General features: G+C 44.5%; 5 protein-coding genes, 1 non-coding gene and 1 pseudogene across 17 annotated transcripts; 4 read left to right on the top strand and 3 right to left on the bottom strand.

The window, feature by feature from the left end:
• The first annotated feature begins 9,402 nt into the window (after positions 1–9,402).
• Positions 9,403–13,740, top strand: WNT1 (Wnt family member 1). Its single transcript, XM_074220757.1, has 4 exons — positions 9,403–9,877; positions 10,969–11,222; positions 11,882–12,147; positions 12,759–13,740. The coding sequence occupies exons 1-4, from the start codon at positions 9,777–9,779 to the stop codon at positions 13,245–13,247; spliced, it is 1,110 nt and encodes a 369-aa protein (XP_074076858.1). The 5' UTR covers positions 9,403–9,776; the 3' UTR covers positions 13,248–13,740.
• Positions 13,741–30,352: 16,612 nt separating this feature from the next.
• On the top strand, positions 30,353–30,457 carry LOC141515659 (U6 spliceosomal RNA). The gene has a single exon (XR_012476420.1). It is a non-coding gene; the product is annotated as a U6 spliceosomal RNA (small nuclear RNA).
• A 32,111-nt stretch (positions 30,458–62,568) lies between these two features.
• On the bottom strand, positions 62,569–65,363 carry DDN (dendrin). Its single transcript, XM_074220756.1, has 2 exons — positions 65,151–65,363; positions 62,569–64,706 (listed from the first exon to the last, which is right to left on the bottom strand). Exons 1-2 carry the CDS (start codon positions 65,357–65,359, stop codon positions 62,804–62,806), a joined length of 2,112 nt encoding a protein of 703 aa, XP_074076857.1. The 5' UTR covers positions 65,360–65,363; the 3' UTR covers positions 62,569–62,803.
• Positions 65,364–68,114: 2,751 nt separating this feature from the next.
• Positions 68,115–76,936, bottom strand: PRKAG1 (protein kinase AMP-activated non-catalytic subunit gamma 1). Of its 2 annotated transcripts, XM_074226022.1 has the most exons (12): positions 76,836–76,936; positions 73,211–73,259; positions 71,035–71,144; positions 70,799–70,880; positions 70,607–70,665; positions 70,326–70,371; positions 70,146–70,200; positions 69,834–69,960; positions 69,527–69,692; positions 69,356–69,393; positions 68,938–69,084; positions 68,115–68,784 (listed from the first exon to the last, which is right to left on the bottom strand). In XM_074226022.1, the coding sequence occupies exons 1-12, from the start codon at positions 76,842–76,844 to the stop codon at positions 68,680–68,682; spliced, it is 993 nt and encodes a 330-aa protein (XP_074082123.1). In that variant the 5' UTR covers positions 76,845–76,936; the 3' UTR covers positions 68,115–68,679. The 2 variants fall into 2 exon arrangements, with proteins under 2 accessions (XP_074082123.1, XP_074082124.1); XM_074226023.1 differs by lacking the exon at positions 76,836–76,936 and having other exon boundaries at positions 73,145–73,235.
• On the top strand, positions 72,577–77,364 carry CIROZ (ciliated left-right organizer protein containing ZP-N domains). 3 transcript variants are annotated; one of them, XM_074226024.1, is made up of 3 exons: positions 72,577–72,649; positions 74,035–74,186; positions 76,461–77,363. In XM_074226024.1, exon 3 carries the CDS (start codon positions 76,482–76,484, stop codon positions 77,097–77,099), a length of 618 nt encoding a protein of 205 aa, XP_074082125.1. In that variant the 5' UTR covers positions 72,577–72,649; positions 74,035–74,186; positions 76,461–76,481; the 3' UTR covers positions 77,100–77,363. The 3 variants fall into 3 exon arrangements, with proteins under 3 accessions (XP_074082125.1, XP_074082126.1, XP_074082127.1); XM_074226025.1 differs by having other exon boundaries at positions 72,595–72,678; XM_074226026.1 differs by having other exon boundaries at positions 72,613–72,815; positions 76,461–77,364.
• Positions 77,365–78,766: 1,402 nt separating this feature from the next.
• Positions 78,767–114,958, bottom strand: KMT2D (lysine methyltransferase 2D). Of its 9 annotated transcripts, XM_074226019.1 has the most exons (56): positions 113,765–114,957; positions 109,322–109,407; positions 108,855–108,981; positions 108,449–108,669; positions 108,211–108,320; positions 107,857–108,019; positions 107,578–107,743; positions 107,364–107,478; positions 107,105–107,271; positions 106,754–106,899; positions 106,401–106,538; positions 105,030–106,069; positions 104,619–104,732; positions 104,152–104,262; positions 102,829–102,933; positions 102,073–102,254; positions 101,709–101,873; positions 101,509–101,618; positions 101,369–101,416; positions 100,542–100,775; positions 100,212–100,334; positions 100,001–100,105; positions 99,675–99,799; positions 99,423–99,570; positions 99,208–99,273; positions 98,456–98,581; positions 97,557–97,697; positions 97,368–97,452; positions 96,887–97,128; positions 96,722–96,795; positions 96,358–96,408; positions 94,325–96,145; positions 94,033–94,209; positions 93,770–93,906; positions 91,495–93,380; positions 90,737–90,860; positions 90,557–90,644; positions 90,325–90,391; positions 90,003–90,235; positions 88,468–89,916; positions 86,932–88,212; positions 86,622–86,762; positions 86,317–86,484; positions 86,033–86,192; positions 85,563–85,638; positions 85,253–85,428; positions 84,820–84,950; positions 84,550–84,685; positions 84,329–84,456; positions 83,048–84,161; positions 82,466–82,602; positions 82,236–82,366; positions 80,573–80,858; positions 80,346–80,419; positions 80,129–80,237; positions 78,767–80,023 (listed from the first exon to the last, which is right to left on the bottom strand). In XM_074226019.1, the coding sequence occupies exons 2-56, from the start codon at positions 109,368–109,370 to the stop codon at positions 79,931–79,933; spliced, it is 15,120 nt and encodes a 5,039-aa protein (XP_074082120.1). In that variant the 5' UTR covers positions 109,371–109,407; positions 113,765–114,957; the 3' UTR covers positions 78,767–79,930. The 9 variants fall into 9 exon arrangements, with proteins under 9 accessions (XP_074082120.1, XP_074082112.1, XP_074082117.1 ...); XM_074226011.1 differs by having other exon boundaries at positions 86,932–89,916; XM_074226016.1 differs by having other exon boundaries at positions 86,932–89,916; positions 96,887–97,107.
• A 22,676-nt stretch (positions 114,959–137,634) lies between these two features.
• LOC141512195 (UPF0488 protein C8orf33 homolog pseudogene) lies at positions 137,635–138,611 on the top strand (annotated as a pseudogene).
• The last annotated feature ends 3,517 nt before the right edge of the window (positions 138,612–142,128 follow it).

The following is a 142,128-nucleotide window of genomic DNA, read 5'->3' as shown; positions in this document are numbered from 1 at the left end:
CAAATAGATCAATATATTCTACTCTGGCTTGTTGGGACAAAGATAAGCATTATTTTTATAAAGGCAAGTAATAATAATAATAATAATAATAATAATAATAATAATAATAATAATAATAATAATAATAAATGGCACAACAGAACTCAATCCTGAACTTTTAAAACAATTGCATTAGAACAAAAAATGCAAAATGGATACTAGAAATGTCATCAGGAAGTATTATACAATTTTTTTACAGGTGTAGCTCCTCCTCAGGCTAATTTACTCCAATCACATAAGCAGAGGAGTGACTATTACTGAGATTCTAAGAGTAATCCTATAGAAGGCTACACCTTAAAATATCCCTTGACTGGTGTGCTCTCCTTTAAAAATCAACCAATAAGGGACAGCTAGGTGGCGGTTAGGTGGCAGCTAGGTGGCGCAGTGGATAAAGCACCGGCCCTGGAGTCAGGAGTACCTGGGTTCAAATCCAGTCTCAGACACTTAATAATTACCTAGCCGTGTGGCCTTGGGCAAGCCACTTAACCCCATTTGCCTTGCAAAAAAAAAAATCAACCAATAGACTTTAATTAGCATTTTAGAAATGGTATTTACTCAAATAGCGAAACAAAAACAGTAATGACAACCATTTTTTCCTAAAAGAGTTCATTCTCCCATAAATGCACAGCCTATTTGATAAAGAGTAGGAATGAACTTAAACTACAATGATAATGAGATACATATGTAAGAAGACAACTCACAGCTCTGGAACATCAGAACTTTGATGTTTTTTTTGTCCAGAAAAATCTATCTAACATTCACTGCAGAACAGACTTCAACAAATTGTTCCATTCTTAGGTTGAATTGACTTCTTGAAGGGGACACCATTTTAGCTTCATGTGTCAACTAAGGGTCTGCTTCAGCTAAGTTGAGCTAGACAGGTGGCTCAGCTTATGGGTACAGGAAGATAGTAAGGAAATAGGAGAAAAATGGGGGGAAATCTGTTAAGATTATTATTATAAACTTTGTTTTTAACCATCAAGAATAGTGGAGCCACCATAGTTGGACATTAACATTACAGTCCTCAATATGCTTATAAGGGAGGTTAAAATGGTCCTAAAAAGAACAAAACAAGGTAAAAGAACTGGATTAGACTCAATGTATCTGAAAGAGATCTATGCTGGAGAAAATATAATTGTAAGAGTGCTGATGAATCAGTGTGCATGTTTGACATAAATAAAACCTCTCCGATTTTTAATGTCAAAAATAGACCACAGAGAAAACATTTACTTACCTCTTTCCTACTCTTTCATCTAGACAAAATATCTATACATGTATAAGGATAAGTCTCCAATGATTATCCCACTCACTTAAAAAAAATGATCTTTGTCAGGTCAATAAGGTACTGTGCCAGGTACTTTACTAAATGCTAGAGAAATAAGGAAAGATAAAAAAGTTCCTACTCTTAAGAAATTCAGTCTAATGAAGTGAGACCAATTTCAAGCAACTCTATACAAATAAGCTATTAAAAAGGATAAATTGGAGATAATCTCAGAAAGAATGCACTAAGATTAAGGAGGACTTGAAAAGTCTTCTGTAAGGAAGTAGAACTTTAGCTGAGATTCAAGGGAAGCAAGGGAAAATGTGATGAAGATGAGGAGGAAGAAAGTTTCAGGAATAAGAATGTGAAAATGCACATAATTGGAAGATGGAATTCTTGTTGGAGGCACAATAAGGATGTCAGTGTACTTGAATTAGAGAATATGCAGAGGAAAGTGAAGTGTCAGACAGGTGGAAAGGGGTAAGTTTATAATGGGTTTCTTTGTTATGTAAGAATATTTCCTGAGTAAATCAATTGGAAGTAAGTATGAACAGGGCCTGTACACCTCTATGAATCGAAGTCAATTCAAGAGAAATTTAATCACCCCTTCAAGATTTTTACAGTAGAAAAAAGCTATCTCAGAAAAAGATAGAGATTTCAGGGCTGGAAGCAGATAAGTAGCAGGGGTCATTTAGTGCTTGAACCCCAGCATAATCAGAAAAAAAAGAAAAGGAATGAGTGGTGACAGAAATGAGAGACCTCAACTTTGACTCTACTGATATTTCAAAGCAGAAAACTCAGGCTGAGGTTACTAGTCTCCTTGCCTAAAACTGAAGGTGGTTTGGAGAAAAGGTCTGATGTTTCTCAAACTTTACCTTGATCTATCTATCCATTCACAGATATAATACGTTTCTTAATTATCCAAAGATTTCCAATAACCTGAAACACAGAGTGACCAGAGGTTAACTAGAAAGAGAAACAAATGTAAATCTAGTCAGAGAGCCCAACTCTATCTAAATGTTAGAAATTTTCCTAATTAAGGGCTCAGAGAATTTGTGGTTGAATTCATACTTTTTTGGCTAAAATAAACTCCTTAAAACTGAAGAGAAGAGAATCACATGGGCCTTGAGAGCCACCATAATGTTCACAGGCTTAAAATGAGCTAATTAATATAACAGGATAACATATAAATTTAGGATAGCATCAATGAGTTTATTATTAGGGATCAAGAAGGCTTTCAAATTTTATTTTAAAATGAATCTTTACAATATCACACTTGACTAAAAGATAAAGAGACTGTAAGTTTCCATTGTGCTTATTGGTTGTTGGTTATCCATAATTACACTTGAATTGGTAGAGCAAATCATTACCTTCATAGAATCAAAAAACATTTATTGGTCTTTTATTTTCAGGGTATTGTGCTAAATGCTAGAAATATAAAAAAGAAAAAATAAAGAAAATGGCCATTTTCTCTAGAACTTTGTATAGTATAAAGGGAGGATAGAGGAGAAATCAAATATATGTGCAAGTATGAATAAAATATGTATGTAGCTTCTTGGGTCTGCATATATTGGAATCTTTGATCTAGAAGTCCTTTAACACCAGATCAACCAACAGTTCCTCAGCCTGTTTCTGGATCAAGGCTAATTAATTAATCAGCAGAATGAACTCTAAAGCAGAGCAGTCTCCCTTCAGACCAACGTCTCTGCTCCCCCTATCAGGTGAACTTGTCCTTGGTTCCTTTTCCTTAGAAGTCTGAGGCATGATGAAGGAATTAATATACACTCTGAAAGATTATGAAAGTATCAGACACACTTTTGTCACCTGTCTCAAGTGCTGAAGAGTGCAGAATCCTAGAAGAAGAGATCTGTAATCATTTAAAAGTTATCAGTTTACATTTCTGAAACAGACCATATTACATTGTGGATAATTCTTGAACTCAGGATAGAACACAGGAAGAGGGGAGTGGGCCATAATACAAAACTCTCCACACTTTCCACTGAAATTTTCAACAGAAGTTGTGCAAGTTATTTAATGTTACCTGTCTCAGTTTCCTCATGCGATAAGAATGATAATAGCACCTACTTTATCAGGATTATTGTGAGACTCCAATCAAATGATATTTGTAAAACACTACATAAAAATTATATGTTATTATTCCTCAGGAAAATACAAGGTCTGTATTTCTTAATACCAATATTGCTACATAGTAGGAAAACTTGAAATACAAGTCTCTGAAGAATTAAAAATAAATATCAGAGGACAATAAAGAGGTATAAAGTGGGATTTTAGCTGGTGTTTTCATATTCAGAACCTTGGTAACTTCCTTCTTTCCCTTTAATATCTTGTCTCCCTTAAATCTTTTTTCTGTAGGCTACATGTCCATGTGTGTGCTGACCCTTCTTCCTCAGACCTCACATAATCTTCATTTGTGTTTCTTTCATTGGATCAGAGGATTATATATTTAGAGCTGGTAGAATTTAACATATAAGTTTAGATCTTAAAGATAATATGGTCCTATTCTCTTGTTTTACATTTGAGGCCCAGAGAGGTTAAAAGATGTGGTAAAGGTCATAATGAGACTAAAGTAAGTCTTTGCAAAATGAGAATTTGAATCCAGTTCCTCTATCTCTAAGTCTCATGTTCCCTTTACTCTACTCCTCTGTCTCTCGTGTAATTAGATATTATTTTGTATTGCCATGGTACTGAGTCATAGATTAGCACTTGGGGATTTTTTTAGGATTGATTTTTTTCCACTTTTTTATTTTTTGTTATTCTGAAGTTGAGAAATACCAATAAACATGGACATTTTCATATGTAAATAAGAACAGAAAAAGAGCATTGTGTATGACTATTAACTTCTACCATATATAGTTTACTTTTTAAATATTATCCAATGTTTTATTTTCCTTATAAATAACAGAAAATTTCATCTATATAATTGAATCCCTGAAGTATATATAGATTTTTTTAATCTATTAGAAATCTCAGCTTGCCACAGTAGCCCTACAAAGCATCCCATAAACATCCTCTCAGGGAAGTTTCCAATATTTTGGGAAGATACCAAATTTAATATTTTCTTTCCTTTTACTATATAAGACCACAAAGCCCTGCATGTGGAATCTCTAAATTGTAGGACATTTTAGAGCTGGAAAAGATCTTGGAGATCCTTCAGTTCAACTCCTCATTTTACACTGAGGGAACTGAGACCCAGTGATGGATAGACTTGTATAAGTTCATGTAGCTAGGCTTTAGCTCAAAAAGATCTTTTTCTTCATTTTTTGAAAGAATAACAATAATTTCACTGAAGATATGGATGTCTGATTTGTGGGTGACACAAAACTTGGAGGGATGGCTGATAAACTAGATGGCAGAATTGGGATCCAATATTATCTTAATATCTTGACAGTCTGGAATAATGGGCCCAAATCAGGGAAATGAAATGTGACTGTAGTAAATGCAAAATTTTATTGAAGTTCTCTAGATTCCCCTTATCTGATCAGCACAGAGAGAGACCTGGGTCAAGAGCAGTTCTCAGGAAAAAAAATCTGGTTGAATGCAAGCCAAATTAACACCTACTGACATTCACTGCTACCACCACCACCACCACCACCATCACCAGTGCCACTGATACTACTACTGACATCACCAGTGCCACTGCCAGCACCACTATCATCGCCACTGCCACCACCAATAGCCCAATTTCTGTTTTTCTCTATAAGGTTTTGAAGGAGAAATAAGGATAAATAAGACTCACTCCCTACCCTCATGGGACTTGTTATCTAGGAGTGGTGAAATGATCTGAGAAATAGGGTTAAATGAAGATGATTCATATAAGACAAGGCCAGGCTATGTGGTTTGAGAACCAGGAAGTTATAGCTTACTTTTAAAAAGTATATCATAAATTCAACATGTTCATTTTGAAATCTATCCTGGTTGTCCCCCTCTGGACTTTCTTCTCTTTTCTTCAATGCATCTAAAATGTTTCAATGAATCTTTTTTCTTTCCTTTCTTGTTTTGTTTTGTTTTTGACATCACTATCACCAGCCCTCCCTTCCACACAATTTTAAAAACTACAAAAAACATGATTAAGAAATACAGATCCGGGGCGGCTAGGTGGCACAGTGGATAGAGCACTGGCCCTGGAGTCAGGAGTACCTGAGTTCAAATACAGCCTCAGACACTTAATAATTACCTAGCTGTGTGACCTGGGGCAAGCCACTTAACCCTATTGCCTTGCAAAAAAAAAAAAAAAGAAAAGAAAAAGAAATACAGATCCACCCATTGGCCATAAACAAAAATGTCTCTCTCATTCTCCCCCTCCAGTTCATCACTTCCATATCAAGAGGTGAGCAGCATAATTTATATTCATTCCTTTGGTATTGTGGTTGGTCATTGCATTAAGCAATGTCCTTAAGTCTTCAAAGTTTGTTTTTATAGTGCTGTTATTGGATAATTGTTCTCCTGTTTCTGTTCACTTCAGTCTGCTTAAGTTTATACACATCTTTCCAGACTTATCTGAAAGCATCACTTTCAACATTTCTAAGTCAAACAGTATTCCAACATGTTGCTATGCAGATTAATTTGCATTAATTAATTAAAATGTATATCATTGGTGGGCACCCCTTTTTCTTCTAATTGTTTGCTCCTACAAAATTATAGTTTCTATTTTTTAACCAGAGTTGTCTTTCACTTTTTATTTTCTGAAATGCTAAATTCCTTTAAAAAGAGTATCACATAGTTATCTAGGGGGTTATATGGGATTGTTTATTTTATTTTTGAGTTTTACTACTTATAGTAGCTTGGAGTGAGTCTAGGCTTTGGTTTAGGATTAACATAAACTCAGTGCTATTTCCTGGGTTTCCCCAAAAGGTCATGGTCTATCTTTAGTTCATTATGTCCCACCCAGGGTTTACTCTAGGAAATTTTTGACTCTAGTTTATGTATAACTGATGTCTGGGTTTCCAAGAACTTGTGCACATCAACATCTCCAGCTTCTGTATAAGTATTCAAGGTAATACATTCAGCTTGAGTACAAGATAGCTTTTATTTTACCTCACAGAAGGGACAGAAGATTTGCAAAGGACTCGTAGCTATAAACAAATGCAGAACTTACATCAGATTACTTGCTGTCATGGGGGAAGGAGAGGGTGGTGAAATCAAAAGCTTACAAAAGGACGAATACATGTAGTTGGCAAAAATAAATAGATAAACATATGCAAAACAGACCAAAGGGACAGTTGAGAATCCATAAATGCTTTTTCCCCCTTTTACCTTTTGCTTCATGGTCCCCAAATTCTTCTGAGATATATATATTATGGATTGGATCCTGAAGGGATCTGACCTTGAGAATGCTAGTGGAGAAACAACTTGATATTCTAGTTAAATTCCTTTCTCTACACAATCTTACATAGTTTCCTAGAAGGATCAGTAGGAGTTTTAGCTCAGTTAAATAGGTCAGAACAAAAGGTCCAAGAAGGTCCATCCTTCCCAGAGTTTGGGCACTGAAACTCATCCCCAAGGCCATGGAACAATTCCTCCCCACCCTCTCCAATGGCATGGCTTAACTCTCTTCTCCCAGGAGTGTGGGTCAACTAATGGTTGGGAACATGAGTCCTATTCTGTTTTCCTCACCATTGTCAATTGTTGACTTTTTTTTTCTAATATAGCATTCCCCCCACCCTACAGCTGACTTTCTGGGACTCTGAAGGTCTTTGTAAGATAATAACTTACCCCAACTCAGACATTGAAAGTAACTGGGACAGGAAAAAAATTTCCTATCACCTCTTTATTCTACCTTCATTCTCCCAAGAATCCCTGAATTCTGATCTCCATCACTTCCTAAGGTATAACAGGAACCTACCAATGGTGGGTTTTGGAACACACACCCACAGACAGATACACATACATAAGCATGAGTGTGTTTTCATTTTTTCAGTAGGAAATCGAGACTAATAGGACAAATAAACATCAGTCGGTTGTGATAAGAAAGCAAAGCTCTAGTTCATTCCTGTCAAGAAGACCAATATCTTTTCAGTTCTACCAACTTTGATGTTACCCTTGATTCCTCACTTTCCTTTATCTCATATACCTAAACAATGGACAGTTGTCCTAATCTCTGTCTCTCATCACTCTAGTCTGCAACTTCACATAGCCTAAAACCTGGCATATTAGAAAGCATTTAATGGTTTGTTAACAAAACATGATTTTCCTAAGGAGCAGACCTAACCCTATGACTTCCCCACTCAATAAATTCCAGTATCTCTATTATCTTTAGGATCAAATTTATTTAATCTTTATCTAATCTATTTAAATTTCTTTTTTGCATATTTTATGATGTATATACTAATTAGTACATATATAATAACATTCTAAATGTTTTTGCTCTTGGTAAACTTGACCAAATATATTTAGTAACCCCTTAGTGCTTCCAAGACAGTTCATCTTTGGAGAATCCCCATTTACTGAGATTTAATGAGTAAGTAAGTAATTGATAAACATTTGTTTAATTAACTTGGTTTCTTTGGAGTCACACAAGTCTCAGAGTCCCTGAACAAGCTGGTCTTTCCTTCCATGTGCTTCTCCTTCCCTGTGGCATCTCATGTATATCTTGATGCTAAGAACCAACCAAGTTACATGACCAAAATTCCAGCTCAGGAACCTCAGTCACCTTTGGGTCCCTGGACCAGCAGAAGGGTGAGAAGATGGGATGCTTGATTTATGGTAGAGCTAATAGTGTAGGGATCTGAGTCATCTCTTAGAAAACAGGCAGAGAGATTTGGAGAGATGGAGATTTGGGAGAAAATATAAACAGAAAGACTAGAAGACATAAATGACTGAGAGACGCACTTGGGCCTCCTTATTCTGTCACTTCTGCCATTTGACTCAGTTATTGTGGATCTTCCCTTCTTTCATCCTCTCACTTCCCAATCTTGATTGTTGCCCTTGCTAATCCTCCCTTTTTTCTCCTGCCAGTTTCTCAGTCAGAGTGGTACCAGGTCTCAGACCACCTCCCCAGTTCCCCACAGACATAGGGCAACACCCTCAGAGTGACACACACCCCTGGATGACACACTACACAAAATGACACTTACTCCCAGACACACTCACACCCCCTCAACTCTCTCCCACCCCACACACTCATCCACTCACTTCCACAGGCAGATCCAGACATCTTCCTTCCCTTTAATAATCACATATATGACTTCTCACCCCTAACAGGTCAGAATATATGCATTCTGAATTCATTCATAATTCATTCTCAGATATAAACATACATTCACTTAGAGACACATTGCAAAAATTCACAGAATATCTCTAGATATTAACACGAATAATTCTCATATTCACTTAAACACTCACATTGTACCTTCTACACACTCCACACACACACACACACACACACACTTTACATATGTACTTGTATATTTGCACACTTGTACAGCACAAACTTACACAAGCACAACTTTATACACAGTGAATTTGAACTCCCACCCTACCTTCCCCCCCCCCCCCCAGTTCCCCAGACAGTGATTCTCTGCTTAGTTTCTCCCACTCCCTTAGTTTCAGCAGTTCTTCTTCGGCTCCCCGCCCCCCACCCAAGTCCTTCTCCCACGCTCTCTGCAATCTTGTTCTGCGTCTTCCCTCCCCCATCTCTGGGACTCCCCTGACCACTGCCCGCAGTGTCTCCCTCCTCCCTCAGGCCGGCTGTCTGGGGTTCCTGGGTGGGGTGGTTTCTCCCCCGCGTCCCATTCTCAAACCGCAGCCTGCGGACTCGCGGAGTGGGGGGGTAGGGGCGGTGGAAAGCGAGGTGACGTCGAAAATACAGTCCAATATAGGGGGCGGGGTGGGGAAAAGCGGGACTGTGACTGGGGTAACCGGGCTGGGGGCACCAGAGGCAGGACCTCTCCAAAGTCTGCCTTTGCCGCTCCCCCTGCCGGCCACCTATCTGACTCGACTGGCCTGTCCCCGACGGGCCCGGGCAGGGGGGGCGGGGGGGCGGAGTGAGGCTGAAGAGCGTGGGAGGGAATCCCGAGGGGAGGGGTCGACAGCCGGTTCCTAGACTGGGGGGGCGGGAGCCCTGAAGCAAGGGGCGGGGGGTGAGCCCCGACGGCCAGCCAGCCATCTCCGCAAGCAGACAAGCCAGAGCCCCGTAAGGCCCAGCGGTCCATTGTCTGAGCCCCTGTCCTGTGCGCCCCTGTGTGGAGGCCCGGCCCGGCCCGGCCGGGGGACCCTCCTTGCCCTCCTCCTCCCCACCACTATAATAGGTGGTGTTGCTGACCTAGGACGCTTCAGGCTGTCAGCCCTGCCCGGGAGCTCCTTGCGCAGCTCTGCAAGCCATGCTGCAAGCCGTCACCTGGACTCGGGAGTTTTAGTTCAGATTCGGGGAACCTGGGAACCAGGGGCCAACGCCGCCCGTCCTGCCCCGCTATAGCGGGAAGCAGCCAGTCCAGTCCCGGCTCGCCACAGACTGGGGATGGGGACCGATACTCTGCTTTTGAGCTGGGGAGCCGCGACCCTGCTGGCGCTCGCCGCTATGCCTGGAGTTCTGGCCGCCAACAGCAGCGGCAGATGGTGGTGAGTGATACGAGGTCAGGGGACTCTGGAGTCGGGGCTGCTAACCCCACGTTTTCCATTCAAATCTCAAATACACAGAGACAAGACAGACTTCATGAACACTACGCATTCTTACACATAAGCTCCATTCCTTTGGGGGGAAACCCCAGAAAAGAAGGCTGGGAGGGAGAGAGAGGCTGGGAGAAGGGAAAGGGCCTCGGAGCTGTCCAGAGCTGTCCAAAGTAACTGTAGGAGCCTTAAGACTTGGGTGGTATAGTAGCCGAGACGCCAGTTTCAGCTCTTTCCTTGCGTTTTCTTAGCTCTCCGATTCCTACTAATGCCAACAACAGTAGATCTCCCAATACTTCTCCCCCTTCTTCTGTGCTCTCTCTCTCTCTCTCTCTCTCTCTCTCTCTCTCTCTCTCTCTCTCTCTCTCTCTCTCTCTCCCCCCCCCCCCGCCTCCCCGTTCCCCCATTGCTCTCTCTGCTTTCCCAGAATTGCCCTCAATGTAAGTTAAACTCAATCGTGCTGTCCCTTTACCAAGTAGCTCGGCGCTGGTGTCTCCTAAGAGAAAGCCCCTCGAGTTTTACAAGCCTTGTGGGGGATGGGTACAAGTCAATCTACCGTCAGATCCTTGATTCGATTGAACTGCAGTTCAATCAGGGATTTTCCTTCATCCTGGATCTCCTCTCTCTTTTTTTAGGGGGCATAAGGAGGCGGGTGGTTTGGCATCCCAGTTTGGGTTTCGGTCATTTTGCTACTCAATCCTTACAGAGCAATTGGGGGTGGGGAGGTGAAAGAGAATGAACTTGACTGGGGACAGAAAATGCCTGGGAAAAGAAATGCAAATATCTAGTTCTTATTGGGTATAGCGGAACCTCAGAAACCCAGGCACCTGGATTTGATGTCTATGGTGCTTTCTTCTGCCCTGCTGCAGCCCGGGTTTTCTGCATCAGGGAAAGGGATGCGGTTCTTTGGTAGATTGTTTACTATAGATTTGTTGAATGGAATAGAATGGGATTGGGTAGAGTATCGGCTTTTGGGAGAAGAGAGACAGGGCTCTAAGATCCCAAGCTAAGTCTGAGCTCCTGACATGCGTGTCCGACCCCAGGGGCATAGTGAACGTGGCGTCCTCCACCAACCTGCTGACCGACTCAAAGAGCTTGCAATTGGTTCTGGAACCAAGTCTGCAGTTGCTTAGCCGCAAGCAGCGGCGGCTAATTCGGCAAAACCCGGGGATCTTGCATAGCGTGAGCGGCGGTCTGCAGAGCGCCGTGAGGGAGTGCAAGTGGCAGTTTCGGAATCGACGCTGGAACTGCCCAACGGCTTCAGGGCCCCACGTTTTCGGCAAGATAGTCAACCGAGGTGCGCGCTGTGAAGTTGGGGGTGGGAGGGCGGTGAAAGAGGAGGCGAGAGGAGATTGTGGGACTGGAGGTAGACAAAGATAGCACTAAGGGATAGATAGGTTCCTGCTGCTTCTTCAACCTAAGTAAGGTCAGCCCTGGGCTAGGAGCGTATTGGAGAGGATGCCCCCAGAGGGCATAAGACATACAATCAATCAATCGACAGATGGTGGTTGCGAACTATGTGATTGGGGGGGGGGGGAGCAAAGTCCTATACTCACTTCACCCTACCAGGATAAGTGGCACCAAAACTTCCGCTCTTGGGAACTAGCTAGCTCTGGGTCACCTCTAGTTTAGAAGGGGCTGAGCTTCAGGGAGGGGTGGAGGGAAATGTAGGAAGTTTCCCTGCCACCCCTTCTTTTCCTGGGTGAAGACTGGAGAAAAACTGAGGCAGAAAGAAGCTATGTGCTCGCTTTCTGCATTTCCAGCTACCCATAGCAATTAAAGTACTAGCTGAATGTGAGCGTGAGTGCGTGTGTCTAGCGGTTTGTGAGGCAAGGAATTTAGGGGAATGAGTCAGAACTTCTGGGTTCTAAAAGGTGTTTCCAGTACCAATCTCCTCCCAGCTAATCCCAACACCACCGCCCACCCGAGTTACCCCAATTCCTCTTTCCCTAACAGGGTGCCGAGAAACCGCCTTCATCTTCGCCATCACCTCTGCTGGGGTGACACACTCAGTTGCTCGCTCCTGTTCTGAGGGTTCCATAGAATCTTGTACGTGCGACTACAGGAGACGTGGCCCGGGCGGTCCGGACTGGCACTGGGGTGGCTGCAGTGATAACATCGACTTTGGTCGCCTCTTCGGCCGAGAATTTGTGGACTCTGGGGAGAAGGGGAGGGACCTGCGTTTCCTTATGAATCTTCATAACAACGAGGCGGGGCGCACGGTAAGGGAGTTCTAGGAGTGTTTGTGTGTGTGTGTGTGTGTGTGTGTGTGTGTGTGTGTGTGTGTGTGTGTGTGTGTATGTGTGTGTGTGTGTGTGTGATGCATAATGAAGGGGGATAAGAAAGCCAGACTTCAAGTTAGCAAGGATGGGGGTACACGGGAGCGGGGGGCGGGGCAGTGAGTGCACCCAGGTTAGCCAGTGTATATGGAAGTGGGGTGCAGGTTAGTGGGCTTATGGTAGAGAACAGATTGTGCAACTTCGAAGCCTGGGAAAGCTGGGGTGCGGTCGGGGAGCCCGGTGCGTGACCCTGGGGAATAAATGGTCAATGAACGGGTAGGAAGAGACGAGAGAAAGCGTCTGATCCAAGTCCCTCTTTTACGTATTTTGACTTGCCTAGTAAGCGGTAGCCCCAGAAACTCAAACCAGACTCGTCGATGCCAAATCCCAGCGCTTTCCCCATTTTCCACGCGGCTTCGCGAGTGATTCAGCAGAAAGCAAGGCAACAGATAGGATTCAGAAGCTCTTTATTGAGGGGAGGCGATGCGTTCCTAAAAGGCAATTGGGGTGGTCAGGGGAGGCTGGCGCAGCTGATGATTGCCTTTTGCCCACAGACCGTGTTCTCGGAGATGCGCCAGGAATGCAAGTGCCACGGCATGTCGGGCTCCTGCACTGTGCGCACGTGCTGGATGAGGCTGCCCACGCTGCGCGCGGTGGGCGACGTGCTGCGGGACCGCTTCGACGGCGCCTCGCGCGTGCTCTACGGCAATAGGGGCAACAACCGCGCCTCACGCGCAGAGCTGCTGCGCCTGGAGCCCGAGGACCCTGCTCATAAGCCGCCCTCACCTCACGACCTCGTGTATTTCGAGAAGTCGCCCAACTTCTGCACCTACAGTGGGCGCATGGGCACAGCGGGCACCACGGGGCGCGCCTGCAACAGCTCTTCCCCGGCCCTGGACGGTTGCGAGCTCCTGTGTTGCGGGCGAGGCCACCGCACACGCACCCAGCGCGTCACCGAGCGCTGCAATTGCACCTTCCACTGGTGCTGCCATGTCAGCTGCCGCAACTGCACCCACACACGAGTGCTGCACGAATGTCTGTGAGGGAGGCGGGGCTCTCTGCCTAGGGACCTGCGAATCCACGGCCTCGGAAGACTCTCTCCCTGCTCTACGGTCCCATGCACCTGGGAACCCCCAGGAGCCCCCAAGCCAGAAACCCCTATTCTCCTTTCCCATGGTCCACAAATACCCCCTTTCCACACCTTCCCTTCTACACAGATACCCAATTCACACATCCCTCCCCCAAGCTGCCCATTCCACCCTTCCCAGCTCAGTCAAGGGAACATAAATTTACTTAGAGAGGACCCTCACCCACAATCCCTTGATGACTGGGGTTTTCGCAAAGCTATTTCCCTCAGAGTTGTAACCTAGGGGGGAATACACTGCAGCACTGCCCTCTTCTCCCCTTCTGTGAAGTCCTCTGCTCAGGCCCACTCACTCCCAGCAGAGAATAAGAGAGGATTTCAATTCTCCCAGTGCCCTGGTGCATCCATCCATCCATCCATCCATATATGTATATACATATATATGTATATACATATATATGTATACATATATATGTTAGAGAAGAAAACCTTCACTATCTCTGATAGTGATTTTCTATATTCTCTTTCCCCTTCTAATATTCTTTCTTTCTTTTTCCCCCTCTCTTTTGCTTTTTCTCCTTTGGTCCCCTTGTCAGACCCTTTTACTTTCCTGGACTGTGAGGAGACCCCAGGTACTGAGAAGGTAGGCAGGCACTGAGACCTAGGACCCAGCTTCAGGCTTCAAAGCTTGGGTAGTGCCTCCCTTTCTTACCCACAACAGGGGCAGAAGAGTTCTAGGGGAGAAGGACAGCTGTGATGATATGTCTAATGGGTTAGGGAGACTCAGATGGGGTCACCCTTCACCCAGGCCCTGCAATGGGGCCATTGAACAGCTGTGAGTTCTGTCTACTATGTCCTCAATCTCACCCTCTCTCATCCTCCTCCCTAGTCAGTGTGTAAATAATTTGCACTGAACTGTGGATACAAAGCAGAGGATTTGGTTCTTGTAAATAAAACTATTTATTGTGCTGGGTCCCAGCCTGTTCCACAGAACTACCCCTACCTCCAGACTCCACTCTTTCTCTCCTTACCCTTTTGCCCTGCCCTATTCCTTTTCTGATTTTTTTCTTTATCTCCTCAAAGATATCTTTGACCACAGAAACCAATATTTCTCTTCTGTGTGACCACTGTCAACTCTTCTGTCCCCTGTAGTATATTTTTCTTTGCAGAATAAAATTTCTATTTTTTATCAATGATATAAATGTTTTTTCCTTGAACATACCATTATTGTGTTAACCCCACTTTTCCTCAGCAAGAATCTTTACATTTCCAGCAGCCCAGGGGTAAAGGGAGACCTTAGAAAGGGGTCATATGAACAGGCTTGGTCCCTTCACAGGGATCAGGACAGAGAAATTCAAGATCTGTGACCTCCAGTTGACCTTCCTGAGGCCACTGGTGGACCCTCTTCTTCTGTGGAAAGCTCAATTAGGGAAGTTCTCGAATATGGGATGTCACTTCATAGCTGTGTAATCTCAGAAGTCATTTATCTTCTGTGCCTCAATTTCTTTTTTAAAACATCATTTTGTTTTTATCCCAGAAAGATGGGATTCAGAGACAGAAGAGAGTAGTATCTAATACAACCTTTTAATTTTATGGAGAAGAAAATGGATTCTCAGAGAGGTTAAGGGACTCATACCAGCTAAACTAGGAGAGGATACATTCAAACTCAGTCTCTTAGCTCAACTCTAGTGTCTTTTCCATTAAACCACGATTCCCCACTCTTCTCCACACTTGATTCATTCTTCAGTTTCTTCTTTGGTAAAAATGGAGATCCATTCTACCTGTCCTAATTATCTCAAAGGGTTATTTATGAGATTATAGATATAAAAGTTTAGGAAGTAAAAAAAATGCAAAACAATTGTCAGGCTTGATTATAATAATGACAGAAGTGAGGCCCCAAGGCCCATCTGGCTGTCCTGGCTCCAACCTCAGAATTTTTTTTTAGGAACAAACTCCACAGAAGACAGGAAACTTTCCTAGTTAGTCTCCTTACTCCAAGGAAAACACTCTCTACAGAGCATGGAAGTCCCAGGAAACTGATGATGGCATTCTAGGTTTAAAAGATCAGAACTTTAGGGTTATGATTGTAGGATCCATAGGATTTAGAAATGAAAGGGCTCTAGGAAGGACAGGGGCAAGAGAATTAAGAAACAAATCATAAAACTAAACACAATTTTCACCAAAATATAATCTTAATAATTCATTCGTTTTCCAAATTCCCCAAATACTGAACCGACCTTAACCCTGACCCCCACCTAATACTGACTGTATCCAGAACTGTGACTCCAACATTCACCATAATATTCATTCTACATTCAACAAGTTTCTAAGTGCCTATTATCCTAACTATACAGCATCTTCCCTGGAACCCTGAACCTTAATCATAACCCTGACTACTTAATATTTACCAAATTTCCTTTGGTTCTGTTTGGGCAAAAACCTTCAAGCTAAGCATCTAGACATTTTCTTAGGCTCTACTCCATGACCAGCTAATTCCTTGTTCCCCATCCATAGAGAAAAAGAATGATTCAGCTGTGGAGAGGAGAAGGTACTGAACAGCAGGAAATGTAAGGACTTGTGGGGAAAGTGTCCAGCATAGAGAAGAATGACCTGGGGAAGAATCATAAATTATTCCTCTTCCCACCTATGGAGCATCCATCTACTCTGTTATACTCCTCAACACACAAACCTTCCATCTCCCTCATAACTATACCTTAGGGAAAGAAGACTGAATGGGGATAAAAAAAGTTTGAAACATGGAAGAGGCAATTCAAGAGGCAAAAAATAATGGCCTGGAAGTTGGCAGACAATTAGGGAAGAAAATGTGTGATGTTATTTTATGGTCAGATGTTTTCATTTCAAATTGCTCATATGAACACATTGGGAGCAAGTGAATAGAGTGAGGACAGACACATCAGAGGGTCACCACTTAGTTGTTTTTGTTGTTTTTTGTTCTTATTTTTGGTTTTTGCAAGGCAATGGGATTAAGTGACTTGCCCTAGGTCACACAGCTAGGCAATTATTAAGTGTCAGGCTGGATTTGAACTCAGGTACTCCTAATTCCAGGGCCAGTGCTCTATCCACTGCACCACCTAGCCACCCCTACTTACCACTTAGAGCGAATGGGATAGAGAAAGGAAGGAGAAGGGAAGGAGAAAAGGAAGTTTTACCCAAGTCAGGTAAGGAACCTAGTTTCAATTGGTGCAGAACCCTTAGATATGGCCTGGCATTAGTGAATCAAGGAGTAGTATTGTTATTGGATGGGAGAAAAAGGCAGGAAGGAAAGATCTGAGAGTTGGGTGGAGGGGCTGACATACATGAGGTTGTCTGGAGGATCCTGTATGCCTATAGTAACTCACGCCTCAGCATTTGTACCCTGGAAAAACCCTGTCAGTGGGGCTGCAAATATCCTGGGGTTCAGTTCCCCACCTCCCACCCCTCTCAGTGCCAGCTAAATCCTGCTCACCAACCCAGAGGAAGAAAAATAACAAAGAGAGGAGAAAATAAGCTGTTTGGCTGTGGTGTGAGCAGGAATATCCGTGCAGAACTGCCCACCACTCACCCTTACTCACTCTTTCCACACCCAGACAGGGCGTCCAACTTGAGACAGAGCCCCCCCACACACATGCACATTCACACACACACAGGCACACACACACACACACACACACACACACACACACACACACACACACACGTCTGGGCTAAAAGCAGCATCCGGTGAGAGGCAGGTTATAAATATGCCAGGGAAGCTGCCTTCAAATAGTTCCCTTGTCATTCCCTAAGGAAAGGCCAGGTGTGGGGGTGGTTCCTAGGAAGGGAGAGAGGGTTACCCTACACCCCCAGGCTTAAGAAGGGAGCAGGGTTGAGGAACCAGGTTGGGACTCCCCTGGAGGGCAATGGGGCCCTTTTCCAAGAATCTGTGTGATGAGTTGCATTTTTTTTTTGCCCTTTTCCATTGAGAATAGGAACAAATAGGGCCTCTTAGGTTCCTGGATCCTTAGCAGCAAATAAGGAGAGATTTGTCTAGCCTGCTGCTAAGTTTCCCATCCTCCAGAAGCCTTGGAGGTCGAAGAGTCTGTCCTGACCAGGCTTGGTGAGATCTCTTAAAGACACGGGCCTGGGGAAAGTCAATCTTTATTCCAAACCCAACTGACACTTAAGGCTAGCTATCTCTCCCCTCACTCCATACTCTGCCAGACATGCATGTGCACTCAGAAATATATACGCAGACATGTTCATACATAAATATAACTCCTAGGACATACAGTTCACAAACAAGGAATACATACATGTGTGCATATATTCAGACATTGGAAATCTTTAAGTAGAAACATGTGTGTTATATGTTTACAAACACACAACATATATGCATGTATGAACTTGAACACACATTTTTATAAGAATGAAAGCACAAAGATACGAGCAGCACTTCTAAGTGCTTCTTAGATTTAACCCATTAGCCTGCTCAAAATGGACCTGGGACTATTCTGGGAAACAAAATTCCTGGTTGCACCACTAAGTGGAAGACTTGGGGGTGGGGCAGTGCTAATTCTTCCTAGACCTCCTCTGGTCTCAGTCAAATGGGGAAAATGCTCCATGCAACTCCCCGTCTCTCTGGAGTTTCTGATGTGGGCAGTAGAAGAGGGTCTTTCAGGTGAGGGAATATCATGGACTAGCTGATCCTAGTGATCTCTCTCCTGGAGGGCCTAGAGACACTTCAGCCTTCTATTCCTGCTTAGAATTATATGCCCACAAGATGCCCCAAAGGGTAGGGGAATGCAGCTCCATTCTGGCAGTCCCCAGCTCCCTCCCAGGACCTGTGCCCTCTCTTTCCTAGCCCTCCCCCACATTAATCCTCGGAAGTGAGGGGGCGACCCAGGCAGTCCCCTTGGGTTTTATTGTCGTCCTTCACCCTCCCCATTGGCGTCTAATTAACTCCTCCTGCCTCCTGGTTTTGTGTGCCCCCTCCCTTACCCCACCTTGTTGCCCCGCCCCTCCGCTCGTCCTGCTCCCCCCCAAAGGACATTCCAACCCAGTCAGCCCATCGTGCCAGGGCAACCAGGGCCGGACTTTGGCCTAATCCTCCCGCCGCCTGGCCAGGCTGGGGGACCCCCACTCACCTCCCCATCTCTGGGGACTGCCCGACTCTGCTGTGGCGGAGACACACAATCAGGACAAAGGCACAGGCCCCGGGGGGCTAACTCAGCCTTCACGCCCAGGTTGTGGGGCATTTGGGGAGTTTAATGAATTGTCCATCATGCCTTTCAGGGCTGGCCCGTCAGGCTGGATTAATCTTCGGAGCCCTGGTGGGGTAGGAGACACTAAGCCTGTATTTATTACTCTCCCATTGTCACTAATTGAGGTAATTATCTGTGACTCTGGCCCCGGCCAACAATGCTGCATTCACTCCCCCGACCTCAGATGGGCCTGGCTCTCACTCCCAGCTTCCCCCTCCCTATCTCTTGTCTCCCCCAAACCCACCAAGGGCCGATTCAGACCCTAGAGCATCTTGGGAGAATGGACAATATCCCACAATACCTATATCCACTACTATGGGGAAACTGTCTGATTCTTGAAAAAGGAAATAGAAACTAGTGTTGGGGAACCTCAGGGACAAAGATTTTGCTGGCAGAAGCCTTCTAGTCCATTCAGAAGCATGCTTATGGGATCAGTGGTTTTCTATGATCTCTGAACATTCACCTTATAGGGAGAGTAACATCATTTAAATTTAGAGGATCTTCTGATCCTCTCTCAGAATCTGGCGGCCTCCAACACCTTAGAAGATGAATATTTCTTCCATTCCCTTTCAAATTTCTACTTGAATCCATCCCCAAGTCCTCTACTATAATTTTCAGAATGACTGGAGGTGGAACCAGGGAAGGAGGAAAGTGGAACACCAGATGAATGTGATATATACTTCCAGGGTATTCGGGGTTGGGTTTAGCAGAGAGCTTAGGGAAAACTGCATGAAGTATGGCTTTGGGAAAGTATACAGACCAACCAATCTGGAGCAGCTAGTCATATAGTGGCTATCACAGGAAGATCTTCAGACACTTATTAGCTGTGTGACTCTGGGTAAGGCACTTAAACTCTTTATGCCTTAGCTTCTTCAACTGTAAAAAAGGAGATGGTAATGGCACCTACTTCAGAGGATCAAATGAGATGATATATGTAAAAGTTCATTCGCTTCCCCTCCCCTAATGATCATAAAGATTTCCTACATATCCATGTCCATGTAGGAACTTCATAAAAAAGGCACATGAACCTGTAACAAGACAAGAGGCAGGTCCTTCCTTGAGCATACAGATCTCACAAGGCAATTTCTGTAAGAGGGACATGAGTCTTACATAATTTGAGAAGGTATAGCTCTGTGGGTATATCAATGGTGAGCTTCAGAACAAGAAGTTTGCATCTCTGATGGGGTTTGTTTGTCTTCTCCTACCTACTTCAATTCCATGGAGGCTCCTTATTCTTAAACAGGGAACTTCTGGGAAGGGAAAAATGATATCCCAGGCTGAGATCATTCAATCCAATTAGAACACATGGGACACAAATGTAAAAATGAAACCGACCATGTCCACAAACAGCCTACAATCTACTCAGAGTAGTCATTTCAGTTAAAGACTTGGGATTCTGAAAGATCATTGGGAGCAAAAAAAATTCTGGGCACCAATATCTTACATGAGCTACTGGATAGAGAGGGAACAGCTGCCAAGAAGGGAAAATAAGTTCTGCCTCCTGCCCCAAGAGACAGAATTCACCACCTATTATGCTAAACATTCCTAAAGTACTTTCTCTCTTAAGTTATTCAACTTCACATTAGCCTTTAGGAGTTCCTCAAATAAAATGAGGTCATCAACAAGGAAGGAACAGGAGAGAACAAACTACTACTTCTACTGTGAGCTAAATGCTTTTACAAATATTATTTTATTTCATTCTCTCAAGCCCTATGAGGTAGGTGCTATTATAATCTTAATTTTACAGTTGAGTAAACTGAGGAAGAAAGAAGAAAAGTAGCTTGGTCATGATTACATAGCTAGCAAATGAGTCTCATTTGAACTCATCTTCATGACTTAGACTGATCTCTCTATCATGCTTGATATCACTTAGATGTCTCTTAATTAGAATGCATTTATTACATATTTACAATGATCTAGGCATGCTATGTGTTAAGAAGTACAAAGAAAGGTAAAGAGCAGTCTCTGCTCTTAATGAGCTCACACTCTAATGGAGAAGTCATATGCCAACAACTATGTATAAAAACAAAAATGTGTACAGGATAAACTGAAAATAATCAACAGAGAAGGCACTAGTTTTAAGGTTTAGGGAAAGGCTTCCTGTAGAATGTGTAATTTTAGCTCTGGCTTTAAGGAAGGGGAAGCATCAGCTTAATCCTTGGCAATTCACCTGACCCCCCCCCACACACATTATTTTTCCAACTTTATTAAACAGACAAAGGGCGGGAAAGAACTTATGAGGTCATCTAGTTCAAACCTTACTCAAATCATTGATCCTGTTTACAACATCCCCAACAAAGGAGCTGTCAAACTTTTGCTTAAAGATATCTGATTATGAAATTAGTTGATGTGGTATAATGGAAAGAGTTTTGGATTTAGAGTCAGAGAGTCTTAGTCTGAATTATAATTCTGCCACTCACTTAATTGTGACTAGACCAAATCAGTGACTCTCCATCCTTCATTTTCCACATTTGCAAAATAAAGGACTTTTATGCTGATTTATAAGGTCCCTTCTAGCTCTATGGTTCTAGTATAGTGTCCATGTATGTTGGGGAAGGGATGGAGAAATGAATGCCAAGAGCTATCTACTCAGTAGATTTTATTTTTATCATTTAAATTTATTTTTATTAAAGATATTACTTGAGTTTTACATTTTCCCCAATCTTGCTTCCCTCCCCCCTCCCCCCCCCCAGAGAGCACTCTGTCAGTCTTTACTTTGTTTCCATGTTGTACCTTGATCCAAATTGGGTATGATGAGAGAGAAATCATATCCTTAAAGAGAAGAGAAGTCTAAGAGGTAACAAGATCAGACAATAAGCTATCTGTTGTTTTTTTTCTAAATTAAAGGGAATAGTCCTTGCACTTTGTTCAAACTCCACAGCTCCTTCTCTGGATACAGATAGTACTCTCCTTTACTCAGTAGATTTTAAAAGGAATTACTGCCTTTTAGCCCCTCTTTTTTTGTAACTCTGGAACTTCTTTTAAGGGGTGGACAGGGAGGTTACCTTTCCTCAGTAAAATTACATAGTAGAATCACAAGTCATATACACTTGTCTTGCCCAAGCAAGCCTGAGCCTGGGTCTTAGAACCCAGCCTGCCTCTTCCCTTTTGTGTTCTCCTCCAGATCATAGATGACCAAGCTATAATCCTGAAATGGTTATATTCAGACTTGGCACAATCTTATGAGAGGCTGCGACACCTGGAGTATTCTTTCCCCCCCAAATCTCCCCTCCCCCCAAAATAATAATAAACAAGCAAAATAAATCCACACTTTGGTCATGTTCAAAATTATGTTTCCACCCTTCAGGTATGGGGAGAGGTAGAAGCAGTGGAAGTTGTTCTACCATCCCCTAGAGTCAATCTTGCAACTGGGTGGCACAGTGGATAGAGCACAGGCCTTGGAGTCAGGAGGATGGGAGTTTGAATCCAGCCCCAGACACTTGACAATTACTAGCTGTGTGACCTCGGGCAAGTCACTTAACCCTTACTGCCTTTCATCCAAAGCCATCTCCAGTCATTCTGATTCATATCTGACCAATACAGCCATTGGTCATATCTGACCATTTTTACTAGATCCAGATGGCTCTGGAGGAGGAAGTATCTTAGGACAGCTCCCTCCACCCCCCCCAACCCCACTCAAATCCAATTCATGTGCTTGCCATAGTGTCATCTCTCTGATGTCATGGTCTTCTTCAAGAACAAAGGACAAACATAAGAGTCGATTTTAGTTCTCCATTTGTATTCACAACTTTTATATACCTCTATGTCTTCTTGTCCTCTGTTTTTCTTTCTTTTCTTAAGTGAATGAGTATGAGAGAGAGAGAATGAATCAGTTGTAACCCTGAGAGCTTTGAAAGTTCAAAAGATCCCTCAAAAGTCCCATTAACCACCTGGACTCTATAGCACAGCATACTGGTAAACACAATCCCTGAGGAGTGAATGACTTGACTTGACCTAGCAAGGAATTGACCTGGTAGAAAAGTTATCACCTCCGTCAACTATGCTGTACCCAGGAGTAAACTTCCTTGTAACAGGATGTTTTAGAGCAATCAGCATTTTAAGTTCAAGTATTTGTTTGAGAAGTATGCCATCTTAATTTGAGAGGTTGTCCACTATGCCTTCTCAGTAAATAGCACTTTGTAAAAGGTATATGTGTGTATGTATGTATTAGTATTAATAAGAGAAATTCAAATAAAAACAACATTGACATTTCATCTCACACTTGTTCAGTGGTGAAGATGACAAGAAAGAAAAATTATAAATGTTGAAGAGAGGAGGACAAGAACACAAATTCTTCTTTGTAATTTATTTTTATTAAAGATATTATTTGAGTTTTACATTTTCCCCCAATCTTGCTTCCCTCCCCCTCCCACAGAAAGCACTCTGTCAGTCTTTACTTTGTTTCCATGTTGTACCTTGATCCAAATTGGGTGTAATGAGAGAGAAATCATATCCTTAAAGAGAAGAGAAGTCTAAGAAGTAACAAGATCAGACAATAAGATATCTGTTGTTTTTCTAAATTAAAGGGAATAGTCCTTGCACTTTGTTCAAACTCCACAGCTCCTTATCTGGATACAGAAGGTACTCTCCTTTGCAGACAGCCCAAAATTGTTCCCGATTTTTGCACTGATGGAATGAGCAAGTCCTTCAAGGTTGAACATCACTCCCATGTTGCTGTTAGGGTGTAAAGTGTTTTTCTGGAAGAACACAAATTCTTGATGGAAGTGTGATTTGATTCAACCACTCTGGAAAGCAATTCTGAATTGAATCTAGCAATGACACTATTAGGCATTCATCCCATTCTTACTCCCCCAAAAATCAAACAGGGAATGAACAGATTCATAAGTTAAAAAAAAATCATAGTAACACTTTTTGTTTGAAAGAACTAAGGAAATGGCCACCAATTGAATAATAGCCAAACAAATGATGGTAGATGAATGTGATATATTATTATGCCAAAGAAAAAAGGATGGATTCAGAGAAGCATAAGATCCTAGGAAAACATGAATTGATGCAGAGTTAACAACAAAGATAACAATTTATTCAACAAGAGAAAGAAAGGAGATGAGAAAAGCACCTTTATTAAGATGCTTTATTAAGCACCTTATTAATATTTATTCTTTATTAAGGACTCCTATGTCCCAGTTACCATTTATAAATATTCTCTCATTGATCCTCATAGCAAAGCTAGAAGGTAGGTTCTGTTATTATCCCTATTTTACCATTGAGGAAACTGAGGCAATTAGAAATTAAATGACTTGCCCAAGATCACATAGTTAATAAGAGTCTAAGGTTGGATTTGAACTTGGGTTTTCCAACTCCAAGCCCAGCCCTCTTATCCACTTCATGATCTAGCTACCTTAATAACTAAAATATTATAAAGAAAAACAACTCTGAAGACTTTAGAAAGTAATGCATTGCTTTCTACTCCCTAGGACTATTAATGGAAGCATACTATCTATTGTCTGAGAAAGAGGTGATGTTCTAGAGGAATTCACACACATGCGCACACACACACACACACGTACATACACATACAACTTTTGTATGTACAAATATATGGTGTTTTATACATAAATCACTGTTATACTTTTTGTATGTTATTCTCTTGATTCTTCTCACTTAATTCTGCATTTGTTTATATATCATCTTTTCTGGATTCATCCCTTTTATCATTTCATATCATATCATTTGATGGGTATTCCCTTAACTTTTTGTTCTTTGAAGCAATAAAAATGTTGCTATGAATACTATTGCATTTTCTATTTGTTTGATCTCCTATATGCTTAGTGCTGGTATTCTTATGAATAGTTTAGTCACATTTGGGGTATAGTTCCAAATTGTTTTCCAGAATGATTGGATACAGTTCCATCAAGAGTGAATCAGTGTTATCCTCCCACAGTTGTCATTTTCCTTTTTAATCATCTTTGCCACTCTGGTGTGAGATAGAAAGTCAAGGTTAATTTAATTTGAATCTCTATTATCAGTATTGATTTATAGCAATTTTTCATATGGTTGGTAATACTTATGATTTCTTCCTGTGAGAACTGTCTATTCATATGTTTTGATCATTTATCTCTTGGATGAAAATTGTTGTTGTTATATAATGAATCCATTTATTATGTATCTAGATTATCAAAACTTAAAAGAGAAACTCGCTGCCAAGATTTCCCTGCTCCCCAGCTCCCACTCCCCACCAGTGGTAGAGTTTCCTTCACTTTTGACTGCATTGCAAAAGCTTTTTGGTATTTTTTTTAACATTTTTTGACTTAAAGCTTTGAATTCCAGGTTCTATCCCCCCCCTTTCTTCCCCCCCCATCAATAAGCAAGCAAATATTGTTTATATGTGTGTAATTATATAAAACATTTTCATATTAGTCATTTTGTATATGAAGGAAAAAAAGAAAAAAGTAAAAAAATAGTATGCTTCAGTCTGTACTCAACTTTTCAGTTTCAACTGTTCAAAATTATTCATTACATCTTCTTCATTGCTTATCTGTTCATGAATTTCTCTCCTATCCATAGTTATAAAAGGTGACACCTCTCTTGCTGCTTGAATTTCTCTATAATATGAGCTTTTAAACCTAGGTCATTTGAAGTTAATTTGGCAAATGATGTGGGAGGTTGGTCTAAAATCTGATTTCTGTGAGATTGTTTTCCACTTTTCTTAGGGGTTGGGGTCTTTGGATTCATCAAATACTATCTTTTTATTTTCATTTGCTTCATTTCATATATATATATATATAAATTGAAAGTTAGTCAAAGTCAGGAAAATGGGAATCCTCTCTTTGATCCATATTAGCTTGCTGACCCTTAACCTTTCTCTGCTCCAGGGCAATTTCTATAAGTCTATAAACTGGAGAGAAGATGCTAACCTGCACTAGTGGAGGAAGTTATCTCATCCAGGAATTCACTATGCCAATTAAATAATAGTACTAGTCCCTATATTGATTATTAGTTTTAATTATTAAAGAGTAATATTTGGTACTGCTAATCCTCTTCCAACTTTTTTCACTTTTTTCCTTTAGATTTTTGACCTTTTATCCCCCTCTCCAGATGAATATTATTTTTTCTAGTTTGAATCATTCTTTAATAGTTTATAAGTATGAAATAGTCAAGTATTAATAAATATTAAATAGGCAAATTAATTTAAGTTGTGTTGTCATTTGTATTGTATTGACACAACCCAACCATGAAAATATATCTCCAACTATTTGTTTCTTTGTTTCTATAAATAAAAGGGAGGCAGTGAGCCACATTTAGTATAGTTTCCCTCCCTAAGGTGCTCTTGATTCAGAAATCCTCTCTTGACTATTTAGCTACTGAACTAATTTCCCCTAAAATTCCTTCATCAATTTAGAGTCTGAAGAGAAAATATCAACCTATTTGGTCAGCCAATCATCTACCTCCTTCTTGAATCACTCAAGAGATGTTCACATCTCTTAAAAGAAATAAATGGGGGCCACCAGGTGGCTCAGAGGATAGAGCACTGGCCCTGCAGTCAGGAGTACCTGGGTTCAAATTTGGTCTCAGACACTTAATAATTACCTAGCTGTGTGGCCTTGGGCAAGCCACTTAACCCCATTGCCTTGCAAAAACCTAAAAGAAAAAGAAATAATGGGCTATGACCATTGTTTTTACACATTTAAAATATAATAATTACATTGATTGATTGCCTTACATAAGGATGTATATGGAATATTTTTTTACTAGTAATTTTGTAATTTTATTCAGATAGTTCCTTTATGTATCTTGGGCAGAAGATACCCAAATATGTCATATGTTTTATGTCTGTATTTATTTCAAATAGAAATTTTCTTTCCATCTCTTTCTGATGGTTTTGTTTATAACATACTTCATAGAATATGGTAGAATTTCTTCTTTTTTCCATTTTATGTCAAAAGTAGTTATTTTTAAAATAACATGTATATTCATCTACACCTAAACTTTTTCTTTTGGAAACACTTATTCTTTGTCTAAGTTTTTTTTGGGGGGGGGAGATTAAGCTATTTAATCTCTCTACTTCTTGTTCTGGTAATCTTAATATTTTATTTCTTTATAAATATTAATCTGTTTCATTTAGATTTTCAGTATTATTTGTAAATAATTAGACAAAATAGTTTCTATTTATTTCCTTTATTTCTTATGAATTCTCCTTTTCCATTTTTGATGCATTAAAAACCTAATGAAAGATTTTTGCTTTTAATTATTTAATCTCTTCATTAATTTTGAGAATTTTTTATTTATTGGAGAATTTAATTTGTTCTTCTAGTCTTTTTTAAGTTTTTGCAAGGCAATAGGGTTAAGTGGCTTGCCCAAGGCCACACAGCTAGATAATTATTAAGTGTCTGAGACCAAATTTGAACCCAGGTACTCCTGACTGCAGGGCCAATGCTCTATCCACTGTACCACTTAGCCACCCCTATACTAGTCTTTTTTAAAAATGCATGTCTAGTTCATTGATCTAGTATGTTTTCTCTCTTTTTTTTTGATCTAAGTCTTTACAGATATATATATATATATATATATATATATATATATATATATATATTTTCTCCCATGTACTTAAATTGGCTGTATCCCAAAGCTGTTATATCGTTTATGGAATTATATATTATTTCTATAATTTTTATTTGACCTACCAATTCTTTAGGATTAAGCTAATTGTTCTCCGATTTAGTTTGAATCTTCTCTTGAAAGGTCTATTATTGAAAATAATTTTATCACATTGTGATTAGTAAAGGAAATGTTTGATACTTCTTTCTACATTTTGAGGTTTTTATGCCCCAAAACATGTCAATCTTTGCAAAAATGCTTAGCATAATTGAAAAATATATACACTCCTTTGGATTCCCATTCATTAATTGTCAGATATCTCTCATCTCTAATTTCCTAAAATTTTATTCAGGTCTTTAATTTTTTGTTGTTTATTTTTTATGAGGTTTACCAAGGTCTGTAAGAGGGCCCCAGAAATTATTCTTCTGTGTATTTCTCCCTATAGTTCAATTAGTTCTTACTTTAATATTTAGCTGTCTTGCCATTTAACTATACTTATTAAATATTAATTCATTATTAATATTTCTTTTTTAAATTGATATTTTATTTTTCCAGTTACATGTTATGAAAATTTTTCAACATTCGTCTACATGCATATAAATATTTTTTAATTATATAATTTCCTTTCACCTCCTTTCCCACTCTCTTCCCCCCAGTAGCAAAGTGTCTGGTGAATATTGTACATACATTGTGTTTGCCATGTTTGCAAGATTAGTCATTTTTGATATGAAAAATTAGGATTGAGGGAAAAGAAAGAGATACATGAGATAGGAAAGAAATACATAAGTGAAATTTTTAAAAGGTGAATGCCGTATTCTTTCAGATTCTGTAGTTTCTTTTTGGTTTGGTTTGGTTTTGGTTTTTCATCCTCTGGATGTGTTTAACATTGTCCATAGCCCATCTAATATGGTTGTCCTAGCTCTGCTAAGAGGAGCTGCATCCATCAAGATTGATCAATTGTCAATGTTGTTGCTAATATGTACAATGTTCTCTTGGTTCTTCTCCCCTTTGCTCAGCATCAGTTCCTGTAATTTTTCCATACTCCTCTAGAGTCTGACTATTCATGGTTTCTTATAGAACAATAATACTCCATAGTATTCATGTACCATAACTTGTTCAACTATTCCCTAATGCACATTCCTTCAATTTCCAGTTCTTTGTCATCACAAAAAGAGCTGTTGTGGATATTTTGGAACATGTGGGACTTTTCCCATTTTTTATGATTTCTTTTGGATATATAATATTGGTATTACTGGGTCAAAGGGTATGAACAGTTTTATTGCTCTTTGGGTATAGTTCCATATTGCTCTCTGGAATGGTTGGATCAGTTCACAATTCCACTAACAATGCATTAAAGTCCCAATCTTCCACAATCTCTCCAACATTGATCATTTTCCCTTTTTGTCATCTCAGCCAATCTGATAGTTGTGAGATGGAACCCCATAGTTGTTTTAATTTTTCATTTCTCTAATCAATAATGATTTAGAGAATTTCTTCTTATGATTATATATATATATATAGAGAGAGAGAGCTTCAATTTCTTCTTTTGAAAACTGTTCATATCTTTTGACCATTTATCAGATGAGGAGTGATTTGTAGCCTTATAAATTTAATTCAATTCTCTCTATATATTTTTAAAATGAAACCTTTATCAGAACCCCTAGCTGTGAAAACTCCTAGCTTTCCGTCTTCCTTCTAATTTTGATGCATTGGTTTTATTAGTGCAAACACTTTAATTTAATATAGTCAAAATTCATTCATTTTGCAGTTCATAATGTACTCTATTTCTTGCTTGGTTATAAATTTCTCCCCCTTCCATATATCTGACAGATGAGCATTTCTTGGTCTGTAATATCGCTCTTTATGTCTAAATCCTGTACCCATTTTGACCTTACTGGTAGAGGATATGAGATGCACTGTTATTATTTTTTGTCCATGGTGCCAAGTTGAGCAGCTGAAGTGCTGCAGTGGATACAGTGCTGGATCTGAAATCAGAAAGACTCATCTTTACTAGTTCAATCTGGACTTGGACACTTACTGTGTGATCCTGGGCAAAGCACTAAACCCTGCTCAGTTTCCTCATCTATAACATGATCTGGAGAAGGAAATGATAAATCACTCCAATATCTCTGCCAAGAAAACCCAAAAATGGGTCACAAAGAATCAGGTACGATTGAAAATTACTCAACAACAATATGGTACCTGTAAGTAAAATGTACTTTCTTTATTTATCTCTTTTAATAGTGTTGTTTCTTAATGTTGCCTTGTCTGAGGCTATGATATCTCTGCTTTTTTAAGTTCCCTTGAGACATAATAAATTCTTCTTTACATTCTTATTTTTAACTCTTTGTAACTCTTTATGGTTGAAGTGTAAACAATATCTTATTGTGTTATGCTTTCTTAATCTTCCATTTTATGGGTGAGTTTACCTCATTCACGTTTAATAATCATGATGGTTAAATATGCATTTTTGTCCATAGCCTTCTCTTATAGTGTTTTTTCATTGTTCCATGTCCCTATCTTTACAAAGAAAATAGCAATGAAATAGGAGTGATATATATCATATATTTGATAATATATACATATGTGTATATTTCATATACATAAACATAAATAGGGAGATTGAGGAGAAAGTTAGTTTAGAGAAACAAGGAGGGAGGAATTTATTAAACTCCTGCATTATTAAATTTAGTTGGAAATTGTTATAATTTCTAAGTATTTCCCTTTTGAATTTAATGCATTTCTACACCAATCTCTCTCTTTCTTTCACTCTATCCTTTTCCTCCCCTCACCTCTCTCTTCCTTCTTCCCCTCTTTCCTTTCTCTGCCTTCTTTCTCTACTCTCTCCTTTCTTCTCTCTCTCTCTCTCTCTCTCTCTCTCTCTCTCTCTCTCTCTCTCTCTCTCTCTCTTTCTCTCTCTCTCAGTGTAAGTGTATGTCCTTGTCTGGGTCAGACAAAAGTTTAGTTCAAATGATGATCCTCCTACTACCCTCTTCCTCAGTGTTTGTATTTTTTTGTCTTACTAGGTGCTCAATTATGAAAAATAATAAATTCATCTCTTGTTTCTACTTTCTCCCCCAGAGTATCCCTGTTGTGGAAGTAGCTAGGTAGAGCAGTGGATAGAATATTGAACTTGAAATCAGGAAGACCAAAGTTCAAATGCAACCTCAGCTATATGACCCTGAACAAGTCACTTAATTGCTCTTTGCCTCAGTCTCCTTAACTATGAAATGGAGATAACAACAGTCTCCTTAATAATAAAATGGCAGTGCTCTCTTTGGCAGCACATATACTAAAATTGGAACAATATAGATAAGATTAGCATGGCCACTGAGCAAGGATGACACAAATTTATGAAGCATTCCATATTTTTTAAGACTATTACTTTTAATTTTAAAAAAACCATCATCTTGGGGCAGCTAGGTGGCACAGTGGATAAAGCACTGGCCTTGAAGTCGGGAGTACCTGGGTTCAAATTTGGTCTCAGACATTTAATAATTACCTAGCTGTGTGGCCTCGGACAAGCCACTTAACCCCATTTACCTTGCCAAAAATCTAAAAAAAAACCAAACCCGTAATCTTATTATGTAATTTTGCTATCTCTTATATTTTATTTTCCTTCCTTAAGGATATGATTTCTCTCGTCACCTTCAACTGAGATCAATGTATACCATGGAAACAATGTAAAGACTAACAGACTGCCTTCTGTGGGTGGGTGGGGGGGAGTGAAACAAGATTAGGAGAAAAATCGTAAAATCCAAAAATAAATAATTAATTAAAAAAGAAAATGGAGATAACAATAGTACCATCAATCACAAAATGAGATCACATTTGTAAAAACATTTATCACAATGCTGAGTACAGTGTAGGTGTTTAATAAATATTTATTACCTCCATCTCCATTTCTTTTCTTTTTTTCATTATCCTCCTTTGCTTGTTGTATTTAATTCTATTTATGACCTCTAAAGATATAAAATTTTGAAAGGAGCACATGACTCTTCTGCCCCATTCAAATATCTTTCATTATCATCATCACATAGTCCTTTTTGTTTGCTCAGATATATATTTATCTTTCTGGATTTTTCTTGAATAGTTTAAAAAAATTTTTAAGTTTCTACTTCACTCTAATCTTATCATTAGAAATGCTTAAAAGCACTCTACTCTGTTAAAAATCCATTTTTCCCCAATGTAATATGACATTCAATTTTGCCAGGAAATTATTCTCAGTTACAAACCTTTATCTTTTTTACTTTTCAAATATATCTTCTTCTTTGTGAGATTTCCTCTCCTTTATAATAGAAATTGCCAAGACTTATATGACCTTGATTGTGATTCCTTAGTTCTAGAATTATATTTTTAATGGTTGCCTGCCATATCTTTCTTTAATCTGGAAGCTCTGGATTTTTACTATGATGTTCCTAGGAGTTTTCCATTTTTATTCAGTAATTGGTGGATTTACTTTGCCCTTATGGATCTTATGGATCTGAGCAGCTTTCATTTACGATTTCTTAAACAATAGTGGTCAGTCATTTTTTTGGCAATGATTTTAAATCTTATTCTTCTGAAATTATCTCTTCTTGAACTGCTACCTAGTTATTTTTTTGTTTGTCTATTTTGATTGCTGAGTTTTTTAATTTGTTTTTTGGAAACTGGGTCACTCACAGACCCCTTCCCACTACTGAAGCTTTAACTTGCTTCATTTCCAGCTTAGGACAGTTTCCCCCTATTTAGGGAAGCTCATGGTCCCTGGCTTTAACTCATTGTAGCTCAGAACTCCTCTACTCAAGTGATCCACTAACCTCAACCTCCCACAATAAAAGAAATTATAGATCTACACCAACATTCCTGGCTCAGATTAGTTGTTTTTTGAAGGCAGAAACTTTGTATTTTCTTCTATTTAAAAAATATTTTGATTGTATTCCAATATTTCTTGATGCTACATAGAATCGGTGGTTTCTGTTTTATCCATTCTAATTTTCAGGGAGTCAATTTCTTGGGTAAATTTTACCATTTCCTAATCTGAGCTATTAATCCTCCTTCCAATTCTATCCTATATAGCTTTCAATTACATTTTGTATATCTTATTTCATTTCTTCCATATTCTTTTATCCTTGAGAGTAAACTATTTATTGTATTGTTTGCTTCCAGTTTTCTCCCTCTCTTCCCTCCCTATTTCCCTTACAGTAAGTAATCTGATATAGACTCTACATTTATAACCATGCTAAACAATATATCCATATTGATCATGTTGTGAGAGAAGAATCAAATCCAAATGGAAGAAAGAAAACATTAGAGAGAAAAAGATGGAATACATAAGACAACTTTTAAAAATTGAAGATAATAAGCTTTGGTCTCCATTTAAACTCCACAGTTCCTTCTCTGAATGATATTTTCCATCATAAGTCTTTTAAAATTGTCTTTGATTACTGTACTGCTGAAATAAACAAGTACAACATAGTTAATCATCACCCCATGTTATTGTTAATGTGTAAAATTCCTTCTGGTTCTGCTCATTTCACTCTACATCAATTCATATAGGTTTTTCCAGGCTTTTCTGAAATCCTGTCCCTTATAATTTTTTATGGAACAATAGCATTGGCTCACATTCATATACCATGATTTATTCAGTCATTTCCCAAATGATAGGCACCCCCTCGATTTCTAATTCTTTGCCAGTACAGAAAGAGTGGCCAAGAATATTTTCGAACAAGGGGGATTTTTACCCTTTTTTTCATGATCTCTTCAGGATATAGACCCAGTAGTGGTATTGCTGGATCAAAAGTTATACACATTTTATTGCCCCTTGGGCATAATTCCAAATTGCTCTCCAGAAAGACTGGACCAGTTCACAACTCCACCAACAATGCATTAGTGACCCCCAACATTGATCATTTTCCTTTATAGTCATATTGGCCAATCTGTTAGGTATGAGGTGGTAGCCTCAGCAATATTTTAATTTGTATTTATCTAATCAATTTAGAGCAATTTTTATATGATTATAGATAGCTTTGATTTTTTCATCAGAGAACTGACTTTCCATATCCTTTGAACATTTATCAATTGAGGAATGACTTGCTTTTTTAAAAAAATAAATTTGACTCAGTTCTCTAATATTAAAATATTAAAAATATAATTAGAAATGAGTCCTTTGTAAGAAACACTAGTAAAAAAAAAATTTCCCAACTTAGTACATTCCTTTTAATCTTGGTTGCAGTGGTTTTGTTTGTTCAAAAATGTTTTAATTTAATGTAATCAAAATTATCCTGTTTGTTTTTTATAATGTTCCTCATTTCTTCTTTGATCATAAACTGGAGAGCAAGCCATTTTCTTCTGTAAGATTCCATTCGTAGGGGTGGCTAGGTGGCGCAGTGGATAAAGCACTGGCCCTGGAGTCAGGAGTATCTGGGTTCAAATCTGGTCTCAGACATTTAATAATTACCTAGCTGTGTGGCCTTGGGCAAGCCACTTAACCCCATTGCCTTGCAAAAAAAAAAAAAAAAGAATTAAAAAAAAGATTCCATTTGTAGTTCCTTTAGTTATTCCCTTCTTTTGAGTTTTCCTTGTGGATGGTTCCTGACTTAACATTTCATTTTAGTGTTTACTGTCTTCTGTTACTCAGATCTCATCCCTTACTATTCTCTTAGATGCAGTACTTAAGCTATGTTTGGTCCTGCTCTTTCTTTCTAGGGTGGGTCTAAATTTGAGTGCTGGCAGCTTTAGTGTCCTTGGACAGAGCTTTATGTTGGGTTGTATCTAAGCAGAGCCCTTGTTTCACCTTGACCTTTGTTGATTAAGGTGCTAGTACTAACTCTCTCTGTCTCTGTCTGTCTCTCTCTGTGTCTGTCTCTGTCTCTGTCTGTATGTCTCTGTCTCTCTCTCTCTCAGACAGCAAGATGGCTCAGTAGATATATCTCTGTGTGACCCTGGGCAAGTCATTTAACTTTTGGTTGCCTTAATCCACTGGAGAAGGAGATGGCAAACCAGTATCTTTGCCAGGAAAACTGCAAGAACAGTACTGGTGTGCTATAGTCCACAGGATCACAAAAAATCAGACACAACTGAACAAGTCTCTCCTACACCCTCCTTGGTGCTTCCACAATCAGGGAGTTGAGTAGCCACTAGGGAAGCTGAATGTTTTATATTTCCTGGGAAATTCCAGATTCAGAGTGCTTCCTAAGTCTTTACCATGATACTTAACTAAAGAGAAAGCTTAATGGGTAGTAAAAAGCAGGTGCCACTGGTGTATTCTAAATAAAGTATATCCAATGGAGTGCTGAGTCTGTGCTCTACTTCCAAGGAAAGATGGACTCAATGCTGAATACCTGGTACTTTGAAATGACCCAGGGGCAGCTAGGTGGTATAATGGATTGAGTCCTGGAGTCAGAAGGACCTGAATTCAAATTTGTCACTTGATACCTACAACCTGTGTTACCTTGGGTGAGTCACTTAACCCCATTGCCTTGCAGAAAGAAAGAAAGAAAGAAAGAAAGAAAGAAAGAAAGAAAGAAAAAAAAAGAAAGAAAGAAAGAAAGAAAGAAAGAAAGAAAGAAAGAAAGAAAGAAAGAAAGAAAGAAAGAAAAAAGAAAGAAAGAAAGAAAGAAAGAAAGAAAGAAAGAAAGAAAGAAAGGAAGGAAGGAAGGAAGGAAGGAAGGAAGGAAGGAAGGAAGGAAGGAAGGAAGGAAGGAAGGAAGGAAGAAAGAAAAAAGAAAGAAAGAAAGAAAGAAAGAAAGAAAGAAAGAAAGAAAGAAAGAAAGAAAGAAAGAATCCAACAAGACCTGACTGATCTCTTTCCCTTTCCTTTGAGTTTGAAGCTGTTCACTTGGTATACTTTAAAAGGAGTGACTATGCTCTTACCCTTTCTTCTTTTCACTCTCTAGAAAGAATAGTATCCTCCAAGGCTTCCTGAAAGAGGATGCCTTTCCATCAACTCAGACAACTGAGTACATGGGAACCAAATAAACCTTAAGTAATTTTTCCCCAGGGGGTTGGAGTAGGAACTTAAAGAACCAGAGTGCAAGAAAAGGGACCTGACCTCTCTTTGGGGGGATCAAATTCCCTCAAAACTGAACCAAGTCTATACAAGTTAGATCCAGAGTTAGAGGATTCTCAATAAAAGAAGGATAGGAAGAGAGTTTCAATTCCCCTGGGCCCAGCAATAATTGCATTTTGTTACAGACATAATCACAGACAGTTTAAGATAAATATAACAAAGGTAATGATTAATGTATTAAAAATGATTTATAAAAGCCATACATCTAAATGGTGCTTTAAAAAACTACCTACAAGACATATGATCTTGATACATACACAAAAAATTTAGGAAGTTCAGTCAAGAAGATGTTTTATAGAAAGTAAGACCTATATCTCTACCAGATGGCAGAAAGAAAGGGGATTAGTCTTTTTCCTTCAACTACTTATCAAGCCTAGCATTTTGCAAAAGAGCTACACCAATAGGAAATATTGCATCCAACAAGAAGCAAAAAAAAAAAAACCAAAAAAAAAAAACAAGGCTCAAATGAGATAGCAGATTTTGGCAGTAGAGAAGAGAGTCAACCATGGATTCAAGAGAGAACTAGCCTTGGAAGTTGGGAATCAAGCTGTGGAAAGAAGCAGGTTCAGAGAGACCAGCTGAGAGATCCACTCATCAGATACATCATACCGTGGGAGGAAAGAATTGAGTACAACATGAGATAAGAAAGGTCACTGGAATACCAAGATATAAGTTGCCTTAGTCACATATGTTCCCTTTGTGCTTTTCTTCTCACTGATGTTATATTTGTGAGAGCATATACCCCTGGTGTGTGGGAGAGTTTTGTAACTACTCTTTTTGGTTTTTTTAGGGGTTTTTTTGCAAGGCATTGGGGTTAAGTGGCTTGCCCAAGGCCACACAGCTAGGTAATTATTAAGTGTCTGAGGCCGGATTTGAACTCAGGTACTCCTGACTCCAGGGCTGGTGCTCTATCCACTGTGCCACCTAGCTGTCCCTGTAACTACTCTTAGTAATACCTTTGCTTTGAACAAATTATATCTCCTTACTAACAGATGAAGGTAAAGTCATTGATGGGAATGTGTACCTTTGAATTTTGCTGAATTAGGTTATGTAATTGTTTCTTTGGGGAACCTAAACTACAAATGTGCACTGTGGAGTATAGTTTCCAGAAGGGGGTTATACTAGGAACTTGAAATTTTTCCCTTCCTGTGTTTATTCCAGGCAGCTAGAATAGAGTACAAGTCCTGAAGCCAGGAAGTCATCTTCCTGAGTACAAATCTTGCCTCAGAAACAGTGACTATATGACCCTGGGCAAGTCACTTAAATCTGTTTGCCTCAGTTTTGGCAAATCACTTTTTTAAGAAACTTTGTTAAGAAACTCCACCTAATGGAATCACAAAGAATAGGACATGATTGAACAATAAGTTTTTATACCCTCTAACTTCAAGGAATTCACATTCCACTGTTGGACATCTTTCATTGTTAAGAAGATTTTCCTTATGTCAAATCAAAATTCACCTATTTTTGTGGATGGCATTATCATATGCTCATTCACTCAACACTTTAACACATTTATCACCTATAGAGAAGGGACCCACATTCTTCATCATCATAAGCTGCTTTCCAACTGTACCCAACAAATAGATAAAAACAGACCTATGAAAGTGATAAAAACAGACCTATGAAAGTGACAGGATGTTTCTCCTGAACTGCTGACCACTAACTGGTTCTGTTTCTACCTAGTCCTCATAGCTATCATCAGAGAAGTAACTCTTGTGGAGAAGGAGCTAGACATCCTGACCAACTGCAAACCAAATTTCAGTAATGAGACAAGTGGGTCAGCCTAGCTCCAAACATTAGAACTCCTGAGAAAGTGAGGAAGCAGCATGCTCCATAAATGCAAACCTTTACCACCACCTTGGACACTCTCTTCCCTCAGAACTCAATGGAGACAGTTCAGGATTCTGAATCTAAAGACCTTGATTGAGAACAGCACTGTTTCCAGTCAACATACTTGGAAGTAATTCCTGTGGAGATGCAGTCTGGCAGCTGCAGATGCTACAGTCACATATATTGAAAACACAGAGAATAAAGTTTTTGTTTCCAAAATCCTCAGCTATGTCAAATACTCCAGTATAGAAACTGATTGGAATATATGACATTAATGACATTAAAGAAGAGAAACAGTAGCATGACAGCAGTTTTCTGATGTGCCCTAAGGACAATGGTACCTTTCCATCTATTACTGTTGTTCAGTTATGTCCTACTCTTGATGACTTCATTTGGGATTTTCTTGATAAAGATACTGGAATATTTTAATGTTTCCTTATCATTTTATACACATGGAAACCAAGGCAAATAGGGTAAAGTAACTCTCCCAATGTCACCCAGCTAGTAAATATCTGAAGATGAGTTTTCCTGATTCTATGCCATCTAGCTGTCCTCCGTTTCCATCTGACATGGGGCTAAAATTTTCCATTTCTCAGTTTAAAATTTCAGTTCCTTGAGAACAAGTGTATATCAATATTTTCTTGATACAACTTCCTTTGGCTCCAGCTTCCTTTACCTCAGCTTACTACACTCTCCCATGCAATTTGATTGTGGATTCTTAGACTTGATGGGTGACTAGGACCATGGAAATCATGATAGTCTGATAAAGGTCAGACAGAGACTAGGGAGAGATGCATCCAGAGAAGTTAAATAATGCTCATTGTATATACTTTCAGTGTTAGGGCAAAGAGAATATACCTCTTTTTGTAAATGTTCAATAACTTCCAAGTAACTCTATTCATCCCAAAAGAGAACCTGTACTAAGAGGATTCTGCCATTAGAGCCTTGCTCCCAAAAGTAGATATTGCCATCATTTTCTATTTGTATTCCCAGCACTTAGCATAGTATTTTGCACATAGTTAAGTGCCTAATAAATGATTCATTCATTTATTCACTTTCCTCTTCCTGACCTTTGACCTTAGGCAAGTCACTTAACCCCACTGCCTTGCAAAAAAAAATCAAGTCCAAAGTGATTAAATAGACTCAAAAGATATATTCTCTTTGTGTGAACACTGAAAGTACATGCAATGAGCATTATTTAACTTCTCTGGATGCATCTCTTCCTAGTCATGACTTCCATGGTCCTAGTCACCCATCAAGTCTAAGAATCCACAATCAGATTGCATGGGGATGGGTAGGAAGCTGAGCAAGCAAACAAAGTCCTACCACAATGAGCTATTATTGTGACAAGGATGCTTGAGACACAAACCCAGAAGAATAGAATGACCCCAAAACATACACAAAAAAATTCCTTAGAGAAAAAAACACAACTTAGGCACAAACTCAACTAGAATTACTGGAAGAGATGAAGCAAGATTTTTTTTTAAAAGAGTTTAATAGGGGTGGTTAGGTGGCACAGTGGATAGAGCACCAGCCCTGGAGTCAGGAATACCTGAGTTCAAATCTGGCCTCATACACTTAATAATTACCTAGCTGTGTGGCCTTGGGCAAACCACTTAACCCCATTTGCCTTGCAAAAACTAAAAAAAAAAGTTTAATAATGATTTTATAAATAGAAAGAAAGTACTTGAGGAAAAATATTGGAAAAGAAATGAGAGTTATGGAAGAATTGAAAAGAGAATTGACAACTTGGCAGAAGAAATCTGTAACTTCACTCAAGCAAGAAACTCCCTGAAAGCCTGGAAGGATTTCCAAGATAGGCAGAACCAGGAGAACATTGTACACCCTAAAAACAACATGGGGGTAATGATCAATCTTAATGGACTTGCTCATTCCATCAGTGCAATAATCAGGAACAATCTTGGGATATCTGCAATGGAGAATACCATCTGTATCCCGAGAAAGAATTTGGAGTTTGAACAAAGACCAAAGATTATTACCTTTAATTAAAAAAAAACAAACACATTATCTTATTATGTAATTTTGTTATCTCTTTTACTTTTTTTTCCCTTAAGGATATGATTTCTTTCTCATCACATTCAACTTAGATCAATGTATACCAGGGAAACAATGTAAAGACTAATAGACTGCCTTCTATGGGGGATGAGGGGAGGCAAGTGAGATTAGGGGAAAAATTATAAAATTCAAAATAAATTAATTTAAAAAGAAAAAAAAGAAATTCTCTGAAAATTCAAATGGACCAAATAGAAATCAATGACATCATTAAGCAACAGGAAATTTTTTTTAAAGAAAGATTTTTTTGGGGGGGGCAAGATGGCAGCAGGAGAAGAGCCTCTCTTAGGTGCTCTCTCCAAAATATTTCAAAAGCCTTAAAATTATGACTCTAACTAAATTTTCAAGAGACAGAACCCACAAAAAGTCCAAGGTAAACTGGAAAATAGTGGAAAAACTCTGTTCCATGGGGTTGGAGGTGTGGCCATGCTAGAGCTGAGGAACTTCAGCCTTCCAGGAACAGCCCCATGGTACCTGAGAGTGGGAGTTCCCAGTAGCAGAAGCAGTTTCCTGACCTGTACCTCTGGGTGCATCAAGCACAACTTGGAAGATCAGCAGGAAGACCTCTGCCAGAGGAGTGTGAAGCCCAGGTCCTCAGCCTGGTCACAGCATTCAGCAAGGCCTCAGCAGCCCAGATCCAGGAAACGGAAGCAGGTCCAGGGAGTCACCCAGCAGGAGCCTCCAGGCAGTTGCATCCTGAGTGCCTAGCCCACCAAAGGTAAGGGAGTGGAGGGAGACTGCCAAGGTCTGTCCTCTGTCCCTGGAACAGGACTCTGGGGCTCTGACCACATTCAGACTCTGGTCACAGTTTAGGCCCTCCATAGAACAGGGACCCCCTCCCCCACATCCCCATGGGGCAGAGGGGTGAGCTTGTGGTCATTCACAGACCAGGAGAGCAGTCAGAGCCTCACACACTGAGGTCCTTGTAGGGGTGTCCCAATAATATTCAAAAGTTCAGGAAACACCCCAAAAGCAGGCACAGGCTGAAGAAATGAGTAACAGGAAAAAAAAGGAACTTGATCATAGACAATTACTTTGATCCCATGGAGGACCAAAATACTCAGTCTGAAGATGAGAAAGTTCAAGCTTCTATATCTAAAGACTCCAAGAAATATAGAAGTTGGGCTCAGGCTATGATAGAGCTCAAAAAAAGATTTTGGAAATCAAGTAAGGGAGATAGAAGAAAAACTGGGAAAAGAAATAAGAGAGATGCAGGAAAAACACAAAAACCAAGTCAGCAGCTTAGTCAAGGAAATCCAAAAAAATGCTGAAGAAAATAACATGTTAAAAACAAGCTTAGGTCAAATGTATAAAACAGTTTAAAAAGTTATTGAGGAGAAGACTGCTTTAAAAAGCAGAATTGGTCAGATGGAAAAGGAGATAAGAAAGCTCTCTGAGGAAAACAAAACTGTTCGGGGACCTATCCCGAGCCTTCGCCTGGATACATACCTTTCCCAGGTCTTTGGATGTCATGGACCTGTTGGTCTTCTGACGAACGGACCCTCCTTGGGGGACGGAGGGCAATAACTGGACAAAGCACCCAGTAGCAGTCTAACAAGCAGATCTTTATTGCTTACATACCAGCAAAAAATGGCTCTCCTCTTCCCCAGCCCCATCCCTTTTATAGTCCTCAGCTCCTCTCCCGAGCTCCTCCCCTGTTCCTCCCTCATAGGCGGAGCCACTCCTGTTACTGGGGTGTTCCCAGCACCCATGTGGGCGGGTTCACACCCCCAGGCATCTCCTAGCCCATAGGTGGCAAAGGTCCAGAGCTGGGTCCATGACAATTCCCCCTTTTTGTTTAGACAGAGGTAGTGTCCATCTTTGGTCGTTCTTTGGGATTCTGGAGAAGAATACGAAGGTCAGCCTTTGCCTCCAATAGCATGCTTTAGAAGCAAACATATGTAGCAAAGGAGGCGAGGTAGAAATAGTCATAGTCTTAATAACCTACAGCAATGAAATTATTTCGGATCTGAATTAAACACACACGCAGACACAGGTACAAACACACAGAAACAACCTTTTTGTGTAAAATTTACAAAGCTGAGATTGATGCCCTGGCCGGCATTAACTCCCAAAATATAGGAACATTTTCCTATCCTTCCAGGCCAGTAGAGAGATGTGAAAATGTCCCATTGAAGTTTAATTACACATATACACATATTATTATGTTTTTGAATGAACCAATTAAGACCGGTCAAGAGAAAACAACTTTTTAGCATCAATTAGAACGTCTTGAGGAACCTCTTATATAAATTTATTAAGAATTTCAAATAGCCAATTAATATAAAAAAATTGCATTCTTAAATAACTCTATAAAATACAATTTTAACTATTCTAGTACAAAGATGTAGTCATAAGCACAAGCACTGGTGAGGTGCATTCTTCTTCATATTTCGCAGTGATGTTGGACAGTTCTGGCAGAAGGGCCTCAATCCCCAGAGAAAGCGCTGCCTGTAGTCCCATTCACCGGGAGAGATGAAATGCAGAGCAGTAGATATTTATATTAGCACTGAACAAGGTGTGTGATGAACAAGAGACATGGTATCTGCCTTGATGTTGATCAAGGTGGCCTTCATTAGGGATATCAAAAACCGTAGCAAGCAGAGGCCAAAAATATAATATGGCAATAGGACCTAGCCATCTGACCCATTTGGTTGGTGCCCAGACTGGTTCCTCCTTCTCCTAGCCATCCAGACTTGGATCTGGTTGAATACAAAGATACCCTTGTCCACTTATAATTACCAAGCCTGGGCCATGCCATTGGCCATCTGGGCTTTTCCAAAGTACTCAGTTGCCTATTGGGCAGGGAGAGGGATGGCTAGTTGCATGTGTGTGGAGTGTTCGTGAAGTTCCTACAAAAAAGTGCAAAGCTGGGGAGGTACCATCATCTCTCAATTGAAGAAAATTCATGGTGTATACAGCCTGTGCTAATTGTGTATATATAAGGTGGCCATGACCGCTGACTCCCTCTTTGTGTTTAATGAGGAGAGTCTTAAGGGTACAGTTGGCCTGGCCAGTGGGATTGTATGAAATTCCATTACTATGTAAAATGGAAAATTCTTGACAAAAAATTGAAAATGCCTTGGAAGAATATGCAGGGCCATTATCTGTTTTTATAGCTGTAGGAACTCCATAAGTGGAAAAACAGGACAAAAGATGTACTATAATATGACGGGCTGCTTCACCAGGTTGAATTGATGCCATGACAAAAATTGGAAAAAGTGTATATGGAGACATGAATAAGGGTTTTCCCATAGTGGGTAACATCCATCTGCCATAAAGTGTTAGGACGGTCTCCGTGGGGATTAATTGCATAATCAATAGGTGGAGGACAAAATGGAGCATAGCCAAGGCATTGTTTCACTATGTCCCTGGCTTGATCTTTAGTGATGCCATACAGATGACAAAGAGAATGAGCTGAGAGATGGTACTTATCATGTGCCTGATGGGCTTCTGAGAGTAAAGGGCATAGCAATGCTTGATCTACCATATCATTGCCACTGTAGATGGGCCCAACAGCAGAGACATGGGAACAGACATGCAACACAAATACAGGACAGTGACGAGAGAGGAGAAGATTTTGAAGGTCTGCTAACAAAGAAGCAATAGTACTGACAGGAGGATTGATAAAAGCAGTAGGGAGTTCTCGAAGTGCCGTAGCACAATACAGACTGTCGGTGATAAGATTAACAGGCACTTTGGCAAGATAAACAAGAGCACGTGTAACAGCAAGGAGTTCATTTTTCTGGGCTGAGGTATACTCAGTGGTAAAAACTCGCAATATTTACTCGCAATAAAATAAATAATAAAATAAAATAAAATAAAAAACTCGCAATAATTCGTGGTGGGGGTTGTAATGGAAGGCTGTCCCATCCGCACAGCATCAGGGGTAATGGAAGATTAATGACATCACATGAAGTGAGTAGGGCAGCCCATTCAGGGATAGAGTCAGTAAAATAACGAAGAGCACCTTCAGAAGCATAAATATTTAAAACAGGATATTTTCCAAACATACAAAGACAACGATCAGACATAGCTAGGAATAAATTTGCCAGCATTGTAAATTTACAAGGGATGCTTCTTTTACTTCTCTGGAAATATTGCCATTCTATGACACTTTGCTTTTGGTAGAGACAACCAATATGTGACCTTTGATTTAAAATGGTAGCAAATATAGGTTGCTCAGGATCAAATTGAACTATGGACTCATGACACCTGGACAGGATCTGTGCCATTGCCTCCTTTGCTTGTGAGGTCCAATATCAGGGGGAGGCCAATGTGGAATCTCCTTTCAGGATATCATAAAGAGGATACATCAAATCATCAGGAATAGGAACTGTAGAACGTATCCATTGTATGGAACCAATAAGTTTCTGGAAACCATTAAGGGTCCTACACGTCTCTAAATTCACCTTTGGGGGTATTCTAGATGCCCTTCCTTCACTAAGGGTGTGACCAAGGTATTGATAAGGACCAGTTTCTTGTATCTCATGAGAAGCCACTTGAAGCCCATATTTACTCAAAGAAAGTAGCATTTCTTTTGTTAACTCTTCTAGCTCCGAGGATTGCTTAGTAGCCATGAGAATATCACCCATATAATGGATTATGATAGACTTGGGATGCTTACTGTGCAGCGGGTGAACAATAGCTGCAACATATGCTTGGCACATAGTTGGACTATTGGCCATTCCCTGAGGGAATACAGTAAACTGATACCTGGTTGACGGGCTTTGGAAATTTTTTGATGGTACCGTGAATGCAAGTTTATCCCTATCCTCAGGGTGAAGGGGAATGCTATGAAAACAATCCTTAATATCTCTTACTTTTATAACAAATTCCCTAGGTATAAAGGCAGGAGAAGGAAGACCCATCTGTAGCGGGCCCATAGGGACCATTCTTTTATTCACTGCCCATAAGTCAAAAGCATTCTCCAAGTGCCAGCTTTCTTTTTTATTACAAATACTGGAGAAATTATAAGGGCTGGTGGTAGGCTCAATTCTGTGTTGTAACAATAATTCCTTAACTATATCTTTTAATGTGGTGAGCTTCTCCATAGAAAGGGGCCACTGTTCCACCCACACAGGGTTATCACTCCTCCAAGTAATCTTTGGGCAGCTCACCATCGCAGTAGCCCCTAGGACTTTGTTGTCAGATGTTCAGGGCTGGTAAGATACAATTGTAACTGATGTAACAAATCTCTATCCCACAGGGCAGAGCCTAGTCCCGTAATCTTTAAGGGACAAATAAAGCCACTTTGTCCTTCATAGCTCCATCTCAAGTGATGCTCTGCTTTTCTAGCACCTTGATGGCCTCCCACCCCTAAAATAGGGGTGGTAGATGACCCCAAGAGGGGTCCCACTGTACTGAATCAATAACGGACACATCAGCTCCTGTGTCAATCATTCCTGACATTAATTTGCCTTCTATATCTATCTGTATAATGGGCCGCTGTAATCCGACTTCAGTACACCAATTTACTTGTGGGACATCCTCACTCTCAATCCATAGCAGAGATATTCCTCGGCCAATGGCCATGCCAGGGGGAAGGGTTACTGGGTAGCAGTGTGGGTTGGCAAGGTACACAGTAGTGTCACCAGATGGCAGTAGTTGGGTGTGGACAAGTACGGGGGAATATCCTGTAGCACCCACTACTAGTTGGGGAAATGTGGCCAGAACCACCTCTATAGAGGCAGTACTCCAGGGGGTGATTATTAATGAATCCTCTTCCTTTCCCAAAGTCTGCTGTGCCACAGCCCTGGGTCTTAATTTCTGCTGCGCCACAACCCTGATTCTAACTTCCTCCCTACCCTTCCCTGCTCTTGCTCCTCCCTCCGAATGGCTACTTCCTCCTTCTTCTTTCCCAACTCCATATTTATTATGTTTCTTATAAGTTTCTCTAAGTTCTGCCCAAGTATAAATCAGAGGGGGGGGGATTATTATTGTTACAATTCTCCTCCTCAGAAGATTCTCCTAATGATTCTCCCACTTACGTGCCAATTGTTTCTCTCCCACAGGGAAGAGAAGCCCACTGTAGCACTGTATTTATGAGAGAATAAAAGAAGAAATCCTGGTCAGTTAGGATTCCAGGACATGACTCATCAAAAGAAGCCAACTGTCGCTCAACTGTCTCCCAGTTCTCTTTTGTAATCCCTGAATGTTCTAACCATGGGGAAATCCCCCACATCTTATCTACAAATTCCAGGCACTGTTTAATATGTGGCTTAAATTGATGCCGCTTGCCTAATTTATATAACTGACGAGCTAGAACTGCCTTTTCTTCGGGTCTAATCAGGGGAAAACCCAGCCCCTGCCCCAAAACTTCATCCCAGATTAATCTCAAATTAATCTGAGGCTGTCCAGCTCTTCCCCCTATTAAGGGAGGCCAGGCGGAAATTCCCTTTGTCCCTGTTCGAGCACCAACTGCTCGGGGACCTATCCCGAGCCTTCGCCTGGATACATACCTTTCCCAGGTCTTCGAACGTCATGGACCCGTTGGTCTTCAGACGCACAGACCCTCCTTGGGGGACAGAAGGCAATAACTGGACAGAGCACCCAGTAGCAGTCTAACAAGCAGGTCTTTATTGCTTACATAGCAGCAAAAAATGGCTCTCCTCTTCCCCAGCCCCAGTCCTTTTATAGTCCTCAGCTCCTCTCCCGAGCTCCTCCCCTGTTCCTCCCTCATAGGCGGAGCCACTCCTGTTACTGGGGCATTCCCAGCACCCATGTGGGTGGGATCACACCCCCAGGCATCTCCTAGCCCATAGGTGGCCAAGGTCCAGAGCTGGGTCCATGACACAAAACCTTCAGCTATAGAATGGAGCTAAAGGAAGCTGATGACTTTGCAAGAAATCAAGACACAATAGTTCAGCACCAAAAGAATGAAAAATTAGATGAAAATGTGAAACATCTCATTGAAAAAAACAACTAATCTGGAAAACAGATTCAGGAAAGATAATTTAAAAATTATTGGGCTACCTGAAAGTCATGATCAGGAAAAGAACCTTGACCTCATTATTAAAGATTTCCTACAGGAAAATTGCCCTGATATCCTAGAAGCAGAGGGTAAACATAAAAATTGAGAGAATCCATTAATCTCCCCCATGAAAGAGATACAAAAAAAAAACCCAACCCCCAGGAATATTATAGCCAAGTTCCAGAACTCCCAAGTCAAAGAAAAAATATTGCAAGCAGTCAGAAGGACATAATTCAAATATTGTGGAGCTGTGGTCAGGATCATGCAGGACTTAGCAGCAACTACATTAAGGGCTTGTAGGGCTTGGAATATAATATTCCAGAAGGCAAAAGACCTTGGAATGCAATTGAGAATCAAGAAAGATTTTATTTTGAATTTTATAATTTTTCCCTTAATCTTGCTTCCCTCTCCCCACTCCCCACAGAAGGCAGTCTGTTAGTCTTTACATTGTTTCCATGGTATACATTGATTTAAGTTGAATGTGATGAGAGAGAAAACACATCCTGAAGGAAGAAACACAAGGTATAAGAGATAGCAAAATTACATAATAAGATAGCGGTTTGGGGTGTTTTTTTTTTAATTAAAGGTAATGGTCTTTGGTCTTTGTTCAAACTCCACAATTCTTTCTCTGGATACTGATGGTATTCTCCATCACAGATACCCCAAAATTGTACCTGATTGTTGCATTGATGTAATGAGCAAGTCCATTAAGGTTGACCATCAACCCCAAGCAACAGGAAATATTAATGGCAAAAGGATGAAAAAATGAGATTGACAGAAGCAACTGTGCATGTTGAATAAATTAATAGCCAGTTCATGTGAAAATTAGCTAAGTGGTAGCAGCAGATCCAGCTAAATCCTTGAGAGGGAATTGTTTGCCTCAACTTGAACAGAGAATGAGTTTATGAACTTTGAAAAGTTAGAAGATCATCATTTCCCATCAAACAACATCTCTCCACTGGGATCCAAGGCAAATTACATAAAGAAAAGACCTAACAAGGTATCCAAAAGAAAGCTGCAACATACCTAAGGGAAATTCCTTGAGGGTCCCATAATAGATAAAAAAGAACTTCCAGCAGAAATTCTTCTAAGGGTTACCTCCTTTATTCTAAAATTGAACTTACCTTCCCTGGATTCTCTGTGCATTTGGTGGAATGAATGTCCTAGGTTTAAAGGGATGTTTTGTGACAATTGTTCTTACCTCTTTCTAGAAACTGATTGTCTGGTTGACTAATTGCTATCAGTTGATGAGCAATGGGAGAAGAACAGAGGATAGCAGCCTACTAGGGCTACAGCATCAACTAGCTCTGCAGGTGACTCTGTTGAACACTTCATTAATAAACATAAGCAATAAGTATTTATTAAGGATTTACTATATATATAGGCATTATGATAAGGACTTGAAGTGTATTAAATACATAGATTAGATTCAGACCTAAGCTGGAAGATGATATGGTAGTTGTTCATTTGTTTCTGTCATGTATAACTCATTATGACAATATTTGGAATTTTCTTGGCAAAGATACTGGAATAGTTTGACATGTCCTTCTCCAGCTCACCTGACAGATAAGGAAACTGAGGCAAACAGGGTTAAATGATTTGTCTATGGTCATAGAACTAATCAGTGTCTAAGTCTGAATTTGAATTCAGGGTCTTCTTGACTCTAGATCCAGTACTCTATTGCACCACCTAACTTATGGAGATGATGTGAAACAGTACTTAAAAATATTAAGCATAGGAAAAAATAATATTCTAGAGCCCCTAGAGAAATATAGAATCTTTCTATCTAAAAACAACCCCCTCCCCCATACACACACACACACACACACACACACACACACACACACACACATTCACAGGCCATAAAAACTTAATATGGTATTGCCAGTTACTTAAATGATCATAGGAAAGATCATTAGGCATTACTACATAGAATCTTCTACCTCCAACTATCTCCTAAAACTCCTCCCACTTAGTCTCCAAGTTCCTGAGGTATGTCTTGAGGTACACCCAAATTGGGCTCATCAGAAAATCTTGGAAAGGTAATAAAAGCAGAAAATTATGTATCTAGGATCCATGTTCTAGACCACAAAAGGAAGTCAGGGAATCAAAGAGAAAGAGAATCTCTTCACCTCTAAGCTTCCTGAGATTTTAGATATTTGACAACCCTGGAAACTCTTTATAATCCCCAATCTCAGTCACAAAATTCACAACACAGAGTCCAAAAAATTTCCTTTAAGGGCCATAAAAAGAAAGAGAGGCCTAGATCTATAAGTTTCTCACAAGTCACTCCCCTGTGTTCTCATGAGATGTCTCTTCCATTTTGAAGAAACACTGTCAGACTCTCAGAGAGAGAGAGAGAAAAAAATGTCACTATCAGAAACCAAACTGGTAATCAGGGGAAGGCTAAGAAACTACATCACCATTCATTCTCTTTGAATTATAAGATTTAAAATAATTCCAATTGACAAGAGATAGTAGTCTAGACAAGTTATACCAAAAAGCTCACTACTCCTTGAACTCATTGTATGTTCCCATGCCTCTTCCTGGAATGTCCTTATCAATCATAACCTATGGAAATCTGAGCCACACTTCAACATCTAGCTCAAATATTAAGTCTTCCACAAAACCCTTCTTAATCACTGATGCCAAGAATAGTCTCTCTTTCACTGTTTATCTCTGCATCTCTTGACCCAAGACCTCTTGAGGGTCTGGGCTCACTTGACAAGGTTTGATCCTGAGAGCTGACTCCAAAAGGGGCATTTTTTTCTGGCTCATTCACCATTCCTGGAGGTAACTTATTTCATTCATCATATACTCACTCTTATTATGTATGTATGTCCTTTTTTCCCTACAAGATTATATTGGATTTGCAAGTGATGGCATCATCTCCCTGATGTCATGGTCTTCTTCAAGAATGAAAGACAAACAACAGCAACAATAACAAGTTCTACATAGATAAGAATCATATCGTACTTATCTCTGAGTCTTCCTACAATACTCTGTTCACAATGACTGTTATATGAATATTTGTTGAGCCAATAAATGAATGTTGAGCCAAATAAATGAAATAAATCTCCTCTCAGACAACTGAAAATGACTGATCAACAAAAAATATATTTGGCATTTATAAGAAGTTGCAGAACCTAAGAGCCCAGAGAGCTTGGCCTATTATCTGTGTCAAAACTTTATTTCTAATGATCTAAGGACTAAAATACTTTGTATTTATTACTTAAGAAGCAAAATGCTTCAATTCTGAATTGTTTCATCTGCAAAGTGAAGACTAGATATCTGATGTTCTTTTTAGCTCTAAGTCAGATCTGGGATCTTCCAGTGAGGTGTAGGAATTCGGAGAGGCACAAGTACACAAATATATTTCCTAACAACCCTTTCATTTATCTCAAGACATATACAGTTATACTTTCCATAGCATGACTTTTTCCATCTTGGTTTCAATATATTACAAGTCAACATAAGAAATTAAATGGACATTTTGCAGAAGTCATAGATGATATGCAATGGTCAGCAGATGACTGAGAAAAAGTCTGGAAACTCAGAAATGCATAAAATATATTATAATATTGTATAATATCAACACATTTTATCTTTTAATACCATAACAATTCAAACTTCTTCTCTAATACAAAAGGACAGCCAAAAAGTTTTACATGGATTTTCCAGATTGTCGGGGTACCATGCCCTTAAACCCTAGTGTTGTGGAAGGAATAGCTGCATACACCTGAAAACACTCATTAGTTTCTTCCTTATTCAGAATTTCTTGAATCCAACTTTCCCATACATACATATCCTATTCCCCCATCCTGTACTAACTCAACCTCTTCTATGTACCTACGTCCATGACCTTGCTTGGGACACCTGTGTAAGGTCTCCTTTACCTACATGCCTGAGACTGGTTGACATAGAGGAGAAATTCTATTTCAAAGGGAATGAGGCCACAGAATCAGTGAACAGGGAAGAATCCAGGTTCCTCTGGACCTGAAATAGTAGTTCCTGCTATTTCAGTTGTGGGCTAGAGGCTTTTCTGCCTTTGAAGCCCAGCCTGACTCCCCTTTTCTATAGTCTCTAGCCTCTAGCACCAATTCCTGTTTTATGTAAATAGCCCATGAGCCCATGAGTTGTGTGGGGATGGGGTAGGAGGGGAATAGGGGGTGATTGTGGCATTTATCCCACTCTGGCCAGCCAGCAGACAGAGCTGGGTTTAGATTTAGATTCAGAAGTCATTTTCTCAGCAGGGAGTCTCCAGTCTCCTACCCACAGAGCCTCTACAGGGCCAGTCAGAGACATAACTCTCCCAGCCCCACCCCAAACCCCAGTAGTGACTCCTCCCCCAACTCTCTTTGCTTTCCTAAGAATCTTAGCATCAACCACTGACCCTAGCTACCCACAAGGAAGAGATATGATTAGGTAAGTGGCATTTCCTTTCCCCTTAGTCACTCCTTCATCAAAAAAAAAAATTGACATAAATAAAAATAGGTGTACAGAGAAGCATAGGAAGAAATGTAACAACTGATGCAACATGAAGAAAGAAGAACCTGTAAAATAATACAATAACATAAATGGAAAGAACAACAAAAAAATGAAACTGAATACTAATTATAAAGACTAAGTTTGGTCCCAAAGATGAAATATGAGGTTCCCTTTTTTTGAAGAGGTGAAATGGAAAGAACAACAAAAAATGAAACTGAATACTAATTATAATGACTAAGCTTGGCTCCAAAGATGAAATATGAGATTTTACCACTTTCCTTTCTTAACATATTGATTAGTTTTACTAAACTGTTTTTTTTCTCTTTCTTTTTCATTCTTTGTTAAAAAGGATAAGTCCAGGGTGGCTAGGTGGTGTAATGGATAAAGCACCAGCCTTGGAGTCAGGAGTACCTGGGTTCAAATCCGGTCTCAGACACTTAATAATTACCTAGCTGTGTGGCCTTGGGCAAGCCACTTAACCCCATTTGCCTTGCAAAAACCTGAAAAAACAAAAAAACAAAACAAAAAAGGATAACTCCTAGGGCAGCTAGGTGGCACAGTGGATAGATCACCCAGACCTGGAGTCAGGAGTACCTGAGTTCAAATCTGGCCTCAGACACTTAATAATTACCTAGCTGTGTGACCTTGGGCAAGCCACTTAACCCCATTGCCTTGCCAAAAAAAAAAACCCTAAAAAAAGGGATAGCACTGGGAGAAGGGCAGGGCTGTGCTTTGTAGCAAAGATGACATAAAAACAAAAGATATCTCTTTTTTTTAAAGCTAGAGACATACTGTCCTCTTCTCTCTTTTCTTTGCTTTTGCTCCTTTTTCTTACTCTCCATACCTTTTTTTAAATATATCCCAACTTCTTTCTTTTCTACTTCCTCACCCCATTCCATTCTTTCCACTCTCCACTCTTCTTGGCACTAATCAATTGAGAAAATAGTTAGGAAAAAAACAGCATGAACATGGGGGTGATGATCAACTTGATGGACTTGCTCATTCTATCAGTGCAACAATCAGGGACAATTTCAGGCTATCTGCAATGGAGAATACCATCTGTATCCAGAGAAAGAATTGTGGAATTTGAACAAAGACCAAAGACTATTACCTTCAATTTAGGAAAAAATCCATTATCTTATTATGTAATTTCACTATATCTTATATTTTATTTTTTTCCTTAAGGATATGATTTCTCTCTCATCACATTCAACTGAGATCAATGGAAACAATGTAAAGGTAACACACTGCCTTCTGTGGGGGGTTGGGGGAGGGAAGCAAGAATAGGGGGAAAAAAATGTAAAACTCAAAATAAATAAAATCTGTCTTACAGAAAAAAAAGAACAGCATGAGGTATTAGAAAAGAACAATTAAGACTTTTCCCAGGGATTTTCAAGTTTTTAGGCCTTAGTTTCCTCATTTATAAGAAGAAAGGATTGGACCAGAAAGTTTGTAAGATTACTTTCAGCTCTAAATATATGAGACTCTGATCTCAAAATTAAGAACCTAAGAACTTTAGAAAAGTTGGATATGGTAGACCTCTGATAATTACTAAATAGGAACCAAAAAAAATTACATATTTCTCAAATGGCTTATAATACTTTACAAAAATTGATTATAATTGAGGGCAACAAGACCTTGAAAAATGATGAGAAGCAGAAAAGTTAAGCACATTTTCTACTGACCACAATGCTATTGAATTATCTTAAATAGAGAGGTTTTAAATGAAGGATTAAAAATTAATTGGTGGGGGGGCGGAGCCAAGATGACGACAAGAATGGATCGTGTTTTAGGTGCTCTGTCATAAATCTTTGAAACTAAGGACTCTAACTAAATTTTCGAGAGACAGAACCCACAGAGGGACCCAGTGAGGCAGTTCTCCTACTCAGGGTAACCTGGAAAATAGCAGAAAGCCTCTGCTCCCCAGGGTTGGAGGGGCAGCCCACCAGAGGGGTGGCCCCAGAGCAAAAGAACTTCAGCCTCCTGGAGGCAGCCCCAGGGTGCTGGGAGCCAGGGCTCACAACAGTGGGGGAGTTTCCTGACTTATGCCCTGGGGAGCACCAGACACAAATTGGGAGAACAGCAGGGGGTTCCTCTGCCAGAGTGAGCACGTGAAGCCCAGCACACAGCGAGTAGCTTGGTGTGCGGCAGCCTAGATCCAGGAAACAGAAGCAGGCAGAGCGGGTAAGCAGGAGCCCCCAGGGCATGAGCCCATTGAACCTAGGGAGGGGAGTGAAGAGAGAGAGACTGCAGAGCTCTGCCCCAGAACAGGACTCTGGGGCTCTGACCACATTCAGATCCTGATCGCAGTCTAGGCCCCCCCCTCCATAGGACAGCAGGGACCCCCCCACCTCAGCCCCGTGGCAGAGGGGGGAGCATATGGTCATTCACAGACCATGAGGGAGGACAGGGCCTCACACACTGAGATCCTTGTGGGAGTGTCCCAAAAGCTCAGGAAGCACCCCAAAACAGGCTTAGGCTGGGAAAATAAGCAATCAGAGAAAAAAGAGGAACACCATTTAGAAATATTTTGCATATGAGCCCAAGAAGGATCAAAACACTCACTCTGAAGATGAAGAAGCACAAGCTCCTGCATCTAAAGACTCCAAGAAAAACAGAAATTGGGCTCAGGCTATGACAGAACTCAAAAAAGACTTTGAAAATCAAATGAGGGAGTTAGAAGAAAAACTGGGAAAATAAATGAGAGAGATGCAGGAAAAACACGAAAATGAAGTCAGCAGCCTAGTCAAGGAAATCCAAGAAAATGCTGAAGAAAATAGCATGCTAAAAATCAGCTTAGGTCAAATGGATAAAACAGTTCAAAAAGTTATTAAGGAGAAGACTGCTTTAAAAAGCAGAATTGGCCAGATGGAAAAAGAGATAAGAAAACTCTCTGAGGAAAACAAATCCTTCAGACAAAGAACAGAACTCAGGGAGATTGATGAATTTATGAGAAAGCAGGATTCAATACTTCAAAACCAAAAAAATGAAAAATTAGAAGAAAATGTGAAACATCTCATTGAAAAAGCAACTGATATGGAAAACAGATTTAGGAAAGATAATTTAAAAATTATTGGAATACCTGAAAGTCATGATCAGGAAAAGAGCCTTGACATCATTTTCAAAGAATTGCTACAGGAAAATTGCCCTGATATCCTAGAAGCAGAGGGCAAAATAGAAATGGAGAGAATCCATGATCCCCCCACCGAGAAAGAGATCCCAAAAAACCAACCCCTAGGAATATTATAGCCAAGTTCCAGAACTCCCAAGTCAAAGAGAAAATATTACAAGAAGCCAGAAGGACCCAATTCAAATACTGTGGAGCTGCAGTCAGGATCTCACAGGACTTAGCAGCAACTACATTGAAAGCTTGTAGGGCTTGGAATATAATATACTGAAAGGCAAAAGAGCTTAGAATGCAACCGAGAATCAACTACCCAGCAAGGCTGAATGTCCTCTTCCAGGGAAAAAGATGGACTTTCAATGAACCAGGGGAATTTCAAATGTTCCTTTTGGAATGTCCAGAGCTGAACAGAAGGTTTGATCTTCAGATACAGGACTCAGATGAAGCATGGAGAGTGGAGGAGAGGGGGAAAATATGAGGGACTTGATGATGAGCTGCATGTATTCCTGCATAGAAAAATGACACTGATAATACTCATATTTCCATGCTCCATGCTTCTCAGTTAATAGAGCAGGTAGAAGGAGCTTTTATAGTTGAAGCACAGGAGAAAGCTGAATTTGAAGATAAAATATGGTGTAAAAATGGAGTCAGTAGAAAAAAGGGAAATGTAATGGGAGAAAGAAAAAGGAGAAAGGGAATAGGCCAAGATATTTAATATAAGATTTTTCTTTATTACAATGAGCTATTGCAATGATATGGAAGGCGGGAAAGCAAGGGGGAATGAGGGAATCTTCACTCTCATCAGAGGTGGCTAGGAGAGGAAACAGCAGATATACTCAATGGGGTATAGGCATCTGGAGAAAGAAGGAGTGAGGGACAGCTGGAAGGGGGCGTTATATGAGTGATGGAGGAGAGGATGGACCATGGGGGGAGAGTGGTCAGATATAACACATTTTTTTTTTTACTTCTTGCAAGGGGCTGGGATTGGAAGGCCTGTCCGGGACCATAGGGCCAGGTGGATGCTGGGCCTAAGAGGTGGTATGGGGGCTTGGGACCTCATGGCCCCAGGACCAGGGATCTGTCTGCTGTGCCACTCAGCTGCCCTACAGCAGAGTCCGAGTGAAAGGAGAGAGAAAATATAGTACATGGTAGTGGAGAAATACGAAAGGAGGGGGTTGCGATCAGCAATGGCAATGGTGGAAAAATATGGAAGTAACTTTTGTGATGGACTTATCATAAAGAATGTGATCCACCCACGACAGAGTTGCTGGTATTGGAATAAAGACTCAAGCACATTTTTTATTATTATTATTATTTGGGGGGTGCAGGGCAAATGGGGCTGGGTGGCCTGCCTGGGACCGCATAGCAGGGTGATCATTGGGTGTCTGAGGCTGGATTTGGACCTGGGTGCTCCTAGCTCAAGGACCATTGCTCTGTCTGCCACCCAGTCACCCCTACTATTATTACTATTTTATTTTATTTGAGGTCTTTTTTTTCTTTTTTTGGTTTTTGCAGGGCAGTGGGGTTAGGGTGACTTGCATGTCACACAGCTGGGTGATGGTTGTGTGTACGGGGCCGGATGTGGGCTCAGGTGCCCCTGGCTCCAGGGCTGGTGCTCCATCCATTGAGCCACCTGGCCATACCTACAATTATTACTATTATTTTTTTCTTTTAATTTTTTTCTCTTCCCTTTACTTTATCACTCAAGCGAGTCTATATTTTTTGAGGGGAGGGGGTATTTTGTTTACTCTTAAACAAGAATATTTTATTAATGTATGAAAACATTATTTGTACAAAATGAGAATAAATAAATATTAAATATAAAAAAATTAATTGGTGGCTACATAATTTCATTTCAAGGGACTTGTGGAGAAACTTCAATGTTTCCAGAAGGAAAAGAGACAAAAGGAATACTTGAGTTTCCAGAATCTCTTCTGAAATCATGTAGTTGTACTCAACAACTTAACTGAGTTTAGCACTGCTCTGAACAGGCCCTGGGATACCAGATTACCCAAGTAGAGAGAACCCTTCCCCTACTATCTTAGGGTGCCCTTTATAATAGGGCCTCTAGCTAGAGGAATTAATAGAACACTCTTGAGGAATGTGCTCTACAGCAAACTGAGAAAAGTACAGACACTGGGATTAAAAATGTTAGTTTCTTACAGTGCCATCTTCCCCTCCCTCCATCAATTTGAACCCAACTCCTCTCTACCCCAAACCGGGAGTTATTTGGAGAAATAATTTAGTCTCTATCCAGTAATAACAACCTTTCATTTCTGAACATCATCAAGGTTGAATAAAAATCAAAATGTTCCAGTACAAGGTTAAAATTGGGGTAGGTATAGTGGGGAATGATTTTTCAGAGATGAGAGCCTTTTTTATAAATTGACTTCCCTTAGTAGATATCACCAATTTTATCCCCTTAAGAGCTTTCTCCATAAAAGAGGGACAGTGAGGACCAGGGCAATTGTGAGATTGGTTTTTTGTCCCTTGAAGCAACCACTTCAATTCTATCCCTGCCCTTCTCCCCATTCAATGTCAGGCTTCAGTCTTCCTTCTCCTTCACTCCTCCCAAGTGTTTAGAGCCTGGGCAAGTTGGGGTGTAACTTCTAGATAATTTGAGACTAAAATCATAAATAGTTAGAGAGGGGATCAGAAGACCTGGGCACTGAAGCAGAACAATTTTTCTATAGAACAGTTTTTACCTACATGATAATAAGGGTAGAAGAAGGAAGGGAACTGAGGTGAGTCCTCAATTAGGTGAAGAATCTAGGCAAAACTTTGCCCAGTCCAGCTGCTAAATTTCCCCAAGCTGATTCAGTTCAGATGCCCAGAAATGGTATAAGGACATCTGGAGCAGTGGGCAGAACCAGGGTGAGGGGAACAAATTAGGAGAAGGAAAGTGCAAAGATAGAAGAACAGAGTTGCAGGTTTCCCCTGGTGCATCCCAACCCCTATCTTTAATCCATCAAGCAATCTAGTATACAATAATGGACTCAGTTCAATGTTTGGTGCTTAGTGCCTGTGTCTGGCAAAGAGTAGGTATTTAATAATAAATGTTTATTGATTGAATTCAGGGAAAGTAAGGGTTGTGGGGAGTGGTGACTTTTGGGAGAGAACCAGTAGATCAGAGCCTGGGAAAAGGAGTCAAAGTCTAGAAGAGTCATGGGGGTAGGTGAGTACATCACCTTCTATAGGAATCCCCTATTCTGAGTGTCTGTCCATTCCTCTCAGTAGCAAGGACAATATTGGGGAAACTCCTCTGAAAGAACTCAGGGAAGGATGGAACTGGGTGAAGCCAGAAGAGTGAGACAGGTAAGTGGTGAGGTGGATAGAGCAAAGGGCCTGAAGTCAGGAAGATCTGAGTTCAAATGTGGCCTCAGACATTTACAAACTGTGTGAGCCTGGACAAATCACAATCCTGATTGCCTCAGTTTCCTCATCTATAAAATGAACTGGAGAAGACAATAGCAAACCACTTCAGCATCTCTGCCAAGAAAACTTCAAAAGGTGTCACAAAGAATCTGAAATGACTGGAAAAGAATAGTAAAGTTGATAGCTCATATTTATATGGAGTTTCCAGAGTCCTTTCTTTAAAATGACCAATTGTATAGGTAATTTTTGTTTCTGGGAAAAGTCTCAAAAAGATGGAGTGATTTTTATAAGGGCTACAGAGTCAGAGAATGAGAATCACATCTTGTCAGGATTGTGGAGTTTGAACAAAGACCAAAGACCTTTAATTTAAAAAAAAACACACAACAGTATCTTCTTATGTAATTTTGCTATCTCTTATACTTTATGTTTCTTCCTTAAGGATATGTTTTCTCTCTCATCACATTTAACTTAGATCAATGTATACCATGAAAACAATGTAAAGACTAACATGCTGCCTTCTGTGGGGAGTGGGGGGAGGGAAGCAAGATTAGGGGAAAAATTGTAAAATTCAAAATAAATAAAATCTTTAAAAAAACAGGGGGTGGTTAAATGGCACAGTAGATAGAGCACCAGCTGTGGAGTCAGGAGGACCTGAGTTCAAATGCGACCTCAGACACTTAATAATTACCTAGCTGTGTGGCCTTGGGCAAGTCACTTAACCTCATTACTTTGTAAAAAAAAAAAGAAGAAGAAGAAGAAGAAGAAGGACTCCATGGGATTGGAAGTTACCCTAAAATGTATCTGATTCAAATGCCTCATTTTACCAATGAAAAAATATAAATGAGAATAAATGAAAGAATTTGCTGCAGTCACACTGGTCCTCTACCTATAAGACCTTCTATTGAATTTATCCCTGACTTCAGAGATGCCTTACTTCAGTTCTATCTCTTTTCAGATGAACAAATTTGGGCCTCAAAAGATGAAAAAGATTTAGGACCAAATCAATGCAAATTTTGCCTACAAAAATTCCAAATCAAAATTCAGTCAAGATTGCCCATTCTGTACTCCTCTTGTTCATGTGTTCCCATACAATGATCAGTCATGATGGACATTCCTCTCTTTCTGTTTTTCTCAAGAGGAGCCTAATAGAAGAAATTGGTTATTCCCAGAAGCCGGTGGCCACGTGAATAAAGAACTAAGCCTGGAATTAGGAAAGTTTGAATTCAGATGGAACCCTAGATGCTTATCTGTGTGACTCTGACCTTTGTTTGCCTCCATTTCCCCAACAACATAATGGGGACAATATAGGGTTGCTGTGAGGATCAAATATGACGATATTTATAAAAGCATTTAAAACAATGACTGGTATCTAGTAGCACTATTTAATGCTATTCCCTTTCCTAATTATTTTCTATTATCACAACTTAAAAAAACCATCTTCTTTTTTGATTATATATTTTTAAATGGCATCATTTAATAGCTATGTGATCTTAGAATAAAGGGATCTGCAAATAACAGAAAATATTTAACCCCCTCTTCTGTTCCACCACAGTACCCAGATATATTGCCAGTGTGAACTAGCCAAGTAAGGACAGCAGAAATCTGACCAATTTTGTGACCCTTGCCAGAATTCTACCCACCTGAGGAGTCAGAGAGGAAATGAAACTTGTATTTGGGTCCCAGCTTGGATTTCATTCATTGGAGTGGTTAGGGTTGAAGAGAGAATGGAAGTCAAAGGAGTTTCAGATTAGTTTCCCAGATTATGGGTGAGCCAGTTCATTATATATTTGTTGATTGATTGGAATCTTTGATACTCCCTAACCCGACTGATACAGTTTGAGTTTTAAAGAAAGTAGATTTTTCAATACAAGTGTGCCCCCCTGTGACCATATAGAATAACACAACTTAGTTGGCAGACCTGCTCCAGTCTAACTCCCTCTCTCTAGCTGCCCAAAGATTAATGTGAAGGATTTAAGGTTCACTCTCAAATTTCTTCCCAGCATCCGACTCCTTCACGGCAACCACAGATGAAGTGGAGAACTCAGAAAAGAGAAGGGGCAAGTTTGGAGGCTACAGATTAGAGCATCAGACCAGTGGGACCCAATTTGATTCAAGCACCCATTCTCTAAAATGGGATCTACACATCCTACTCAATGCTGAGCCCATCTATCCATGCTTTGTCTATTTTATTTCCAGCTCTTGGAAGCTAAAATCAGGGTTACTGATTACCCCAAACCAGCCATCCCTCCTCTATTCTGTGCACAGCCTCCAAGGCTATAGACCATTTTATCTGATTAGGGTTAGAAATCTTTACCTCCTCATTCTCCATTTGGTAAAGTCATACTTCCAGTCATCGAAGTTTGTGACCCATGGAATCCCCCTGCACCCCTCACTCTCCCTCATTCATTCACATAACCATTCAGTTGGAAAGTCCTGGCTAATTTACCTCTACAACTGTCTTATCCTTCCCAAGTTCTCCAATTCCAAAACCACCATCCTAATTCAGTCCCTCATCACCTTTCAGTCTTCTAATGACTCTTCCTGCCTCAAGAATCTCCCTCCTCTATTCTAAAAAGGTACAATAGTGATATTCCTTCTGCTTTAAATCATCAGTGACTTTCTATTAATCAACCAACAAACATTTATTAAACATTGACTATTTGCCAGGTGTTGAAATACAAAGACAAAAATGCCTTCAAGGAATGTCCTACTAGAGAAGAAACATGAACATGTACATACTATGCACATGTATCCAAATGTACTTACTCTAGGCTAATCCCTTTAGAAATATCTCATTACAAATAGCCTCACATCAACTCTATGAGTTAAGTGCTATCATTTACCCCCATTTTACAGTTGAGGAAACTGTGGCAAACAGTTTAAGTGTTTCACCCAGAATCACACAATTAGGAAGTGTTTAACACTCTGGCTCTTTTGGTTCCAGTCCTAGCCCTCTCTCTCTCCCCATTGTTGCCTCCTTTGAAGGAAAGATATGCACATAAAAACAGATAAACAGTATATTGTAAAATAAATACAATGTTGGAAGGGGAAGAAGCTGAGTGGATTCAGAAAGGCCGTTTATAGGAGGTAGAATTTGCACTGAACTTTGAAGGAATCAAATGAATGGAGGAAAAGAGGTGGGTGCGTTTAAGGCACAAGATAATCTCTGGACCCAGAAAATACATCAGAAGTCAGTATGTCAAACCCTAAGGAAGCCTAAGGAAGTGAGGTGACTTCCCAAAGGTCACAGAGGCAGCAACAGTGTGAGAATTAGAACCCAAGTCCTATGACTGCAGAGCCACTGGACCCTTTAGAGGTTAACTTGAAAAGGCACAGAGAGGATACAGACTATTATAGGAGAGATACATGTCAACCAATTTGGGATGGACCTCAGATTGTATGATGATCCAGTGTGGATCTGGAAAGGTAGTAATCTGGATCTAGATCAAGAAGGATTTGAAATGCTAAACAGAGGACTCACTGAAGCTTCTAGAGTATGGGGTAATCATAATATGTGCTTTAGGAATAATACCTGTTTCCTCTTGTTGCTTGTCCTTCATTTTTGAAAAGGAAAAATGATATTATGGGGTGATATCTCAACTCTTTTGTGAACTGGATTTAAGTGAAACAGAGTTGTGTGAAGTCATTAGCCTCTCTCTCCCAGAGTGATCAAAATTCAGTAGCAAGATAAAAGTCAAGATATTGAATGTTTGGCCCATGAAGCAGTGTCTTTGTGCCTTTGACAAGTTCTACGAGTCCCACAGGACCTCCTTTCACTGCTTTCATGACTACTGGAACAAATTTTTCTTACCAGGGGGAAGTATTCACATGCTTGGAGTAGATACCCCCCCCCCAACTCACAGACTGGTTTGAGGTCCCTCAGATCAACCTCTACCCATTGCCTCTAGGATGACATTCAAACTCCTCTGTCTGGCATTTAAAGCTTTTTATAATCTGGCTCCAAACTATTCTTCTAGTTTGATCTCTTCTTACTCCATTTAAAAATTAATTAGGTCAGGTGCCGAGGTGGTGAAGTGGATAGAGCACCAGCCCTGGAGTCAGGAGTACCTGAGTTCAAATCTGACCTCAGACACTTAATAATTACCTAGCTGTGTGGCCTTGGGCAAGCCACTTAACCCCATTTGCCTTGCAAAAAAAAACAAAAAAATTAATTAGGTCTAACTCCATACATAGCATTTCATCTCCCCTTCCACAATTTTTGTAGGCTATCTTCCACAGCTATAATGGATATTCCTTCCTTAATTTCATGTCTTTAGAATAGCAACATTCAACTAAGGACCAGTTCCTACCTAAGCCAGTCCTTCCTTAAAAATGATTACATGTGTGTATACACATAAAGATACATACATGTATGTTTTATACACATATTTATATCTGTTACCCAGTAAATTTGTGCACATATCATCATCCCCACAACAATCCTATGACATAACTATATAAGCTCCTTGATCATAGGGATTGGTTAATTTTTGTCTTTGTATTCCCAGCACCTAGGACAGTGCCTGGTACATAATAGGTATTTAATAAATGTTTATTGATAGGTTTTGATTCCTGAAGCTCATCAGGTCTTGGGATTCTTCAAGTTGAGAAAGAGGTGTGTAGGGAGTGAAAGGGAGTTCTCTCCAGGTGTCTCTTTTTGCTGGTTTTACCTTTACTGAATAAGGTTAAGCGTGAGGATCCTGGGCTTATTGATTTGAATGCTCCTCTCCTTCCTCTTGCTTTTGCTTCCTTTCAGTAACCTCTTCAAAACTCCCCATCCATGAGCCAATCGCCTGTGGAATTCTTCAAAACCCTACCTCAAGACCCAAACCTCTCTAGTCACTTTTTCACTTCTCCTCTTCACCTTTAATTAGTCCTCTATCCTAATACCCTCTCTAATGAACATAACCTCACTTTTATTATCCCTCTCTCAATTACCTATCTGATCTCCGTTTATATTTCCCTATCCAATTAGGATCCTTTTGTATCCTATTTTTAAAATACACTGGGCCATCCAGAGGAAAGTTTCTAACTCCTGCTGTATAAAGTTGAAGAACTGAGAGAATTTGAATTGAAAACCTAAATCGAAAATTATAACGGTCTCCAAATATCTGAGAGGGTTTAAATTTATTCTGTGTGGTGCCAGAGAAGACTTGAAAGCAAAAAGACTTGAAATCATAAGGAGGCAAACTGAGTCTAGAGCAGAGGAACACCTTCCTATTAGCTAGAATTATCCAAAAGTATAATAGACAGCCCCTAGAAGGAAGTGTTTGCTCCTCACAAGAGGTATTCAAAGAAAGGTTGAATGGCTGCGGTTAAGGGATGCTATTGAGGGAATTCTTGTTCAAGAGTAAACTAGAAGGCTTCTGAAGACTTTTTCAACTGAAATTCTGCTAATTGTGAGTAGTGTAAAAGAGAATCCAATATAAAAGAAAGTCATCTGGTTAGGTATGTGAAGACAATAGCTGGAGTCAACACTGCAGTGATGTGTGAATTACCTGGATCACCCCATAACTGTGACTGGGATTTCAGTTGAAAACAACAGCAAACCACAACCACTGAGCTCTGTTTTCTAAGCCCTTTAATTGAGATTGTACCGAATTGATCCAGACATAAGATTCCATTTTCCATTCCATTCAAAAAAATAAAACCGTGAAAGCTCAAATGGCTGTTTGCTCCTCTAGTTTCACTGTATGGAGCTCCGGGTCGGGGGTGAAATGTAAGGAGAGGGTTATAGAAGGAGAGGTGAGGAAGGGATCGTGGAGGAGGAGGCGGGGAGGACGGGCCGAGTTCGAGGTCTGGGAACCTATGGCTGGGGGTGCCCCCCTCCCTGCTTTCCCTGAGCGGAACCCTCGGCCCGGATGAGCGCCTCCTCGGTCTGGCAGATCACATCCAGGATTTCCCGGATACAGTCTCTCAGCTCCCCGGCCCTGCGCCCGGCCTCTCCCCGGCCTCCCGGGCCCCCGGGGGGGTCTAGGCCTCCAGGGGCTTCTGTGTCGCTCCCTTCGGAGGAGCAGCTCCGGGCCCCGCACTCCAGGGCTTCATCCGAGTCCGAGTCCGGGGCTGTGTGGCGGCGGATGCGGGACACGGCCTCCCGCAGGGCCCCGGCGTAAGGCCCCGGGTCCCGAGCCCAGCCCCGGGCGGCGGGCTGGCAGCCCTTCGCGGCCGGCTCGGAGCCCCGGGCTCCCTCGGCGCCCCCGGCAGCCGCTCCGCCGGACGCGCCGGGGTTGGAGCTCCCCAGGGCGGGGGGCGCCCCGAGGTCCAGCTCCCTGAGCGGGAGTCCCAGGATGCGAGAGGCGCGCTCCTCCAGGGAGGGGTCCTCCTGTCCCCCGGCCTCGGCGCCCCGGCCAGGTCGCGGAGAGAGCCGGCTACTCTGCAGCAGCTTTGGGCACGGGGAAGCGAGGGCTCGCTCCTCCTCCCCCTCCTCTTTTCGGGACTTCGGCAAAACCGGGGATCCCCCCCCTTCCCGCGGCCCCGGGGAAGGCAAGAGCAGCACGTGTTGGACTTGGGGGGTCGGGATGAACTGGGCCCGAATCACTACGCACGTGGCGTCAATGACAAACACCCCGTTCTCCCCGGCAGAGCTGCGGGGGCTGCGGGACCCAGTGCGAGCGCCACGGGTCTCCTTCCCGTTGGTTGGAAACTGGGGAGGCCTTCGAGGCCCAGTCCTCTCTGCCGGGGCCCCTTGCGCTCTTGGGCTCCCAGGGGCCCAGGGTCGAGGAAGGGTCTGGCTGTGCTGGGGCGGCCCCCGGGTCTTGCAGGGCCAGCTCTGCTCTCCGTCTGCTCGCTCCCCTTCGGAGAGGTCCCTGAGAGGGAGCTGGGTTCTGGGGGGCGTCTGGGGAGTACTGGAGGTTATCGTTTCTGCTCTCGGGGCCTGGTCGGCCGCAGGCTGGGAATAGAGCTCCCTGCCGTTGCCACTGGCACCCAGAGGAGAGACCCCCGGGGCTCTGTCTGAGGTCTTCCCTCCACCCCCGGTGCCCCGGCCCTGCCGAATCCCCCAAGCCCCTAGAACGTCGCGGTAGATCCGCGGATCCAGCCTCTTCTTGGGGCGTTCCTCTCCGTCTTTTCCTTCTAGGGCCGGAGCCGGAGCCGGGACCAGTGGGGCGGGCAGCCGGGGAAGCTGCGGGGGCCGCTTGGACCCCAAGGTCCGGTGGGGGCCATCATAGGAAGGCGGAGCCACGTAGGGTGGAGGCCGGTCCCACCGCTTCCTAGGGGCTGGCCCCGCGGCGCCTCTCAAGAGCAGGTGGGCTTCGTAGCTGGGAGGCCCAGACGGCCGCCCCGCCCGGGGCCCCGCTCGAGCTGAGGGCCCGGGCTCTCGCAGCGACTGTGTCGCTGGACGGGACGGGCGGCCGGGCGGCCCAAGGTGCTCTGGCAGCCAAGGGACCTGACGGACCTTGGGTTGGGGGCCTTTAGGGACATTCCTGGGTTCGGGGCGGGGCCCACCTCCGCCCCGGGCTCGGCCCAGTGGACTCCGGGGCTCCGAACGGAAAAGGCCTGGAGGACTCCAACTTCGACCCGCACCTCCCTTGCGCCGCTTTCTCTCTGTTTCTTTGGTCTCGCGCTCCTGAGAGGCCGCCTTCCTTTTCTCTTGCTCTCTGGGTCGGATCTCGGATGGGTGCCCAGCCCCCCAGTTGGTTGCCTCTTGCAACACTCGGGGCACCCATGCCCGGCGGAGCAGCCTCTCTGGGGGCTTCTGGCCCAGCCCATACCTGGGACAATAAGCAGGAGGAGCCCAGGTGAGCGGCCAGTGAAGCTGAGGGACAAGCAGAGGGAACCGCGGGGCAAGTAAAAGGTAGCCATGAAGACTAAAGGAGTAGAGAGGGTGGAAGGCGGGGTGGGGGTGGGGGGGGTGGGAATCAATATGGCAATATTTGATTGTGGTGACTATTTAGGTTCTCTGGGTAAGCTTCAGACTCTGCCGCCTTGTCACACTTGAATCTTGTAAGCCTCACACAGTTTCTCCCCCTCTCTCAGATTCGTTTGAATCCATGTCCATCTCTCGTCCCCCCCCCCCCTCCCCTGAGGTAACCTGCGACCCACCCGGCTGGAGGGAGCCTTAAGCAGCATGGTACAATCAGTGGGAAGGAGTGGGGAGGGCAGACCCTAAACTGTCCTTCCTTGTGTCCTTCTCCCAACTGAACCCTCAGACTCACCTGTGGCTTGAAGGTTCCTGGACCCAAGGACCCCCGGTAGGGTCCATGGGCTGGTGAGCAGGGCCCCAGCGACTGTAATGACAGGAGATGGTCTTCACTTCAATCACTAACAGCTTGGACTTCTGAACCCACAAGCAGCCGGCAGACTCGCCATCATGGGGCTTCCTAGGGCTGCCTGGCCCCTCGGAGAACAGCGGGCCATCCACCATCCTGTTCCACCCCAACCCCAACCCCCCACCCCCCACCCCAAGAGCCCCCTCCTAGCTTAGGAAGCTTGGAGCCGCTGCAGAGCGGCGTACACAAAGACTGGGGACTATATATACCCGAGCACACGTGTGTGTGTCTGTGTGTGTATGTGTGCGTGCATGTGACACGGGCAGTTTTTCTGTGTTGCTACTTCTCCCACACAGCACGCGGCAGTCCTTGGTTGCCGACCTGGACACTCCCCACTTCCATCCCTTCCCCCCAAACCCAAGCGGGACCAGTTGGAAAGTGGGGAGGATTCTTCATCTCGCTATCAAAGGTCATCTCTTCCTCCTCAGCCTTCGGCATTACTCCGCCCTACCCAACGTTGCTGCCTTATTAGCCCATTACTCTACAGTGAGTCTGGGTGCCTTGATGCTCGAGTTCCATCCCTTGGCTTTTCTTGACTTTAGCCTATTGCTCCATTTAGGATAAGAAAATGTCCCCTGGAATTCAAGGTCTTCGCTCTCCACCCTCTGCCTGTTTCCATGGGTTTGGGGGCAGAGGAAAGGGAGGGGGCGGCCCCAAGGCTCTGGGGGCTATTTTTAGCGGTAGTGCGGGTGCAGGAGATGAGTAACCCGCTTCTCAGCGGCAGAGGGAGGAGGCGGCTGCTTCGTGCTCAGCTCAGATCTGGGAGCTGTTGTTCCCAACCTCTAAAGTCCTACCCCCCCCCAACTTCCTTGCCTTACAAGGGTCCTGCTCTGGATAACACACACCTATTTCCCCGACACAATTCTAGATGTTCCCAGGGGAGGGAAGGACTGGAATGGCACTCGGCCTCTTCCCCCACTAACCCAGAAAGCAGGGAGAGTCGCTCTATATCATGCCCACACACAGCACTGGCAAACCCTGAAGAGGTGGATGAGTTTCTGCACTTTTAGAAAAGAGGGATAGAATGGAAATGCTCCCGGTTCACCACCAACGTTTGTGCAACTAAGCAAAAACAAAGGATAAACGTTGGGGCTGTTTGCATTTAAGGGATCCCCCCCTTTCCCCTAATGTTGCCTAGGATGTTCATGTCCCTGGGTCCCTCTTTTAGCTAAGAGCAGAAGGTGCTGTAATGCTCCAGTGGTCCCTTCCCCCAGCACCATTACAGGTGGTTCCCAACTTTACCATGGTAATGTTAGTAAAAGCTCAGCCCACGCCAAACCCACCATGCAGAGACTTAGCAACCATGCATAGCAACCATGCCAGCAGTTCAAGTGGAGGTAGGGAAGGGGTGTAGTTCCTGGGGAAGCAAAGAACATTTCTCCTTTACCACTGACCCCCTCAAAAGAAAGGAACAGGTAACAGTAGAGGAATCTAGATGGAACTTCCAAAATTGTCCCCTTAATTCTAGAGCTCACTTGGGGTTCAGAGGTGAAAGAGGTAGAAGGAATCTTGATTTGTTAGAAGAGCTCTTCACTTCCCCTTAAAACAGGTGTGACAGAAAAAGGGGTGTGTAGGGTGTCAGCAATTAGGGAGGAGTGTCAGCACTACCCTACAGGGTAAGTAGAGAATGGATCAATAGGAGGCATTCTCTACCCTTTTTTTAAAGATTTCTTGAAATGCCTACTCACACAAAGAGAAATACAAAATATTCAAGTATCCTGATTCCAAATCTTCATGTCCTCATCATTACTCCTTAGAGAAAGGACTTCAATAATATCATTTACCTATCTCCTCTTCTCCCCACATTCCTGCCCTGAGCCCAAGTACTTACCTGGCTCCAGCTAAATAAGAATGAAGATGCCTGTCTTCCATCAGAAACCTGGGTCTTTTAAATTTTCCCTTCCAAACTCCCCCCCCCCCCCACTATCCTGTTCCCATGGAATGTGCACACTCTGTAACTCATCTAATCACTTGGAAACCTCCCTCCAGATCAGGAATGTGCTGTGTGAGCCTATATAGCATGGTGTAGTGCTTGCCTAAAACAGTACAACTTCTTTACTTAGGATTTGTGACCCTTCCTCACACAAGCATTCCCAGAAGCCCATCATGCCTTTTCTCCAACAGTCTCTTAACTTTAAGAGACTCAAACTTTGAGGAAAGCAGCAGGGAAAAAATAAGAATGCAAAAATGAGAGTTGCTCTGAAACTTCAAGTAGAAAACTGCGGGGAAAAAAAGCATTTAATCCTTCTGTCATTCCCCCTCTCCCCCATCACACACACAGTTCCCACCCCAGACCTCCCTAACTGTCAAGGAGCCATTTGATGGCTTCTTTCTACATGACAGTATTCAGACAAATGGAAATTAAATGTTACCTCTGAAGTTGTTCTTCTGACCCTGCCACCCAACCATTCCCAGTTTTTAGAAAAGGCAGAAGAGTAAATAAAAGGGATTTGCAAACACACACAGTGCCAATTCAGCAGAATCTAAGACCAGTTCTTCATTCCCAGCACCACTTGGGGAGAAAAGGGGGGAGAGGGTTCATGGAACATCCATGGCAGAGAAGTATATGGGACGAATAGTACTGAGTACCCAACATTTTGGGTACTAACTTCAGTCTGCAGAGGAAAAGGGTTCCACTTTCTCTCTGGAGATACTGTACTTGCAAGGGATTAACATCAAGTCCTAGTCACAACAGAGGGAGAGGAGGTTGGGAGCATGGAAGGACATGGTTTGAGTAAGGAGAGATGTGGAATGTAATGAGCCTCTTCTGGGAGAGTGATTATATGTGGAGTCACAGGTGCAGAGGCCAAGGTCAGTGGTGCTCATAGTCCCAATGAAAACACAATACTGTATGATAAAAGCCATCCTTGTCCTTTTAATTAGAATCACTAAGAAAAATATATCTGAACTAGCCATCTTGAACTTCCCTTTCCAACTCCTCAAGAGTAGGGAAGCATAGCAGGGAAAAAGAAAGAGCAAAAATCCAAAGGGTACAACTCCTCCACCAACATCATTATAGGAGGAACTGGCACTCTGTCTTCCCCCACCCCCCCATCTTCCTAACTCCTTTTATATTAGGAAGAAAACATTTTTTACAGAGTTTCATAGTACATTATCTCAGGAATAGGAGTAGGGTATTTGCTGAGAGGACTGGAGATCTCCTAGAGATCAGAATTACCTGGGATGAGGGGCACACAGTCCTTAGGTCAGGCAGGGGACCAATGCTGATGGTTGGTGCCTAGCTTAGAGGTTATTCCTTCAAAACGTGTGTGTTTTCTATGCTTTCCTACCCCCTTTATAAACCCTCTCTGCAGGTAGGGTGAGTGATGAGCTTCATAAAAGGGATCAGAACCTCTAGTAACCCATCCAAATGATCAGAGGTATAATGCATTCTGTGCCTTTCTCTAAATTCAACTCAGGGCTTCTCTCCACCTCTGAGCACCAAGGCCTGAAGTATGTCAGACAGTGACACAATGCCCTTTACCACATTGTTTTCTTCCACAACCACCAATCGGTGAACCTGGTAGAGGATGGCAAAGGAGAAAGGAAGAAAGCTTTCAGTCTAACTCAGTTAAGTAACTTTCATTATCCCCTTCCCTATTTCTAAGCCTCTCTCTTCATTCCCAGTACAGCTTTCCCCTCATGCCCAAATCCTTCCATTCTCTTTCCCCACCTCAGCTTCCACCAGCCTGTTAATGATGGTCTCCAGAGTTTCGTGCTGGTAGCACTTGAGTACACCCTCAAAATAATGGGATCGATGCTGTAGTGCTTTTGTCACAGATATATCCAAGTTGTTATAGGTCTTCTCTGCTGCCAAGTTCTAGGAAAATGAGGGTAAAGAGCCCAAAAAGCATGGTTTCCAAATCCCCAAACCTCATTCTCTCCTACTCCACCCCACCAGAAATAGAAAGCTCAGGAGAACTAAGTCATCTCCCAGTTCACTCAGTCAATGAGGGATTCACTTCTTTTCTCACATCAAGATATGGAGGTCAGTGTAACCCACAAAGAAATCCCTCTTTTTCCTTTTCACATTCCCCAATTCCTCCTTCCTTTTCCCTACCACCTGGTCTGGTCCCTCAGAAGTCACTCACAATGACATCAAACTTGGAGTAGATGTCCACCACACGTCCTGTGAAAATAGGGGCTGCTTAACCAGAAGTGCTTAGAATACAGCTGTGAAACCCCCACCACCACCATCCCCAGGCCACCCCTGGAGACAGCGATTGCCCCTATCCATTCTTTCTCCCTCCCCAATTCCTTACCTTTCTCATCTACCACAGGCAAGGCAGAGACCCGGTGTTGAACAAAGATGCCCAATGCAACATAGACAGGTGTGGTGGTACGCACAAGAGCAATGTTGGCATAAGTGCCTATCTGAAGCTCCTCCAGAGATTTAGACATGAAGTCTGGTTTGGGAAACTCTGCAATCTGGTGAGGAGACCAATCAATCAGACTGCCAAGTCCTCCAATCGGCCCTCAAATACCAACTCCCTAACCCAGCCCAGCTGGGCTTGATTGCAGTATATGTGGTGATGGTAGAAATCAGAGAGGAAGACAAACTGTACTTACAAACAGCTTCAGGAACTTAAGAATACGTTTGTGGGTTAGGATATATAGAGTGTTGCCAGAATCGGGGTCAATGACTGGCAGTCTATGGATCTTATTTCGGATCAGTGAGGAAACAGCATCAAAAAGGCTGTGGAAGAAAGAGGTTAACAAACAGCTCTGGATGCAGGTTAATGAAGGTTTGGGGACAGTTAGCAAGCTCAGACCACCCCTAGACATGTATATACGGAGTACCCACTCTGCCCCCACCCCTTCTAGGTTTCCTTTGGATGACAATGGCATTTTCCTATTCTGAAGAAGTGGGTGGCAGCTCACCTGGCATTAGGAGAGATGCAGACAAGAGGTTTGAAGGAGTCCTGAAGGTAGACCTCTGAGAGAAGAGATAGTTTAGACACCAAATGCCACCAAAAAACAAACAAACAAACAAAAAAAACAAACCAGCTTTCCATGGAAATGTTCCAGTCCATTGTCTCCCTATGATCCCCTATTACAAACCTCTCCAGGTTTCTATCTTATGTTCTTCCAGCTCGTAGATCTGTACCTGGAATAGAGAGGTAACAGGGTTCAGGTTTTTATGACTCTGTTCCATGAGCTTCCTGATGGCCTAGGTCCCTAGAAAGTGGAATAGGGGACAACAACTGTGCTCTCTATGGAGAAAGCCAACTGAGGCCACTGAGAAGACATTAGGAAATCAGTGGCAGGGTTCATGGATGGGAACTAAAGAGGAATCAGTGGTCTTTGATGATGGCATCAGAATATGGCTATGAGTTTCTCACCAAGGCTGACTTGTAGTAACGGTGTAAAATATTGATGAAGTCAGTGATGGTCAGCATACCTGGAAGCCAAATGGAAACTTAGCAATTGTTCAACTTTCCCCAGGGCCCTCAAATGAGGGAATCCCAAGTACTACCCTCAACTTCCCTCTCTGCCCAGTATGATGACATTATCCATCCCATAGTCTTGCTTACCCACAAAGCTCTGTTTCTTGCTGTCCCATAATGGGGCTGCCCGAACTCCATTTGTGACAAGGGCAAAGAAGGCTTTCTTTACCTGCGGGTGGGGTGAGTGACAGAGAAGGAAGGTCACTACGGCAGAAACTGGGGGAGGATAAAAGGCATGAGGGGAAGAAGGGTAAGAGTAGTCCTATAAGGTGATATCTTTGGATGAATATATATATAGCCAGAAGGTCAAAAGTCTCACTTACCTGCAGGGAGGTATCAAACACAACCAGTTTGGAGCTTGTGGGGATCAAATCGTAGCATCGATGAGATTTCATGAAGCACGTATACACGGCACTGTTGGATTCTGGGGTCTCTGTATAGCATGACGGAATTAGTGTTCTCTACTCTGCTGCTGTAACCCCCTCTCCCATCCCCCCACCTTTCTGTCAAACTGAAAGAACACATACATGGGGCTGTAGTTTCCCAAACCTCTGATTGCTCTCCACAAAACCCTCCCTAGTCCATGTGCCTTGTTCTTCTTGCTCCTACCAAATCTAGAAAAGGTCTTTGAATCCATCTCAGACTAGAGACCATCTTTCAGCAGAATTATAGCAATTCATGTCAGGTAGAGAATGATCCAAAGGAGAATCTCATGGTAGTCTGTTCTTGTCTAGGAGGTTCTTCTCTAAGCTAAATTTTTTCATCATCACTTCATTCCCTTTTGCTCTTCTCTTTGAATAGGAGTATAATTGCTGATAGTCTTGTGATGCTTAAGAGAGCTTTTGATAGGAATATGATTGACTGCTTATCCAAGCCATTTCAATTCAATACCATGTTATTATTATCTGTCAGTAAAATGCCACATTGGATGGGGCTTCCTGCTCCCTAAGATTTTAGGAAAAGTCTAGGGCCAAGTCAGGCTGGGATAGAAAAGTCCACAGTCTATACTTGTAGCTAGACCTTGGGAGAGAGAGCAAGTTCAGGATCCAGGAAACACTGAGACCATCTCCAACTCAGGTCTTTTTATTCTTTGTCCAAGTAGGGAAATATCCACTGCCTTACTTCACATATCATTCTGTGCCCAACAGGGTTAGTTTAAAAAAAAAAACACATAGAGGAGAGCTACTTCTCCCTTTTATCCTCAGCCATTATTCCAAACCCCATGGAGCCTCTTGAGTCCCTTAGGCTAGTAAAAAGTCTGGGAAATCCACAGTAGCATCAAGCACATCTAGGAATGGTAAAAGGGGCATATTTAGAGCCTCCTAATTGGATTTCCTGCTTTCCACTTTAATTCATTCTTGACACTGCTGCCCCAGTAATCTTCCTAATGTCAGTTCCTTTCAATAGTTTTCAACGCCTGTCCAGTGTCCAATGAATTAAAAGCTCCTTACCTTGGCACCCAAGGCTTTCCACAACCTTTCATCCTTCAATCTACCTTTCCTATCTTATTTCATACTATACTCCTTTTCTTACACTTTCAAGTACTAAGACAGACTAGACTAGTCACTCTTCCCTCTGCTCATCGTTCCCTCACTCTTCTCCAAACTTGTATTGTTTCTCCTGTTAATTCTCCACTCTATCTCCTATTACTGAAAGTCTCCCCTTTCTTTTAAAACTTAACTTAGAGATCAGTTTCTTCATGAATTGTTCTCTCTTATTCCAATCAAATCAAAGTGGTCTTTCCTTAAATTTCATATGCTACATTTCCTGGACCACTTCTTATTATCATAATTATTTGTGGACACATCTTTTCTTCTATTCCTTTAAATTAAAAATTCTAGAGGCAGTGTGGCACAATGGATAGAGGGTTGTCCTGGAAACCAGGAAGTCCTAAAATCAAGTCTTCCTCTGACACCTATATAATCCATGTGACCTCAGGCAAGTGCTTTAACCTGTCAGTAGTCAAGGCAAGTCTCTAAAACTAAAAGTTGCAGAGAAGGTACTGATTGGATTGGTAAATGGAGCTTTCTCAGCTGGAAGGGATCCCCTATACTAAGGAAATCACAGATCCAGCCCAGATCCCTTTCTTTACCCTTCAGGCAAGGTCTGTGTGATATTTTTGAAATCTTAACACTTTAGGGCAGTTGCCTACATACAACAGGTGATTCATCAAATATTTTTTAAAAATAAATGGAAGACCATTTTGTGATGGGGGGGGGGGTTCTAAAGCCTTTCACATGGTAGAGAGATGTGGTTGCAAAGGCAATTCAAGGTTATTTCATAATCGAGAGGAAGTTTGAGAACACCGTAAGGATTGCTAAACCCTGTGTCTTAAGATTTCAGTACAATATCCTTAGTCCAGTCTATTCCTGACCTGAGTTGCTGGGAAACTACAGAAGTCTTCAAAGCCATAACAAATGTAGAAGTACATACTCAGGGTGATCTAATTATAGATGTTAGATGACAAAGACTGAGGGTTCCTGGCTCTGCAGTTTTTACCTTCCAGAGCTGGGGTGCATTTTTCCGTACCACTCTCTGGTATAGTGACCTGGAAGGAAAACAAAAGGAACTAAGCCTAACTTAGGATCTACTAATCTAGTTGTCCTCCCCAGCATTAAGACATGACAGTATAAAAGAAACAAGGCTTCAAAACTGGCACTTTCTGAGGGGGCAGATAGGTGGCACAGAGGATAGAGCCCCAGTCTTGGAGTCAGGAGTACTTGGGTTCAAATCAGGCCTCAGACATTTAATACTTACTTAGCTGTGTGATCTTGGGCAAGTCACTTAACCCTATTGCCTTGCAAAAATAAAAAAAGTTTCTGAGAGTCTCCCCCTTCTGGGGGAGTTTCTGGGCCTTGGCTTAACTCCCAAAGAATCTGCTATGGGTGTCCAAATCTGGACAGTGATAACCATTGCCTTTCCCAAGTATTATTAAGGACTATACCATTTGGCTTCTACCATGAAAACAGGTTGAAAGTAAGAAATGACAACAGAAACTGGAAGTCAGTTGGTTACCACTAAAAAAAAAAAATAAAGGGTAGAAACATATTCTGTAGCTGAGGAGCTTTTCCCATACTGTTAGTCAATTCAGTTGATCAGTCAACAAGCATTTATTAAGTACCTAATACCTGGTAGGGTCTTCTCTATGTATTGGGGGGATACACAAAGAAGGGTAAAAAGGTAAAAAAAGGTAAAATGGTAAAAAGAAATGGCTCCTAGGAGTTCAATCTTATGGGGGAACAAGGAAAGAGAACATTTATTAAATACCTTTTACTCAAGGCCAGCTACTGTGCCAAGCATTTTACAAATATTATTTCATTTAGAGCTCTCAACATGCAAATAACTGTGTCCAAATAAGATAGATACAAGATATAAGATATATACAGGAGGGAGCAGTCTCAGAGAGAAGACACCAAGATGACACAAGACTTCTTGCAGAAGGTGGGACTTTGAAGAAAGCCATAGAAGCCAGAAGGTAAGGATAAGGAAGGAGAGCATTTCAGACATTTCAGTGAAAATGCTCAGAGCTGGAGATGGGGTATCTTATTTAAGGAATAGCAACATCAATGTCACTAGATCTTGGAGTATGTGGAAAGTAAAGGCAGGAATGGGTCAGGTTATAAAGGACTTTAAAAAAAAGTCAAAAAGATGATTTTATATCTGATCTTGGAGGAAAAAAGGAACTAAATTTTATTGAAAGGAAGAATGACATGGCCAGACCTGCATCTTAGCACCACTTTATGAGTCTCTCCCACAGCCAAGAGAAAACATTAGCTGTCTCTGCTTCCTTATGGCCACAGAGAGGATAAGGGGCAGTCCTGTCGCTGACCTTTGCTCAGAATAACCAAATCCTTGGTAAGTTTCTAGACCTCTCAAAATTTAGAAGTCCATAATACCCAAAAGGAGTTATGCTATTTCTATTGGTTCTAACAGCTCCAACTCAACATATTCAGATAATGGTTCCAAAAACTATACTTCTACCCCACAAGCTTCTGCATAAATCTGAGGCTAAAGGTCTTGACCAGGGATGGGGGTGAGGGGTCATCTTTCAGCTGGCTAGTGAACAAAGGGCAAAGGAAAGCTGAAAGGACAGCTCCCCACCCCCAAAGGAAGCTGGAATCTCCTTTCATTACTACTATTAGCAGCATAGGGCAGCCAGTCAGCTCCATGTGACATTCTGGCAATGCTACTGGAACAACTCTCATCACCTGCATGTGAAGCAATGCAGATGTATATATGTACACAAGAGAGAGATATTCAAAACAGACAAAATCATATAACATAAAGAATCAAAGACTGGCTCCCACAAAGAAAGAAACCAAGAACTGGAACAATAGTCTACTTTGGCCCTTATTTAATGGACCTTGTATTGAAGTAATTTTTTTCATATACAAAAATCTTTTCTCCCAAATCAAAATGTTACCTCTACGAAAGCAGGAATTTCAATATCAGGGCAGTTTGGTAAATATTTGTTGTTGATCTTCCACTAAACTTCCCACTTTGATACTTCAGTATAGTATGGAGGTAATTTTCAGTTTTGTATTAGACACTACCATGACAAGTCAGCAAGGCTTAGAGTACAGGCTCAGTGATTAACCCAGTTAGATTCAGAGAAGCTCTTTAACAAAAGGGCAATTACCAAGTGGATTTTTTTTTTGATAAAAAGTTTATAAATCCTAAATCCCAAAATCTTTATTGGTGGAGATTATACCTACCTATATGGATAGAATAACCAATTATTTGAATTATTGAAAAAGGGAATGATGGTGATGTACACCATAACATAAATGATCAGAGAGAGCTGCACTAAGACAGAGACAAGAACAAATATATGCGTGCGTATGTAAATATATATATATGTGTATATATATATATATATATATATATATATGACCTTAATATTTTTATGACTATTTTCCCACTTGTAATAGCTGCTTTTCAAAAATTTCTGCTCCTTCCTAGAGACAGTTTGGAATGAACTGAACATGTTTAGGGACGAAGTTTTATGTAAACTTAAGGGAGCAATAGCTAGACTCAGATGATTTGACATTTACACACAAGGACTGGAAAACGATATATGAACAAATACAAAGGTATTCAATCTATATAACTGTATAAACTTGGTCACGGATATATTTAGAAGCAGGTTTATATAGCACTTTAAAGTTTGCAAAAAGCTTAACATATTTGATTCAAAAAGTCACTCTTTGGATACAATGAGCCCCTTAGGAGAACATATCTAGAATTTCAAGCATGAAAATCCAATAGTTACCTAGTGTTTGCTTGTGTGCAAAGCCCTGTAATTAACTTATAAAAACCTTCCAGGGTGGGGAGAGGCAAACGGAAGGTTGTCCAATAGCCACAATTCCTCCCAGGGATATCTTCCAAGGTCCTTTCTCCCAAGCCAAATCCTTCTTATCTACTTCCTTAAACTGCAGGGTTAGTCTCTGGAAGGATATTTTTCTAACATCCTCAATTTTATTCAGTGATCATACTGAGGGCAATTTAGCTCTTAAAATATGAACTCTGCGCTGTTTCTATGACAATCCTTAGTTTTCATGCCCCATGACTCAGAATCTCCAATTCTTAATATTGCAAGGGATTTTGGAGATCATTTGGGTCCCACTGCAATTAGAGATGAAGGAACTTGCCGAAGATCGGTTCACCGATGGCCAAGTTGTTATTTGGACCCTGATTCTCTCTGTCTCTGTCTCTGTCTCTGTCTCTCTCTCTCTCTCTCTCGGCACAGAGTTCGTATAACAGCTAATTCATGATGGTTGGGCTGGTGGCTGGAGGAAGGTCCCCCGTAGTGGAAATGCTCGCCAGGGATGGGCTAGCACAGGTGACCCGCTCCCTAGGCTCCCATGCGCCTGAGGACGCTCTCGCCCGGAAGGGGCCTAGGGCCCCTAAAGAGGAACATGAGGGAGACTCGCCCTCGGGAGATCAACTCCAGTCTCCAGCCCCGCTTCCTAAAAGCAGCTCGGGGCAGGGGTCAGCCGCAAGGAGCAGCCCAGGCGGGAGACCGGCTGGCCCCGGCCCCCGCACTTCCCTTCCTCTGCCCAACGGCGGGGTCCCGGTTGGCCTCCGGCTGGAGGCTCCCGCCTTCGAGTCCTCCGCCTCTCACCGTCTCCATCCCGTTCCGCGCCACTTCCTTTCGTGCCCTCCGGACCGCTTCTTCCCGGATCTGCCTCGGCCGTCACTTCCGTTCCCGCCGCCCCACTTCCGCCAGCGTCACGTGAGGAGGGCGGCCTCCGCCCTTCCGCCGGCGGTCAGGCGCCTGCGTGCCGCTTGCCTCTACCCGCTCCCCCTCCTCGCCGCCCCGGCTGCGTCCGGTCCCCGGGCCGCTGCGGCCGGCCCTACCGAGCCACTCCAAGCGATTTGTATTTAAAATGCTTTTTTTTATTTGTCCTTTAAAAACAAACTTGGAAGAAGCAAAATCCAAAACTTGCCCTTTGCCTCTCACAACATAAGTTATGTACAGTTCATAATGATCGCCGATACAAAACATGCCACGGACAGGGGCTCGGGGGCGCGAGGGGCGCGGCCTTCAAAAGGGGGTCATTTCATCCGCTGTTACGAAGGACAAACCTGCTGTACAGCATACACAACACAAAATAAAGTCTGCACGGGATTCACACTTGTCAGCGATTTTTTTTCCAGGGGAGGCGGAGGGAGGGAAAGGTGGGGAAGGAGAGTCCTGGAGATGAAGAGGCTTTAAAACGGGGAAACTGAAAATCGAAAATGTGCGAGTGTAAACCAACCCCAAATACAAACAACGGGATGGGGGGGGGGGCTTCCGATGCAATTATACAAGCGGGGAACTTAACAAGAAAACCAAAATTCCAACCTTGCAGCTTGGGTCTGAGTTATAGTTTATATAAAAATTAAAAACTGTATAAGGTTTCTTCACTAAGACCTACAGGACTATCAGATACCTACCATATGCTTACAAAGTCCGCCCCCCACCCCGACCCGAACCCGGGCTCCGGCCCAGTCAGGAGCCAGACCCTCTGGCCCAAGTGCTCTCCGCTCCCAGCAGCCTAGGCCTTTTGCTTTTGGAAAGGAAGGCAGAGGTCCGGTGGTCAGGGTGGTGAGGGCGGGGTGGACGATGGTGGAGAAGCCCAACCTCTTGCACCGCCAGGTTACTTACAGCAGTTTCTCTTTGCTCTTTTTTTGGAGGGGGGGGAGGGAAGGAGGGAAGGAAGGAGTTCTCTTAAACTTTGTATCTTTTAACAGTTGAGGAAGCAGCTTTTTTCTTTTTCCCTAAAAAAAAAATCTTCAGCCTCCCTCCCCACCCCATTCTGTCTCAAATTAAAACACAAAACAAAAACAACAACAAAAAAAACAAACCCTTAAAAACACAACAGCTACCAGGCTCCCTGCTCCAGCCCTCTCCACTCACACTCCAAATTTGATTCTTTAAAATAATTACAAAATGCCCTTTGCCCACAGCCCCTAGAAGAGAGAACTGAATAAAAACTTCATCTTCAAACCTATAGCTCCCTAACCAGAAAGGGGCCCAGGGATCACTCCACCCTACCCCATCCCACCCCCACCCCACTCCAGGAAGAAGTTCAATCAACTGCAGCACAAGTTTAGGGAGGGAGATAGGAGAGAAAGGAAGGAGGGGACCCGTCACCCTCTGGCTCCCCTAGGGGCCAGCTCACTTTTGTGCGTTATAAAAGTCCAACTGTACATCTGGGAGTGGGGAAACTGAGCCCAGCCCCTGTCCCCTCCCCTCACCTTTACAGCAGTCACAGCCAGGGGAGTGGGGGGAGGGGGTCTGGGATAATGGAGGGCAGCCCCCCCACAAGGGGAGCTCCAGATGTCCCTCCCCTCGCCCCCTGCCATTTATAAACTGGTTTTGTAAAAAGAAAATAGATATATTTATATAGAATATATAAAGCACAAAAATTAGTAGTTTTACATTTGCTCTCCCCAGGGGGTAGGGGGGAGAGGGGAGGGTTCTCACCTCCTGCTGGCCCCCCCATGCCCCACATGACTATATACAATCCGGCTTATAAATAGATAAATACCCCCCCACCCTCCCCACGATGACACTAAGCTCCCCTACCCCCAACACCTCCCTTTCCCACCAGACCAGCAGCAGTTTGGTGGCTGGGGAAGGAGGGAGCTCTGGGCCCAAACCTGCCCCACGGGGAATGGGTACACAACTCAAGAGAACCTCTTTCCCCTCCGATTCCAGGGAGAGGCTGAGGGAGGCACTGGGCTCATGATGGGGTTGGGAGTACAGGAGGAGGACACCCTGGTTCTGAAACACAACCCCGACACCTCCCCCTCCCAACTTGTTCAGCCTCTGAAGGGATCAAGGAGTTGCCCTCTCTCAATCGATTCCCATCAGCCCTAGTCACTACCCCATGCCCACAGTTAAAAACAGATTTTTTTTTCTAAAGATTTTCCTTTTTTCCCTCCCCTCCCTTCTACCCCCCCCAATTCAGATAGGGGGGGCTAAGGGATTAGAGGGCTGGGGAGAGGGTCTCACATTTCAAAACAGCAAAAAATCCAACACTTAAATGAGGTAGGTGTGGGTGCAGGATCTCCTTGCCCGGTTTGCCTGCCTTGCCCGCCCCACCCGGGCAGCTGGGTGCCTCTTTCCCGTTCGTGTTGCATTTGTCAGAGAAAAAACAAGGAAACACAACCCAGAAAGAGAGAGATGGAAAGAGGGACAGAGACACAGAGGGGGAAGAGGGAGACAGAGAGGAGGGAAGGAGGGGATTAGGAAGTGGGGACAGGACCCAGCGGGCAGGGCCAGGTGTGGGGACCCAGCCTTTGGGATTGTCAAGCTTAATCAAGTCTCTTTGCAGCCTTGAGTTGGGCTAGGGACGTCAGTGGGAGCACTGGGGCTGGGAGACCCAAGCTGCCACCCTCCTCACCATCTCTGCTGCCTCCCAGACGGCGCTGGGGAGTTCCCAGCCCATATCTACCCAACCCCCCCACCCCCCGAACCTGAGATGCCCAATGGCTGTTTCTGTCTGTCGGCTCCTGGAGCTGGGGGCAGATATGCCAGCCTGGGGCCTATGGTGGGGGAGGGAAGTCATCCCTGGTGCCCAGACTGGGCACTGCCCCGGGGCCCTTAGCCCCATCCTGCTCCTGGGGCTCTGGTCAGCCAGCAGCCCCAACTCTGGGTCCTGGCTCTCTTCCCCTTCAACCCTTTTGGGAAGGGCTTTGGAGGTTTCCCCTGCCCAGTTGCCTCTGAGCTTAATTCATCCACTTCCGGCAGTTCCAGGCTCCACAGTGGCAGGGGATTTTGTGCTGATCATCCTCAAAGTCAAACTGATAGTCATAGGTCAGCTGGGAAGGGAAGGGGGAGAGAATCAAGTCCAGCCAGGCTTTAGGAAAAAACAATTAGGAAGAAATCACACTGCCAATCACATCACTCCTAAGGCTTCCTCTCACCTCCTCTCCTTTGGGGATGCGCCGGCTGGAGATGATAATGATCTTATCCTCCTTATCAAAGGTCACAACCTCTGCCACACAGTTGGGGGCACATGAATGGTTAATATACCTACATCAGAACAGACCCAGAAGGGGTGTCAGAGGAGCCTGACTTGGAGATTAATCAGGTTAGGGCCAGTTTGACCCTGACAGGCCACTCCCTCCTTGACCATCTTACCTGGCAGGCCCTCCAGTGAGTGTGGCATCAATCACATGCTCATTGTTTATACGAAACATATAGATACCTCGATTCTGTGAAGAGGAAGAGAACAGGAGAAACTGATTCAAACAGAGCTCCCTGGCTTTCCCCAAAGGTCTTCATTTTCTCTTGAAGGCTCGTTTGCCCCACCCATTGCCCTCAATTCCCAGAAGCTCCTCCACATGACTCCTCTCCTGCACCCTAACCTGCTCCTCATAGATCTTCTCTCGGCGGTTGGCCACCTCATTTCGGATGATGGTGCCGATGTACTCGATGACCATCGTGTGCTTCTCCAAGTCCTTGGCAGCATACAGCCCCAGGCCCTGAATCCGAGAGCGGGCCAGGTACACATTGTTCTTCCACTCCGTCCGAAGCCGCCGGTACTGGGATGACTTGGAGTGTACAAATTGCTTGCTGTATGGGGTGTTGGTCTCGCCTGTGAAGGTGCTCTGGTATGCCTTAGACATGCTGGTGCTGTTGAGGGTGTGAGGCCTGGGGGCAGCGGGACAAGCGGCCAGTTAGACCTCTCCTAGAGGAGTGGGCATGCAATTATCCATACCCAAGCCCAGGCCGGGGACAAGGCAAATGTTAGCCAGGCTTTGAGATGTGTGGCAGGCATTACTCTGAGGCACTCCACTTCGGTGGGATGGCAGTTAAGATCCACACGTCCCTCTATTCCAATGGGGTCAGAAAACCTGAAATAAGCTTAGCTCCTCCTGTTCCCTGAATATATGTTCTCTCTCTCAAGACATATGTGCTCTTCCCTCAACCACTCCTCAGAGCATATTCAGAATGCTGTCCCCTCACCACATTAGAATAATTCTTGAGAACTAAAATTGTCTGCACTCCTGCCTGCCTTCCCCTGACTTCACAAACATAAAGGCCACAAACTTTCCCCAGGACATCTCCTCTTGCCTCTACACAGACCACTCAATACAGGAAAATGATTCCACAACCTGTTTGACTCTATTTCCCTCCCTCATTGCCCCGCCCCCCCAGCCTCCCATCCCCACCTCCCTGTTTCCTACCCCCACCCCACCTTCTCCCTCAGCAACCACCCAAGCCATATTCCTGCCCTTTATCTGCACCACCACCACAGATCAAGTCCAGGCCTCCTTGCTTGGGGCTTGGTCACATACAGTGACAGAGCTCCTGGACCCCAGCTGGCAGGCTAGAGTCCACTAATGTAAGCATAATGGGAAAAGCACTGAACAAGTCAAGAGACCAGAGTTCTAGCTCTGGCTCCACCTTTGACTTGCTGTGAGACCTTGGGTAAGTCAATGAACTTCTCTGGACCTCAGTTTTCTCATCTGATAAAGGGGGGGGGGTAATACCACCTGCCCTACCTACCTCATAAGGTTGTTGTGAGGATCAAATGAGATAATGGATGTGAAAGCGCTTTGGGAAAAAAAGTATAAAATGCTATACAAATGTGAGGTTTTAAAATTCTTCCAATTCTTCTTCCTGGGACCACCTCAGCCTCAGGGTGGACACTAGCACTCCAGGTGCTTTTGAAGTCTCCCTTTTTTGGCTTAAGGTGGAGGGAGTCAGAGCCCTCTCGAAAAGGGAAAGGGAAAGAACTGTTGGCTCCCTCATCCATTACACCATTAAATACCTGCCTACTGTATACCTCCCCAGCAACACTTTCCCACCCTCCACCCCTGCCCCAAACACTTAGCTAGTGAGGCAGGATGGACAAAGAGGTTCCTGTCCCAATGATTCCCCAATCTTTCCAAAGGAAAATATATCACAATTTTCAACCCATCTCCTCCCCACTGTTATCCCAAGGTCCTTAATTCTCCATTCCCTTGGTTTCAGATCCCTCTCAAAGCTGGCTCTACCTCAGACTCCCTCAACAAATAAGCTCACCGTTTGTAGTGAGTGAGAATTTTGGGCTCAGAGCGGGCACATCCAGTAGGGTTGATCATAAGTGGCAATTCCATCAGTGGGTGTCGTCCATATCGAAACAAATAGTTGTGACAGCTTTCCACCCCAGGCAACTGTGGACACAGTGAGCAATCAACCATAGTCCAGGCCCTTGGGACCCACACTCCCCCATCAGCCCACCCCAAGATCCTCTGCCACCTCTCCCTCCTTACCGACTCTGCAATTCGTAGGACAGCGTGTACTGTCAACCCAAAGAGCTCCTCGCCCTTAAGATACTCTGGGAATAACCGAAGCATGTCAGCTTCCTTGCGCATGGCAGCCACTGGTTCAATGATACGGTTCCACACAGCTGAGAAGGAAATAAAATGACCATCAAATCAAATGACCATTTCCTCCCAAATCTGGACTACTCCCCCACAGATATAAAAGTTTTTTTTTTTATCAGTGCTTCTTTGCTCTAAAGACAGTGAAGAACATAAAGTTGGAATATCAAAAAAATTATCTCTACCCCCAAATATGGTCAATATTGGAAAAGGAAACTACTGATGGGTTAGGATCAAGCTAAAGGAAGTCTGGACCCAATCTGTAGGGTCATGGAAGTATTCCTCTCCACCTCAAATGAGGAAAGAAAGAGGAAAAAAAGAAAAGGGGAAAGATTAATGTTGAACAACAAAAAACTAATGGATGCTAACCAAAGGAAGAGGAAGACTAAAAACCAAAGACCTCTGTGTATATTAGAGCTAGGAAGTTCTTCCAACCAAATGGGAGAATGGGCCAGCACACAAGAGCCTCACCCTGGGGGGATGCATCAGTGAAGACCAGGTCCTCCAAGCCCTGTTCCATGACCTTGACGATGAACTCAGGCCGCCCATTATTCTCAATGATGGAGCAGCGATAACAGCAGCGCCGATTGTTGGTGCGTAAACTCCAGTAGATGCGTGTGGCCTCATAGCCCACTGGGTAGAGGGCTGTGGCACTATGGAAATCGGCCATTTGGTGGGGCAAGAGCTGCCCGATAGCATGGAACACTAGCCCTCCCACCCGGAACATGTGAAGCCGCTCACCGCGCTGGATGATGCTAGCGATCTGCTTCACCTCATCCCGTTCAATGTAGACACGTCGAAAGACAGCAAAGGAACTTAGCTCCTGCTCACAGGGTCCCTTAAGCTTGTGCAGGGGGCACAGCATCGTTTTATCCTTGAAGAACATGCACTTGGCCCGGATGGCACAAGCAAAATGGTAGACGCTGGGACACCGCAACCTGTTACAGCTGTTAGTGGCTCCTGTACGCTGGCACAGCGAACATTTGGTCAAGAGCCCTCGGTGGAGGGCACCCTCGACATTCATCAGTGCCCCACCCTGAGTTTCATAAACCTCTGTGGACCAGAGGGCACAGTTGAGATGAACCCACAGGTCCAGATCTAGGTTAAGGAGTCGGGCAGGCCCATCAGTGGCTCCATCACCCTCTTCGTGGCAGAAGCAGCAACGCCGAAGGTCACGGGGTACCTTGTCGGGTCGGAGGGCTGTGCCCAGTTGCTCCATGAACTCGGCTACCTCCCGCTCACCCTCCCGTCGTCCACCGCCCTTCTGGATCGTCAGCAGAAGCCGTAACCGTTTCCAGCGAAGCCCTTTCCACTTCTTAAGTCGGGGTGGCCGAGAATCTTCACCCTCTTCAGGGGGCCGGGCTCTGGGCTTGGGGCGAGCTGCTTCAGGTATTGGAGGTGAGGGAACGAGTGGTGGGGGTGAAGGGGCTGAGGGCTCAGCTGGGGGGCTGGCAGGGGAGGGAGCTGAGGGTGAAGGGGGAGGGGAAGGCTCCTCAGGGGGAGGGGCAGAGAGCTGACGCACGTCCAGGTTGGAGACGTTGTGGATATAACAATGTTGGGCAGGCAGCTCTGGGACAGGGCTTTCCTACAAAGACAATCCCAAACTATCAGAACAAAGAAGCCAGTTCAAGCCTCCCTGCTATGCCCAGGATCCCAGATTCATCGTTTCTTATTCCCAAAAACCTGAACCTGCCCCTCTGAGGTCTCTGCCTGGTCAACACTGTTCTGACCCTTCCCATGCCATGGCCCTACCTGCTTGAGGAGACTCAGGATGTCCAGCTGACTCTTGAGGGTATAGCCTGGCAGCACTGCATCAAACTGTTTCAGCCAGTCACTGCCACCCTCGGTGGACTTTCCTCCTAGGCTTTTCTCTTTGCCACCTGTAAGAAGTGAGATAGAACCCATGACCCTTTGAATCTAAAGTGGCATGGTACTTTTTCCCTGGCCTCCCACCAGATCTCAGCCACACTCACCAGGACCCTCTGCTTCTCCCTTCTTGGGCTCAGGGCCCCCTGTGCGAGCAGGACTCTCTGGGAACAGCACCTCGTAGGAGCTGGGGATCTTCATGCTCAACAACTCTGCCACAGCCACCATGACACCATTCAGATTCTGACATTGCAGATGAAGAGAAGAGGGAGAAGCGTATTAGTGGAGATCTTGGGGTGTGGCACTGCCACATCCCAGCAGAGGTCCAGGCTTCTCCCAGTCCCTGTCTCCCACTCTAGCCCAAAACTTTGGCATACCTTGGCAGCAGCAGCAGAGACTGTCAGCATGACAGACACCTCACTCCCCTTGCCCTTTTCCCAGGAGGAGACAGACAGCTTTCCTGTTGGTTCTAGTTCCAGAGCCCCATAGGGCTTGGTATCTGGGAAGACTAAATAGGATGATGGAGACCTTGAAGGTCCGGCAGTTCTCTAACCCTCCCCCCTCAACAAGAACAAAAATCTAACAATAAAAACAAAGCAGCAGATGATATTTGCCTAGTGCTTCAAAAATACAATTTTTTTTCATTTGATCCCCACAGTAACTCCAAGCATTATTGTTCCAATTTTGCAGATAAACATAAGGCCAAGTAGAAAAGGTTAACATTTGAACCTAGGTCTTTCCTGACCCCATGCTCTCCCAGGGTGTCTGCTTTTCCCTAGCTCACACCACAGACAGGAACACACAACACACCTGGGATACTGGCCCGGGGAATGATGGGAATGACTGGGGAGAGAGCCCTGTCCTCCTGCTCCTGCTGGTCTGACAGCAGCTGGGGAAATCGAGGTGCCTCCTCCCCCAGAATACTCTCAGGTGAAGAAGCAGGGACGATGCTGTCAGGGGAGTCACTCTCCTCATCACTCTCCATCCTAGAGAGCAGGGACACAAGGCCTGTTGGCACCCTTTGTGGGTAGCCCCTCCCCCCCCACCTCCCAGCCTCACTGAAATCCCAATGGCAGGACAGGCAAGCCCCCCTCCCCCCATTTCACATTTCATTTCCAACCTGACATCCTCAGTCTGGTTGTGAGGAGGTGTGGGAAGTGCCGCCAGCAGGTCCAAACTCTTCACTTCAGGAGCATCTGGGAGCAGCAGAAGAGAAGGGATGAAACCACAAGGTTGGTGGGAATAAAGGCGTCCCTGTTCTCCACCATTGTGGACTACTCTGGTTCTGCTCCTCTGACCAGTTTCCCCATGCCACAAAGTCAGCCTGGAGCCCATTTCTCCCCCCTCACATGTTTCAAAAGTCTAGGTTTCAGAACCCCCCAATCAAAGGGGAACAGAAAAAACTCGTTCTACTATTGTTATAAAGGATGATTCTCTGTATAGGGGAGGGGATGCTATTTTTTTTTAAAGGGAAAGTCTACCACATTCTTGGGCACTGGCAGCCTTATTCAGTCAGACCATCAAGCCATAAGAGACCACTGCCATAGGAGGCCATTAGGGGTCTCTCTCTCTCTCTCTGCCCCTGCTTACCCCTTGGTCCCCCATCAGGTTCTCGGGCAGGTGCTGCATCTTTAGGTTGCTCCCCCAGGTCCTCAGAAGGAGTGACCCCATTCACCAGTTTCTGCTGTACTGATGGGGGTGGAGTAGGTGGCAGTGAGGAAGGCGGCGTAGGTGGATTGCTCAGATTATTCTGGGGAGGGGTAAAGAGGAACAGCAAGTCTGATGGTGAACAAGTGTCCTGATACCCTACCCTGTGCTATGCTAAGAATCCCCTTGAACCCTCCCTTCCTGGCATGGTGCCGCTCCTTCCAGACCTTCGTAAGAAGCTGGGAATAGTAGTCAGGGCCAGTAGGTAGTGCCCCACTTCCAAATGCCCCCCTCAGTTGGTTCCGCCCGTTGATGAGGCAGCCGCTGCCAAAGGGAGCAAAAAGGCTGAAGTTGTTGGTAATGCTGGGTTCTGTAAGTGGCAGCAAGGACAGCTCCTGGGAGGGGGGGGAATAAAAGTTATGATAACACTTCAGTATCTAAGCCCCCTAGCTAGAGAAGGAAGCCCCAAGGGACATGTCCCCCAGCTCCTCCCATCTGCCCTGGGGTTGTGGACCTGGGACTCTTGGGTCACCTGCTTTAGCTGCTTCAACAGGGCCTCATTGGCTTTCACCCCATCTTCCTTCCGGAGCTTCTTTCGAGAACTCGCTACCCTGTCCCCTGCCTTCTGTACCCTCTTGGGTTTGGGGGTCAGTGGTTTCTTGGCTGCAGCATCCTATGACAGACACATCCACTGTATGGGGTACCCACCCACCTCTCCTCCAACCCTATAAAGACCCCAGTTCCTCCAGGTAGTGCCATGCAAATAATAAAGGAAGCAGTCAGTCGAGATTCCACATGCCCTTCTGCAGACACCAGCTCCCAGACCAAGTATGGGGACTCACCTCCTTGCTGACCGGAGGACCCTGAAGCTTCTGCTCCAACCCAGCCAACTTGCTGTCAATATGTCCATTGATCTCTGCTCGGAGCCCCTCGGGTCCATGCCCTGTGCCAAGCTGGACATTCTTTGCCCGAAGTAACTTTTGCAAGAGCAGGTGCCCAGCCTCTGAGCGGCTGCCTGCCAGTAGGAGGTGGTTGCTGGTGCCTGGTGTGCCCACAGGCTCCCCATTAGCCTCCCGCTTCACCACCTGGGCACCCAGGGCACAAGGTTCCTCTCGAGGCTCCTGCTTGATCATGAGTCGGGGCGGCTCAGGCATCTCCTGCCCATTGACCTGCTCTGCCGCTCCAGACCCCATGTTGTTCTGCTCAGGCTTATGGGCCTCAGCCAGGTTGTCTGGGGTTTCCCAAGGTCCTGGTCCCTTAGCAAAGAAAGCATCTGGAAGCTGAGAGGCAGCTGGTGAGGGGGGTCGAAGATCCCCTGAAGGTAACTCCAAGGAGGATACTTGGGGCTTTGGGGTCTCAGTCTGGGTAGGGGGGAGCTGAGCCTCAGCAGGAAGCTGAGGGCTAGGGGGCAGCAATCGTGGGGAAGGTCTCTTTGGCTCTTGGGGGCTGGATGGCAGAGGAGGGGGCTGTGCAAGGCCAAGGGTTGGCCCTGATGCTATGGCTCCTTGTGGGGTAGAGAGCCGGGAAGGGCCCTGAGGTCGGGGCACTGCCCCTAGCTCCTGTAGAGGCCCTGATGGAGCTCCCAGGAAGCCCCCAGGTTGGGGCTGACGGCCTAGGAGGCCTTGCAAGGAAGAAGGCTGGGTCCCAGGCTCCAGGTAGGGCACTGGTTGTCTTAGCACCTGGCCCTGCTGCAGTTGCCTCTGCATGAGAAGGGCCTGCAGCTGCTGTTGCTGCTGAGGGCTCAGATGCCGAAGTTGTGGGTTCTTAGCCAAGACGCCCTGAAGCTGGGCCCTCAGCTGCCCTACTGTGGGCATTCCCGTATGCCCTGGCAGGCCCTGCCCAGGATGGGAGAGAGGGCCAGGTTTGGGAGGCTGTGGCCTTGGGCTCCCTTTCAGGGAGCGCTCCAACCCAGAGGGCCGCTCCCCTACAGAACTAAGGGACTGAGTCAACAGGTGAGACATGGAAGTGACTTCAGGGGGTTGCCCACCAGCCATTTGTCCATGACTTGCACTGCCTGCTGGATGGAGTAAGCTAACTTGCTGCTGCTGCTGCTGCTGCTGCTGCTGCTGCTGCTGCTGCTGCTGCTGCTGCTGCTGCCCTGGAAGTCTCAGAGGTGCCTGTAACTGCAGGGAGTTCATCTGAGGGGGCTGAGGCTGGGGCTGGGGATGGAGCTGGGGCTGGGGCTGGGGCTGGGGCTGGGGCTGGGGCTGGGACTGGGGCTGGGGCTGGGGCTGGGGCTGGAGCTGGGGCTGGGGCTGGAGCTGGGGCTGGAGCTGGGGCTGGGGCTGCAGCTGAGGATGAGGCTGAGGTTGGGGCTGGGGCTGGGGCTGGGGCTGGGACAGGAGGTGGTGAGAGTCCCCAGGGAGTGGGGGCTTCACCTCCACTGGCTCTGGGGGCAGGGTTTCTGTCGGGGCACCCAATGCCAAGGGTCCTCCAGGGTGCACAGAAGAGGCTTCAGTGCCCTCAGGTACTAGCACTGTATCTGCCCCAGCTTGCTCCTTGCCTGGTAGGCCTGAGGGCAACCCCTGGCTCAGCAAGAGGGTTGGGCCCAAGGCTCCATGGCTGGGAAAGTGCTGGAGGGGTTTGGCTGGCAAGCCAGGACCCAGGGCCACCTGCTGCTGCTGTTGTTGCTGCTGCTGCTGCTGCTGCTGCTGCTGCTGCTGCTGCTGCTGCTGCTGCTGCTGCTGTTGCTGCTGCTGCTGGGGAGGCAATAAAGTTCGACCCTGGTTCAGGAGCCCCAGATGCTGCTGCTGCTGCTGCTGCTGCTGCTGCTGCTGCTGCTGCTGTTGTTGCTGCTGTTGTTGCTGCTGTTGTTGCTGCTGTTGTTGCTGCTGCTGCTGCGTCCCCATGGATTGGGTGCCCAACTTGGGCTGCCCACTGGGAGGCATCAATCCCTGTTGGAGATGGGAGAGACCAGCCAGGGGCGGTGGCGGCGGCGGTGGCGGTGGCTGCTGTGGCTGCTGCTGCTGCTGCTGGGCCATGACAAGTCGGTGGGCCATGAGGCCTTGTGCTTGCTGGGCCAGTTGAGGGGACCCCAGCACTCGGGGCTGGGCAAGGAGCACTTGTCTGTGGGGACCTGGGGGACCCAGCCCTCCAGGGTGCACTTGCTGCTGCTGCTGCTGCTGCTGCTGCTGCTGCTGCAGTACTGCCACCTGGGCAGGGCCCAGCATGCCCTGGGGTCCTGGGGGTGGCTGGGGGGACAGCTGCTGGACCAAGAGGCCCTGATGACTGCCAGGAGGAAGGAGTCCCTGTGGCTTGGGCCCCAGGCCCTGCTGCTGCTGCTGCTGCTGCTGCAGAGCCACCTGTCCCAAGAGCTGCTGCTGCTGCTGCTGCTGCTGCTGCTGCTGCTGCAGCTTCTGAGTCAGCTGCATTCGCTGCTGCTGCAACTGGAGCTGCCTCTCCTGTAAGAGCCGTGCATCCGCACCCAGGCCTCGGAGAGCAAGATTCCCAGGAAAGAAGCCAGCTGAGGGGCCAGCCAGGGGCCCGGTCCCTGCTGGATGTGGTGGCGGCTGCTGCTGCTGGCCTAGGGCCGAGTTGAGGAAGGGGCCACCAGGCTGGCCGGTCACTGCGACACCCCCGGGGGGCAGGCGCAGACCACCCCCCTGCCCCCCAGGGGGCCCCTGTGGAGGCTGCAGCCCATGACCTGGAAGCAGCTGGCCTGGGAGCTTAGCCAGCAGCCTGGGGCTCTGGGAGGGGCTCAAGGCGAGCACCGCAGAATGCTGCTGCTGCTGCTGCTGTTGTTGCTGCTGCTGCTGCTGCTGCTGCTGTTGCTGCTTGTTCCGATATTCGGCCATGAGGTTGGTGTGCTCCTTCTGCTGTTTCCGAACCTAGGAGCCGCCATAGGAAGGGGGAGACATCACCAGGGGTGGCCTGGGCCTCCAGCCATGCCTCCTCGGCCTTTCCCTGCCCCTACCTGGTCCAACTGCTTCTGGATCTTGCTCTGCTGCTCAGTCACCAACTTGAGCTTCTCTGCATCTGCCTCGGGGAACTCTCGGCCAGCCTTTTTGGCAGTGCGCTGCTTGGCACACAGGGCTTTGCGGGACTTGCGGTGTACCCCGATCTGCTCCTCCAGCACCTTGAGCTGCATCTGTAGCAGCTGCTGGGTGTGAAACAGCCACTCCTCATACTGCCGCTGATCAGCTTCATCTGGGCCAGTGGGGAGAAGAGGAGTCAAAGGGCCCGGCGGGTGTTGTACTGCCCCTCCACCCCTCTCCATCAAGTCATGCCATACTCACTGATCACACCATGGGCAAAAGTGGGTGGGTTGGGCCGAGGCTGGGAGGGGTCACCCGGGCTCCGCTCCTGTCAGTGGAAAGGAGGCCTGGTCACTGCTCTCTCTTTCCCACTAGGTTCTCTGACTCAAACCCTCCTCACTAGCCAACATGAGGACAGTCTGATAGTAGAGATGGAGATGGATGCCCAGGACTGCCATCTATGCCAATGCCCCCCTCCCTGCCACTCACTCACCTGCCCACTCCCAGCAGCCACATGATTCTGTAGGTCAGCATTGCCAGGACCTCCTGAGAGTCGCTGGGCCAGAAGAGACACCTGTTGCCTAGAACCAGTCAGAGAAAAGATGGTAAAAGGTGGGTAAGAAATGGAACAGGCAGAAGAGATGGAATGAAGTCAGGAAAGGGAAGGCCTCACCTGTTCATGCCTGGTGCCACCCCAATGCTGCCCTGTGCCATCACCTTCTTGATGCCCTTCAGAGCCACCATCTTAGCCTTGGCAATGGGATCGATGATGTCCTCTGCAGCAAACTTGTCCAAGTCTTTGAAGAGAGTACCCAACAGTAGGGGTGGATGGTGGGGCCAGTAAGTCCTTCCCCAATCTCATGCCTGCCACCCAAGGGCCATGATTTCACCCAGGACACCTCCTAGTAGTCCCCACCCGTATCCCAAGCCCAGTGTTCTCTCTGCTGGCTTTGTATGGCAAAGGCGACATTCATAAAACACCATTTGTGAGAGGTCAATGGAAGCCTTCAGGGGCGCCTATTGACTATAGAGGAAAAATTCAAATAATTTAAGATGGTATTCTGCTTTTCAATCACATCTCTGCTATTCCCCTGCCCAAAACGTCCACTTTGGTCAAACGGACCTACCGACAGCTCCTTGTAAACTGACCTTTCTTCTTCGACATCAGCGCTGACAGCTCAAGCCCAGCTCTAGGCCCAACACTAGTAAGGTTTCCACACTCAAGGTTCCCTCCCTTCCTTTGGAGCCCTGGTCACAATGACTGAGCTACACCTATGGAACTTCACTTACATTCCCTTGGAGTGTAAATAATTTCTTAAGGTATCCAATCTGACCCCCCCCCACCTCAGCCACAAGGCTGAAAGGGTTCCAAGCACTCAGAACATCACCATTCACTCAGTCTGAGATGGCAATGATTAGGATTACAGGTACCTGTGTCAGGGAAGAAGCTATTGGCCAGCTGCTGCTGCATCGCCAGCTGCTGAGGCTTCATGCACATGGATGGTGGTACTGCCCCCATAGGCTTCTGGGCCAGCACTGGCTGTGGGTTCTGCTGAGGCACCAAGCTTGCCTGCCCTCCACTAAGCATATGACCTTGGTTAGGCACCATAGCCATGGGAGGGACCAGGCGCTGCTGCAGGGGATGGGAGGGTTGCTGGCTGGACATCATCGCCTGGGTGGATACTAGGCCAGGCTGCCGGGCCCCAAGTCCTAGAGCAAGCTGTTGTGGGGTAACAGCTAGGCCAGGGGATGGACCTTCTTGAGGCAGAGGCATGGATTGAGCAGTGCCTGAGGTGGCCAACAAGGGGTGCTGCTGCTGTTGCTGTGGTGGTGGTGGTGGTGGTGGTGGTGGTGGTGGTGGAGGCGGAGGCGGAGGTGGCGGTGGTGGTGGTGGTGGCGGCGGCTGCTGAAGCTGGGCAGAGAGCTGTTGCTTCTTTTGGAGTTCTTTCTTCTCGTGCTCCAGGAGGTCTTCAATGAGCAGAGGCAGTTCACTTGCCACCAAGGAGCTCTCCATCTTGTCCAGTTCATCTCCAGACGGTGGAGGCCCACCTGGCAGGGTCAGGGGCCCACTCTCCAGGTCAAACTCTCCCCCTGGGCCACTCAGTAGCTGGGGTGGGGGACCTGCTGTGCTTCCAAAAGGACTCTTTTCAGTTGTATGCACATTGTTAGGGAAGGGACCCACATTCAGCCTGCCATCTCGTGGCCCCAGCAAGTTCTGCCCTGGCTTCAGTCCCAGTCCCAAAGTGCCAGGAGGTACTGGATCCACCTTGGGAGTGGCCACAGTGAACTGGCAGGGAGAGGCCTGGTGTCCACCCTCCTCTAATTTAGGCTTTACTTCAGTGGCCCCAGGGGTGAGATGGGAATCAGGTCCATCAGGAGCAGGGGCTGGGCGCTCCTCAGGGCCAGGCAGGCTGGGTTCTGTGCCCCTCAGGAGTGCTTCACGTTCAGCTTTCTCATTGGCAGATTCCACCAGTCGTAGGTGTTCATTAAATATGTCCTTCTTGTCACCATTGTCCAGCTCAGGGTCTGTGTAGGCCAAGAGGTCAAATTCATCCCCATTTAGCAAATCATCCAGGTGGGGGTCATTGGTCTCCAAGTTTCCCAGGGTGCCTAGCTCATCATCACCCTTGGCTACATCTACCCCAAGCCCCAGGTGGGCCAGCTCCTCGTCATCTTCCAGTGCCTTATGGGCGTCAAAATCATCATCCAGCTCAGGCTCCTCACAGGGTAATTTTCCAGATTCCAGGACAAGGGGTGGACGTCCTGCCTCGGAACTAGAGGGAGATCGGCCAACCAGCTCCAAGCCAGCAGGAAGGCTAGGACCCTTGGTATGAGGGACAGGGTGAAGGTTGTTACTCAGTTCAGGTGGTGGAGGAGCTGAGGGTTTCTGTGGGGGCAATGTGGACACTGCCATGGGTCGAAGACTCTCTGGAGCCAGGCGATGGGAGTCCTCAGTCACTGAGAAGAATCGGGGTCTCTGAGGGGGGCCTTGAAGATGATAAGGGGCACCACCAGGCCCTGGCCCCTTCTGCACATTGTGACGAAGCTCAATGAATTGAGCAGGACCTGCTGGACCAGGAAGTGGCTCCCCTGGACCAGGTGGTCGGTTGGAAAGTCCACTCAAAGGAGGGCCCAGGACTGTCCGGCTAAGTTCAGGCCCAGGTGGTTGAGGGAACCTCGTAGGCATGGAAAGCCTCATGGAAGCCACAGCAGCCTGCTGCTGTTGCTGCTGCCACAGCTGCTGCTGCTGCTGAGGGGGCAGAGGTCCAGAGAAGGGGCCCCTCGGAAAGAAGGCTTGGGTGCTCCCAACCAGTTGCCTGCAATTGTACACAACAGAATCAGCGAAGAGCCAGAACAGAGATGGGGAGGAAGGGAAGATAGGAGGAGAAAGCAGGGAAGCAAGCCAAGTTGGCCTGTATTAACTATAATAACCAGAAAAACTTTACAGAACACATTCTAGTTTACAAAGAGTTCTGTACTTGTTAACCTAATCTGATCGTTTCCATAGCTCTGTAAGATAGGTAACATGGGCATCTTTATCCCTACTTTAATTAAATAACTTGCCAAGCATCACACAGCTAATATGTATCTTGGTAGGATTTGAACCCAGAGCTCTCCTGATGTCAAAACCAGAGCTTTTCTAACAGCTGGGATCAGATGTTAAAACTCAAAACCTAATCCTTGCCCTAAGCCCTTGGTAACTCACCGGCCATTCATATCAATGGAAGAAGGGGTAGGGGGTGGTGGCGGCCGAGAGAGTCTCTCCTCTGCAGGGAAGGGGCCAGGTCCCAGAACTGAGCCACTCAGTTTGTTTGGGGGCAATCCTGTAAGGCCACTTTTGTCCTGGGGGGGAGGTGGGAAAAAAAATGGTACATATGTAGAATTAAGGTCAATTCTCAGTTCCTGCCATGACAAACCCCCCCACCAACTTTGAAGCAAGGACTACTACTTCCCTAATAATCTACCCACCTGTGCCCCAGGGTAGGAGGTGGGGCCTCGATTCAGCTGCTCAAAAGCAGGGTTGCTAGACTCAGCACCCCAGTTTCCTGGCCCTACTGCACTTGTGGCTGCTGCTGTTTCCTTCTCCTGCCGAAGGGTATTACGCTGAATCTGCTGTCGGATCAATAGCTCTCTCAAACGCTGGCGCTGGGTAGGGATAAAGGGAAGACAGGGAAGAAGTCAGTCACTTGTATCTGGACAGGACAGACAAGAGCCTGCAAGACTCAGAAAGCTGGTGCTTCAGATACAGAGACACTCTCACCTGCCGCTGTTTCTCCAACTCTGTTTGGCTCAGATTGGCCATGTTGGGGTCCTGGGGACCTGGTAGTTCAGGACCCACCAGGGAGTTGGTCATCCCAGACACCGAGTCTTCTCGCTTATCAACAGGGGAAGTGATGCTTCCCCGTTGTGGGGTGCCATGGGACAGGTAGGCAAGAGGACCATCTGGTGCAGGTTGTGGTAAAACTGATGGTGGACGCAATGGAGACAACCCATAGCCCTCACCTGGTGGCCCGGTGCCTGGACCCAGGGGGCTGCCTCCTGGGTGGAAACTGCCTGCAGCTGTTGTGTAGTTTGTGCTTTGGGGCTTGCCCACAGTGGGTCCTGGCCCATAATGGCTGTTGATCCCATGGGGTGGAGGGAGACTGGGTTGAGAGGCAGGGGGCTTCAGGGGTGATTCTCCCACTGCCTGAGGGAAAGTGAAGCGCATGGGGGAAGGATTGCCCACAAACACATTTGCCCCAGGAGAACGGACAAAAGATGGAGGTTGCCCACCAGAGCTCTTAGTGTGATGCTCATTTGATTGCCCAGCGGGAAGAGCCGATGGAAAGCCTCCTACCCCTAGTGGAGTATGGGCCAGGGGCCCAGCCTTGAAGGCAACTTCAGGGGGCTGGGGCCGGGGTGGCTTGTGTAGTGGGGCAAAAGGGTCCCGGGACTGGGGTCGTGAGGGTGGACGAGCGTAGGGGTCAGGGGACTGGAAGCAAGGAGTGACTGGTGACTGGCAGAAGGCTTCGGTGGACAGAGGGCGAGGTGTTAGGGGTGACTGAGAGCTAGATTGAGACTGGGGGCTGGCAGGTACTCGAGTGAAAGGGTCAGAGGGCAAGGAGCGAGGGGGTTGGGGACAGCAACTCTCAGGAGGTGGAGGCTGAGGCCGGGGTGTCAGTGGGGGCTGTGAATAGGTCTCAGGATAGGAGCCAGAAGGAGCTGTACGATATAGGTCTGCATGGCTAGGGGGTGAGGGGGCCACAGCATGGGCAGAGGGAGGCTCCTGGGGCCTCAAGCCTATACCTGGGCTCTGCGGCTCCACCTGAGAAGCCCGAGGGGTCAGAGGGGCTTTGAAGACGTCTGGTGCCTTTAGCTCCAGGCTGCCTAAGTGGGGCCCAGAAGAAGGTGAATCTCCAAAACCAAGGCTGGGGGGGCCATAACTGGGAGAAGCTGCTCCCAGCTCCTCCTTCTTTACTTCTAGAGCCTTCCGAGGCTCTCCAAAAGGTGGAGGGGACAGCAGTTGCTCAGAAGCCTTGGCCCCACCTACCCCTGGACTTTCTGGAACTGCCAAGTTGTCTAGTGAGGGGCAGCGGGGTTTGAGAAAAGGATCAGGTGTGGAAGGCTGGTGCCTTGGGGTGCCAGGTGGGGTGGATTGGAACTCCCCGGGCTGACCAGCCCCAGGTCGAGGGGGAGCACCCAACATCTGAGGCTTCACAGGGGCCACTGCCGGGCCAGGGTAAGGGGGATAGGCTGGTGGTGCTGTGGGGAAGCGAGACTCCAGAGTATAGGTGGGGGCCAGTCCAAAAGGGTCCTGCAAAGGCACTTGGGCGGGCACCTGGGATGGGAGCTTGAGGAAGAGATCACCAGGCGAGTCAGGGCCGGGCACTGTACCCGCTGGCGGCTTCAGGAACCCGTCCGAGGAGGTAGACAAGCCAGCTGGGGTAGGGGGACTGCCAATGAAGACAGTCGGAGCAGAAGCTGGAGGGGGACTGCCCAGCATCCCTGGCTGAGGGGGAATGCGTAGGTGCAAGGTGGGCCGATCGGTTTTGCGGGCTATGTCGCCCACCTTGGTCTGCTTGCTGATCTGGCTCTCCGCCTGCTGTTGTGGTATAAAGAGAGAGTCTAGGTGAGATTGGGGAATGGAGATGGTAGAATGGACCTGGGAGTCAGAGACTCAATCTCTCCATGGATGTCACTGCCCAGTTAAGGATGTGTGCCGCCATGGAAAAGAACCTACTACTCCAAATTCTAAGGCTCCCGTCAAGCCCCAGGCTTCTCCCACAATTCCCCGAGTTCCAATCTCCCACTCACCTTCTGCACCTTGTTGATGCGGTGAGCCGCCCGGTTATCTTTGGCCTTTTGCTGAGAGATAATCAAGTCCAGAGCTAAGTCATGTGCTCTGATCATCAAGCCCACCCTGACCTGGAAGTCTATTGCCAGGGTGAATGGAGTGGAGGTGGGGTGGAAAGAACCTCAACTCCAAGTGAACTCCCTTCTTTCCCCAAAGCTCTGGACTCCAAATGGGGCTCCCCAGGGCCCTGGATCCCCCCTTCTAAATGGAGCTCCCCAGGGCCCTAGATCCCCTCCTCCAAATGGAGCTCCCAGGGGTCCTGGATCCCCTCCTCCAAATGGAGCTCCCAGTGGTCCTGGACTCCCTTCCTTTTCTCATCCTCACCAGGTATGGGGCTTTGTCAGTAGCCGGGACTTTTCTCCAGAGCTTCATGATCTGTTTGCAGCGACTGGCCCAGTCTGCAGGTCAAAGGATCATAGTCAGAGGGGATGGAATAGAAATGGCATTGCCCCAACCAAACCTCAGCTCCCTCTTTAAAATTGGCCATACCTGGATAATCCTGCTTGAGGTTGGGAAAATTAATATTGGCGTAGAGCACAGGTGATATTGTAGAAAGCTGACCCAGCTCCTCATCCTTTTCCCAGCGCTGGAGACTCCGCTGGTTGTAGGAGAGTCCATCGCCTTCGCCCTCCGTGGTTGGGGTTGTGGGTGTGGAGGGTGTGGTACCCCCTGAGCCCGTCCAGGGGCTGTCAGGCTCACCAGGCTCTGGGCTGAAGAAGCCCCCGCGCTCCCTGGGGCGCAGGGGCAGAAGGTCACAGAGGGTCAAAGCCCAGGAACCTCCTCCCATCCTGATGATAGGTTATATCCATGGGGGGGGGAGAAAGAGGGCAGGGATCCAGAAGCCAACAGAAGGGTAGGTAGTGGCCAAGTCATAACTTGAAAAACCAAGTCTGTATGACTATACAAAGGGTGGGGAGGGAGAGGAAAAAGGACCACAGAAATAAAAGTAATGAAGAGTATAGATACCTACCTACTATCAAGGAAAGGAGACTGGCAAAGGCCCGGGTAGGAGTCCATTGGGCTGCTGGTAGGGAGATTGCCCAAAGGAAGCCCACCTGCAGGAAGTAGATGATGGTCACAGGGTTTCTCTACCCACAACCTTTGGCTCTCCCAACCTATATCCCCATCCCTGATTCTCAACTGGTTCCTGACTCCCCACCTTGTAGGAAGGGTCTCTGCTGCATTGCGGTATGACCCCCATCCAGGTTAGGAGTCCCACAGCCAATTTGCTGCTCCCGCTCTGAGCCTAGGACATCCTTGAAAAGCTGTTGAAGGTCCTTTGATTCCATCTTGGGCAGTTCTGTGTGAAGAAAGAGGGAGGACTGCTAAGCATGGAACCAGGAGTAGCAAGAAGCCTGGTTGGGGAGTATCATAGAAAATGGAAGTACCTGGCAGGACAACAGTCAAACAAGAAAAGCAAGACAATGGATAATAACCACAACTGAAACATTTAATCCAAAATCAATCCCAATCTGCTTTGGCCCCTTTTCCTTTGAAGGAATCTTCACTAACCAGATTCTCTCTAAGGACAAATGTTTTATCTCATCCTTCTCTTACATGCCACACCTTTTATATATGGGGAATATTCATTTCTTCTTAAACATCTCATCTAGGGATCAACCATGATGGATGCTGCTCCTCCCAGCAGTTCAGAAGAACAACCCTGAGGGTTCTGCTATGGACAATGCCATCCACATCCAGAGAAAAAAACACTGAATATATACTACGTTCACTTTTTTAAAACTTCTTTCAGGTTTTTTTCTTCTTTTCTCATGGTTTTTTCCTTTCCCCTTAGTTCTAATTCCTCTTTCACAACTGACTTATGTAAATATGTTAAACATGAATGTACAAATATAATTTTTACCAGACTGTCTGACTCCAGGGGGAAGGGAGGGTAGTAGAAAATCATGGAATTCATAAATTTGCAAATAGATGAATGATGAAAGACTACCATTGCATATAATTGGAAAAATAATCTAAATTTCAACTAAAAAATAAATATCTCATCTAGGAACCCAAAAATCAACAATTGAGAGAGAATTTTACTAGAGAACCAACCTTCTGTGGGGATCTTGTCCAGGTCAGAGCTGAGCATTCCCTCGCCTGGGGTTCCTGGTTTCTCTGGGTCACTGGGAACAGGAGATGCCTTGATGCCTCCATCCTCAGGGCCTACAGGAGCAAAAACTACTGAATTAGGGTTAGAGGATGTTGAGACAACTTTGTAGTCCCTAACTCCCACCCATCTATCTCCAACTTCTCAAGAATAAATGAGGTTGATGGTACCAATGTCTCCATGGATCCCTCTACCCTACTGATGCCCATCACAGCATCCCACAATGGAGTCTTTGAATTCCATTGTTCAACAATACTAAGCTAATCATATGGCCAAGGAGGTCAAAGACAGAGAGAAAGGTTCCAGATAGATGAAAAACTACAGCAGCAGTTTTTGTAGTGAAAAAGGAAGTGGGTATTCACTGATTAAAAAACGGCTAAACAAAAAGTGGTACATGAATGTAACATTTTTTTTTTACTGTAAGACAGGAAAACTTCTTGTAGAAACTGAAACAGGATGAAGCAAGCATAATCAGAAAAATAATTTAATTTCCATAATGACCACGATAGCATAAAGACGATGAAAATTTCAGAACTCTGATCAATGTAATGACCGATTGTGACCTTCAGAAGCCTTATGGTAAAGCAAAGGTTGTGTGAGATAAACTTGATATCATCAGACATGGTCCCTAAGTTGATCCGTTGTATTGACAGATATTGTGATTTTGAAAAAAGAAAGAAAAATATTTGTCCCTCACCTGGAGTTTCTGAATTGCCCTCAGGGCCTCTGGACTCTTCATCTGCAACATCTGGTCCATCCTCCCCTGTGAAAGACAACCACCATTCTCATCAAAGATTACCCTTCCCCACTAGTGTCCATGCTGGGTTAGATACCCAAACCCACCGCTCTCTATCCTCTAGCAGAGGTCCAACTGCTACAATAACCAACATCTTCCTTTCCAGACCCACTGACCTTTTTGTAATGCAGAAGACTCTTTTCTATCAGGTCCTGGGTCCCCTTTACCCTTGGGGGTGCCTGGTAGAAAACCTGGTCGTCCATCACCAGCCACCAGCAATGCTTTTCTGCTAAGGTCCAACAGTGCCTTCCCAAAGAAGGCTTCCTATGTGGTAAAAGAGAGGGAAGAAAGCACAAGACAAAAGGTTACTATTCTCTAGAACCTTCAGTTCAACATTTCATCCTCCACCTTCCCGTTCCACTCCTCACCTGCAGGTAGGCAGGGAACATGTCCTCCAGCTTGCTCTTTTTTCGACCCCGTCGCTTCTTCTTCTCATCACCTTCTGCTGGGCTCTGCTCCACCACACCCTCTGTGGGTGGATCAACTGTCACTACTACAAGAGAAGAGCCACAGCTAAACCCTCAGGAAGCTATCCTGCCCCTTTCCCCTCCCTCCAGCCTATCCAATTCACATCGGTCTCTACCCTCCACCCTCCTACACCACTTACTTACATCCCTCCTTGACCACAACACCACTCTACCTACCCTGTTCTATCTACTGACCCCACTGACCCTAATGTCCCAATCCATCTCACCCTCATCGGGCTGGCCCTCCCCACTCAACACTTCCACCAACACGGCAGGCCCTTTCTTCAGACGAGCATGAGATTTGCGCTGTCGAACCATGAAGCCCCCAATGCCTGGAAAGAAGTATGAGCAGGATAAGGAGCTGCTAGGAGAGCTAGCTGCAACTTTTCTGCCCCTCTTCCCTTACCTCCACTTCCACCCCACCCCATAGGGGCCTACCAGGCCTGTAGGGTTTACGCTTGCGTTTTTTGCCCTCATCAGTTTCTTCTTTGCCAGGTTCCCCATCAGGGCTGGCAGGAGCCTCTAGTTTGATCTCACACTCCATGTGCTCCACACCAACCCCTGCCAACAGGAATAAGAGGACAGGCTCAGGTCTATGGGTGAAAGGGCATAACACTTTCAAAAACTCACCTCCCTCAAACCCATAGTCCTAGAAAAGAACCAGGAGTCTCCCCAGAGCCATCCAGACAAGGAAAGTGGCTCCAGGATGATCCTGGAGCAGATCCACATTCCATATTCCACCACTCCACCACTAGCCCCAGTGCTGACCCTCAGCCAAACCTTCGCCTTTGAGTAACTCGTCAGCATCTAAGTCCCCATCTTTCTTGTCATCGGGGCCGCTAGGGTCCGAGGGCTCCAGTCCCTCTAGCCCGCCCTCACCCAGGAGACCAAGTCGCCCACGTCTCTGCCGCCGCTTGTGGAGGGGGGACATGGAGAGATTTCGAAGCACAGCCATGCCAGTCTCCGTCAGCCATACTCCCTCAAAGCGGAAGTACTGGGGCTCTGTGAGGGAGGGGAGAAAGGGTGACCCCAGAGTACAGGCTCCCAGGCAGGCCAACAGCAGCTAGCCCAGCTCAGGGGCAGAGCCAGAGATAGAGGGAAGGTTCCCAAGATTGGGGCCTTCATACTTCCATCTGTTCCCAAGTGCCAACAGAGACCTGGTTCTTTATGATTAAATTAAAGGGAAACTCCAAGAATTACTCTGGCCCTGGAGCAAACTTCTGATTAACCCTAGGCACACTGACCTCATTCTCCAAGACCCCAGAGATCTGAAGTGTACAGTGAAGTCCCCCCACTCCTTATATGTACAAATGTCCCACATGACAAACAATAGCACCCTCAGTCTGAAGTTGCCCACCTGAACTGTATTCTCTGTGAGATTATCAATAGGTTTAGTAAAATGGCAAAAAGCATCAAACTAGCTATCAGGGGATCAGGGCTCTGGTCCCAGCTCTGCCACTAACTAACTGAGCAATCTGGGACAAAGTTCTTCACCTCTCTGGGCCTCAGTTTCCTCATCTGTAAAGATGAGAGAGTTGGCCCAGATGATCGCTAAGGTCCCTTCCAGATCTAAAATTCTGTGATTCACAACTTACCTGGCTCCTTCACCTTCACAGGCACAAGCTCTGGTGGTGCAATGGGCACTGAATGGGGAGAGGCAGAAGCAGAATGAGGAGTCTGTTCTCTAAGCGACCCCCAAGCCCCTTTTTCCCCATAGTTTCTGCTACTAACTCACCCACAGGCTTCACCACATAGGGCTGACAGGAGACACAATCAAAGCCTTCATCTGCAGCTTGTTCCACCTCTTCCTCTGTGAATAGACTCTCACAACCAGCGTGCATCCACCTTGCATTGGGGGAGGAGAAATAAGCAGAGACATGAAGCAAGTCTGAGAGCTGGGACTGAGGGGAGCAAACCCGGGGGCAGTCCTCTTACCGGTCACAATGACGGCACTGGATCAACAGATCCTCTTCTACATAAGGAGCTCGACACGCCGGACAGGTCACCAGGCTGGCACAGGGTCCACAGTGAGTGTAGCTATTCTGCCACTCGCAGTGGAAGCCTGGTGAAACTGCACCACACTGCATGCAGCTCACACACCTGGGCAGGAGAAACAGAGGTTCAGCACCAATCTGGCAAATCTTGACATTCCTCTGACAAACCCTGGGCACCATTCAGTCATCCCAACCCTCAACAACACATGTAACCATGGAAAGTCTACTTCCCTTGAGCAAACCAATCCCCATCCCCCAGGCCCTGACATCTCCACCTGCTCCCAAAACAGAGCCCTCTCAGGTACCATTTGCACTTCCAGCCACCCTTGGGCACTGTGAGCAGTGGGGGATCCAGACAGTAGGTGTGATAGCTGATGTCACAGTCATCGCAGAGCAAAAGGCGAGAGGGGTCCGAGGCCTGTCCACACACCTCACATACGATGCATTCCACGCACCTCCAGCCCTTCAGCAGCATCACCTTTGTAATCTAGAAGATGGGAAATGACCCTTCTTAGGAAGGAACATGGAAGAATGCTACCCATCAACACAAACTGTAGCCCATCAGACTAGCATTCAAAGCCTATGAATAAAAGATCCCTTAATATACTAATGGATCATCTTTGGGAAACAAAGCTTAAATCTTCAATGTTGAATCTCTGTGGAAGGGTATAGCTGATTTGAAGACCTCTAAAACAATATTCCACAACCACTGACCTCTTCTAGCACAAATAGGAAACTCATAAATGCTTAAGTGATTGATGGTTTGCAAAATTTAAGGTAAAACTCAAAGACTCTCGTGCTTTTTAAAACCTATAAACTTAAAACCAGCTCCTCCCCGAGTCCTGTTTTTCCTATCTTTGCTTCCTCCGTTCTCCCTCATCTTGCGAAGTCACTAAGATTGTGGTAGAAGCTGTGAACTTCTTCACCAAAAAGAATTTAGCTGTTTTTACTAGCCTGAAGACTCAATTCAACATTACCTCTGGGTAAAACAAGGCAGATGAGCCTCCATCCCCCCTAGTTTTTGTTCCCTCTATCCTCTTTACTCTGGGTCCTGAACTCACCTTGCTGTTGACACAATAAGGATGGTAGCACTGTGAACACTGAGAACAGGCTAGAAGGTGACCCTCTGCTCCTCGACCAAAGCTCCCACACACTACACACATGTCCTGGAAGAAGACACACAGACAGGCAGATGAGTGGAACCTTTAGTCACATACCAGTTAGCTTCATTCTATTCCATACCATACACTGACAGAAGAACTCAGTAGCCTTCCTAAGACACTAAGCTGAGAAGCAGTGGTGTGAGAATCAGTAAGTATGATACCATGACCTTAGACAAATCACTTGACCTTTGCATCTTATTGGGATCTAAGGAACTTCAGAGACCATCTAGGTCAGGGTATGCAGGTCGATTTTATGTGGCCCCGTGGGTTTACTAAATGCTTTAAGTAAAGGAAGCCAAGCAACGACAGAGCTCTCACTAAAAAGGCCAATCAAAATATATTGTCTATTGTTTCAATAAAAACCTTTAAAAGGTTGGACAGCCCTGATGTAGGTCAGGGGTTCTTAATATGGGATCCATGAACTTGATTTTTTTTTTAACACTGAGCTATTTCTGCATGACTTGTTTCTTTTGCAATCCTATGCAATCCTGATTTTATACATTTAAAAGTATGATTCTGAAAAGGGGTCTCTGGTTCACCAAAACAGTAATAACTTGTCCTCCTTTGGTGTTAACTCCCTCAGGTCAGACGAAACTGAAGCCCAGAAAAAGGAAGTGCCAAAGATCACCCAGAAGCAGAGTAATGGTTCAAAAACCTGTTTCTTCATCTTCGAAAAGAAGACCTCAGATTCACCTTACCTACCTTTGGGACTTTCCCTCCAGTTACAACATTCAATCATTGATGTGGATTTTCAGGGATCTGTTCTCATTTACTAGAAATCATATTTCATCACAGACTCCTCTCTAATTTTCCTCTACCATCCACTCAATCTAACTTCTTCCCCTTTCCTCCTGCTAATCCCTGATCCCCCTTCCCTTTTTACTACCCAATGGGACTCCCTTCTCCCCAGCTCACCTTCTCCATGTATTTAAGTGGCTGGAATACTTAGAACCTGCTATCAGACAGCAGGGAGTCTCACACAGAAGATCATGTGGGAAAATGGAATGTTTCCCAAAATGGTCATTTCTTTACCACCATTCAAGGTTCAAATGTAACAACTGAGACTATGCCTCAAGTTGCCCATCTTCTCTTTCCCCCACCCCCTGCCCCGGTCTAGAATGTCTCCCTAGGGCAGGCCCTGGGTCTTCCTTTAACATCCTTCCCTCCCACTTTCCAAATGTCTCTACAATACCATAAACCACTGATGACAAAGTCCAATACCTGCATTAGGACAAATTTGTCAGTGTTGGAGAAGAGAACCACAGTATTCTGCATGGTGTCATCATCTTCTTCCTCCTCCTCCTTGCTGGGAGAGCTATCAATGTCCGCAACCTGAGAGGCCAAGGGAAGCAAAGTCAGTGAGCCATACTAGCCACACCTCAACCAATCTTGCTCTTCCCTGGGGTGACTGGGAGTGAAGTTTGGGCCACTGTAGAAGGGACAGGCCAGAAACTGGGACCAAAGGGGCTCTGTCTCCCTGCCTTGAACAACAAAAGATTTTGTTCAGAGGCCAGTGGGATTGATTCCCTTAAAAACCAAGTGGCCTAAAGGGAAAAGAAGGATGGAACTGACAGAAGATAGGTAGACTTGTAGACTCTAAGTCTGGGGAAAGGAAATGACTGGTGGAAGGTATGGAATCTAGGGATGAGTAAAGTCAGGGTGGCGGCCAGAATGAGACCGCTCCTTACTACCAGAGTCTCCACAGAGGAAGTGGTTGACTTCAGCCGGGCACGTCCTCTCCCCCTTCCTCCATGGGCACCCCCCCGAGGTCGACGTCTTCCTGGGAAGCTACTGCTACGGCCCTGGGCAAGAGAAGGAATGGGCAACATGGTAGTTCAGGGCTTGTCAGAGAAAGGTCAATAGGGAACTGCTGTGAGTGGGAAGAGAGAGGGCAACAGGGACTGCTAGGTTTCTAACCAGGGGAAAAAGAAGACTCAATTACAAAAACCCCACCTTGGGAAGGGTTGCACCAAGTTTTCCCTCAAACCTTTCCCAAGTTTGACATCTCCTGAGAGGCTAATTTCACCCCAAGAGCAGAACTAAGCTATAGATGCGAGCCTTCAGGAGGAAGGCAGAAGCCATGATCTCACTTTTCTCACCTGTTTGATACGGGAGCGGGCAGGGGAGCTCCGTCGTCTCCCCTTGTCACCCTCAGCCTTGCCACCAGCTCCAGTTGCTCCAGAATCACAAAGTAAGGAGTCGTCAGTCTCAGGCAGTGAATCGGTACAGAGCCGAAGGGAACCCTCATCCCGTGCAGGACTGACATCAGTGGACACACCTAGCTCCATGGAGAGTGAGCCACCCCCCTCAGGATCTGGGGAGCCCAGCAGAGGCTCAGAGCCTGGGAAGCTGGCACTGGCATCACCTTGGCTCAGGTTGGAAATCTCATTGACGATGTCAGACTTGATGAGGGTGGGAGGGGTATGCACTGGTGGGGCAACTGGCTCCTCAGGCTCTTCACAAGGTGAACTCTGACCAGCCTGTTTGCCATCAGAACCATAGACCTCCATAGGGGTCACAGGGGCCAGCTCCTCAGGGTCAAGGAGCAAAGGGGAACCTTTAGGATCGCTACCTGAACTGCCAGAGGTCTGTCCAGTCTCTGGCTCTGGACCAGTCACCTCCGTCTCATCGAGACAGACTGTGTCCTCACCCAGACTGGAAAAGACATCCAGAGCTGGGGCAGGGCTGGGGGCAGGACAGGAGAGGTCTCCAGTGGGACAGGCTGGGGGACTGATCCCACTAGGTTCCAGAGCTGGGCACTCGGGCTCTGTCTCCATCTCCTGTGACTCAGACTCATCTAGGACTTCTGGAGCCTTCTCCATGAAGCCCAGGGGAGAAGGGGCTAATGGCAAAGGGGAGCACTGTGGAGGAGGGGGGTCAAGAGGGATGGGAGAATTCAGTTCTCCCAGTTCTTCTGGGGAGGCCGGAGAAGGGGTCAAGTCTATAGGAGCAATGGGTTCTGGTTCAAAGCAGCTGGCTTCTGGTGGGGGGCTGATGGGCGTGTCAAGGATAGGGACGTCTGGAGGGGTTCCTGGCTCACTGTCCCCTTTGGCATCAGGGAGCTCCTCTTGCTCCCCCAAGGGAGACAAGGATGGTGGGGCTACAGCAGTGGCAGGAGAGAGTGGAGGAGGGGGAGGATCTGGAGAGGAAAAAGAAAAGCAGCAAAATTTTAGAGGTACAGGATCCCTAGGGACAAGAATGAGAAGAGTTCACACTGTGCTTTGAGTTTTGCAAGCCATTTTTCTTGACAAGTCTGTAAAGTAGCTAGTAAAGTATTATTGTCCTCTTTTTGACAGATAATGAAACTCGGGCAAAGAGAAATCCAGTGGTATGTCAGTGGTCCCGGAGCTAGTGATGGTCAAAAGGCAGAATTTCAAGCCAGGTTTCTTACTCTCCATCCTATACTCCCTATTACCAAAATGTCTCTAGGGAAGAGACTGTATCCATGAAAAAAGATTCCACTCCCTCACCTGTTGGTGGTAGCTGAGGTGACAAGAGTGGCTCCTCCGTTAGGAACAGGGGCTCCAGTGGCATTTCCTCATCAAGGGGGGTGACCTCAGGAGGGGACAGGACCTCAGGTGGGGACTCAACTTGGGTCCCTGCTTGCCCTGCAAATATAGGAGGTCAAATTCCTAAACCTAGCTATAGCTTCAGATACACTCCACAGGAAGAACAAGATAGGGAAAGCAACCCAACCCCCAGTCCATGCCATAGGGGAGTGGAGTCTAATGGGTGTCCCAAAAATCTCAGAGCGGTTGTCGGTTGTTAACACTTGACTAGCCGCCAGCTGTGCTAGTGAAGCTTTCTGGTGGACCCCTCTCACCTAGTGGTTTGGCTTCATGCTGCAGAGGCCCTGGTTCCTCAGACTTTGTGCAGGCTTCCCCCTCCCCCTCCAGCTGTTCCTGGCATGCCGTATCAAGATCATCAGGTGTACCCATGGGGGCAACACCAGGCTCTGATGGTGAATATCTGCAGAAGCAATAGAGAAGCTGGTGCTATAGCCTTCCATAGGGCCTCTTCCCTTGCCCAGTTGCCAATGCTATGTGGGCCTCAATGCTTTTTTGAGCATGGTACATGGTCATGAGGGCACCAAACTCCCCTGTATCTGGGAAGACTCTTGTCAGTAATAGCACCCCCAGCCCCGACTCGCCAAAGACCCTCTCTTCCCACTTACTTGTTACAGGCAGGGGGATTCTGCTCGGTATCAGGGCTGCCCATCCTCCTGCCCTGGGTGTTCGGCTGCCCCTGGCACCGCTCACACAGTGAGTAATTCTCATACCACTGGCAGTTAGGATCCAACTCTGCTGGGCACGCCCCACAGGCTCGGCACACCCGGCATGTCTGGGGGGTAGACAGAGACAGAGTGGGCATCATGTCGGTCAGGAGAGGTGAGAGGGATCAAGGCCAAAAAGAAGAACCTCAGGGACACTCACCTTGCACTTCCATGAGTCGGGGGGCAGGCTCTGGATGGCTGGTTTCAGGCAAAAGGTGTGGTAGCCCTTGTCACACGCCTCACAGACTAGCATCATGGAATCCTCTCCAGGCTGCCTGTAAGACAGAGGGTACAACACAGGAGCCTCCCAGTTCTCTTTCCAGTTTTAGCTGCCCTCTTCCCCAGTTCCCAGTTTCATCCTAATCCATACCCACCTGCAGGTTTGGCACACTTTGCAATCTGGGCACTGCCAACCAGCACGCTTTCGTGCGGTCAGGGCAGTATCCAAACAGGCCCCATGATAGTGCTGCCCACAGCTGGTACAGAAGAGCAGGTCTTGAAGCTCGCCCAGCCCATCACATACCACACAATGGGCATCCTCTAGAGGGGATGAAAAGTAAAGGGGCAAAGTCAAAAGTTAAAAAAGTCAAAGTAACTGTTCAAGTAACTAAAAGTCCCTGGGTCCCAAATGTCTGCTCTGCTCAGAAGCTCACCCAGATGTTCAGCCTCCTCGCCATGCTCCACACACAACAGTTGCAAAGTCTTCATAGACTGGAAGGAACCACTGGCAGCAGCACAAGGGAAGTGGTAGAACCGTGGGCATCCAGGCGACCGGCAGGGGATGGAGGCTCCCAGCCTGGAGCAATGGGAACAGCGCTGCCAAGGGAGAGACACTACCTCTGAATCAGGAGGCCAAACCAACACTCCCCTCTGGGTTGATACTGACCCATTTCCAACCGACCTCACCAAGTGTGTTAGCTCTACCAGCTCGAGGGTCAGAAAACAGGAAGCCAAGCACACCGTGTCCATCAACCCCACCCTCTACTGTCTTCTCCCCCTTGCCCTACCTGAGAGATCCCTGAGAAGATGGCCTTTTCTACTCCATGCAGCTCCAGTCCATCCTGGCCCTGTACTCCCACTGACCATGCTGCACACCAGTGGTGCGCCCAGCAGGATCCTAGATGGGAGAGTAGAGGATAAGCAACCAGAATTCTTATCTCACCAAACTTAACTCCCAACTTTCCTCAAATTTCTCCTTTCCCGTCAACCTACCCCCCCCCAAAAAAAACTTTCTCCCATTCTTACCACCAGGCTTTCCCAGATGGGCAGGTGTCAAGCCCTCAGGGAAGCCAATCTGGGAGAGATCATCAGTGGGGGGTGCTGCCTCTCCAGGTCCAGGTCCCCCAGGTGGCATTGCTGGGCCCTGGGGCCAGTCTGGTGGAAGTTCAAAGCACCGCAACTCCCGCTGCCCATGGAGACTCCATTCCCCACAGTTACAGAAGGCACAGCACCGGAGTGGGCCCTGGCTGTAGGCACACAAGCATTAATACCCATTTGAAGCTCTCCTGTCAATCCTCAAAAAAATACTCCCATCTTCTAGTCCCTTCCCAAACCCATGGACTCCAAAAATCCTTTTTGCAGATAAGGGAAAAAAAAAAATCTAAATTAGAGTCCTTTGCTATCAATCTCTTATTTCCTATAGGTCAGTTACCTGTAGTCCTGGGGAGGATCCTGGGGCTTGGGGCTGCCTGGGCTGTGGACAGAGGCATCCCCCAAAGGTGGATTGGGGGGGTCTGGCTCAGTGGGGCCTGACTCTTCAGAGGTTTCAGGTCCATCAGCTAGAAGGACAGAGGATGGATATTAGGTACTGTCTAACATTCTGCCCAAACCGGTTGTTCCCCTGAGCCCGCAAAATCACGGAGAGATCCTCCATTCTTTCCTTACATCAAGAAAGACCTTAGTACTAAGAAGAGAAAGGCCTAGGAAGGGTGGCCAGAGCCCTAGAAACAAGAAGTAATATGATGCTACCCCAAGGTCTGTCCCAAAAGATATAGACTTGTAAGCCTTAGATCCCTCAGGTGGCTACTGCTCACTATCACCAAGTAGGACTCTTGAGTTCCTGTGCCAGGAATAAGTTTTCAAGATAACACTCCCCTACCTTAAACCTCCCATGCTCACCTGCCGGCTCGGAATCTTTATCTTCACCAGAGGGCTTCGGGTCGTCCATTCCTCTCTCCGACTGGGCAGTGCCCTCCCGGGGAGACCTGGCAGCACAAATATAAATGCCCAAGATGCCACCCTTTGGCACACTAGCACTCCTTTCAGAGTATTACAGGAGGGACAGCTGAGTATCTAGACACTGCAAGGACTTAACCAGGGCAAGGAAGTCTATTCTCTCCTGCGATTGCAGGCCTCCATTCCCTCTGTCCCTTGAGACCAGCCCACAACAGGGTGCTTGGGTCAGGAGGGCTCTAATCAGAAGCACATCAAACACCAAATGTGCTTTGCCCTCCCCTCCCCTCAATTTTTGGCAAAGCTTTCTGTACCCTGCTCAACACCATCAAACAGAACCAACTTGAACACGTAGAGGAGCTTCATTTCAGCCACTATCCAAAAGCTCAGAAGTGCCAGGCTCTACCTCCTACCTCTCTGAACCCACACTGTCTCCCTCCTACCCCCCCTAAACCCTCACAAACACACAGCTTCTCAGAGAGGAAAGTGCATTGGAAGGGGGCAAGCACCCATCCACCTCTTCTCTGGGGACACATAGCCCAAACTGGGCTTCACCAAGGCAGAGTCTGGGGCCTTCCCTGACAAGGAAAAGGAGATAGGAGGAATTCATCAATGCCACTGCCCAGTCAGGGACTGGTCCCACAACAGATGCCCAAGTTTTAAACTGGGGCTTCATTCTGTAGGGAGTTCCCCACCTCCAGCCCCCCACTGGCTCCCTGCCAGAGAAGTTGGCCCTAATTCCTGCCCCCACCTCCCCTCCCATCCTAGTGAATCAGCAACAGTCCCCTCCCCCTTGCCCCACCAGGGGTCTCACCTAGCCTGGAGTCCCCAGGCTGTTGCCCCTAGCAACAACAACAGCCCTTCCTTCTTAAGATGCCCCCAGAAGCAACAGAAAAGGGCCCTGGGAACTACTGAGCATGTGTAACCAGGTCTACCGCCAGGCATGCTGGGAGTTGTGGTCCTAGGAAACTCACTGCCCCAACAGAAGTTCTAAAGCAGAAAACTGAGTAGTTTCCTTCCCCTTCAGCTAAGTGGGGTTTCCACATACTCAGTGGGGGAGAGGCAGGGGGTGGAGAAAGATGAATAAAGGTGACACTCTTCAACACAGACCTGATTGTTTCAGAGCCTGGACAATCTTAAAACAGAAATACATTGCCCCTCTAAATGGGAAAAAGAAATCGGGAAAGGGATCTGTCCTATTCTTCCTAAGCACTCTGCCCACTAGAAAGCACTGTATAAGGGTGTAGGCAGTTTATATACTATAGGCTTTGCTCCTGGTCCTCAAATAGAGTCTGCCCTATATATATATAGGATAAAGGTGAAAGGAGATTAGGGAAGGGGAGAAACATGGAAAGGAGCAGATGTTTATAATTCTTAGTGCTTAGATTTGGGGATTGGGTGAATAGTCAGCCTGGTCAAAAATTTGAAAACTGTTCCAAAAGGATGAAGTTCTCACTTTTATAGTAGCTCTAAACCTGCTCAGCCATGCCTCAACTTTCCACATACCTCAACCTTCCCATACCCCTGAACAGAAGGAAGGGGGTTATGTCAGTCTCAGGGCGGCACCCCCCCCCCAAAAAATTAAAATGCATCCGCATCTTTTCAAGTGATGCTGGAACAAAGGAAATAACAGAATTCCTCCAATAATTCTCAGGATCAGAAAATAATCTGAAGACCTCAGTACTACTTTCCCTAGGCCCATGACTCCAGAAGCCTGAATCTCACTTCTGGGACATTTCTCAGAAGGAAAAGAAGATCCTCTCAATCTCTATCCTCCAAACAGTGTATCATTCCACATCCTAAACCCTTCCAGAAAGCAGTTTTTAGGAAAGGACACCCAACTGATACCCATGATCTTCAACCACATAGCTTCTCTCTTCTTCAACTTGTCAATTCAACTCAAAAAAGACCAAGACAAAATTGTCACTTAATCATCCTATCTACCTATCAGCTACATAGAAAACATTCAAAGGATACCTTTGGAAAGAGAAGTTGTAAAAACTGAAACTGTTCCAGAAAGAATAGAGCATCCCTGATCCCTTATTCCCATTTGATCATCCAAATCCTAATCATATCTAGAAAGTTTGAGAGACGCTCAAAATTTTCCTAAACAGAAGGCAACAACATTCTTCTACCTCCTGTCCTCCCAATGCCTACTCTACTGACTCTCACCCCAAGTCGAGGCCAAAAGAATCACAACAGCAAGGGGGGTGGGGGGAAACAGTGATAATGCAGTGGGGGATAAATTCCTCTGTCCTCCTCCAAGTACAGCCCTCTCAAACTGAATAGCTGGCACTATCAGGGAAGAAATGGCCACTGAGACCTGGTAAGTGATATCTGCAATTCCCTAAGCTAATATCCTTAAGAAGTTATGTCCCCTAAAAAAACCTCAGAATCTTCAGCCCCTATCCTCATCTCTACTCTGCAAAGATTAGACAGAAATGCCCGGTCCAGGCTAGCACCACACATCTTCTCTGCATATCTTCTCTTGTTCAGCTCTGGGTGTGTGTGTATATATGATGTATATATATTCATGGGCAGCCCTTGAGTTTCTAAAACCCACTCTCTGGAAGCTCCCTAATTTGAAACACCAAAGACTGGGTTTCTCACCCCGATCCTCTCCTTTGCCTGTCAGCAATCAAGACCCCTTTTCAGACCCCCCCCCCCAACAGGAGAAAGATCTCCCAGATTACTGTAAAAATATTATCTGGCAGGATTTAGGAGAGGGAGTATTATAGAGGATACCTAGGAGAACCCCAGAAAATAAACAGAAAGACTGGGTGATCTTGCTTACTTTCTCAAACAAAATGTCCTAAGGAATAAAGGAAAAGAGACTAGTTTTATTTCAGCTCTATTTTCCTATTCTGCCCCTACTCGTACCTCCAACCCATGCCAAGTACTAAAGCCTTATTTTATCAGAAAAGTGGGAAATGGGCCTAGGGAGTTGAAGGGCCTAACCAAGTCTTTTAGTGAACAGCTAGTTCTGCTGAGGGACTCAGGACTTCCTTGTTCCCAGCCTAAAGATCGGACCACACCTCTCTTCACCCTTACTTTAGGGACAGCCCCCCCAGAAAGGACCCCAGAGATTCATATGGAATCCTAGGGTTGTTCCTGGCCTACTCTGGGGTCAGCCACACCTAACTGGAATATTACTGGGGAGGGGAGGGGGAAGAGTGAGGGTTTAGAGACTAGGGGACTCTATCAATGAACTGGGCTGAGGCTGCCAAAGAAGAGATGGAAACAAGAAGCACAGTTGCTACCTCATTTTACACCCCTACCAATGCCATCTCTCACTATAGGGTTAATACCAAGAAATTTTTTTCAAGGACAGTGCCCATACATACTTCCCTAGTTTCTAGGCTGGGCCTAGGAAAATCTGAGGTGGGGGTGGGGAAAGGGGGGGATGGGGAGTAGAGACTCCACTCAAATCCCTTCTGGACAGTGACAGGTGGGGGGACTGAAAAGAAAGGCACCTGTCCCAGTACAAAGACAGGAGAAGTGAGGAAAACGCTACAGCGAGGTCCAGAACCCCGGTGGCAGGCCCTCCAGCGGAGTCAGCATCGATCGCCAGGCCACTTCCCCTCTGAGGAAGGCAAGGCCACCCCATTTGCCCAAGCAGGGCAAATCAGAGAGGACCAGGTTAAGTCCCCAGTTGGGAAAGGATTGGAGAGGCATGGGAGGGGCCAAAAAAAGGGCAGGCGGGAATAGCCAGGGGCTCATGGGCAGCAGACCCTCCGGGCCAGCCGCCGAGAAAGCCACAAACAAAAGCCATTTTTTCCGGCCCACATTCGCAGGAAACAAATCTCTCCAGCCTCCACTATAATCCTCTGGAGATTATGTCCATCCCCGAGAGGGAAGGCAGCGGGGCTGCGACTGCGTTAGGCCTCGGGGTGGTCACTCCGCTTTCCCGGGCAGGGGTCATTTTTTTTTTCCCTTTGGTAAATGCATCGGGGCCATCCCTGCTCCCCTTCGCGACCCGGCCACCCCCTCCACCGCACAAGTCCGGCTACAGGAACTCCTCCTATTGCACGCACAGGAAGGGGGAATGGAGGTGAAGGCGGGAGGGTCCCCCGCTCTATGGCGCGGGTTCAAAGTGTGGGGGGGTGGGGGTGAGGGTCCGAGCCGGCGGTGGGGTTCTCCCCGGCCAGGCGGGAGAGGAAGCGGCCCAGGGGCGTGTGCGGGCTGCCGGGGCGACTCGGGCCGGGCCCCGCCGCCCGCCCCCCCCCCCAGCACTCACAAATAAGCACACCGCCGGGCTCCCCGGCCCCGGGCACAAGGCAAGCCGCACTCGGGGCCCCGGCCCCCGGGCGGGCACTGCCCGGGGAAGCCCTCTCCCGGGCCGGCTCCCCGCAGGCGCGGGCCCGGGCTGGCGGCGCCGGCGGCACTCACCTCTTCACAGGGCGATCCAGAAATCTTCACCCGAGAACATGGCTCCAGCTCCGGCCGCTCCCCGACCTCCACCCGCCAGGGCGATCGCAACCGCCCCCCACACGGGGGGGCCAAAGAGGGGCCGAGAACGGTAAATCCAGGTCGGAGCGGGCCCCCCCACTTCGGAAAAAAAAACGTCAAGTGGCCGAAAAACGCCGAGGCGGGGAGCCGGCCCGCCGCCCTGGGTCCCGGGGCTCGGGCTTCCCGAGCCGAGCCCGGGGCCGACACAAAGGGCGCACCGGCGGCTTTGATCCTGGGCCACCAGTCTTCACAGCCCGGCGGCCGGTCCGCCGCCCAGGGCCGGGCCCGCCGGGCGCCCCCCCACCCGGCGCCGAAGCCCGGCGCCCGGGCCCCGGCCGAAGGCCGAGATGCTCCCGATGGAACGCCGGAGGCCCCTCCTGGCCGGCCCCGGTGGAACGCGGGGCCTCTTCCCCGGCCGGAACGCCGAGAGTCGGGATGGAACGTCGAGGCTCTCCCCGCCTCGGGCCCCCTGAGGCCGCGCTGGCTCAGCTACATGGAAGCGGAGCCGGCCGGGCCTCGGGAGCGGGACTGACACGGACGCCCGGGCCCGCCGCCGCCGCCCCAGCCTCTCGCTGCCTCCGCGCCGCCGGGCCCCGCGCCGCCGCCTCCTCCCGGGGAAGGGAGGGCTGGGCTAGGAAGGAGCGGGCGGTCGGCACCCTCTGCCCGCTCCTCTCCGGCCGCTCCGGGCCCAGCTCTCGCCTCCCTTCCCCACTGGCCCCGAGAGCCGCCCCGGCTCCGATCCGGCCGGATCGGACCGGCTTGCACTCCGCTGCCGCGCGCGGGGAACGGCCGCCGGGGATCTAGAGGTTCATGGCCCAGCCCCGGCTCCCGGCGCCGGGGGTCAGGAAACTGAGCGGAAAGTGGGGACCGAGGCAGCCATTTGCAACCGGAGAGGAAAGTAGTGCAGCGGAGACACGGCTCCGCCTCCCCCCCCCTCCGCCTCCTGCGCGGCCGGGAGGGTGGATCCTGCGAACCGGGCTGCTCCCGGGCCCGAGATGTCGACGACGGGAGCCGAGAGTCGGGCAGCCTCCTGCGGGGGGACCGTGCGGGGCCGGGCGCCGGAGGACCCGGCGCGAGGAGGAGAGAAAGGAGAGGACGAGGCCCTATTTTGTGTTGGACCTGAGCGGCGGAGGGACACGGTCCTTTCGGGGAAAGGCTGTGACTCTGCAGTTCTGCGCACACGCCGAGGGATCCCTCCGCCCGAGGTTAACCCCGACGGCGCCGGGCCGAGCGATGCGCAGACACGTGGGAATGAAGTTCCCCCCCCCCCCCCCGCCGGCCCCCGTCCTTCCCCGCCTTCTTCCAGCGCGGCCCGAGCTCCCGCCGGCGCCCGGGGCCCGCAGGCCTCTGCTCTCAGCTCGGCCTCCTCGGACCGCCGGGACCCGAAACTCTGCCGCCCCCCACCCCCACCCGGTCCTGGGGCATTCTTGCTTAAGGAGGGGGATGGAAGAAGAGGAGAGGAGCCTGGGGATTGGCCGCTGCTCTGCATCCTGGGAACTGGAGTCCCCAAACGGAGAAAGTGAGGACTAGGCTCCCAGCTTTCCCGGGAAGGGCTTTCTCTCCGTCCCGGTCCCGGCCCGAGACCGGGGCAGAAGTGCCAGCGCCTCCGAGGAGGGAGAGCGAGCCTGGGAGGAGCGAGAGAGCCGCGTGCCCCTCATGCCCTCCCCCAGCAGGAAGGCAGCAAAGGCAAAAAGGGCTGCTGCCCGGCAGCCTGGCTCCGTCCCGGCCCAGGACAAATGAGAGAAAAGCCCCCAGAAACACGTTCCTGGCACACCTGGGCAGAATCGAGGAAGGCGTTCTCGTTTACGAGAGCAGTGGAGCTTCCTCGGGCTCAGTCCTGGTTCTGGGCCTTCCCAAAGGCACACATAGGGAGAGGAGAGGGGCCTCCCAAGTTCTGATTCAAAAGTTACCAAGGGCCGGTTACATATGGAAGTCGGCATGAAGTGAGGGCATTTTCAGCATCCTCTCCCAGCTTCGGGTTCTCTCTTTACCTACTGAACCATGCCCACAAAGCAAAAGATGCCTTTTTTCAGGAAAAGGCTTCCCTAGTACTCTAAACAGACATCCCAATCTCAGGGAAGTGAGGAGTTAATGGAATGATAGAACGAATGGCTCCAAAGCCCAGGAAGAAAGACAACATTCTTCCAGGAAATAGTCCTCAAATTCACTGAAGCTGCTCCATAGTTAGAGAATTTTTAGGGATTTCTAGTGTTTGCTAATCTAGGCCCCTCAAAAAATACACACACACACACACACACACACACACAAAACACACATACAGAGCAAATACTCCAGGTGGGTCAGGTCTCAGCTAAAAGGAAGTGGTTACCTTTTCATCCCAGGCCTTCCCAGAAATGGAAGTTTAGGCTACTGAGGTTCCTATGACTGTGGAGTAGAGGGCCTGGGTGTAGAATGAGAAAAGAGGCAGCTCAATAGCACTACCCCCCCTCTTCCCAACTCCTGTTACAGGTTAATTCTCTAGACCCTAAAGCCAAAACAACCTAAGAATCAAATATTGTCCCTTAACTAGGAAATGTAGAAATTGAATTGGATCCTAGATTTCTGTGTACCTTTCAAGGAGTCTGACCCTTTGATGAGAAGCTAGACAGTCCTAAAAGAGAACTGAAGTGTCAATGCAAATTTTCTGGTTGGCTATTTATCAGGGAGCTCCAACTGGAAATAAAGGATATAAGAATATACAGTCAAGTCAGGTAGCAGGACTGTGAGTTTCTGGAGAAGGAACAATGCCATCTTCACAGCCTAGTTCCTCAGTCTATCAAGGGGTACTCCTGCCTTAGTTGCACAATTAACATATATACCTGACAAATGTAAGACTTTTCTTAAAGAAGTATTAATAATCTTTTGGGGTAGAGAAGGATGTGTACATGTAAGTCAATTTTGTATCTAAAAAACTGAAAATTAATTGCATGGACTTATAACTCAGGGAATCAGGACAACAGCATTTAGCATTTGAAAAAAACAGTATCTGCGGGACTCCAACGAAGATTTAAGGGGAAAATAGTTTAGTGGGGGTAGTAGTATCCATGATGTTTAGGAGTCTCTTCTCCAGGAGTGGGAAAAAATCTCTCTACCTCAGATCTCATTACCTCAGATCTGTCTCCACAATTTCCTTTCTTATCTTCACTCTGCCCTCAACTTCAAGCCCTAGTTGCAGTTTTCCCCTCCCTTCCTCTCCCCACACCCCCAACTCACTTAAACACACACACACACACACACACACACACACACACACACACACACACGCCCAATTCCCTGACAAGTTCTACAACAAACAACTCATAACCAGATGAAAGCTCATGTGATAAGTACTGATAGTGTTGCTCACTAGAGGGCAGTGTTTCAGTAGTGAAAAGGAACCTGGGGATTTAGCCTGAAAAAAATCATAGCATGCTCATTCCACCCAACCCACCACTGAGCTGAGGAAGAAAGGCCTTAAACCCAAGTAACTGGCTCAGCCCACACACAGAGTTCAGTGAGAGCAAAAAAAAGAGAAAATAATAACTTATTTATACAGTACATTCCTCACAACAATCCTGTAAGGTGGATCTGACCGGTATTGTCATACAACTTTTACATATTGGGCAGACAGACTCAGAGAAGTTGCCTTATCTATCCTATATCTCCCTGAGTCTGTCTGCCCGAAATAAAGGATGGGATATCATTGTGGTCTAGAATATGGATGTGAGCTGAAAAACAAAAGTGAAGCACTGAAATCAGAGAACCAGTACTCCCAGAGAAGGCCCATGCTTATGTCTACAGAAAAAGCTCACAGACCCTATTGGAAAGATATGTAACCCTTTTCCCGGACACTGAGGGTTTTATTTTCATATAGAAACTAGACAGTAGAGGAGCTTACCCCACTGCAGATGCTCCTAACTTTTCCCACTCTATCCATATTCATTCCTTTCAATAGATCCCCCAAAGAAACCAATTCTGGCCCTTGCCTTAGTCCTAAATGACATCTGAACAGAAATCCAGGAGGCAGAAAAGGAACAAATTCCAATAGCTGCAACAGAGTTCCTTTGTTAGAAGTAAAGGACCAGGAACTAGTGCCCACTTGTCTTCTTGGCCCTTTGTAGTCAGTCCCAGAGGCTCCAGGAAAATACAGAAACATGCATCTGAAGGAATTTGTGGCACCTGTAGAGCCCTGGGCTAGAAAGTCCTAGCCCAGCACTCCTAGTAACCTGCCATTTACCACAAGTATCAAGGAAATTAGCTATCACTGCTTTGTGGTTCACATGCAATAGTAGTCACATTCCTGCCTCTAAGAGTTTGTCACTTAGACAATCTCTTCAATGATTTTTGTTTTGATACTAAGAGCCACCTGAATGGGGCAGGGATGCAAAGGATAAAATAACATAGGACAATATACCCCCCCCCCAACTACAGATATGCCCTATCTTGTTCCCTATGATAATTCCAGTGCAATCCCACACTTCTTAGTCACAAATTCTGTCCCTGGTTCTCCACCTGATGATTCTAAGAGGACTCCTGGTACTCTACTAGCTTCTTGCCTTCAATTATCTGTTCCCTATAAGCAGATTTAGGGCATAGAATCAAGAGTGGCATTTATTCCGAAATTTTCTGTAAGGTCTACTTAGCTTCTCCTGATTTACATCTGCAGCCACAATTCCTAAATTGAGGAAGGAGAAAAACAAAATCCAAAACTAAAGTCTAAAGTATGAAATTAAAGCCTTTCAGAATCAAAAAGTATCTTAGAGGTGATATGATAAGAGATCTACTCATTGTATAGAAACAGAAACTGAGGCACAGAACTATTAAGGGGTTTGCCCACAGTCTTACAACTAGTAAGTGACAGGTTTGGATTCTGACTCAGGTACTTGGATTCCAAATTCACTATGCTTCCATTAATTCAATCCATACAAATGTAAAAACTGAGCCTCAAAGGTTAAAATTACATGCCCAAATTCACATAGTTCTTCAGTGTCACAGTCAAAACCATAACACATCTGACTCCCAATTCAGCATTCTTTCCAACCCACAAAGTTGATGTGATTCATTTACCAAACACGAAGAAAGATCTACCTTGTTTCCTATTCCCCCAGTACCCCCAGCATCCTACATGAGAAAAATTGTCATTTTTCTAAACCTCAAGCACCTTTTTTCAACTAGCCTGAATACATCTGAGGTATCTTTTTCCTTCATCAGAAATGATCTGGACCCTATGGCTAACACTTTTCCCTACCAGAACAGTCCTTAGGGAAACACACCTTTCCCATGCCAATGATAAAGTTTTCTGGCTTCCTCTTTTATGGTTCACTCACTGGGTTTTCTCATGACATTTATGTAGTTTATGATGCAGACTCTCAGAGGACTTGAAAGCCTGGGAGGAGTCCACAGCCTGCCCTTCCTCCCTCCTTCATTCTACTCACTTACCTTAGCAGAGAGATGACAAAGTACATCAGTAGGTAGCAATGGACCTCAATGATGAAGGAATGGGGCAGGATGATATACTCATTCTGACAGGAAACATAAGAGACCATCACCCCTACCCACAGAAGGGAATAGACACTCTATCCAAAACCTCCTCAGCCATCTCAGTGCCGGTAGACCCACATTCTGGGGGTCTTCCCATCCAAGCCATTTCAAATTAACAAGGATTTTGGTTTCTCAAGGAGCAGATAAAAGAGAAATAGAAGATCCAGAAAGGGTTTAACACTTTTTAATCAATAAACAAGCATTAAGTGACAACTCTGTAACATATGCTGTATTAGGTTCTGGAAATATAAAAATGACAGTCTCAATTCTCAAGAAATTTGCATTTTATGAGAGCAGAGCAGGAGATAAAAAAATTTATACACATACAATTATATACAAAATAAATACAAGGTAATTTTTAGGGGATTATACTTTATTTTGTTTCATTCTTCTCAATTGTACAGATAAGAGAAACTGTAACCCATCACCTCCCCAGGGAGAGAGAAGTCACACTCAGTACCTCCCTCTCCAAATGGTCCTGTCCTGCTGTGTCCACAGAGTGTAGATGAAACCTATTCATGCCAACAGTCAGGAATTTACTGTAAACTGGGGAGAGGGGTAGGTGACTAAGGACTCTGCTATACACAGAACAGTACTTTGAGTCTCCCAGCAAATATTTTAAAGAATTTGGATGGATCTGTGAGTGTTTAGAGAAGGAGGGAAAGAGTTTTCTAAAGAGCAAAAAAAAAAAAATTGAGAGAGGGGACATGGGCTGTGTAAGCCACAAAGTCTGGAGATCCCCAACCCATCAGTCCTTTTCCAAATCTCTAATTCCCCACCGCCCAACGATGAACAAAAAAAAAAAAAAAAGGTGGGAGATTAACATTAAAGGTTCACTGGCTTGGGAGAGTTCAGATAAATCAGTGGGATCCAGAAGAAGCTACACCAAATCTACCGACATGCTCTAAGCAGCCCTAACCCTGAGAAACATCACAATCCACTGATCTGCACTGTGATGTCGTAGCCTTTGAAGAACTAGACTTCTACAATTGATAAATCAAGATGTTTTCCCTGTGGGAAATTGTGGTTTGGGAGTGCAAAATATTCTTCCCCCCACCCTCACAACCCGATTTGAGTTCCAGTACTAAAAGGGACCGGCTTGAATCAAAACCCCTAGGGATGGGGGTGGGGGATGGGCTTTGATACCCAAAGTCCCCCGGGAGGAGAGCTAGCAGTATCTTGTGCATCAGGCGTACTGGATCCAGGAGGTACCGTGGGAGCCCACCCCCACCCGCCCCCCTCCATCCGGTTCTCCCCCGCGCCGGTGGAGCATGGGCAGAGGCGTTCTAGACGCGCAGGGGATGCTCATTCCGGAGGCTGCGCTCTCCCGGGCAGTCCATCCCCCAGCGCACCTGAGACCGCTCACCCTCCAGGAGGGAGTCCCCATCTTGGTCCTGCTCGCCCGCGCTTACAGCTGCATCAGGCCCCGGGGACGCCCACCCACAGACCTCAACAGCAATAGGCTCCCGGGGGCAGCCAGGCGTCCTCCGGCTCCGGGCGCGCCGCAAGGACTCACCTACCGAGCGGTATCCTAGGAGCCCCACCTGCCTGTGGCGGAGGAGCGGCATGGCGCCAGCCGGCTCCGAAGGAACGGGACCGCCGGAAAGCAGCCCACCCAGCACCTGGCCCCAGCGCCCAGGCAGCCAACAAGAAACCAAAACAAGCGCCGCGCCCAGAGCCAGAGCCGGCCACGTGACCACAGCCCAGCGAGTGGAAGCCGCGGGACCGGGAGGGCGCCCCGGCCGCCCTCCCCCGGGCCCCGCCTCCAGGCCCGACACCTACTGGCCCAGCAGCCTGCGGGGAAGGGTCGGGGCGGCCCAGCAGGAGCGAAGGGGTGGCGCTCAAGAAGCGCGCCTGCGCCTTCCCACAGAAATGGAAAGGCCTTGGGGTTTGTTAAGGTGAAGGTGGGGAGGAGGGCGCGGTGCGGGGATGTGAGTGCGGGGCTGATTTGGACTGCTCAGGTTGGTGCTTGACCTTCCTTCTTGAAAAGCCTGTGCAGAGAAACTGAAGAATGAAGTTCCCTCACTTCCCCATTCCTCGGGACTTTGAGGAGAAAAGAGGAGGATCAGTGTTTGATCCATGGGGACAGAGTCCCTTATCCCTAGTCCAAGCTCCATTTTCTGAAATCTGATACTGAACTTTCCTTCCCCTTCCCTACTAGAACCGAGAAAGTGTGCTAATAATTAGCTTTCCTTATTGTGTTATGCTGGAAGAAGGTACTTACGAAAAAATTATCAGGAAATGAGTTTTTAGCTGAAAGTCTGAGCTGCTTCAGGTTCTTCCAGGGCCATAAGGAGTTAACTTGATGTTGTTTGAGAATTGAATTGAAAGGGGAAATCTACAACTTGAAAGCCTAGTTAAAGGGACTGCCGTGGGATAGTCATACTTTATAAGCCTCTGGAAAAGCACAAATCAGTGCCTGCTTTTCCATCTGGAATGGGAATAACAGTGTTGAATAGTTTGATCAATCTGGAATCAGAGTTGGGGGGTGGGGGGGGTGGAAAAAACAGAAAGACAAAAGATGGGTTCAAGTTAACAATTCCACAACCAGAAAGACTACTACTACACTTGATAATAGAGCACCTGAGTTTGTCCTCTTTGACCCATGGAAAATCAGTTCATTGCCTTCCATTTCACTTCTGCAAAATGAAAAGTTGGATCAAATTATCACTGAACCATTTGCCATAGTTTTATGATTCTGTGATAAGAGCGGTTTCCAACCAATGTCCTTTAACAGTTTTTACTAGTCTGAAAACCTTTTTCTATTGTAGCAGAATTTAAGTTGGCCTATGTCATGACTTTTTAGGTTCTGGTCCACTTCGTGGGAACTTTGGGGGCTACCTTTCACATCACGTAACTCAAGATTAAAGAGTTTAAACTTTGGAATGAAAAAAAGGCAGAGGTCGAAGATCTGATGATTCAATGGATGTTTAATTGGAGCAACCCTATCTTCAAATAGTATCAGGAATGCTTGGAGCTACTTTCGAGAAAAGGTTGGTGAAAGAGGCAGCTTGCTGCCCCAACCCATTTTCCATGTGGCCATGAGGATATGATATATATCTAGGAAACCCTGAGACCAGATTTTGGGCTGCCTCTTTTGTGTTGGTTCTTAGTGAATGAACATCTATTCTGAGATAAACTTGCTCAAGCTTGGAGGTGACCTCAGAGGTCCTGGGATAATTTTAGTTAGAATTAATGGTGGTATGTGAAGAATCCATCTGATACACAACTATTTAAATACAGCCTCTAACAAGAGGAATGCTCGAAGTCTGCCTGTCTTACCAGCACATTTATAATCGGACTTGTTTGGTCAGTGTGGAGATGAGGTAAAATATACATTGACTAAATACTAATCCTGCAAGAGATGAGGTTTAAGTGTTAGCCTACTAAAAGATTGTGACAGTAGTCATAAATTAAGCTATTGAATCCTGTTCTGTTACTTCATGCTGCAAGTCTTTTATGTTCAACATCCTATATGTAGGTGCAAAAGACTTGTATAATTCCTGAATCATATTATACATTGAGTACCTTTTTACTTATTCCTTTGGAGGAAATCCTTGACATGAACCATAACCTAAGCTAATAAATAAATTTTTCTCCAGAGTAAATAGGGTGGTGAGTTAAAGGTAAGAAACCATTTAGAAATCAGTTTTTCCCAGGACTGAACCTTGTCCAAATGAATGCTGGGAGGACTTAGTTGTACAAAAATCTTTATAGCAGCTCTTTTTCTGGTAGCAAAGAATTGGAAATTGAGGGGATCTCCATCAATTGGAGAATGAATAAGTTGCAATATGTAATTATAATAGAATACTATTGTGCTATAGGAAATGACAAGTAGGATGATTTCAGAAAAACCTAGAAAGGCACAAACTGATCAGAAGTGAAGTGAGAAGAAGCAGGAGAACATTGTGCACAGTAATAGATAATTTTAGATGATCTATCGTAAATGACTTAGCTCTTCTCAGCAATCCAATGATCCAAGACAATTTCAAAGGACTCATGATGAAAAATGCTATTTAGGAGCAGCTGGGTAGCTCAGTGGATAGGGCTGGCCCTGGAGTCAGGAGGACCTGAGTTCAAATTCAGCCTCAGACAATTGCCTAGTTGTGTAATCTTGGGCAAGCACTCTTAACCCCATTGCCTTAAATAAATATATTTTTAAATGCTATTCACTTCTAGAAAAAGAACTGATGAAGTCTGAATGTAAATCAAAGAATTCTATTTTTCACTTTATTTTCTATGGAATTTTCTTTTTTTTTTGGTCTGTGTCTTCTTTCATAACATGACTAATATAGAATTATGTTTTACATGCTTACAAATGGATAACTATATGAATTTGCTTATAGTAATTAGGGAGTGGAGAGAAAAGGAGGGAGAGTATTTGGAACTCAAAATTTTAAAAACATGTTCAAAATTATTTTTACATGTAAATAGGAAAAAATAAAGTATTATTCAAATGAATGTTTGGTCTGGAACAGGTACATTTTTAGTAGAGTAACCTATTACAAGTAGCTACCACAATAACCTCTGTGGGCCCACCCCAGTAACAGGTCTTCTCGTTTTTATACTATAACTATGCCTTGTTTTATCCATATGAATTTTTCTTAAAACTTAAAACAATTTTTTTAAAGATTTTCTTTCTGCCTTTGTCCTATATTTTAACTCTTAACCTTTCTGCCATGTTACTTTACTAAAATTGTAAGAGACCCGTGATATCCTCTGTCAACTGGATCAAACCAGCCTCTAACCTGTGGATAGCTGGAACCAAATTGAGCAGACCAGAGACATGAAGTAAAAAAGAAATTTAATTTCAAAATGAGAGAAATGGCTTGCAAACAAGAACACATGAGCCAGAGTCCTGCCCCTAGTAGGGGAACCTGAGACAGTGTGGGAGATCTTGATTCTTACGCCAGTGGCTACTTAGTGAGCTGTAGTCTTGACAATGAGGAGTAACAACAACACTGTGACAAGTTTGATTCACAGCAAGGCTTCATGACTGGAACATGGGTATTTGTGTGGTGCTTATCTGAGCTCAGAGAACACCTGGTACTGGTCAGAGCAAAACAGTAATTTACATGCTTTTGCCAGAGAATGAGATCATCCAGAGGGTGAGTGCAAGCTTTGAGGACAGCTTGCTCACTGGGCCTTAGCTCTGGAGAATCGATGTCTCCTAATATCTTGATTGTGATATTAAATCTTTGATTTAATCCATGTGGGTGCTCCCTCCAGCAAAAAGAGATCATATCTCTACCTTGTTCTGTGCATGATCTCTCACAGATCCTTCACAGGAGATTTTTCCTCTATACTCAGATCCCCCTTTAGTTCTCTTGACTTTGTACAGATACCAAAGGATTATGTGGGAGGTTCATTGGTCAACCTTCTCTCTTGGATATATGATTAGCCCACTTCCTTTCCAGACATACTTTTCTTTAATAATATTTTATAATTGTGCTTCTTATTAGAAACATTCTATAATCTACTCATAGCCATCATGTATCCTTCAGTTGCTCTTAGAGTCAACTAAAGAAAGTTATAGATATAGAATTTAGATGTCATTGTTGTTCAGTTGTTTCAGTCTTGTCTGACTTTTCCTGACCCAATTAGGGGGTTTTCTTGGCAAAGATACTGGAGTCATTTGCCATTTCCTTCTGCAGCTCATTTACAGATAAGAAAACTGAGGCAAACAGGGCTAAGTGACTCATCAGGGTCACACAGCTAGTAAATGCCTGAGATCAGATTTGAACTCAGGAAGATGAGTCTTCCTGACTCCAGGCCTGGTATTCTATCCACTGTGTCATCTAGCTGCCCAAATCTCTGGTGAAGAGGAAGGGTTCTCTAATGTGTTAGGCTAATCAGAAATCGCTTTACCAGTCTCTGTAACTATTTGTGTCTTTCTCGCTACCATCGTCCCCTCAGGCTCAGGTGATAAAGAATAGTTCAAAGAACTAGGGGTCCAGGTTGTAGAAGTGCCATAGTCAGACCTACAGAATGATTATCTTGTGGTAGTCTTTCCAATTTCACTTTATGCAGTTTCTACCTTTTTGTTGTTTGTTCAGTTGTTTTCAGTCTGACTCTTGTAGCCCCAACTGAAGTTTTCTTGGCAAAAATACTGAAGTGGTTTGCCATTTTCTTTTCCATCCCATTTTATAAATGAAGAAACTGAGACAATCAGGGTTAAATGACTTAAATAGATCACATAGCTAGTAAGTGTCTGAAGCCAGACCTGAACCCAGGAAGATAAGTCCTCCTTACTCCAGGTCTGAAACTCTTATCTACTGTATACCTGGCTGTCCCAATATAGATTATCAGAGCTAAGTAAAAAATTTGCATTGTTTGGATTATAAAATGCCAGCTTAGTTAAGAAATTTACTTAAAATCATAATGTTAATAAGTAACAAAACTGAAACTAGTTGGAATTCACATCTCTTTGTTCCTATCTGAAAAGGTTCTTTCTCCTAATACCATATTGTCTATTAGGAGTTTTAAGAGACAGACAAAATCCAGAGCAAGTTTGAGAGCTGAGCAGAAAAGCATGCAGAGGAAATGGGATTTATTCTATTCCAAGCAATGGGTAAAATTTCATCATTGTTACTGATGCCTCTTCCTGAGTAGTTCCCACCTTGAGTTCTGGATCTGAGCTAATAGTTGCTCCTTTACCCTGTGTCAAAACTTATAATCAATAAGGGTAATACTAATTATATATCCTCAAAATCAAAAGAAAATACTGGAATACTAGAGGTCATTACCACCACTTTTCCAAGTATCTCCTCAGGGCTCATGAAGCTTTGAATGCTGAGGTGAATTCTTAGGTTATGGTGATATATACTTATCTGTATTTGTGTATATAGATGTGTGTATGTAAGTACACATATAAATCTATATGGGAAGAGAAACTTATAAGAAAGATAATACAATGTAATACCAATTTCCATAGTCTCTCATAAAGAGACTCTCAACACTGTTACTGTGTCTTTTAGAGGAAACAGGATCTTAAAAGTTACACTTGATTGCCATTCTATGAAGATTCTGTGAAACAGTCAAACTTATTTTGGATGAGCCTTGCTTGAATAACTGAGAAAAAAAGCAAACTTTAATTGATATTCTAGATGGTAGGACTCTGATTCCAGAATTGATGAGTCAGTAGTAGCAGTAATCATTAAAATTGACTTTAATTATAATCCTCTCACAGTGAATTGTAAATAGTTATTTAATTCTTTGTCACACCATTAATAAATGGAATAAAAATGGTATATCTCTGATGTTTTTCTAAGTCTGAGAGGATAAAATATCTTATGGAAATAGATTTAGATTACCTATAGATATAGGTGAGCAAATATTTAGGAGAAAGGAACTTTCTCCACTTTATTAAATAACTAGGGTGGAAGTTCAAAGCCAATTATTTAATAAAAAAGAGATAGTTCCTGAGAACTTATTTGCACACCCTCTTTTGAGAAGTAGTTGGTTAGTAAAGTAGAGGCCTTAATGAGAAAAGGAAGCAAAGAAATTTAAAGGAGCTCTTAGATCAGAAAGAAACAGCTCACTTTTGATAAGGGTAGAAACTAAACAGGTAATTCACATGGGATGAAGAAAGGACAAGAAATTAGATAAATCATTTGCAGAAGAACATTTTATTTGCATTGGGAAACTTTGGGGGAAGCATGGTATCTTTCTAGGGAACAGACCTGGGAGATTTGATTACCAAGATGACAGAATTTATAAAAATAACAAGATTCAAAATGTAAAAAAGTGAGAAGCTTAATGGAATGACTCAGAGGGTCACTTTTTATATTAACACAAAGTTAGAAAGATATGGAACATGGATGCCTAGAACAAACCTGTTTGTAAAAATCAAAGAAATGATTTGATGCAGATGGAAGGAAGGAAAAAACAACTTATCGAAGTACTTAATAATACCTAATTTATTAGCTAGGATGTATAGGATAGAATGCCAGGTCTGGAGTCAGGAAGACTCCAAATCTGGTCTCAGACGCTTACTAGCTGTGTGACCCGGGACAAATCACTTAGCCCTGTTACCTCAGTTTCTCATCTATAAAACAATCTGGAGAAGGAAATGGCAAACCATTCTAATACCTTTGCCAAGAAAATAAATAAATAATAATCCCACAAAGGATCATGAAGTCAGAAATGACTAAAAAAATAAACAAAACTTGTACAACAATTTATCAAATCCCTAATATGTGCCAAGCACTTTTTTATAATGTTCTCTATTTCTGTCATAATCTCCTCTTCTCTCCTTAGATCTGATGAATAAACTATTTCTTGTTCTACTAATTGATTTATATATCACCCTTTATGTCTAAATCCTGTATCCATTTTAACCTTCTTTGATAACAAATGTGAGATGTTGGTCTATGCTCTTTTCCAGTTTTCCCAGCAGTTTTTGTCAAATAATGAGTTTTCATCACAGAAGCTAGAGTCTTTAGGTTTATCAAACAGTAGATAGTTATAGTTATTTATTACTATTTCTTTTGCATTGATCCATCACTCTTAGCAAGGACCCAATAGTTGATGATTGCCCATTTATAATATAGTTTTAAATCTATTATGACTAGGCCATCTTCCTTTGCATTTTGTTCATTAATTCCCTTGATATTTTTAGCCTTTTGTTCAAACAGATGAATTTTGTTACTATTTTTCCTATTTTGTTTGGTGTGACACTGAATAAATTATTTAAGTAGAATTGTCATTTCTATTTTTATTGGCTTAACCTATCCAGGAGCAATTGACATTTTTACAATTGTTTATATCTGACTTTATTTGTGTGAAAAGTGTTTTGTAATTATGTTCATAGGGTTTCTGGGTTAATCCTGTTAAGTAGACTCTCAAGTATTTTATGTTGTCTATATTTATTTTAAATGGAATTTCTCTATTTCTTTTTTTCTGGGCTTTGTTGGTAATCTATGAAAATGTGGATGATTTATGTGGGTTTATTTTATATCCTACTATTTTCCTAAAGATTGTAATATGCACGTTACAAATATCATCTCATTTTCTCCTTACAATAATCTTTTGAGACAAAGTCCATTATCCCCATTTTTACAGTTGAGGAAATTGAGGCAGACAGGTTAAGTGACTTGCCCAGATGTGACTGACAGTAAGTGATAATGTAGTATGTGCCTAAGACCAAATTTGAACTCAGATCTTCCTGACTCCAGACTCAATATTCTATCCACTATGCATTTAGCTAATCCTAGAGAAGCCATAGCAAGAGTACCTTTTTATTAATTCAATTAATAATTTGGGGGGGGGGGGCGGCTAGGTGGTGCAGTGGATAAAGCCCAGGCCCTAGAGTTAGGAGTACCTGGGTTCAAATCTGGTCTCAGATACTTAATAATTACCTAGCTGTGTGGCCTTGGGCAAGCCACTTAACCCCATTTGCCTTGCAAAAAAACCTAAAAAAAATTTTTTTTGTAAAAGAAAGATTTCATTTATTTTGAATTTTACAATATTTCCCCTAATCTTGCTTCCCTCCCCCTACCCCCCATGGAAGGCAGTCTGTTAGTCTTTACATTGTTTCCATAGTATACATTGATCTAAGTTGATTGTGATGAGAGAGAAATCATATTCTTAAGGAAGAAAAATAAAGTATAAGAGATAGCAAAATTACATAAAAAGATAATGGTTTTTTTTTTAATTAAAGGAAATAGTCTTTGGTCTTTGTTCAAACTCCACAATTCTTTCTCTGGATACAGATGGTATTCTCCATTGCAGATACCCCAAAATTGTGCCTGATTGTTGCACTGATGGAACGAGCAAGTCCAGTTAGGTTGATCATTACCCCCATGTTGCTTTTAGGGTATACAATGTTCTTCTGGTTCTGCTCATTGCATTCAGTATCCGTTCATGCAAATCATTCCAAGCTTCCCTGAATTCCCATCCTTCCTGGTTTCCTAATAAAACAATAGTGTTTCATCACATACATATACCACAGTTTATTAGGCCATTCCCCAACTGATAAACATTCACTCAATTTCCAATTCTTTGCCACCACAAACAGGACTGCTATGAATATTCTTTGTACAAGTGACATTTTTTACCCTTTTTCATAATCTCTTCAGGGTACAGACCCAGTAGTGGTTTTGCTGTATCAAAGGGTATGCACATTTTTGTTGCCCTTTGGGCGTAATTCCAAATTGCTCTCCAGAAAGGTTGGATGAGTTCACAGCTCCACCAACAATGTATTAGTGTCCTAGATTTCACACATCCCTTTCAACATTTATTATTGTCCTTTCTGGTCATATTGGCCAGTCTGAGAGGTGTGAGGTGTGGTACCTCAGAGATGTTTTAATTTGTACTTCTCTAATAAGTAATAATTTAGAGCATCAATTAATAATTTTTAATTCAATTCAATATATAACTAGACTCCGACCTAGCAGTCAAACTACTAAAGGAATATTTTGATAAAAAAAATAGTAATAGGAAATAAAAGAGCCTGGCAGTATTAGACTTCAAACTATATGACACAGTAGTAATCACCAAAACAATACAGTTTAAAAATGGAGAGGTTAATCAGTTATGCAATATGCAAAATGAAACAAGCACAGTAACCTAATATTTGATAAACCCAAAGACCCTTGCTGTTGGGTAAGACTTCACTATTTGACAAAAACTGCTGGAAAAACTGGGGTAAAAAAATTCAAAAGTTAAATATAGACCAACAATTCAAACTATATATCAAGATAAGCTCCAATAACTTAGACATAAAGAGTGATATCATGAATAAATTAAAGCAGCAAGGATAAATTTATCTGTTAGATCTATGGATAATAGTAGAGTTCATGACAAAATAGGACTAGATAGAGACATTCACAAGAGGTAAAATAGATAATTTTTGATTACACAAACTTAGAAAGTTTTTGCACAAACAAAATTGAAGAAGAGAATATTACAAGACAGCCATGTGGAGGGAGGTAGAGAGTCTTTGCAGCAAATTCTTCTGATAGAGATCTGATTCAAATTTATAAGAATAAGAGTCAAACCCCAATGGTTAAATGATCAAAGGATTTGAACAATTGTCAGAGGAACAAATTCAAATTATGAATAGTCATAGTTTTAAATGCTCTAAATTGCTAATAATTAGAGACACAATTTTTAAAAACTGATATTCTACTTCAAACCCATAAGATTGTCACAGAAGGAGGAAAAGAAAGAGAAGGAAGGAAGGAAGGAAGGAAGGAAGGAAGGAAGGAAGGAAGGAAGGAAAGAGAAAATGGCAAATGCTGGAAGGACTGTGAGAAAACAAGTATATTAGTTGGTCTATCATTCTGGAGTAATATGGAAAACAATTTGGAACTATACTCCAACAGTTATTAAACTGTACTTACCTGTGACTTAGCAAAACACTACTAGATCTATATCCCAAAGAGATCAAAGAAAGAGGAAAGACACCCATACATACAAAAACATTGTATAGTAGCTTATTTGTGTGTGGTAACAAAAAACTGGAAACTGAAGCAATACCCATCAACTAGTATATGTCTGAACAAGTTATAGTAAATGAATGTATTGGAATATTTTTGTACAATAAGAAATAATAAAAGGGATGGTTTCCAAAAACTTAGAAAGTCTTCTATGAACTGATTTTGAGTGAAGTAAACAAAAACAGAGCAACTTATGTAGTAACAATATTGTAAACACATACATCTTGGAAAATCTAATCAATAAAATGGGCAACCAAATTCCAGAGTGCTCAGGAAGAAACATGCTGCCCACCTCTTAATGGAGAGATGATGAACTCAAAGTATGGACAGACTTTTTTTCCCCAGATGGGACTAGTACCAGAATTAGTTTGCTTAACTATATATGTATATACAGGTATTTTGTTCTTTCTTAATGAAAAGGGAGTATGAGATGATGAAAAAGGGTAAAAATATCACTTGTACAAAAATATTTATAGCAGCCCTGTTTGTGGTGGCAAAGAATTGGAAATCAAGTAAATGTCCTTCAGTTGGGGAATGGCTTAGCAAACTGTGGTATATGTATGTCATGGAACACTATTGTTCTATTAGAAACCAGGAGAGATGAGAATTCAGGGAAGTCTGGAGGGATTTGCATGAACTGATGCTAAGTGAGATGAGCAGAACCAGAAAAATACTGTACACCTAACAGCAACATGGGGGTGATGATCAACCTTGATGGACTTGATGCAACAATCAGGGACAATTTGGGGCTGTCTGCAATGGAGAATACCATCTGTATCCAAATAAAGAGCCATGGAGTTTGAACAAAGTTCAAGCACTATTCCCTTTAATTCAGGGAAAAAAAAAATTGATATCTTATTGTCTGATCTTGTTACCTCTTAGACTTTTTGCTTCTTCCTTAAGGATATGATTTCTCTCTCTCATCACACTCAGTTTGGATCAATGTACAGCATGGAAACAAAGTAAAGACTAAGAGATTGCTTTCCGGGGTGGGGTGGGGGGGTAAAACTGGGGGAAAAATTGTAAAATTCAAAATCTTTAATAAAAGAAAAAAAATTGTTAAACCTAAAAAAAATGAAAAAGGAGTATGAGAGGAAGAAGAGGCAGATAGTAACCAGATTCTATATTCACATGCAAACTTGCTCTCCTAAATCACATTGCACAGTTGAATCTCCAGAGTGAGGCTGCCTATATCACCCCCTCAGGATTCTAGATATACCCCTGAAAAATATACTCAGTATTTAATGCAATCAATTCAAGCTCCTATTCCTGTGTGTTCTCCCCACTCTCAATGGATAGTGGTGAAATATCATTCATATTATCAATACTATTGATTAGTGCCCCACTACCAATTTAACTAGTTGATATCAATTAGATTTTGGAAAATGATATTTATAAAAAGATATAGTAATAATAGAAGTTTAAGAAATCCAAAAACAATTCACTGAACCTAGGGCATCCTCTACCAAATATATAGATCCCCGGGGGAGGGGGGAGACTCAAATTTAAAGTGGTTGCTATAAAGCATTTTCCCCACCAGGGTCACTTCTGAATATGGCCTCCCTGATGGGCAGAATTGCTCCTTTGCTTGCCAAATGATGTGAGGATTGTCACATCAACTCAGAACCATGTTTGATCCTGAATTTCTCTGCAGTCCTCACAAAACTTAGTTACTGGCAAACTCGCATGGGTCTTCTGACCTTTCAAAATCTCAGACAGTCTATCAATCAACAAACATTACCTAGGCAGTCAGTCAAGCATTAAAGAGACAAAAATAAAAACAATCCTGGTGCTAAAGGGGCTCACATTCTAATAAGAGAGAGAACATGCAAACTATGAACATGAAAGATGCATAAAGAGTAAATGGACAGGGTGGCTAGGTGGTGCAGTGGATAGAGCACTGGCCCTGGAGTCAGGAGTACCTGAGTTCAAATCCGGCCTCAGACATTTAATGATTACTTAGCTGTGTGGCCTTGGGCAAGCCACTTAACCCCATTTGCCTTACAAAAACCTAAAAAAAAAAAAGACTAATGGAAAGTGTGGCCAATGAAATATGAAATGACCAAGGAAATAAGGGTTCAAGCTTTTGTTTGATAAGCAATGATGTCAATTGGTCAACAAAGCCAGACCATACTCCTCAGTTTAGACCTGGACCCAAATCCAACTGGAGACAAACTTTTATACATTAAAATCAACTAATCAAATAAGGTCAATTAATTAAAGAAAACAAACCAGGTAATCTGATATCTAAATGGATTAGGAATTTTCCAATGTGAGAGGAGTAGAATAAACAGGTATAATTCCATGAAATCAAAAAAAAGAAGTGTCCCACTCCTCTCCTTAACTATCGGTAAACAATTGAAGAAATATATAGGAATAATAACATATAGGTTTAGTATGGGGCCACTTTTCAGATAAGACCTATGATTTCTTGAGATGTACAATTGTGGAAAAAACTCCTTACAGGAGTCTTTGGATCTGAATTTCTGGTCAGAATATCCCACCTAGGTCCTTAGTTAAGGGTCTCTAAGTATTAGGAAGAGAAGGTTCAGCTTCCAAAGCAATACAAGGCTAGGTTCAAACAATTCAACAAGAGATATTTAGGGGCAGCTGGGTGGCACAGTGGATAGAGTACTGGCCCTGGAGTCAGGAGTACCTGGGTTCAAATCTAGCCTCAGATACTTAATAATTACCTAGCTGTGTGCCTTGGACAAGTCATTTAACCCCATTTGCCTTGCAAAAAAAAATTTTTTTTAAAGGGATATTTAAAGCTGTCTTCTCCAGATTCAAATTATTTCAAAACTATTTCAATTTCCTATCTCCTATCCCATCCACCATCTAGCCATGGACACATAGCAAATTAAAGCATATATCCTGCCCAGGCCATCCTGAGCCTGACTTCAAATTGTTCTCTTTAGTAAGTATCTAATCTGGGTTGAATATGTAAATGTCTGCTTCCCAAAAGAATGTAACATACTGAATGCTGTTTTAATTTATTCTGTGAGTGTTATGATCCTCTTCTATTCTTTGCTTTATTTTTACATATAGGAAATCAATACTTGTCCCATGCCTGATTCATAGTAAACATCGAATATCTTTCTACTCTGTCTTTTTGTGGAGACCCTAGACATAAACCACAACCTAAATTTTAAAATAATTTTTCCTCAGGGACTAAAAAGAAGAATTAATGAGTACCACTGCTAGACATATTTTTCACACACACACACACACACCAAGAGATCCAAGGAAAGAACTATCACATTCAAAATTCACAGTAGCATATTTTATTGTAGCAAAGAACAAGAGACAGTATTAGTGCATGTTGTGGAATAGCTAAATATTATGAATATTATGAAAGTGATGGAACATTACTGTACTATAAGAAATTACTGGAGCAGCTAGGTGTTGCAGTGGATAGCACATCAGCCCTAGAGTTAGGAGAACCTGAGTTTAAATCCGGCCTCAGACACATAATAATTACCTAGCTGTGTGACCATGGGCAAGTCACTTAACCCCATTGCCTTGCAAAAAAACCCCAAAAAATGTTAAAAAAAAAAAAAAAAGAAAAGAAAGAAATTATGAAAGGATAAATTCAGGAAGAATTAGGAAGACATAATAATTTGGTGCAAAGTGAAAGAAGAACTGAAAACAACATATACTATAACTACATTGTAAAGGAAAACAACTTTGAAATATGTAAAGACTATAATCAAAGTACAATGATGGGTGGCTAGGTGGTGCAGTGGATAAAGCACAGGCCCTGGAGTCAGGAGTACCTGAATTCAAATCCAGTCTCAGACACTTAATAATTACCTAGCTGTGTGGCCTTGGGCAATCTACTTAACCCCATTTGCCTTGCAAAAAAAAAACCTAAAAAAAAAAAATGTACAATGACTAGTCATTTCCCCAGATGAAACATGTTTTGCATCATCAGAGAGTTCAGGGTAATCAAGAGGCAGATTGAGGTGTATATTTTTGGATTTGGCTAATGTTTGGACTTATTTTCTTTGACTATACTTATTTATAAGAGAGGATTTATTTTGTTTTGATTTGGGAGGGCAGGGTTTGGAAGCAAAATTGAATGACAAATTCACAAAAGTGAATGACAAAAAAAAAGTTGGATCATTGTTAGATTAAAAAAACCAAACCTAATACCAAATAGATAGAATCAGAGCAGCTTTAAAACTAACATATTAAATTTTTATATCCTTTTTTTAAAAAAGAGAGCTATACAAAATGAAGATTCATGATTTCATTTATAATCCCCTTTCTGTTCTGAATATGTGAAAATGATCCTATCTGATAATGATTGTCAGGTGAAAAAAAGAAGAAAGAATATAAATGTTCTCATTTACACGAGTTTGATGAGATGTATATGTTCAAGAAGCAACTCACAGCATATTACTTGTTGACTTCCAACACTTTAAAAACTACCTTGAAGAACTATTGCTTAGTCTAATTTTCTTGTCAGAAATGATTTTCTAGTAGCTTGCACGTATCAAATATAATGGTGGCACCAAAGAGTAATAGTAGAATGTGAATGCTATAAACTATCCAACTCTAAACACGAGTGGATCAGTACACAATGCCAAGAGTTTAAGTTGTTTCAGCTTATTTGTTAAGTGGCTAGTTTTTCAATATTGAATTTATGCAGTGGTTACTATCCTATTTCTGTGTCAGAGAAAGACAAGAAGATAGCTTTCATCTGATCATCTTAAAGAAAATGGCTGCTGAGTGTATATAGATTCATATACATCTAGATGTATATGTATATACACACACATGTATATACATATATATGTATGTATGTGTGTATATATACATATATGATTCAATTTTTCTTTTTCTCCTGGTAGTAATTCAGGGGTACTATAAACTTCAAGATGAAGAGATAGAGGTAGTAACCCACCTTAGCCAAATGAAGCCATAAATGCATGGTATTACTCTTGTTTCTGCTGTGTTTCTTTCCCATTCTTAGGTGAATTAGAGTTGATAATGGAATGGATTCATCTGTAACTTGTGAACCTCAAAAGTTAAAAGAGGTACCAGCTGTCCAAGCATTGAACATCATGCAAATTTTCCAGTAATGAAGAACACAGCCCACTGTGCAACAGATGAGACTTAGCTGAACAGTGGGACAATTCATCCTGCAGCTACATTACATGTGGAAGTGAATTTGGTGGGGTGATGGCATTGAAACAACTGTTTTTAGTTTGGATAAACATTCCTTAGGAACAAAAATGGTAGAAGGGAAAAAATCCCTGACTCAGGGGGGGGCTTTTTTATGCTTTCATCATTACTGAATCTTTTCAATAAACTTCCCATTGTAAAAGTTAATTGATGCTAATTATCTGTCAGTACTGAAGAGATATTAATTGGTAATTGATATAAGGTAAATACACTAGAATAGGAGCTCAAACTGATAGCATTAGATAAAATTCCATTGTCCATTAGGGTTAAGGAAATATATAGAGAATATCTAGCCTTGGGCGGCTAAGTGGGTAGTGGATAAAGCACCAGCCTTGGAGTCAGGAGTACCTGGGTTCAAATCCAGTCTCAGACACTTAATAATTACCTAGCTGTGTGGCCTTGGGCAAGCCACTTAACCCCATTTGCTTTGCAAAAACCTAAAAGTAAAAAAAAGAAAAGAAAAAAAAGAGAATATATAGCCTCACCCTAAGATCAACTTGCTAGTATACTTGTAGGGTTGGGATAGTAAATCTAGAGTCTTTAAAGAATACAGCAATTCTGACAACTTTATATGTTTGCATATGGCAAAAATTCATTTTACTTCATCCCCTTCTATTTTTAATATAGGAAGAAGCAAAACTTTATGCCTTAAATTAAACTATGTTCATCATTTAGATTAGAAGATGAAATAAATAAATAGGAGATAAGAGATTTTAGATATAGGTAGAAAAAATTTTTTGAAGTCATCTGAAGATTATCTGACAGATAAATGTGAAGCTTTAAAGATTTGATGAATTGCTTCATTACATTAACTGGTGTTGGCATATACAGATCAGAATAAAGCTTTTGTAATCTGAAAGGCTTAAAAGCAATTTCATTCCAAAAGAGTGATGGTCATCAGAAACCATTTACCTTTGCCAGTAAAGGATGTAGTGAGAGAAAAACTCACTACCCTACAAATAAACGGGAGTTCTTAGTTTTGGGTGATCATTGAAAAATTCCAAAGCAATGTATATGGAACCAGATTTCAAGTGTGAACTGATAAAAATAGTGACATTTTGATTAGTGCCATATTAGATGCAGTTTGTCAAAGGTATCAATATTAACCAACTGAGAATTCTTCAAACCACAATTGGATAGGGAAAATTAATGTGAATGCTGATGCTTGTCTTGAAGGCTATGCTTTGAAGGCCAGAGTTATAATGATACCTAAGTGTTGTAGGCAAGGCTCTACTTCCAGCACTCTCTTGGTTCAGATTTGATGTTCGAATGAGTCACTTATGAGTCATTGAATTAAAAAAGTGTACTTTACCAAAAGTAGCAAGGATATATACAGCAAGGATTCATTGGCACTTTGCTTCCCTGAATGTCCTTAGCCCCCACCATCTCCAAGTGGAAACTTATCTAGTCAGTACGTCATTAGGGTATGGTGACTCTCCACAAGATGGTCTCAGGCCCCCACCATTTGAGAGTTAGACCTTTTAGGACAGGAAACTGGGGCTAATCAGGTTACATAGGGGTAGGAAGTCAGGGAAGCTGTGTCAGGAAATACTGGTCCTATCACACTAATGAAGGGATAAAGATTTATATGATACTCAGGGATCTGGGTCATAAGCAGACTAAAATGAAGCTGAGAGTTTGGGATGTGTACCAGACAGCATGCCAGTAATGTATGTGATTTGTTCATTAAACCCTTGCCCCCTTAGTTGTTTATAGGACAGGAGGAGAGGGATGATTCCCGATTAAGGATTTTTAAAGGTATTACAAACCAAAAACTGAAGCAGTGATGCCAAAGGACTTATGGCCTGAAAAACCATTCTACCTGTGAGATAATCACAGAAATTGGGGTTTGTAATGGATATTTTTCTGGTCCTTCCAACTGATCCCACACTTGGTATCAGGAAGCAATTGGTACTACACCAAGCTGATAAATTTATGTTCATGAAAATTTTTCAAGATGACTTGAGGAAGGGGCCAGGGGCTCCCACCTCCCGGTGATCCCCAGCTCCCGCCTCTCCCGCCTCTTTTGCTGGCGCCGGAGCGTAAGTCGGAGCCCGTCGGCCGAGGCTGCGGGGCGGCCAAGAAGGACAAGAAGAAGCCGCCAACGCCTTCCCCGGCCCGGCCGAACGGGCCGGCCCCGAGCCGGGACGCCGAGGGGGCGCCCGGGGTGCGGGACCCGGAGGAGCAGCTGCGACTGCAGAGGGAACTGGACTGGTGCGTGGAGCAGCTGGAGCTGGGCCTGCGCAGGCAGAAGTCCACCCCCAAGCAGGCCGAACACGCGGCCCGAGCCGTCGGGACGCTGCGAAGTCATCGCGCCGAGCTGCCCAAGAAGCGCCAGCTGGTGCGCTCGCTGTTCGGAGACTACCGGGCCCGCATGGAGGGGGAGCGGCGAGCGGTGCTGAGGACCATGGAGGCCGGGCTACATCAGCCCGGGTGCTGCCTGTCGAAGGAAGAGCAGCCGAATCTGCAGGCATCATCCAGGTGGACGGATGAGTTCTTTGTCTTCTCCGGAGGAAGAATTTAGGTTTAACTTTTTAGTCCCTACCTACCAGGAACCCCCTAATTTCTGCCAGAAAAGTTGCCTTCGCCATTCCCCAACCCATTCTAGGGGCTGGAGGGAAGTAAAAGGTTTGTGAAAGTCACCTGGTAGGTAGATACCAAGATGACTCAGACCACCTGCTTTTCAGGTGTGTGGTCATTGTCACTGAAGCCCTTGTTCGACATGTGGGGGCATCAGGCTCCTTGTGGAATAGCTATGTAGTTACCATATCTTGAATTCCTTGAAGACTCATGAATTCCCTCTGTACTGAGCCCTGGCTGAAGGGTGAAGACGAGGCAGCTGAAGCTGCTTGAAAAAGGCTGATTTGACTTTTATCTCTTTATTACCTTGGTGCCTCTACTTTTTAGTAGGAGAGAGGTCTTCATTCAGTAAAATCCTTTCTACTTTCTCATCTGAGTATCTCTGGGACTGCAAAATGGGCCACAGAAAGGAACTTGCTAGATCAATTTGGTTATGTCTGGGCAGAGTCAGCATAATCCAGGGGGTCACCAGTCATGATACAGCTCAAAAGGATTATATAATCCTTACATCTCAATCTAAATACTCTTACGCAAAATCCCATACATTTCTCCTTGGGTCAGGGCAAGGCTCATCCCATGGGAATTTTGCACTTATGGATTTCTTCATTGAGCTGCTTTTTCCAAAGGACTTAAAGGGTTATTCCATTTGAGTCAGATAACCAGCAAGCATTGTTGAAATATCTCTGTTGTGCTAAATTATGGTTAATCAAAAACAATGAAATGATTTCTGCCTTTAAGGAGCTTCACTTATTTGGTGAAAACGTGTCCATATATAAATACTTAAAAAGTAAATGTCAGGCACTTTAGGAAAAGGGGAAGGGCCCTAGAAGCTAGCAACATTTATAAAGGCTTTGTGCCAAAAGTTAAGTTTTAAGTGAATCTTTTGAGAGGTTTAGGGGGTCCAGGAGGTGAATATGAGAAGAGCAGCCTGATTGATATTTTCATTTGGCTTATCACTGGAACTGGGTTGGATGATGATATGTTTCTCCTTGCTACCAGTTATTGATTCGCCACTTCTTAGAAGAACCACCTAACCCCCTCTTCTTTGTCCTCTATGAAGGTTTTTTTGTTTTTGCCCTCACTATTCTCATTGATCTTGGATGACAGGAGCCAACTGAAAATATGGATTTTCTTCCTTGCCTGCTTTGACCTTTCTCCCTTCCAAGCAAAGATCTTTTGGGGGAAAGCTGAAATACTTGGACTCTGCCTTTTACATAGAGGTCACAAAGAATGTGACTATTAGGGAAGATTTTTCTTTTAAATGAAAATACCTTTAGGATCATAAAAGAGTTGGAAGGACTTTAAACAGATCATCTAGTTCAACCCCTTAATTTTAATTAAATTTTTGAAAAATTAAACAAAAAGGAAAAGATGACTTGAGGAAGAGATTTTTGGCATTTTCCTAATCTTCATCCTTGCCTTCTCTGCAACATTTGACACTGACATTTACCCTCTTCTCCTTGGTATTCTCATTTCTCTAGATTGTCTCTCCTGTTCTCCTCCTACCCATCTGATCATTTTTTCTCAGTCTCCTTTGCTGGATTTTTTATCTAGGTCCCAACCAGTAACTTATCCAGCCCTACCTCTAAATTGAACTTCAGGCTCACATTTCCAACTAACTACCTATTAGACATCTCAAACTGAATATCTTAAACTCAAAATGTCTAAAACACAACTCTACTTCCCCCTCAAAACCCTCTCCCCCAATTCCAAACTTACCCATAACTATCCAAAGCACCCTCCCAGTCCTCAGGTTTCCTAGTGTCCCAAAGGACATTCCCAGTCCCCTAGGCTCAAAACCGAGATGTCATTCTCATCTCCTCCCTATCTCTCACTTCTCTTATCTCATTTGTTGCTAAAGCCTGTTGATTTCACCTTTACAACATCTCTTGATGTCTTTACAACATCCCCTTCTCTCCTCTGACCCTACCACCTCTGTGGTGTAAGCATACATCTCCTAGTGCAATAGCCTGGTGGTTGGTTAGTCTGAAACAGCCTGGTGGTTGGTTAGTCTGAAACATGTATCTCCTGACTCCAGTACATCCTCCATTAAGCTATTAAAGTGATCAGGTTTAATCATGTCACCAATCTCTCTCTCTCCCCCCACTCAATAAACTTTCATGACTTTTCTTTTTTAGGTTTTTACAAGGCAAATGGGGTTAAGTGGCTTACCCAAGGCCACACAGCTAGGTAATTGTTAAGTGTCTGAGACCGGATTTGAACCCAGGTACTCCTGACTCCAGGGCCAGTGTTTTATCCACTGCGCCACCTAGCCGCCCAACTTCCATGACTCTTAACACCTCTGGGATCAAATACAAAATTATGTTTGGCATTAAAAGTCCCTCCCCACTCCCATGAATTTCTACAATCTAGTGACACTGGCTTCCTTGCTAGTCCTCAAACAAAAAAGACTATCTCCTGACTTTGAGCATTTTTCTATTTATTCCCCACACCAGAGTTCACATTTTATCTTCCTTCTAATCCAAACTGAAATCCCACCTTCTACAGGAAGGCCTTCCTCCTTAATCCCTCTTAGTCCTAATCCACTTTCTGCTTCAATTATTTCCTATTTGTCAGGTATACACCTGATAGTCATATGTTGTCTGCCCCACTGGAGTGTGAACTACTCAGTCACTATTTTGTATCTTTTGCCTTTTCTGGTATCTCCATTACTTAGCAGTAAGTGCTTAATAAATATTTATAATTGATTCTGACTGATTTTACTGGTCCATACTCACTCCATTACTATTAAATAAATTAAAATCTTACTATCGATATTGAGATTTATGGTTATCATGTACAAAGAACAGCAATAGATGTTAAAAACAGAAAATGATAAATGTTGGAGGGGGTGTGGGAAAACTGGGATACTAATGCACTGTTGGTAGAATTGTGAACTGATTCAACCATTCTGGAGAGGAATTTGGAATTCTTGGAAAGGGCATTAAAACTGTGCATCCTCTTTGATCCAGTAATACAAAACTAAGTCTAGATCTCAAAGAAATCATAAAAAGGGGGAAAGGACATAAATGTACAAAAATATTTATAACAGTTCGTTTTGAAGTGGCAAAGAATTGGAAATTGAGGGAATGTCCATCAATTGGGGGAATGACTGAACAAGTTATGGTATACAAATATGATAGAATTCTATTGTTCTATAAGAAATCATGAGCAGCCAGATTTTAGAAAAGTATGGAAAGATTTGCATGAACTGATGCTGAGTGAAGTAAGCAGAGTTGGATTAACTATGATGAACTCAGCTCCTCTCAGCAGTTCAGTGATCAAAGACAATCCTAAGAGACCTGTTTTGGAAAATGATATCCATATCCAGAAAAACAAAACAAAACATTATGGAGCCTGAATATAGAGCAAAGCATACTATGTTCACTTTTTAAAATTTCATTTTTGTTTTTACTTTCTTTCTCAGAGTTCTCCCCCCTTAGTTCTAATTCTTCTTTCACAACATGACTAATATGGAAATATGTTAAAAATGATTGTATATGTACAATTCTTACCAGATTGTTTGTTGCCATGTGGAGGAGGGAGGGAAAGAAGGGTGGTAGAAAAATATAG

This window comes from Macrotis lagotis, chromosome 2 (genome assembly GCF_037893015.1).
Source record: "Macrotis lagotis isolate mMagLag1 chromosome 2, bilby.v1.9.chrom.fasta, whole genome shotgun sequence".
Classification (NCBI taxonomy): Eukaryota; Metazoa; Chordata; class Mammalia; order Peramelemorphia; family Peramelidae; genus Macrotis; species Macrotis lagotis.
Note: the sequence above shows the minus strand (reverse complement) of the source record. Positions and strands in the feature narration are given on the sequence as shown.

What these genes read in the sequence shown, in the direction of transcription:
- KMT2D (XM_074226011.1), bottom strand. Translation starts at nt 109,370, where the DNA reads ATGGACGACCCGAAGCCCTCTGGTGAAGATAAAGATTCCGAGCCGGCA. An exon ending in GGAGGGCCAGCCCGATGAGG is followed by an intron (nt 99,800 to 100,000) that starts GTGAGATGGATT and finishes CTTCTCTTGTAG; the next exon opens with TAGTGACAGTTGATCCACCC. An exon ending in ATTCCCAGCTTCTTACGAAG is followed by an intron (nt 86,193 to 86,316) that starts GTCTGGAAGGAG and finishes ACCCCTCCCCAG; the next exon opens with AATAATCTGAGCAATCCACC.
- WNT1 (XM_074220757.1), top strand. Translation starts at nt 9,777, where the DNA reads ATGGGGACCGATACTCTGCTTTTGAGCTGGGGAGCCGCGACCCTGCTG. An exon ending in AACAGCAGCGGCAGATGGTG is followed by an intron (nt 9,878 to 10,968) that starts GTGAGTGATACG and finishes GTCCGACCCCAG; the next exon opens with GGGCATAGTGAACGTGGCGT. An exon ending in CGGCAAGATAGTCAACCGAG is followed by an intron (nt 11,223 to 11,881) that starts GTGCGCGCTGTG and finishes TTTCCCTAACAG; the next exon opens with GGTGCCGAGAAACCGCCTTC.
- CIROZ (XM_074226024.1), top strand. Translation starts at nt 76,482, where the DNA reads ATGATGGTTGGGCTGGTGGCTGGAGGAAGGTCCCCCGTAGTGGAAATG.
- PRKAG1 (XM_074226022.1), bottom strand. An exon ending in TGTTTGATACCTCCCTGCAG is followed by an intron (nt 70,881 to 71,034) that starts GTAAGTGAGACT and finishes CCCCACCCGCAG; the next exon opens with GTAAAGAAAGCCTTCTTTGC. An exon ending in TTAAGTTCCTGAAGCTGTTT is followed by an intron (nt 69,693 to 69,833) that starts GTAAGTACAGTT and finishes TCTCCTCACCAG; the next exon opens with ATTGCAGAGTTTCCCAAACC.
- DDN (XM_074220756.1), bottom strand. Translation starts at nt 65,359, where the DNA reads ATGGTGGATGGCCCGCTGTTCTCCGAGGGGCCAGGCAGCCCTAGGAAG. An exon ending in CAGGAACCTTCAAGCCACAG is followed by an intron (nt 64,707 to 65,150) that starts GTGAGTCTGAGG and finishes TTATTGTCCCAG; the next exon opens with GTATGGGCTGGGCCAGAAGC.